Genomic DNA, 130,315 nt, shown 5'->3' on the forward strand with positions numbered 1-130,315 from the left:
AGGAATTTGTTGCATTGTTTGCTTCTCCTGTATCTTATCCCAAGATTTTGACTGTAAAATAGGTACTGTGTCATATTCTCTGCCCTACCCATTTAATCTGCTAAAGGAATGTATTCCCCAATCTTCAAAGATGATCAAGTGAGAGGGTCGAACTCAGCAGCTTGATTTACAAAGAGCTGCTCTTGCAGTTTGTGCTCTGGAATCGACTGCTGCTAACAGCTCTGTAAATGCAAACACAGTGTGGCATTAAGTTTACACAGGGGAGTGGGGGGGAGTGGTGAAAAAACAGCGATTTGCAATGGGATTCATTAACAGAAACTCAGAGTCTCTAATGGGGAATTCTGCTGGTAACTGGCATGACACCATGACCGGCTCATAGGAACATGAGTAGGCCATTTCAGCCCCTCAAGTCTGTTCCACCATTCTATTAGATCAAGACTGATCTGTAGCTAAACTCCAAAGACCCACCTTTGCCCCATATTCCTTGATACTCCGACCTAACAAAAATCTATTCACCTCAGTCTTGAAAATTTTAATGGATTTGGAATCCACAGCCTTTTGCCAGGATCCCAGCTCCAAAGCAGCAGAAGTGGATGGTGGGATTTCCATGGTTGACCCTGCCAGCTGGTCTCCCCTTCAGTCACTCCGAGTCACTGTTAGTGAATCCTTTTGTGTAATGTGGCCTTTTCGACTCCGATAAAAAAACCAGCCGGAGGAGTGCTAATGGCAATGATGTAATGCACCACCAAGCTGCATCTGCTCCACAGAATCCAGCAAAATAATACAACACAATAGAAATATACAGTGCATTCTCCGTGAGGAGCACTTCTCAAAACACTTTTCGCAGCTGGCTGGATACCCGGAAATCTAAAATATAAATATATGGAAGAAATTCCACCTGAGTGCAGACTTGCACTATTCTCTTAGCATCTCGGAGGTACAGAGCTTGGCAGAATGTTAAAGGCAATCTCAATTTTCGAGTCAGTATTCTGTATTCTGTAGATTCTCTTAAGAACTACAGAAATTGATATGATGGGCCTAATGGCCTTCTGTGTTTCAAATGTCTTGGTTAAATTTCTAAAAAAAAGGGCTTCATAATCAAGACTGAATTTATGGAACTGGCGAATTCTGATCATTCTGAAATGCTTCAGAAAATAGTGTAGCCCTGACCCATGATTTAGATGTAAAACAGCAAAAGCCTACAGAGATGTCCGTATTTGTGAGGGCTGGTATGCATTTGCCCACACAGTCCCTCCACTCTGCAGCATATCCTGTAGAGCGCTTTGAAATATCCTCCCAATTTGAAAGGCACTGTATCAGGTACAAGGATTATTATTAGTGACTTGGAATAAAGCTGAATTTGTCACAAAATAAACAAATCCCATATGGAATGCAATTAGCAAGGTTAAAGAAAAGCAGGTTACAGTGAAAGGTGTGTTGTTTTCCTTCCATGTAAAGCTAAGCTTCTGCTAGTGAAAGAGTTAATTTTCTGCAGAATGCCAACAGCGATTCCAGTAATGGATGTTGCTTTGTGTTTGCCCTTACAAAGGAAGTCATGGCTTGGCACTTCAGCGAGTGGCTGGAATGCTGCGGCTGTGCATTTCCTGGTTGTGTTCTCACTGGCTGTGCTCTGCTATCAGGATACAGGGGAGAAAGACCAGACAAACAGTTCAGAGAAACTCTGAAGCCTTATCTTTTCCTTATCTTCTACTGTGCTGTAGAGCGCCACCTGGTGCACGGATAGGTAGGAATCTGATCACATTTTTTTTAGCACTTGTATTTTGATATAGAACAGTAAATGTTTCTTGATTGAATATTTTTTTCATTTATAGCATAAAAAGGTTGGCCATCATTGCCACAAATCAAGAAATATTCAATCAAGAAACATTTACTTTGTTGGAACATTGGCCACCACATATATAGAGGTTCAGACATAGAAAACCCCTTTGGCTCAATAGATCTCATCCTTCCAGAATACCCATCCAACTCTCTTTCCATTACATCAAACTGCTTCTTAAATTCATTCCATTCTGGTAACCCATTCTAACTATTGATTACACAATATAATAATAATCCTTGATAAGGATTGATATAGTGCCTTATCACATTCTTAAGACATCTCAAAATGGAGAGAGCAGTGCTGGCACCGTGTATTGGGTGGAGAGAGAATTGTTTTCGACCAAATTGCGATTAACATGTGTTTTGGTGAGATCGATATATCAAATGCAAGGTTTATTATTTTGGTGAGATCGGAAGGTGGGTCGAATACCTCTGTTGAGGTTAAAGCTGTTCTCTGGAGCATTGAGAGATTGAGAACGCCTCTGCATATGAAATATGCAAATGTGAAATGGGGAACCTGTGGAAGGTAGTACAAAAATGTCTTACATTTCTGTATAATTCCACAGGTGACACTATCAGAATACTGAATTATGAGAGAAGACACAAATTCAACTGCATAGGCCTGTGAATGAGTAATGATTTATCACTAGGGATTTGAGTTCTCCGCAGAGCAATGTTGTAATTACCACAGTTTTAACTCAAAATTATAAACATGAAATTTCTTAGTATCCTGAGTTACCTCATAAACATAAATGTGATAAAAAATTGTTCTGATGTTGTTCAACGCCTTGGGACGTCCTCCCAACGTGAAAGATGCTCTATAAATATAATTTTGTTGTTGCTGTTGATGAACACATTGTCGCCCTGTACTTAAGGCATACACAGCTTTAGTTTGCATCGTTACAATGTTTATCTGTTCCCTTTTTCACTGTAAAATGAGTACCACACCCTGCTCCACAGTTAGCTTCAACCCCACTGAGGTGTGGAGGATCAAGTCTTAAGATTGCTTGCAAGTTATCAAGAAACCAACTGTTCCATTGTGTTAGAAACAAATGTTTATCAGTTAAATGAATGTGACCAGTTCAAGCTATTGTTTCTGAACAAGAAGTTTCCTCATATTTTATTGAGTGGTTCCTGCTTTTATCCAGTGTGAGGAAGTTATAATTAACATTTTGCCTTGTAACTTTTGCAGGAAAAATAAAATATCATGCTAATACCTAACATTCAAAGTCTCAAGGGAGATTACAATAAAGGAGTATTTGTGAATTTAAAAAGAAACTCCAAGCTGAACCATTCCATAGTGTGAAAATTATTTCACTGGAAATTATAGCACTGCGTCATGTTTTCATTCATATTGTCAATTTTCTTTCACACCGCAAGTCTCGAAGATGTGATAAGGCTCTATATCAAATGCAAGGATTATTATTATTATGAAATTAGGTCAATAAAACTGCTGGTTTGCTAGAAGGACATTGAAAGCACAAACCAGCTGCCCATTTGCCTCAATAATGACATTCGCTTCTTTTCAATGTAACCTCTATTTTTTGCTGTGATAGTACCTGACAATGTTTAACTGACATGCCTCTTGTTTGGGTTGAGTGGAGTCATTCACATCACGAGAAGCGGTAAGTTGATTGACTTGATGGCGGTGACAAAATGACACTAATATTAATATGGTGGATACACAAAAGACCGTGGATATTGAATTGTAACCAGATGTGTGCTCGTGCCTGAGGGTACTCCAATGTGATGGGATCTCCTTCTGGGTATATCAGAGCAGAGTTCCCATGAGTCCCTAAAGACCTTCCTTTTTGATTGTGCTTACAATCACCTCCCCTCTCCCCCTGGCTCCTTGTCAGACTCCATCACTGTAAAGCGCTCCGGGACGCTACCCCATGCGAAGGGCGCTGTATAAATGAAGTTGTTGTTGTTGTGAGTCGAGTGACACATTTGGGAATCTGCAGAATACATAGCACAATTGGCTGCCGTGTTTCACCCACAAAATATACTTTACAGTATACTCTGTGAGGCGCTTTGAGACGTCTAGAAGACATGAAAAGCGCTATATCAAATGCAAGGATTATTATTATTTTTATTATTATTGGATTCAGTTTTCCTGCATGCTTGGCCTTTGAGAAGCCTGATTACATTGCTCCCACAGCTGAAGTTGCTTCGAAGCCAAGATGCTGAAGAAGCTGAGGCTAATTCAGTGTGAGGAAGTTATTATTAAGCTCTTCACCTGTTCCTCAGTCTAAGATCAGCTAATCAGAATCCTTCTGGTCTTTATAATATTTCCCACTTGACCATCAGACATGATCGAGTACCTTTTTGTTCAAATTACTGTACAGAGATATAGAGGAAAAAATAGTTCTATATGTTAATTTTTCCTACAACAAAAATGTAATTTCCCTACACTACAAGGGACACCCTCCCAAGACCTTGGCTGCTCTCGTGCAACACACAGTCCTAACTGCATATTGCTTCTTGTTCTATAGTTGACAAGATCAATCATTTCTGGAAACAGTAGCCAGGCCAGCCCAAAGCACCAACCTATATGAAACTAAAGGATACACCTTTCACCAGAGGAGATAAGATTAAGGTTTCAAATAATAAAGCATGCAATCTATTCTTTTATATATTTTCTCTATGTCTTTCTCCAATATCTTTATGTATTACCTCCAATTGCTTTTGCAGCAAACATCGCTACCATTTGTGAACCTATTTACAAAATGTGAACAGGTAGTAAATCTGCAGAAGACTGGTTTATGATGCAATCCAATTTTATTATGAGCAGTAATACTGCCCCACCATTATGTTCTATAAGAAAATATTGGGTAAGAAAGACTTACACCTGTGGTCAATCCGTGCTGCAGAAATAGCAGCATCTTCTTCAAATTGTTGGTGAAACACCATCATATTTCTATTACGTTACAGATAAGTAATTAACATTTCAGACTTCATTCAATAATGTAGGAATCCTTACCATAGACAAAATTCATCTTTATAACTCATTTTTTTCTTCTAGATCTAGAAGTAATTTTAAGAAAAAGAAACTTTTGTTTCTGCCTTATCTTTTCTCAAGATTTTGTAAAATAATTAATGTACCATATTCACTGCCCTTCCCATTTAATCGGCTAAATGAATATTCCCCAATCTTCAAGGATGATCAAGACAGATTGCAATTTTTTGGTCATCCATGTCTGACTCATGTGGAAAGCCATCACCATGCAAAAGACTATCCAAATCAAACAGGGATCCATGCATCCTGCCTACACATGGAAAGTCCCATGTCGGGAATGGAATGTGCAGGCTAGAGGGACAAATCCTCCTAATCTAATTCCAGAGAGTATTAGGCTGGTGAGAGCCAAGGTTTAAGGACCCTAGAATGTGCATTGGTGAACTGCTGGAGCCTAACCAGCTAAAACCACAAAGCCAGCCATTGTAAACAGAGTCTGGTAAGCTTCCTGCTGCTTGTACAGCTAGAACCACCCTACCTTTCAGGGCTTTAGATTTACAAAGATGTTACTGGAAATGAGTGGATATGGCTGTCAAGAACTTGAAGGACTTGGAGATCGCAATCTAGGTTGTCACTCCAGTGTAGTCCTGGGGGTGTCCTGCATTGCTGGAGATGTGTCCTTCGGATGAGGTGTTAAGCCAAGGTCAGGTCAGACTGTTCAGATGGATTTTAAAGATTCTGTGGCACAATTCAAAAAGAGAGAGATTTTCTTCTGGTGTCCTGGTCAATTTCTCAAATAATGTTAGTTGGCAGGAGCTAATGCTTGATTGCCGCAAGCTGTTTGTGGGACATTGCTATTTGATTATTATCCCCAGAAAGCAATACGCCAATCAACTAACTGTTCCTACTTACTGCTAGTTAAATAGAGATGTGTGGAGTAAGGAGATATGCCTAAAGTTTTGCCTCGCCCAGGAATTGAACCCGGATCCCCTCACTTGCAAAACGAGTGAAGCTACGGGCCTCCACCATTTCAGGATGCTTCTGGAAAGAAAAACACTTAAGATCAGGTGCAGGTCAGTGAATTCTGTGCCATGCAACAGGTAGCAACGGTTCCCTTGAGCAGGGTCAAGTTATTGCGGGAGGTTCATTGAACAATTGCTGTTTAGCCTGGCAAGCACCAAGCAATGCCTTGAGTAAGGTGAAGATGGTAAAGATCGTGCACATGAAAAACCTCTTTCATTCCCTTTTCAGATTCTCGTGAAGGACGGAGAAAGAATAAATTCCACACGGGAAAGGGAGAATCTCGACCAAGATCTATTCAGATTGCACTGGTTCCTCTGCCCTATAATTAGCCCTGCTCTTTGCCTCATGAGGTCTGACAATATTCAAAAGCTTTTCAACACTGCAGAATGACCAATAAATGCAGCTCACTTTTTTTTTATTGGATTCATGACCAATAAAGCAATCAATTGTATTGTGAAAGCTACTCCTTGTGTAAATACATGGCTTCAACGTGAACTTTGTCATCAAGGCAAGGGTCGCAAGTCGCTGAAGAAAAACAAAATGGTAAACTGTCAGGAAAGGCAAAGTAAAGGAGAGCTACAAGGAGGCAGACCCTGATAACATAGCCTTCAATATAGCACACCGATCGCATTGAAAAGCAAATCAGCTGTCAGCTGTCAGCCTCATCTCAAATTCAAAGTGATATCAAACAGCAGGAATAAAATGAAAAGCAACCTAAAGAATGTTCTTGTCGTAAGCTTGGGATTTTTCCTGCTTTTTACTGCTTTTGGAGGCCTTCAAAATATCCAAGTGAGTTTGAAGTTATAAAGGAAATATTTTTAATGTCACTGTGACATCAGATTGCAACATCAGCATGTTTATAAACTATTGGGGGGGATTGTTTTGGCCTGTGAAATGTTTTTTTTCTGCACTGTTTATATTTTTTTACATAAAGTACCTTTATACTAAACTGTACCTTGAATAGCTGATATGCATCCAGTGAATGATGTGTATACAGTGGCTGATGTATATCTAGTGAATAATGTGTATCCAGTGGCTGATGTATATCCAGTGGCTGATGTGTATCTAGTGGTTGATATGTATCCAGTGGCTGATGCGTATCCAGTGAATGATGTGTTTCCAGTGGCTGATGTGTATCCAGTGGCTGATCCGTATCTAGAGGTTGATCTGTATCTAGTGGTTGATGTTTATCCAGTGGCTTATGTGTATCTAGCATCACCATCCATGGTTGCACACTCCACCTTGCCAAGCCAGTCCGGAATCTTGGATATTATTTGACCCGCAACTATCCTTTCTACCCCACATCTGCGTCATGACCCGCTCTGCCTTCCCCCACCTCCGCAACATCGCCAGACTCTGCCACTGTCTCACACCGCAGGCCGCCGAAACCCTCATACACGCATTCATTACATTGAGGCTCGACTATGCAAACTCGCTGCTTGTCGGCCTCCACAACTCCTCCCTCCACAAGTTGCAGATCATCCAGAACTCTGCAGCCCATGTCCTCTCCCGTACTATGCTCCACGACCCTATCACCCCCATCCTTGCCCAACTCCACTGGTTTCCCATCACACAGAGGAAACAGTTCAAGATCCTGATCCTCACCTTCAAAGCCCTCCATGGTCTTGCTCCCCCCTACCTCTCCGACCTCCTAACCCCCTATCATTCTGCTTGCTCCATCCGTTCAGTGGGCTCTAGCCTGCTTGACATCTCCCGCCTTGCTCGCCTCAGTATTGGCAGGTGGACCTTCTGCCACGCTGCCCCCACTATCTGGAACTCATCCTGCAGTCCCTCCACCTCACACCCTCCCTTGCGACCTTCAAGACCAATCTCAAGACCCTCCTCTTTGACCTTTCCTTTGATCTCTCTGCTTTCCCCCCATCCTCCACCCTCCCCGACCCCAACCCTCAGCTCAGGTCTGAAACTCTGTCTGTAATTTTGTTATTGTTGTTGTTGTTGTAGTTTGTGTATCCAGTGGTTGATGAGTATCTGGTGGCTGAAGTGTAACCAGTGGCTGATGTGTAACCAGTGGCTGATGTGTATCTAGAGGTTGATATGTAACCAGTGGCTGATGTGTAACCAGTGGCTGATGTGGATGCAGTGGCTGATGTGTATCCAGTGGCTGATGTGTATCTAGAGGTTGATGTGTAACCAGTGGCTGATGTGGATGCAGTGGCTGATGTGTATCCAGTGGCTGATGTGTATCTAGAGGTTGATGTGTAACCAGTGGCTGATGTGGATGCAGTGGCTGATGTGTATCCAGTGGCTGATGTGCATCTAGAGGTTGATGTGTAACCAGTGGCTGATGTGTAACCAGTGGCTGATGTGTACCTTGTGATTGATGTGTAACCAGTGGCTGATGTCTTATTCTGAATGTCTTGTGAACCCAGATAGGAGGAATGGGTTACTTTGGTGACTTCCCTTTGTTCAGTGTTCAGTGCTGCTTAGCATCCCCAGCACCTGTGATGATGCTCTAAAAGTCCAGACCCAATGTTATATTCCAATGTTCAAAATATGATGCAAATCCCTGACATAAGGGATGGTGAGAAAAGCAAAGGTGAGCACCCACAAGGCTCACACCCCGAGGTGCCTGTGTTTTCCAGCTAAAATGACTATCTTCCAGGATGCATGGATTTCAATAAACTTTCAGTATATACCAATCCATGCCTTCCAGAGTGTCTCCTTGAGCTGGGCAAAGTCACAATACAGTATTGTGCATTCTACATGTCATTCTATGGGTACATACAATAACAGGTAAAGTACACTGCATGTTTCATGAATACAAACAATGGGAGATTGGGGATGTAACACATGCTGTTTGAAACTATTAAAACAACCTGTGCTAGACCCTGGTACATTAAAGATACAGGAAGGTGACATATATTATAAATGCAAGAACATGCACCTGGAAATTTGCAGATGAGACTAAATTGAGGGTAGGTGGCCACAAATTCAGTTCTGCAAACCTTTGCTCATAACACCCTTGGATAATTGCCACTTGTGTCTTGGATTTAATGATTCACTTTTATTGGATGTACACCATAGAATTGCCATCACATAATCCTTGCTTTTAATATAGTGCCTTATCATGTCATCTTAATGTCTAAAAGTGCAAAACCAGCAGCAATGTATCCAGCATGTTTATAAATTAACAGGAGTTACTGTGTAATTTAGTGATTGTATATTTGTAGGCAAATGCGACAGCCAATTTGTACATAGCAATATCATGCAAACAGCCATAAAGTGAATGAACTTATTTAAATTTTCAAATGGATTAGGATCTTTAACTTCCACCTGATCAGGCAGATGGGACCTTGGTTTATAGGCTCATCCAAAGGACAATGCCTGTAATAATGAAGCGCTCGCCAGCTCTGAACTGGAGTGTTAACCTAATATATAGCTTACAGAAGATCTAAGTAGGTTGGATAGATTACCACAATAGGGCAGAATTGTACATACTCTGTGGCAGGAATAAATTCATAGGCCAAATAGTATTTTCTGATTCTACAATGGAGTTCACTTTCTGAATGTACCAAACTGAATAACGTCATTCATTGTGTGATTTTTTTCACTCAATTTGTTTTCTTTCTATTTTACAGAGCAGTCTCAACAGTGATGATGGCTTAGGTGTGGCCTCATTAGGTGTCATCTATGGTGCCCTCATCTTTTCCTCTTTGTTCGTTCCATCGCTTGTCATAAAATACCTTGGCTGTAAATGGACCATCACTGTCTCCATGTGCTGCTATGTTGCATATACCTTTGGCAATTTCTATGCAAGCTGGTAACCATATATGATATTATTTTTTTATTAACAGTTTGATCATTTATGCAATTAATAATAATAATACCTACAATTGATTTGGCACCTTATTGCATCGTCGGTATGTCTCAAAGCACTTCCCAGGATAAGTGTATCTTTGTATTTTGTGGGCGAAGTGTGGCAGCCAGTTTGCATAGCAGCAGATGCAAAACAGAGTTAAAACAAATCATTATTATAACAATAAGAGAGCAAGTAGCCAGGAAAGAAGGCTAAACCCTAATAATAATAATCAATACTTTTAATATAGTGCCTTATCAGGTCATTGAAACATCTCAAAACACCTCACAAGTTGTACTGTAATTTGCCAACAGCAATGTTCCACAAACAGCCATGAAGTGAATGATTAATTTTTGGGGGGAAATTGTTGGCTAGGACAATGAGGAATTTCCATTTCTTTCTAAATAGTGCCATGGGATCTTTATCATCCACCTAAACAGACAGATAAGAATCTTGGTTTACAACAACAACAACAACAACTTGTACTTATATACAACAACAAATTTACATTTCTAAAGAGCCTTTCACGTCGGGAGGACGTCCCAAGGCACTGAGCAGTTGGGGATCAGGACCCGAGAGTGGGGTGCAGGGTTAGGATGAGGGAGGGTAGAGTGGTAGGAAAAGGAGGGTCATGAGTCGTGCCTTGAAGAAGGCAACAGAGGGAGCAAGGCGAAGGGATTTGGGGATGGAGTTCCAAAGGGTGGGGGCAGAGAGGCTGAAAGCCAGGGCCGCCAATGGTAGGGTGGGTCAGGCAGGAGACATGGAGCAGGCCGAGCCTGCTGAACGGAGGTAGTGGACAGTTGATAGGGGGTCAGCAGGTCAGAGATGTAGGAGGGGGCAAAGCCATGGAAGGCCTTGAAAGTGAGGACAAGGATTTTGAATTCTATTCTCTGAGGGATGGGGAGCCAGTGCTGAGGGCGAGGGTGGGGGTGATGGGGTCCCAGAACCTGGTGCGGGAGAGGACATGAGCTGCAGAGTTCTGGATGATTTGCAGTTTGTGGAGGGAAGAGTTGGGGAGGCTGACAAGGAGGGAGTTTCCCTAAGCGAGTCTTGAGGTGATGAATGCGTGTTTGAGGGTTTTGGTGGCCTGAGAAGTGAGGCAGTGGCAGAGTCGGGCAATGTTGCGGAGGTGGGGGAAGGCAGAGCGGGTCATGGCATGGATATGGAGGAGAAAGGACAGTTGAGGGTCGAACAAGATGACCAGGTTCCTGACTGGCTTGGAGAGGTGGAATGTGCATCCATGGATGCTAATGCTGCCAGTGCCTAAAGAGCTGAGGTGCTGGTGCGAGCCAATCAGGAGGGCCTTAGTCTTGCTGACATTCAGCTGTAGAAAGTTGACTCTTATCCAGGACTTTATGTCAGACAGACATTCTGTCAGGATGTCAGTTGTCTTGGAATCGAGGGTGAAGTCTGAGAGATAGAGTTGGGTGTCATCCTCATACATGTCTGCGGATGATGTCACCAAAGGGAAGCATGCAGAGGTTGAAGAGGAGGGGACCGAGGACAGAGCCCTGAGGCACACCACACAAATCTGTGTGAGGGCTGGAAGAGAAATCACTGGCGGAGACAAATAGGAGGCGGTGTGAGAGATAATACCTGAACCATTCAAGGACAGAACTTTGAATCTACATGCTCCCCCTCGGTGACATCATCCGCAGACATGGGGTCAACTTCCACATGTATACGGATGACACCCAACTCTATCTTTCTGCCTCCACCCTCAACTCCAGGACCACTGCTGTCCTGACAGACTGCCTGTCAGACATCAAGTCCTGGATGAGGGCAAATTTCCTACAGTTGAATGTGAACAAGACTGAGGTCCACCTGATTGGCTCGCGCCAGCGCCTCAGCACCTCAGGCTCTGGCAGCATCAACATCCATGGTTCCACATTTCAACTCACCAACCCAGTCAAGAGGTATCTCGTTCGACCCTCAACTGTCTTTTCTCCCCCACATTCAAGCCATGATCCACTCTGACTTGCCTCAAATCCATAACATTGCCCGACTCCACCACTACCTCATCCCTCAGGCCGTTGAAACTCTTATTCATGCCTTCATCACCTCCAGGCTCATCTATGCAAATGCCCTGATTGTCGGCCTTCCTAACTCCTCCCTCCACAGGCTGCAAATAATCCAGAACTCTGCAGCCCGTGTCCTCTCCCACACCAAACCCTGTGACCCCATCTCCTCCACTCTTGCCAGACTCCATTGGCTCCCTATCCTTCAGAGGATCCAGTTCAAGATGCTGGTCCTCACCTACAAAACCCTCCATGGCCTCACCCCACCCTCCCTCTGCGACTTCCAACCAACCCGCCCGTTCCCTCCGCTCAGCCGGCTCTGGCCTGCTCCACGTCCTCTAACCCATCCGCTGCACCAATGACGGGAGAGCCTTCAGCCACTCTGCCCCCAACCTCTGAAATTCCATCCCCCAGTCACTCTGCCTCAACCCCTCCTTAGCCTCCTTCAAGTCCTGCCTCAAGACCCTTCTCTTTGACCATGCCATCAGCCACCCCCCTTCCCCTCCCCTCCCTTCTCCCTCTCTGACCCCAGCTCGGGTCTGAAGTGCTGTACTCTGTCCAGCGCCTTGGGACGTCCTCCCGACTTGAAAGACGCTATACAAATGTAATCTTGTTATTGTTAATGCAAGGTTTACAGTTTGTGGTGCTATATTTTCAGTCAACCTACTGAATCAATCAGTAACCATTTCTGACATCCATTAACTCAGACTGTAAAATAAAAACTGAATTAATCACCACTACATTTGTTGCCGTTCACCTTCCCACAATTTAAAATCCAGACCAAATGGGTTGATCTGTACATTGCATCTACTGTAGACTATATCTGTACATTATTTATAAAATGCATCATGAAATAAATTCAAGGGCATACACCTGGCACCTCCACTCAACTGACATCGGCCTCCTCGCACACTCCGCTCCACCATTGGAGGTCGCGTCTTCAGTCACTACACCCCAAAACTGTGGAACACTCTCCCTCAATCCCTCTACCTTGTCCCTTCTCTCCCATTTTTCAAGTTCTGAGACACTACCTTGCGTGTTGGGCGCCATAAGTGCAAGTTGTTGTTGTAATAATTGATAGCTGGAGGCTAAGGCAGCATGGCAGAGTGGGTAGATGTTACCTGAACTACCTTACAGTAACAATTTGAGAAGGCAACATTCCAGTTTGAGAGTGGGAAGCCGTGTGTTGGACTGTACCTAGACTTCCAAAAGGTCTATGACAAAGTATCATATGAGAAAACCGTTCACAAATTGAAGTCACTCAGTATCAAAAGTAAGGTCTGGATGTTGCTTATCACTTGCTAAAGGGAAGGAAACAGAGGCCAGCAATAAAGAAGGTTAACAACAACAACAACAAGATTGGGAAGACGTCCCAAGGTGCTGCAACAGGGTGCTGGGCTATATTGACAAATCAATTGAATTCAGATTCCCAGAAGTCAATCCATTCAGTGCTCTGGTTAGGATTAATCTGGAGTACTGTGTAAGGTCCTGGCCGCCAAAACATAAGGGGGCTGCCCTTCAAGCAGTGCAGAGGAAAGTAAAGAGGCTGATCTCCAGTGTTAGAGGGATGAGTTATAAGGAACAATTAGATAAGCTTTGATATAAGTCATCTCAAAGATTCCTGATGTGGTTACATAACATGCTAAATGGTACAGAGTGACTAAACCCAGAACCATATGTTCAGATAATTTTATACAGCAAGACAAACAGCTCAGGTTATAAAGAGTTATGAAGGGTTGTAAAGAGCAATTTTAAGGCACAATCCAGGAAGCTTTTCTTTACACAGAAGGTAATCAGGAAGGATGGTAAAGGCCAGGATACTGAACTCACTTAAAAATAGCTTGATGCTGCAATAGGAAGACAGTATGATTTAAATCTAAATTCAATTGAAATTAAGTTTAAACTTTCTTGCCCTTAAATTCCTTAAGTTCTGCTTAAAACCTACTTATTAAATTGTGCTTAAGTTTGCCTTCCCTTCCCCTTCCCCAATTACCTGTCCTTTCCTTGGCATCCAACCCTGTCATTGTGAAGCGCTCTGAGACATTACCCAACATGAATATCACTATATAAATGTAAGTTATTGTAATTTTATTTTAAGACGATTAGATCAATTTTTGGGGTCAGCTGGGTGTCCAACACCTGCAGAAACCAATCACTGGCAATCTTGTCCACTGCTTGTCCAGCTGGGACAATCCTACTGGTTAGGGCTTTGGCTTGGAGGGTTAACAGGAGCTGAGCAGGAAGAATCCCTGCCCCTCCATGTCCTACTGATAAACCAGGCTAGTTGGTCTGTCATCCACAGTGTCTAGGATTATTGTGGACTCTCTTGCCTCAAGAACCAGTCTATCTTGACCGCCACAGAGGGTTGACTCAATTCTGACATGCCACTGCTAAACATGACACCTTGGAGAAGGAAGAGATGTGATGAAGGACCTTCTTCATTTCTATGCCTCTTCAGTTCCTATAATCATAGGCATACCCTCCTCCCCCCTTTCCCAGTTTAAAATTCAGGAACATTTTAAAAAAGGTCACCATGGATGATACTGACACGTATCCCTTGATAAATTGGGTTTGAATTCAGCCCAGAATTTTGGGATTAAATTTGTTGTTTTCTGTTGGCTTTAAGATTCCAATGTAAAATTCGAGTACTGTTTCTACTGAGCCCGAGGTCACAGCACAAAGTTGCCCGTAGACATGTCACTCAGAGAGGCTGCACGCTAGCTCCTGTGGGACACTGAAATGTCAATCTGACACAGTGATAGAAAGGAGAAGGGGGCTCTCTTCTGAGCTTGGGGTTGAGGTACATTGTTAGAAAACAGGAAGTAATTTTACATTAACAGTGCTTTGCCTGATCTGGGAGTGCTTGACGTTAACATAAAGTTTCCAAAATACTGCCTGAAAATGGTTCATATCCCACTGGACTTGTACTAATTTAACTTTTTAAAAAAATCTAATCTAATAATAAATTAATCCTTGCATTTGATGTTGCACCTTTTCACATCATCAAAGTGCTTCACAGAATTTTGCTAAAAGTGTAGTGATTGTATAACAAATATGGTAGCCGATTTGCGAGCAGCAATGTCCCACAAACAGGCATGAAGAAGCTGACCAATTTTATTTGGGGATTGTTGACCAGGACACTGCGAGAAACTCCCTTCTTTTTTTGAATAGTGCCAGGAGATCTTTAATGTTCAGGTTTAAGTTTAATGTCTCATCCGAAAGATGACATCTCTAAGATTGCAACAAACCCTCAGCATTGCCCTGGAATTTCTGCTCTGTGAGTTCCAACCTGGGGTTTGAACCCACAACCTTCTCAAAGGCAAGAGTGTTATCAACTGAGCCAGGCTGTCACATGGAAATATACCATACTTTATCCATTCTAATCCTTCTTTCAAAAGAGAAACTTTGTTTTAAAACAGACATCTTTTCTCTCTTCCCGAGCCTCCCTGATCCTGCTGGTTTGAAATTTTGAGAGCAACATTGCAAAGCTGACCTTTGACTCGCTGGAAATCGGATCCCACAGACTGTGTTTTTAACCAATTCAGGGCAAAAAGTATAAACTTCACGTGATCGGGTGATTGTCATAATCAGGCAATCGTCGTGATCAGGTGAATGCTTTGGCACACTTTTCTCAAACAACAGCAACTTGCATCTACATGGAATACAAACATGGAGTCCTGCAGTTCAGTGGCTAAAGTACTCGCCTAATACGTGAGAGACCTGGGTTCGATTCTCAGCAGGGCAAAATGTTGGGCAAGTTTCCTACCTCCACACGCTTCTGTTTACTTAGCAGTGAGTAGGAACCCGGTTGTTAGTTGATTGATGGATCGCTTTTCCGGGGATAATATTTCCTTCAAAAAAATAATAATAAATGTCACTTCAATCCCCGACTGTTTGTGGGACACTGCTGTGCGCAATTGGCTGCTGTGTTTCGCCCACAAAATATACAGACAATTCACTGTTCAGTATATTCTGTGAAGCTCTTTGAGACATTTCGAAGATGTGATAAGGCGCTTTATCAAATACAAGGATTATTATTATTATATAGCGCCCTTCATAACAGACAGCGTCTTGGAGTGCTTCACAGTATGAGAGCCTGACGCCGAGCCAGGGGCAGGGAGGAGGTGTCCTTAAGTATGATCGAAGAGGCGGGTCTTCAGTTGTGATCTAAAAGAGGGGAAGGAGGGGACAGGACGGAGGGATTATCACTAGCTGAATTGTGTCAGTGGCTCAGGTTGCTAAGTGACTGTATACAACATATGTTGCCACGCACTTCAGGTAATAAAACACAGCTTTTGTTTTTTCTCCGATAAGTGATCTTTTACAAATTCCATTAAACATGATACCTTTTATCTTTAAATGCCTTAAATTAGATCTAAACCAGGCATCAGCAGTTAAGATCATTTCTCATGGTTGATTACAGGACTGAGATAAACAGGGCGTTATTCAAATAAGCCAGCTGAACATGCGTAATATACAGCATTAGGACATTCTATGACCTATAAAGATTCCAGGCATCAGGATTGACCTTTTATGTATGTGAGATAACAAACAGACAGACTAGCAAAGTACTTTTTCACAGTCCATGTAAAAGCAGAATTATCCAGGCCGTATGCACTTGTTTTTGGACACCTTTCACCTCCCCCTCCCTGATTCCCCTTTCTCTCCTTCCTCAGCTCCCCCACTCCCAGCTCGGACTCCCATTCAGCTCTGTGAAGTGCTTTAAGAGGTCCTCCAGATGTGAAAAGCGCGGTATAAATGTAAAAGTACCTTTGTTGCAAAGCAGAAAAATACATGTAGCATGATATATTATGAATCAGTCACTCCTCAGTGTTAAATTATGAAAATATGATTTAATGTAAAATAACCTAAAATTAAGCAAGAGTCTGTGTCTGCCCTAGATGTCTAATGAAGATATTGTTTCTACAGGTACACACTTATTCCGACTGCAGTAATTCTTGGCCTTGGAGGTGCTCCGCTTTGGGCTGCTAAGTGCACCTACCTCACCATTAATGGTAACCTGTATGCTAAGCAATACAAGAAGATTGGAAAAGATGTAGTGAACCAGTACTTTGGGATTTTCTTCTGTTTGTTTCAGTTTTCTTCTGTACTTGGAAATCTAATCTCTTCACTAGTATTTCAACAATATTCTGCTGGAGGTAAGAAGGGGCACTCGATATTGTACATTAAATACTGTAATATATGATTACCGCATAAATGTAATGTCATCTTGATTGAGTTGGTTGTACGCTTACCTCCTCATCAGAATCATCTAGGTTTAAGCCCAGTTCTCGGCTTGCCTCCTCATCAGAATCCTCTGGGTTTAAGCCCAGTTCTGGGACTTAAACTCATAGTCGGGGCTAACAATCCAATGCAGTACTTGGGGGAAGTTGGTGCCTTTTATCTTTAAATGCCTTAAATTAGATCTAAACCAGGCATCAGATAGGACGTTAAACCTATCACCAGCTGTCTGTTCAGGATGGTAAAAATACCATGATACTGCGTACAGCCCCATTACAAGGTGTTTCATTATAACTCAGGTTTCCTTTAGTGTGGTTGGGGTGTGGACCCCGACAAATCCAAAATGCATGCTTCAGTTCCATCAGTGCTTCAAAAATCAGTGCAGGAAGCCATACATCTGACTTGTGGGTTATCAGGTCGCTGTTTGTACACTACCCTGTGTGGGGGGTACTATTTAAGTGCACGCTTTTATTGTTATTATTGTATTGACTGTGGTACATACTGCTAATGATTTAACAGACCCAAATCATCATCATTTTCGTGTTAACATGGAAAGTAGTTGCTGCAAAAGCACGTTGAAATCATGTAACCAACTGTGAGCTTATGTGTTGTTGCCTTCAAAATACACAGTCACTACACTTTACAGTAAATTCTGCGAAGCACTTTGGAAAGTATTGATGACGTTGTAAGGAGCCATATCAAATGTAGGGACTATTAGTATTGTGATCTAGAAATAGCATACTCTTTGCCTTTTAGATGGTGATATTAGTGAAGAGACCTTAAAATTCTGTGGAGCCTATGATTGCCCACAGATATCCAACAACTTCAGTTCCAATATAACAGTTGAGCGGCCTTCCAACAGCACCATCTACACTCTTTTGGGGATTTACTCTGGTAAGTGACAATTACTATCAACAAATCTAACCTAGATTTCATAGGTGCTCTCAATTCTATATATTCTCTCATTTCCTTCTCTTTAAATTATATTCAGCTTTTACAATATAGTGATGGAGCATTGGAATGGCACAGTATACACCCTTGAGTCATGAGTTGTAGCTTTGATTATCATTGCAATGAGCTCCTCATAGCTCCGCATCTCAACTATGTGCCCTGAGATCAATATTGAGCTCTGGCTATGTAAGAGTCATAGGAACAGGACCACACAGCCCTCAAGCTCTGCATCAAGGCATCTGATACAAGAACTGCATTGCCAAAGGCCTGAGAACAGTTTGGCAGAGCTGCTAAGAACTTCATCACACTTAAACCTTCTATCTTAAAACATTGTCAACAACAGGAGTCTATCTTGATGCTGGAGTTGTGTGAGGGAGTGAGCAAACACTCTAAAAATAATGTACTCATCTCTCAGTGTTTCTTCAGTTGCTATTTCACCGAGCTGTCTCACACCCTCTCCAATTATTTTCACTTGTCCACAAGTGAGAGCTTATTGACCTTGCTATTGACTTAGTATTTTTGTACTGAAAGTTCATGTTCGATGAAGGTTGAGAACCACTGGCTCAGCAGAGCTGACATCGCAGCGTTTGTCCCTTTTTAGTTTGCGATATGTCTGTCTGGTAAATCCAGTAACTAACGAAAAAGAATCACATTACTAAATTACTTAAAACAACAAATTTAATTCATACAGCACCGTTTGCCTAAAAGACCCTTTCAAAGCAGTTAAGAAAGATAACCCCTGGTGTTCACATTGAACTGCTCTGTCACAATAAGAAAGATCATATTAGGTGATTTAAATTGCTTGTCCCATCTGCTAACTCGAGAGGGTATTAAAGGTCCATTGGCACAATTCTAAAACAGAAGGGGGTTTCTCCAAGTGTCCTGGCCAACAATCCTCCATAATAATTGGTTAAACAGTATATTTTGGGGGCAAAACGCAGCAGCCAGTTGCGCACAACAATACCCAACAAATAGCTATGGAATGGGTGACCAATTTTATTTGGTCTAGTTTAGAGTGACCAAGTTTATTTTATTTGAAACCCAAACTTTCCGACTCAGATGTGAGAGTGCTACCATTGAGGCAGACTGACACGCATGTTGTCTTGTAAAGATTTGTTCCTCCATGGAAGAAAATACGTACCTTCTAACTTCGTTCATTCAATTGTATCACTGCTTGCTGTGGTGTAGTGTTCTGTGTTGTAGTGATCTGATCTGCGGCTGGCTGCTCCAACACTGTTACCTTTGGCATTGTCCTCTCTATAGCTGTCGGGGTGCTTGCAGTAATTCTTGTTGCTGTGTTCCTGGATGAGCTTGATCAACAGGAGGTGAAGAGGTTTAGGGAGGAGAAGATATCAGTGTTGTCTGTGCTTCTGTCCACTGTGAAACATTTGCGTGACAAGCGACAGTGTCTGCTCATTTTGCTGACAATATACAGTGGTCTTGAACAGGGCTTCCTGTCAGGCGACTATACAAAGGTAAGAGCCTTTTGGTGCTTAGATCTCCTCAGTGCAATGAAGTAGCATCAGGTCTGGATTTAGCTCACTCTGCTGGGTGGCAAAGTATTTTGTTTCAATGTGAAGAATATAAAAATGGTTATAACAGTCTTACACAGATGTCTTTCTAAATTTTAAATCACTGGCTCTTTAATAATTTTGCTTTCATTCCAAAGAGATATCTGTAGCTGCTTTGAAGAGTTTTTGTGTGGGTTTAATTCCTACAACAGTCAGCTCCTAAAACACAAGTTGAACACTGCTAAATTTGCATTTGAGTAGATACTATCTGTGGTAATGAATAATCCTTCCATTCAGCATAGCACCTTTTACATCGCAGAACATCCCAAAGTGGAGAAAAGTTATACAGTCTAAATGTAGTCTATGTATATATTTATATTGTCTATATATTTAGCTACTAATATATTTATATTGATAATTATACAGTCTGATTTATATAAATTACATTGACAATGATATCAGAGAAAAATAATTGGCCAAAATTATCATTAGCTCCAGTAATCTCAGCCAAACAAACTTTGATTTCCATGTTGTGCAAGCTCGCTGTGAGGTAAAACGGATTCACTGGCAGGCAGAGAACACCTATTAAAGTGAAACAGGCAGAATCAGACATTGCTTGAAAATGATTCCTTGAATGCTGTACTGCATACAAGAAGATTAAAGAAGACTGTTAAAACATCAGACTCTCACATACCAAGACAAAATGTGTCAGCACATAATTAATGAATGCTGCCTAGTGATTGTGTGCGCTATGAGCTTTTTTTTTTACCATTGCCACTCTTGTAATGGGATATTCACAATCATGACTATTTCATAAAGTGGTGGGAACAGTGATACAACAGTCCTGAAAATTGCTCATGGTCTTAGCCTTAGGATTATTGTCTTGAAACACACAGTCAATACACTTTATCGTATAAATCTTTGTGAGATGTCCTCCTGATATGAATGGCTCTAAATCAAAATTAAACATTGTTTTTGTATTAATTTTGAAAAAGTCTTAAATTCAGTCTTAATTTGCAAGCTGTTTTCCTGCAGTTCCAAATCAAAGTCAGTGAATGTGAATGAATCTTACAAGCCAAACAGCATATTATAATTGTTTAACTACAGTAACATTGTGCTCACTTTTGGTGAATGCATGCATTATGCTTATATATTTCAATGATGTGCTCAGTGAAATATTTCATCAAGCACATCATTGAAATATTTGACCTAATGTCTCCACAAACCTGATGTACCATTAACCCCATTATATGTTTTTTTTCTCTCTACTTACAGTTTTATGTCACTTGTGCCCTGGGAATACAATATGTTGGTTATTCAATGATCTGCTTTGGTGCCAGTAATGCTATTTTCTCCTTTCTTTGCGGAAAACTTGCTCAATATATTGGGCGGATTGTACTGTATATACTTGGTGAGTGCAGCTGTACTTTCTTAGCAAAGGAAGTAATAATAAATAAATAATACTTTCATTTGACATAGCGCCTTTTCATGTTATTGAGGCATGTCAAAGCGCTTCACAGAATTATACATGTAAAATTATATATGTAAAGTGAATTGACTGTATTTTGTGGGCGAAATGCAGCAGCCATTGGCACACAGCAGTGTCCCACAAACAGTTGTGGATTGAGTAACCAAACTAGTATATTTTGAGGGGATTATTACCCCAGGAAAGTGATCTGCCAATCAACTGACAGCCCGGTTCCTACTAACGCTAGGTAAACAAAGGCATGTGGAGTAAGGAAACTTGCCTAAGGTTTCGCCCCACCTGGGAAGTAAGAATGAGAGGTGTGCCAATGTACTCCTTTATACGGTAGCTAAATTTACAGATGTTTCCTCAAAACAATCGGTGTTTGGGGGGATATTGATTATATTCTTGCATATGATATAGCACCTATTATGCTGAAAAGTCTCAAAATGCTTCATAAGTAATTACTATAAAGTAAAGTGACTATATTTGTAAGGGAACATACATTATATTGAATGTGCACACAGCAATGTGCCACAAACAGCCAATAGGTGAACGACCAATTGTTGCCCAGGGAAAAATCCATTCTCTTTTGAAGTAGTGTTATGGGATCTTCAATGTCCACCTGAACAAGCAGCTGGGATGTCAGATTAATGTATCACTAAAACTATTGCATTGGAGTGTCAGCCTAGACAAATGTATTTTTGTGTATCTGCTTGGTTCAGTTGGTGAACTCTCTAAGTCAGAATTCAACCCCATATTGGAACTTTGAATTCATATGGTCTAAGCTGACACTCTAATGCAAGGCTTGGGTTGTGCTGCATTGTTGGAGGTACTGTCCTTTGGATGAGACATTAAACTGTCTCCCATCTGCCTGGACGTTAAAGATCATATTGCACTATTCAAAAAGACAAGGGAATTTCTTCCATTATCCTAGCCAACAAATCCCCAAAGTAAAATTACTCATTTACTTTCATGGCTGCTTGTGGGACATTGCTATGCACAAATGTAGCTGCCTCGTTCAACTACACTTTACAATACATCAAGTGAAGCACTTTAGGATATTCTCCTGACATAAAAGGTGCTGTTTCAAATTTTAGGATTATTATTATTAAATATTCTAAAACTAATTTGACTCACTTTTTGCATTGAAAACAACATCACAGTGCATCTTAGAATCAATAGTGCCTTACATTTGCAGGTTTATCTTTATGTGCACATCAGCAAAAGTGAGCAAAAAGTAAACTGTGGGTGCAATGGAGGAGAGAGAAAAGTTTTGCGCATGTGAAGGTTTATTAGCACAACTGTGAACTGATAGCCAGCCAAAAAGATATAAGTGAGGGAGAGACAGAGATAGTTAGAAAACGAATGTCAAAGTCTGAAATGTTTTATTTGTTTGCTTGAAAAAAATATTGTAAAATATTTAGAGTAAATGCTTGTTTTCTATGAATTAAAAAGGGGATGCCTTTGAATTGTAACAAACTTCCCTTTTCCCCACAACAACTCCAAGGTTTGTCTCTACCTTAGATTCAATAAATACAGTACATGCTTAAAGGACTGACATGGGCCTTGTATCCAGATCAGAGGAGAGAGTGCTTATTTAATAATATTTGTTACCATATGTGTGAAAAATGTTGCTGTACACTGGTCTAAAGCCATTTTAATTTGTTTCTTGTTTCAGCAACTCTTACAAATGTGGCATTAATTATTGCATTGTTACTATGGAAACCACAGCCAGAGCAAATGCCTGTGTTTTTCGTGTTCCCTGGCATGTGGGGATTCGTTGATGCTGTTTGGCAGACTCAGACCAATGGTAAGTTATCAACGGGACGTCCTCCTGATGTGAAAGGCACCATCCATGTTGATAATTTCTTGTTATCAACATGGATGGTAGCAACAGTGGAAGTGTGAAAGAAAAATGCATCAGGTAAATTGTAATGGATATGAATGGATATAATGGATTAGATAGTCTGTCTCTCCATGATCTGTCCTGCAGTTGACCTGAATGGAGAGACTGACTATCTAATCTGAGGCTGGATTCCATGGTATTTTCCATTTCAAGCAACATACAGATGTGCCCAATGTAAAGATGTTTTATGGTGAGGATTTGTGAGTAGGCTTTTACAAAAACTAGACACACTGGTTTATAACAATCCTCAGTGTTAGAGTGATGAGCTATGGGCCACGATTAGACAAGCTCGTCAGTCTTGAGAGAAGGTGACTCAGAGGAGAACTCATAGAATTGTATTAAATTTTAAATGGGATTGAAAAAGTAAACCCAGAACAATACTTTAGGATGCATCAGTAGACGACGAGCTCATAAGTTTAGAGTTATAAAGGGCAATTTCAGGACAGATACCAGAATGTTTTTTTTTACTCAGTGGGTAATTAATGACTGGAACAGGTTGCCAGGAAGGATAGTTGAGGCCACTGGACTCATTTAAAAAGCAGCTTGTGATGAGGGAATGGTTAAGTGGGTGTTCTGGAGGGATGGATCGAAGAGCCTTCTTCATCCGAAAATCTTGTGATCTTGTGATTGTAGAGCAATGGCCTTTTGATCAAATATTCATGGTTGTAATTTCTAGCTTGAGCATTTATTGATTAAAAATACCTACATTAGTTGCTGAATTTGATAGTTCTTGCACATCATCTCACAGCTAAAGCAAGGAATTAGAGTTGGGAGAGCTCATTAGACAGAGTTCAGAGAACTATCTCAAAATTGGACAATCTTCAACTAATGGGAGATGTAATGGTGAGTGACGTTGAGAGGAGAAAATTGTGGCAGCAAAAAAGCATAAATAGAAAATGGAAAAGACTTCATAGAATCGTAGAAATTAACAGCGCAGAAGGAAGCTATTCGGCCCATCAAGTCAGCACTGGCTCTCAGAGCAAGCCACACTTTCAATCGCCCCTGCCCTATCCCAATTCCCCTTTAAGCCTCTAAATTTCAGATACCTCATTTCTTCCCTCTTGAAACCCGCAACGGACTGTGTCGGTTAAATATAAAATAAATAAGGAAAGCGATAAAAATATAATTCTAACCCTGGTTTATTGTGCTTTCTCCTTCAAGCTCTTTATGGAGATCTATTCAATAAGAACAAAGAAGCTGCCTTTGCTAACTACCGACTGTGGGAATCTGTGGGGTTTGTTATAGCATTCGCATCCAGTAACTATCTGTGTGTGTATGTCAAACTGAGTGTCTTACTGGTGGTGCTGGTGATCGGCATAATGCTGTATGGTGTTGTGGAGTATATTGAGTTCAAGAATTCCACTCCAGGTCTTGAGGAAAAAGAATCCATTCAGATGGGTGAGAAGTCTGAAGCTGCCGGCACAGATTATGTGGAACCCAAGATGAACATTGATGGAAGAGAAACTACAGCAGCAATTGAGGACTCTGCGTTTGTAAATCAGACAAAGCTATAGCAAAAGAATGCCCATTGACTTATATTGTTGCCTCAGTATGTAGGAAAGTCTGAGTTTTCTCAAAGGATAGTCTGTACATATTTCTTTAAGCAAATTAAAGCGTTTTTATTGTACAATTGGAGTTTGTGTATTTTTCTTACTATAATTTACTGTATTTTGTCTAAAATGGAAAAGCTAATCTTGTGTAGGATTTTAAATTAGTGACTATTCCCCATGGGAGGGAGTAAGGAGAGGGTGGAGACTCTCCATGTGGAATATAAACATTGGCAGGGGCTAGTTGGGCCATGTGGCTTGTTTTGGTGCTGTACAGTCTATATAAATCTGTCACCCTAAATTAACCATGTTTAATTTAACCTAATCATAATAATAATCCTTATATTTGATATAGCGCCTTATCATGTCCTTGATACCTCTCAAAGCGCTTCACAGAATATACTGTAAGGTGTAATGATTTGTGTGTTTTGTAGGCGAAACGCAACAGCCAATTGTGCACAGCAGTGTCCCACAACAGTCGTGAATTGAGTGACCACACTGTTATTCTTATTATTAATATATTGTGATATTTAGATTATTTCCAGTATTGTTTAACAATCAACTTCACCAAACAGAATATCTTGTGTTCCAATAATTGCAACCACATCAACTAACATGTGTCCCTGAGACATTTTGTCAAGTCTGGCCAAATGAGCAAAACTGGGCACTTTAATCTTACATCTACAATGGCGACTTGTTCCATCTGACACTAAATACACTTCAAACTCCCCCTTTGGTGCTTCAATCGCTGTGTAAGTGGCCCCGGGCGAAACTTGATAACCCGCCGATTAGAAATTAAAATGAGGGATTAAAGCTTCCATTGAAGCGAGACTTCATCGCACTTCTCTTGGGAGGGGAGATTTCAGGGTCATCGGCTTTGATCTCTCCCTCAGGCATCTTGTTCGGGACCTGAAGTACAATCCTCAAACTCTGCCTCATCTCCTCCATCCGACACACATAGCAGTCATAACAATCTCATTTACTTCCTATGGGGCCATCGAATTCCACCTGGTCATAGACAGAATAGGATTGAGATTTTCTTAAATCCCATTTTATCCCAGATCACCTTAACATCACGCACTGAATCCATACTTCAATGCTTCCTGACCTGTTATGACTCCAATATCAATAATAACTCTTGCGTTTGATATAGTGCCTTATCTGAAACACTATATCAAATGCAAGGATTATTATTATTATCATGTCTTTGAGACGTCTCAAAGCGCTTCACAGAATATACCGTAAAGTGAATTGATTGTATATTTTGTGGGCGAAACATGGCAGCCAATTGTGCACAGCAGTGTCCCAAAAACAGTCGTGGATTGAGTGACCAAATTTTTATTTAAGGAATTATTATCCCGGGAAAAGCAATCTGCCAAATGACTCACAATCGGGTTCCTACTTACGGCAAGGTAAACAAAGCATATGAAGTAAGAAAACTTGCTCAGTGTTTCACCCTGCCGGGAATCGAACCCTGGTCTTTTAATTGTGAGGCGAGTAATCTAACCATTGAGCTACAGGACTCCACTAGAGGACTTGTGTGATAGTCTGACTTTAATCGAGTTTGATAACTACCGTATAATGTACAAAATGTAAATAATTAAATCATAAATATTTTAGTGTCCTTTGTTATTTTAACTGCTAGTGGATCCCCAAGATGTATACGCATTTTAATTAGATAAACATTTGCAGGACAAGGGTATAATTCTTTTTTCTAATTTAGGCAGGTTGCAAATCAGGTAATAATAATAATAATAATAATCCTTGCATTTGATATATACATATTTTGTGAAGCGCTTTGAGGCTCTGCAACGATGTGATAAGACGTTACATCATATGCAAGGATTATTATTATCATCCAGGCACAGGCCAGGACACAGACAGCAGAGTTTGGCATCATTTGGACCTTGTTAAGAGTGGAGCTGCGGAGTCCGGTGAGGAGTGCATTGGAAACCCGTTCGCTTCTCACAGTGAGTTTGAGGAGTGAGGTGTGTCCCGGCCTGTGCTGTGTGGTCCAGCCTCCTCCCCTCCCCACCAGCCTGTAACCCAGAAACAACAACAACAACAACAACAACAACAAGATTCCATTTATAGAGCGCCTTTCACGTCGGGAGGACGTCCCAAGGCGCTGTGAGTGTTGAGCTGAGATTGTGACAGCAAAGAGTCCCTGTCTCCTAGCAACAGCAGAGATTGTTTGGAGCTGGAGACCCGGGGGGTGGGGGGTGATAGGAGCAGCAGAGCCTCCCTGTGGCTTAGATACAAACCTCCCTGTGACTGAGTGAGAACCTCTGGGTAACATAGCGAGAGACTCCCCGAGAGACGCTCTGTATCATGGAGAGAACCTGTCTGAAACCTGGACACAGGCTCTCTGTAACTAGAGAGAGAGACTCCCTGTAACACACAGAGAGACCCCCTGTAACACACAGAGAGACCCCCTGTAACACACAGAGAGACCCCCTGTAACACACAGAGAGACCCCCTGTAACACACAGAGAGACCCCCTGTAACACACAGAGAGACCCCCTGTAACACAGAGAGACCCCCTGTAACACACAGAGAGACTCCCTGTAACACAGAGAGAGACCCCCTGTAACACACAGAGAGACTCCCTGTAACACAGAGAGAGACCCCCTGTAACACAGAGAGACCCCTGTAACACACAGAGAGACTCCCTGTAACACAGAGAGAGACCCCCTGTAACACACAGAGAGACTCCCTCTAACACAGAGAGAGACCCCCTGTAACACAGAGAGAGACCCCCTGTAACACAGAGAGAGACTCCCTCTAACACACAGAGAGACTCCCTCTAACACAGAGAGAGACCCCCTGTAACACACAGAGAGACTCCCTTTAACTCAGAGAGAGACCCCCTGTAACACAGAGAGAGACTCCCTGTAACACAGAGAGAGACCCCCTTTAACATAGAGAGAGACTCCCTTTAACACAGAGAGAGACTCCCTTTAACACACAGAGAGACTCCCTGTAACACACAGAGAGACTCCCTGTAACACACAGAGAGACTCCCTTTAACATAGAGACTCCCTTTAACACAGAGAGAGACTCCCTTTAACATAGAGAGAGACTCCCTTTAACAGAGAGAGAGACTCCCTTTAACAGAGAGAGAGACTCCCTTTAAGACAGAGAGAGACTCCCTTTAACAGAGAGAGAGACTCCCTTTAACAGAGAGAGAGACTCCCTTTAAGACAGAGAGAGACTCCCTTTAACACAGAGAGACTCTGTAACTGGAGAGAGGACAGACTCCCTGTAACACAGAGATTCCCTGTAGCAAAGAAAGGAGAGGAGAGAGAGAGAGAGAGTTTCTGCTACAGAGAGAGACACTCCGTGTAAAGACTCCCAGAGAAAAGAGACACCCTCTCTGTAAAAGCAAGAGAGGTGGGTGGTGGGTGGGGGGAGATTCGCCTGTACAGGATCAGCCACAAGACTGGGGGAGATTCCCTGCCACAGGAGAGGCAGAGGAGCGACAGGTCTCCCTGCAACAGTCCTTTGCAAATGTGAGTGAAAAGTGCTTTTCCTTTGCATAGAGCAACACTGTCATAAGCTTTGACACCTCGTGTGTTGGTGGAGCTGAAGATGTTGCAGACAGGTTGCAGAATATTTCAGTTGGTAATTTGTTATGACAAATGAATGAATTCATAGAAAGTACAAGTCACTTTATGTTGGCCAGTTGGTTATCCTTTATTCCAGTAATTTCCAAGGTGTGTTTAGAATTTTGAAAAGAAGAATCAGGATCAGACATTGTTTTTTCTCTGTGAAGTAGAAAGCAATACTTTTAACCATTATTTTTGCCTTCCTCTTATTTTAATGCATCTGAATGGGTGTATATTGAGGAAGGTTATATTTCAGAGGAAATGGCCACACACGAGACACTCTATCTGGCACTAAACTAAAATAAGACATTTGAATGAATGCGAGCAAAACAAAATGTTGTGAAATAAAGTAAACTTCTGAAAACTCGTCACACCAAGGAAAAAGGGTCAGCGACAAGTTATCAGGATTGCCGAGTTAAACATATGTAAAAATACATAATTAAATGCGGCCAGGATATTGATAAGCATGATGACTTGACAAGTTAAGCCAGGGTTGAGTTATCAGGAGTTTACTGCAGTAAAATTAATAAAGTGAATCTCAAATAAGAAATGGGAAAATGCTCTTGATTTCTTCAATTCCGTGATCCCTTTTGCTTCTTTGTCACTTAATAGTTCTGCTATTTTGAAAATTGCATCAGATGCTATTACTGTTGCTGTGTGGGCTACGTCTGATTAACATAAAGTGCATGACCAAACTAAGGCGATTAGGAAATATTGTTGCAGAACCTGAGCTGAGCCAGCAATGAGCCAAACCAATGCCACACGTCGCAGTAAAATCTTGTGAAATGTTTTGGATGAGACATTAAACCGAGGTCCTGTCTGCTTTTTCAGGTCAATGTTAAAGATCCCATAGCCCTATTCGAAAAGAGAAGGGGGTTTCTCCCAGTCATGGCCAACAATCCCCCAAATAAAATAAAATTTTGGTCATTCACTTCATGGCAGTTTGTAGGACATTGCTTTGAGGAAAATGGCTGTCGGGTTCACCCAAAAAACACAGTTACTGCACTTTACAAAATATCCCGTGAAGTGCTTTCGGACATCTCTTGATGTGAACTGTGCTTCACCAAATGCAACCTTTAAAAATACAAGACGCCAGTGCCGTAGATACCAAGCTTTTGGAAGTTATTGGTCTATAGTGACTGGGCTACTTTTTTTCCCCAAAAAATTTCACTTGCCATCCATGGTGATAGCTGAGTAATAGTTGGATGAGTCTCTGTGGCCAGAGTTTGCTAAGTATGTTTGCTTATATATTTAGTTTGACTCAACACTATTGCTAAACTTTTTATTCTTTTGTTGTTAGTAACGCCTCATGATTACATTGGTTGTAAATTAAGGCAATATAAATACAAATGTTTTACATTTGTACTAAATGGATTTCAATTCTATTGAGTCACTAACTGGCTCAAGCCCAATGGGCAATTCATCCAAATGTCACCAAGAGGGAGGGGATGAGGCAGAACAATTTAGGGAGAGTTTCAGAAAGCAGAGGCAAGGTGGCTCACCAAGTGAGGCATGCAACATGCAGCAGGTTTGAGTTGGTGGACTGCAGGGAATGGGCAGACGAGTAGAACTACTGGAGATTGCAAAGATATGATGAGACATTTGAAGATTGGAATGAGAATACCAAAGTGACCACTGAGGAATGGGGAACGAGTAGAGCCTATGTGGTTGGGGACAATGGACGCACAGGATTTGTGGGGTAGAGAATGTCGGTTGTGGAGTTCTAGATGATCTGGAACTTGTATAGAGTGGAAATGGTGAGACTGACTAGCAGGACATTGGGGAAATCAAGGTTATCAAAAATAATCCTTGCATTTGATATAGCACCATATCATGCCATTGAGACATCTCAAAGCACTTCACAGGTTATACTGTAGAAAGTATTTTGTGGGCAAACATATTTTGCAGTCTTGTCAAACAACGCGGTATACTTATAACAATATATAACAATCCTTGCATTTGATATTGTGCCTTTTCAAATCTTTGAGATGTCTCAAAGCGCTTCACAGTATATACTGTAAAGTGAATTGACTGTTTATTTTGTGGACGAAACGGGGAGCCAATTGCACACAGCAGTGCCCCACAAACAGTCGTGGATTCTTTTTTTTAAAGGGATTTCTATCCCCAGAAAAGTGATCTACCAATCAACTAACAACTGGGTTCCCTCAGTCTCACCATTTCCACCCTACACAAGTTCCAGATCATTCAGAGTAAACAGAAGCATATGGAGTAAAACAGCCAATAAGGAAATTGCCTTCCAATAATTTATAAAAGCCAAATAATCTTCTCTATAACTATGTAGCAGTGAATAGAATTAGTATGGTAATTTGATACATTTGTGATGACAACTGGATAATGTTGAATATTAGGTTACCTGCCAATCATCGTATTTTGATTTATTTTCATTGTTCTGTGTGCTTTTAAAATAATAATATCCCCAATTCAAGTATGATATTGCTTTTAAGCACATTGTTTCCCATTGAAAGGTATTTGTTATTACTCCTTTTCTTCAATCCCAAGAACCATCACCAAATGAAATAACATACTACTGGATCTCTGCCAGTGCCACTACATAGCTCACTCCTAGGAGGTGTGGAGAGTATCCAAAATGGCTGTCCCAATTAATCACCACCCTTGGGAAGCACTAGGCTTTCTCTCTGTGCTTTCCCAAAGGCGGAATTGTAACCTCATCGACTGCAGAACTACAGGAGATCCAAAGAATTAGTCTCCCATATTCTCCCCACCACTTTTATTACTTTTTAAATATCTTTTTCTGAATCTTTTGGTTCCTCCTTCCCTTTTTCCCCAAACTATGTGCCATTCTCAGCAGCCTTCTTCTTAGCTCTTTGTTTATTTCCCTTAGTAATTTTCTTCATGGCTGTTTGTGGGACATTGCTGCGCACAAATTGACTTCTGCCTTCTCCTACGCAATCACAATACTTTACTGTAAATCCAGTGAAGCGCTTCGAGATGTCTTCACAACATGAAAGGCACTCTTATCAAATGTATGGATTGTTTTACTTATTGGTTATATAGCACAAGAGCTGGGTTGACATGCCTTCTGATGCATACTTTGCTATGGCACAGGATTTAACTCTTATATTCTAGCTAAGGCAATACCTAGTTTCTAGGTAAACTATTGAATTTCCATCACAGTTTAATTATACAATTTTACCTACTCAACAATAGGTGTAACTTGACCATATTCAGTGATGCTAATTTTGAGTGGGTCTAATATTGGAAGCTGCTTTATTAACGTGGAATTGCTGAGACTTTTCTCCTCCCATTTCTCTTAAGGTATGGTAAAAACTGCACAAAACAATGGCATATTACCCCAGCTCAGAAGATTTAACTAAGTCATTGGTCTTTCGTTTGCATGAAAATACTCCTGAAATAGTGAGGGAAGTTCTCCTGGATCGTGAATGGATTGAATATGATGGTGAAGAGCAAGAAAAAGGTGACTGGAATTTGTATTGGCGAACATCAGGTTTTACTGCTGTTGAATACCAAAACATAATGCCTTGGCAAAGGCTAAACCACCATCCCAAAACCATGGGCATAACTCGCAAAGACAACCTTGCTCGTAATTTGAAACGCATGTCTGGGGTTTTTGGTTCAGCATCCTATAACTTTAGCCCTGTGGGTTTCATTCTTCCCAATGATTACACTAAATTTGTTGCTGAGTACACCAAAGACAAGCAGGCCAATGGTGGGAAGGCTGGATATTGGATATGCAAGCCAGTCGATCTTTCCCGGGGCAGGGGGATATTTGTATTTAAAGATATTGAAGATTTGACATACAGTTGTTCAGTTATAGTGCAAAAGTACATTAGCAATCCTCTTCTCATTTCTGGTTACAAATTTGATTTGCGAATCTATGTTTGCGTTACCAGCTTTTGCCCACTGACAATTTATATATACCAAGAAGGTTTGGTGAGGTTTGGAACAGAAAAGTTTAATCTTATGAATTTAGACAACGTCTTCTCTCATTTAACAAACACCAGCATCAACAAATTTGGACCCTCTTACACTCTGGATAAAGAGCGGGTTGGCTCAGGGTGCAAATGGACTATGAGCCAGTTTCGATCCTTTCTGCAAGGTTTGAATATAAACGAACTTCTCCTGTGGCAGAGAATCAGTAACATAGTGACTTTAACCCTGCTCACAGTTACTTCATCCATTAAACCTCTACCTAACTGCTTTGAACTCTTTGGTTTTGACATCCTTATAGATGACAATATAAAACCATGGCTTTTAGAAGTAAACTGCAGCCCAGCATTAACAATCGAGTGCACTGCCGATGTGATTGTGAAGAAAGGGCTGGTATATGACCTTTTGGACCTGCTGAACTACAAAGACATTGATCCGTTGCGCTATCGTGGCTACCCAAGGCCACAGGATTACAATGTTTTTTCTTCCAGCAGCTGCCCTTCGTTTTGCGTCACAAATTCATATGGAAACCAATCTCCTCTTCACCCTAGGACATCTAAGAAAGGAAACGCCACCTGTTCTAAAGAAGCCTGGTCCAGTTCTCAGAACCACTCACTATTGCTCTGCCGCAGAAGCTGCAATCAGTCCAGTGTATGCAACCAAAGCCCCACAAGTGAGGAGCAGAAGGTTGACACCCAAAAACTAGAGAAAGAAAATAAAAATCCCACCAGTTGTAAACCCCGGCTCACTTTTTTCCAGTGCACAGTTTCAGATGACTTTGGGATCATTTACAAAAAGGTTAGCGCTCTCCCAGCTGTGCAGTGGGCGGAGAAGAGAACTGCAACAAATGCAAAAGTCCCCAACTCACTGCCGAAGAATACGTTGACCTCCCGGTTGAGAGAGAAGATGAACAAGGGTATTGGGGGAGAGAATATCCCACCCAAGTTAAAGGATCTGCCAAAGAACAGAGGAACTATGGTACAGAATCCCAAAAGGCAGGCTACAAAAACCATCCCACGATTCCCCTCCGTTAAAGTGCAGAAGTACAAGCATACATCTTTTCCTCAGTACAGCATTTCGGAGTTTGACAAGAAGCCCCTATCTCGCATAGGAGACTTCATACTTACCTTTCCATTTAATGAAGCTACGCTAAAGTCTTCTCAGAGCATTCTAGACCTAAAGACTGTAATGCAGGAAATGCAGAAAATGCTGAAGAGACAGTTGGCCCAGGAGCACAGGAGCCCGAAACGAAAGAAAAGTGAGGCAACTGCAGATATCACTTACAGTCGAAAAGAATCTATTGCTCCTTTGCTCTGGGGACCTCGCAACCCCCCATTGCTTAGTGACTGCTGCTATCAAGTCTAAGTCATTCAATCATATTAACGCCTACTACTTTCGTTCAATAAAACAATAATCCTTAACAATGCATCAGAGGAATAAAAACTTTGTTCTAAGGAAAGAACTAAGGCTTTTTTTTAAAAAAAATACAAATACTGGTATTGGTCTAATTTATTTTTCTTGGGAAATAGTAATGTTTTGGGTGTTGGTAAGGAACCAGGTGGCACAGGTGAAGTTGATTTCTTTCTTTAAAAAAGTCAAATCTAAATCTGCATCAATATGATATCACAAAAAAATGGTAAATAGGAATGAGTATAGTGCATTTTAGTTGTTGGGTGATACTAGGACATTACCTGTTTCTTATTTACGAGAGGACTGATTGCTGTGGTGATGCTTTTGGAAAATATTTTTGTTGTTCTAGCATTGCAACAATCAAATCGGGAAAACATGTGTAAGTAAACCTTTGCTGCTTTATGTACTTATATAGCTTGGACAGCCCTTCTGTTCCATTTTACGTATGAAATGCCTTTTAATAAAATTATTTTCTGCTCTCAAGCTGTATATTGCTTATCATTATTTTGCGCAATCTTGTTCATCAATCTACGACTTCCTCTCAGGGGATTTAAAATAAATGATCTTTACCATCCATTATCTATTGTTGTTAAGTGGAGTCCTCTAGCACAGTGGTTAGAGCACTCGCTTTGCAAGTGAGAGACCTGAGTTCAATTCCAGGCAGGGCGAAACCTTGGGCAAGTCTCCTTACTCCACACGGCTAATAATAATCCCTCCAAAAAACCAAAAAAAAACCAATAATAAATTGGTCATTTTCAATCTACGACTGTTTGTGGGACATTGCTGTGCGCAATTGGCTGCCGCGTTCGCCCACAAATATACAGTCAATTCACTTTACAGTGTGTTCTGTGAAGCGCTTTAGGACGTCCTCCCGACGTGAAAAGCGCTATATCAAATGCAAGGATTATTATTATTATTAAGTGTCAGCCTGGCTGAGTTGGTAGCATTCTCGTCACTGATTCAGAAGGTTGTGGGTTCAAGTCCCTTATCGCTGGGGGTGAGCTGCATTGTCAGAGGTGCTGTCTTTCGGATAAGATGTTAAACTGAGGCCATGTCTGCCTTATCAGGTGGATATTACAGATTCCTTGACACTATTTAAAAAGAGAATCGGGACTCTCCTGATATCCCGGCCAGCAATCCTCCAAGAATAAGTTTCTTTGCGTCTACAGAAAATACTGACAATATAATTGGTCACATGGACACATAGGGTATTTTCTGGTCCTGTACACTTATATGATCCTGTCTTCTGATTGCTGTAACAGGAAGATGATCAGTTTGGTATTCTGGAACCATGAGGTCAAATGAGCTGAAGAGCTTTCTTCATTTGCAAGTCTCTGCTCATCTATATTTACAATATAAACCTCATGTTATCCTTGACTGGTTCAGATAAAGTTAGAGACATTCAGACACTCCCCCTGGGAAAGACTTTCAAAACAGTTACAATCTGCCATATCAAACATGTCCAAGTTGTGTGGGCTTGAAATGTGCTGTATCATTTACTCAAGATCACAGTTAAGAGCTGTTTTCCAGTCAAACAGATTTAGGTCTACATTAGCCATAGGCTCATAGGTTGACTGGATCCACATATAGAGCAATACTTTCAAGCCTCGTATTAAAACTGGAGGTTTAGTTGGTGATTTAATGTTAAGGCTTTCAGAAACTGACAAATCTAGAAGTACAATACCAATAATGGATTCTGTTGGTTGCTGGGGAGTTCAACATAGTTACTTCATCTCCTCTAATGCAACTGGGATTAATGCCTCACACCAGAGAGCAAATTAATTTCATGAATAATCATGAAACTGGTTGGCATTGTCCTGAGAGACAATAATTATGAGAATTGAGCCTTTATAATAATGATCCTTGCATTTGATATTACGCTTTTCACATCTTCTAGACATCCCAAAGTGCTTCACAGAATATACTGTAAAGTGAATTGACTGTATAATTGTGGGCGAACGTGACAGCCAATTGCACACAGCAATGTCCCACAAACAGTCATGGATTGAAAATGATCCATTTATTATTGTTTTGTTTTTTTAGAGGGATTATTATTAGGCGTGTGGAGTAAGGAAACTTGCCCAAGGTTTCACTCTGCCTGGAATTGAACTCAGTTCTCTCACTTGCAAAGCGAGTGCTCTAACCACTGAGCTACATCTTTGAGGCCAGTCTTCACTGTTCGAATGATGATCTTGGACAAGTCAGTAAATCCGTCCGCTTCTGAGATAACAGGCACACTCCTGCAAAAAGAACATAACCTCAGCAAAATTAGAAAGAAACAGAATTTATTTCTTCTACCTTGCTTCCTCTGCTCTTTCAGTAGCTTAGAGAGGAATCAAGTGCATATTGTCAAATCCAAATGAGCCATGAGTTATTCCCACTGAATACAGGCTGCTCTCCCAAATAACAGCGAGTTTGGCATAATTTCATGCTTTAGTATGTTTACTGTATAAAGGTTATGACCAAACCAAATAATTTAACATAGAGCAACATCTTATCAGAGCATTCAATTTCCATAACCCATATTTTGCGAATGCTTTAGACACATTACATCATCAAATAATCTACTTTGGTCTTTTAAAAAAAAGTCACTGCACTTTACAGTATATGCTTTGAAGTGCTTTGGGATGTTCTCCCGACATGAAAGTCTCTGTACCAAATGTAAGGATTATTATTATAAATAACAATAAAATCACCTTACATGCTGAAAACAACATTCAAACGTTCAAGGACTGGAGCTTTTTATCAAAATTCAACATTCAATATATTTTAAGATCTTATCTGCAAGATTGAGGCCTGAACACTCTGAATCTTGATTTGTATTGGCTAAACTATGTGAGACATGTCTCTTTTTGAGAGTAATGGATTTTGAAAGGACTTGCCATTGAAGTGATTCAGACCCCAAACTCATATTGATCCATCCAGCTGCCTTTTGAACAAGTGAAAATATAATCTGGTAAATGATTCAAGAAGAACCAGCACTATTATAGGATTTAATTTGAATAAGACACTTCATGTTAAGTGAAACATAACTTAAAGGACAAATCATTTCTGTTTACACCACACTGTATATGATTAGGAATTTTATTCCGAACACTTTGCATCTTTAATATTTACAGTTAGACAGATTAAGTTACACTTTAGAGACAAAAATGCATTATATATAAATCAAATTGAGTTATGTTAATCCATATTTATACAGTTGAAATAGAATTTTTTAATTTTCTACAAAAAGCTGCCAAATGCTGTACAGCATGTTTTTTTTTAGAAAAAACAGAATTAAAATCCCTGGAGAGAACTGTGCATTTTGTGTTTGTGTTTTATAAAATGCATGTAGGGGAATAATGTTTTGTCCACAAAATAAACAGCCAATCCACTTCACGATATATTCTCTGAAGCACTTAAACAATAAGCAATAAACCTGAATTGTTTCATTTTCCAGGAACTTGCTCAGTTCATCTTTGAAGCCCTTTGAGGATCCTTGTTTCAAAATTGTCATCAAGTTTCCCCCATAACAGAAGCAAGGTGTTTCAATTTATTTTTGTTTCTCTTCAATCTTACACTGAAGACACAAACCACACAGCATGGTATGAAACCAAAATCTACTCGTTACTTTTTATCAAGAATAATATTTCCCTCGATGTCTTTTATTCGGACACGACCCGTTGAGTACTTTGTTTCCTGTCGCCCATTGGAATACACTGTCTTCAGAGTCCCATCGGGGTATTCCCTCCGCTTGTACTGTGACGTGTGGATCTCCCGCTGCCCGTTAGTAAATTTGATAATTTTATCTCCGTTTCTGAGAAAAAAGCACAGGTTCAATATCTGTTTGGACACAGACCTCATCAGGTGCTATATAAATGCAATTTGTTATAGTTTGAAAATGTATCTCATGACCTCTAGAGCTGAACACCATATTTGGGGCTCCAGAAAATCCCTACCATAATGATCACATGTCCGGTGACCAGAAGCCGTACAGTCGGTTTCCTGCCGCCTGAAAAATGGCCAACTTCTGGGTCATCAAGTTGCCACCGAAATCATTTTCCTGCATCTTGTGCACAACACCATGTGCAGTCAAGTGCAGTGGCAACCTTATGACTGAGGAGTTGGCTATCTTTTGGCCAGTTGACGTGCAGGAAGTCGGTCAGTCCATGGACTCAGGCCAAACACGAGTTAACAGGGCACCCACATTAGAAGCGAACCAGAGTTACAAGGGGATTCTATTATGCTGAATCTCTTCCCCAAGCATGGAATTTCCGAAGGAAAAGGCAGCTCTACTGAAACCCCATAGAAATTATATATTTAAGGAATTCTTTCCCATAGTCATACTAGAGGATAGCGTATAGGAATTTATGTTACATATCAGAGCTTTGCAATGTGAGCTGCATTCCAACCTTGGACCCACAGCTGATAGGGCAGAACTTTAACATACTGCAGTAATAATGGTAACTAATAATATTTGTAGTTCATAAGAAGCTTTATCACAATGTAACTTCTCAAAGAACGGTTCCCAATAAGTTACATTGAAGAAGCACAGTGAATATCGTTGGACAAGCAACAACAAAAATCTGTGCAGACAACATCTCAAAAAGAAAACTGAGATGGACAAGGTGGTTTTTTTGTTTTGGGTGAGGGAGAAATGTTAGTCTGGACATTAGGAAACCTCCCTCCTCTTCTTGGAAACAGTGCACGAGATAATCTTTAAAGTTCACTTGAACCATCTGAACTAGAACCATAGAAATTTACAGCACAGAAGAAGGCCATTCGGCCCAACTGATATAAGGAACCTCAGTTTGATGTCCAAAGGAGGTACTTTGTCTAACATCTCAATTTATTATTTGTAATGAATCAATCCATTTCCTTTTGACAAGCGTTAATATTACAATTATTTAATTCTTTATTTGCTCAGGGCAGTGAAGGGTAAAAGCACTCACGTTTGTAGAGTCACAACCGTACCATCTGGAAAGACGCTCTGTTCTTGGCCATCAGGAAACAAATATTTGACTGTTTGGTCAGGAAATCTTATTTCCTTTTTACCATCTGGGTGATGCTTTTCTAAATCATAAACAAATGCAGGTGGGAAACATTATTAAATATTTAAACGAATTGACAAATACACAAATTTATGCAAATTAGGGACTGGCATAAGATTATTATATTATTGTTATATTATTATTATATTATTATTATTTATTATTATAAATTCTCACCATTTTATAAGTGAGTTTTTAACATGTGCTCAAAACCTTTTGCTTGTTTCTAAAAATATTATCCCAAGACACTTAGTGTTCAACATGAGGTTTATGCCCATGTTTAACCATTGTATAAACAGCTTGTATAATAACTGGTGTTCCCATTGGCTTGGATTTTGAAAGGAGCATTTGGAAATTCTTCATTTAATTTAATCTATTAATAATTATTAATAATTATTATATATAAATATGCTGCCTAAATGCGCACAGTACTATAAATATGAGCTGCCTTTTGATTTCAATTGCCATTCCGTTGCATGATCTGTGTTCATGCAACATATCCATGTAAATAAAGGAGTGAAAATTCCACTCGACTCTTTGGTTCACTCTATTTCTTAGCATTTCAGAGCCCACAGAATTTTGAAAGAGTTGTAATTTTGAAGCTGTTTTCCTGTATGTTTTTTTTAAATACTGAAGAAAAACAGCTTCAAAAGTTAGGATGGAATTCAACAACTTGCCAAATTTGCCGCTCTTTGAAATGCTGCACAAATAGAGTAAATCTAAATCCAGGTGAAATTTCTCCCCAATAGTTCTCTATTCATTGTGAACTACTGAAAAAATAATGTATACATAATCTATCCTGAATCACCTTGTCAAAGATCTGGATGTTGCATTAGGGGATTTATAATCTAATTAAATCAGCCTTTGCCTTATGCTTTAATTCCCAGTTTCTTTTAGCCAACATAAGCAACAACTGCTTTATTCACTGGATCTTTATGGCAACACCCACCTATTTGGCTGTTAGGGAAGTGCAATACCTCCATTCCATTTGGGTATGTGGTGTGTGTGGTCTTTGCATCAGCATAGTAGTAAATCTGCAAAAGTTCACAACACGTAACGTGCCTTGTTAAGCAATCATTTTTTTTATAATTCGGGATTTTATAACTGATTCTGCCCTGACATAGCTTGGAAATATCAGGTGTGAACGTCCTCATGATAATTCATACAAGGAACCTCAGTTTGATGTCCAAAGGAGGTACCTTGGCTAACATCTCAATTTATTATTTGTAATGAATCAATCCATTTACTTTTGACAAGCATTAATATTACAATTATTTAAGCACACCACCATTCTTTATTTGTTCAGGGCAGGAGAGGAAAAAAGCACTCAGGTTTACAGAGTCACAACGAGACCATTTTGCCTTCAAATTTAAGACCGTACAGAGTAGAGGAACATTCCTAAATCAGCCTTCACTTGGAAGTCAGTTTTCTGCAATGTTTGAAAAGATCCAGTTTTGAAATTAAGGTTTATTTTAAGAATTTTCTATGATTCTGCACACTTAAATTTTAAGACAAAATGATCTTATTGGCTAAGACTTGACAGAATTTCAGGCCTTTAATACACAATAGGTAATTGCATACAGTGGTTAAAAATAAAGTTTGTCTCAATAGCTGCACCAATTGTCTTTGGGGAAAGTGCTTGAATGCAGTTGGAGAGATGTTCTCATATGACAATTATCAAGTGGAACATTTATTTCTTGGACAGTAAAAGCTTCTAGTGAGCAGCCTCCTGTGACTACCTGAGGTTGGTGAACACTATTGCAGTATTGGTTGGTGAATAATGTAGCAAACTATTGCAGATATTCACCAAACTGGATGTCCACCGGATTCCTTGGTCCCTGCTCTGCAAAACAGAGAGGGAGAACTCACTCCTTATTATCTTCAACTCGGGGTGTAACTACCCAAACTCCTAAAGTTTCAAACTACACATAGTACAGGCTGGCTCATTAATGCTATCTGACTACATAATATATCTCATTTTTTAATATCCATTATCACAATATCTATCAGTTCTTCAAATAAGATAGTCTGAGGATCCCGAGCATTTGCAAGCTGTGATCAACATCAGGAGAAATAAATCCCTTGGGACGTACTCCCGACGTGAAACGCGTTATACAAATATAATTTTGTTATTGTTGTAAATCAACTGAAAGCAACCCATTCAGAGCAATATCCAGAAGGACCAAAGGAACATTTTTTCTAGTCAAGCTGTGTATCCTGATCAGTAACTTATGCCAGAAAGACTGCGTATTTTTTATAAAATAATAATAATCCTTGCATTTGATATTGCACTTTTCATGTCTTCGAGATGTCTTAAAACGCTTCACAGCTTGTACTGTAAAGTGAATTGACTGTATATTTATGGGTGAAACTCGGCAGCCAATTGCAGATCTTGGAGTCACACAAAAGAATCACCGTCATTCTTCCAACAATATTGAATGCAAGGATTATTATCATTATAAAGATGGATCAAGTAGCTTCTTATATGGTGGAGTTAATAAAGCGTATTCAGTGGTGTTTTTATAATAAGAGTCCTTGCATTTGATATAGCGCTTTATGACTTCATCGGAACATCTCAAAGAGCTTCACAGGATTTACTGTAAAGTGCACTGACTGTATTTGCAGGTAAACATGGCAGCCAACTTGCACATAGCAATATCGCATAAACAGCCATGAAGTGAATGATCAATTTTATGCTCTGGAAAACATACACAATGGATGACTCAGCCATTAAACCATTATGTCTGCCCACAAGGGTCTGATATTTATCGCCACATGTCTCACGAGTTACGGTGGAGACAACAGAGTCTAACAAGCAGTTTAAACATAGAAATTCCTAAAGTATTTAATATAAGTTACCCAGATGTGTGCTAATCACAACAGCTGAATATTTTGCTGAATAAAATGCTGTGATCCTGTTAATTGTCAGTCAAAAGCCACGATCCATAAGCTGAAATCCGTATGTGATCTGACTTCATGGACATTGACATAGCGAGCAGTGTGGGGAGGGGTGTTCCACCATAACTACATAATTTATATTCAATACTTTAACAGTTTCTAAACAAATCAAATGCTAGATACACCCATATATAATTTTTATACCTGCCAATTTTAAGTTAGATTGGAAATTATTTTTCTAATTTACTCCCCACTGGCAATATGTCTCACTGCTCCTTATCCAGCCTTCACTTGCTGGGGTGGAACTCCATGGGGATTAGATGCCCTCTGGTACGTCACTCAAGTGACCACTGTTCACGTGTGAGACGTGGCAGTGAGTGTTGGCAGGCCATTCATTTGTAAAGGCTGTCACACAACAAGGTTGACCTCCCTCCAGTCAGTGCCACACATGGAAACAACCAGCAGAGGGTGCTGCAGAGGAATCAGGAAGAGGAATCATTTTGTTTTGGTCAGCCTGGTGACTGTCACACGTGGAAACCCATCCCCATGCTTAAGAGTATCCAAACCAAGCTGGGATTTCTATGCATCCCACCGACACATGGAAATTCCACATGAGATTGTTGGAATAGAATGTACACTCTCTCCCTGGAGGGACAAATCCTGGTACCTAATCCTGGAAAGTATTAGGCACAGTTTGGCAAGAGCCAAGGCTCGGAGATCCCAGAGTGTTTGTGGGGAGTCTAACCAACTAAAACCGCATAGCTAGTCATTAATATTGCTCTCTGCCAGGCTTTGCCACTGCTTATCCAGCTAGAACCACCCTACCAGTTAGGTCTGCAGGGTTAACAGGAACCGAATGGGATAACTCCCTCCCAAGTGAATGGTCTGTCCTTCCAGGTCCTGCCGATGAGCCAGGCTGGCTGTATTGCCATCAGCAGAGCCCTGGAATACTGCGGATCCACCTGGCTCAGGAACCGGACTACCGAGACCACCACAGAGGGCTGGCTCGATTCCGACATTCTGTTGCCAGGCATGTCACCTTGGAATCCTGGATGGCTCTAACCCTGGGGAGTTCTGGACCAATTTAGCCTCCCTATGCTGCCCCAGCTGAGACAAGCAAACTCAACACAAATCAGGATACGAGCCAGAAAGCTCCATAATCTGTCAACTGCTGAACTATCACTCTCCCATTGACGAGACCCCTGGAAAATGATATTAAGAACATTTCTTCCAAGGGGTGATAGGGTCCTTTTGACTCCGGCACTCACTCATAATGCACGGTGACAGAAAGTAACTGTTGTAGACAGAGTAAGGCTACACTTACCACTTTCTGGTCTGGTGTGAATTGTTTCACATCCCCATTGAAGAATGTGACAGTGACAGACTGGCCATCTGCACTGATCTCCTTTCTCGTGCCATTGCGGAAAGTGATGATTCGACATCCATTTACCAGTATCTGTTCCAGCTGGCAGCACAGAAACACAACACACAACACTTTAAGGCAAGTCAAAGCAGACACATGATCACTGTAGCATAATAAGTATTCAATGTACCTTTCAATTTTCATGACTGCACATCACCCATTGATTTTGTAACTGAATCTTGCATCAATTATTCAAGTGCGCAAATAGCCTGATACAAGAAACTATTGTAAAGATAGAACCATTTCCTCGTTCAATTTGAATTTAATATCTTGCAAATAACATGCTACCATTACTCTAAATAACTCCCAATCTCATTCAGACCACACAAAAGTTACAAACCTCTAAATGCCTCTATTCCCAGTTAAGAAAAATAAGTACGAAAAATCCACTGACTTTTCAGTTTTTTTCATTCAAACTCAGTCTTCAGTGAAACTGAAATTGAAATGGCTGAATCCAGCTTTTGCACAATTACACAATTTCTGACACTGGGTACACACCAGATAATTTCTGAGTACCAGATAATCAACAACAACAACAACAAGATTACATTTGTATAGCGCCTTTCACGTCGGGAGGAAGTCCCAAGGCGCTGGACAGTCTACAGCATTTCAGACACTAGCTGGGGTCAGTGGGGGAGGGAGGGGGGAAGGGAAGGGAGGGCAGTGAGGTGGCCGATGGCATGGTCGAAGAGGAGGGTTTTGAGGCAGCACTTGAAGAAAGCTAAGGAGGGGGTGAGGCGGAGTAATTGGAGGGTGTAATTCCAGAGGTTGGGGGCAGAGTGGCTGAAGGCTCTCCCACCAATGGTGGGGCGGGTGGGTCAGGGGATGTGGAGCAGGCCAGAGCCGGCTGAGCGGGCGGGTTGGAAGGGGTTTAGGAGGTCACAGGGGTAGGGTGGGGCGAGGCCATGGAGGGCTTTGTAAGTGAAGACCGGAATCTTGAACTGGATCCTTTGAAGGATAGGGAGTCAGTGGAGTCGGGTGAGAGTGGGGGAGATGGGGTCACGGAGTTTGGTGCGGGAGAAGCTGCAGAGTTCTGGATTATCTGCAGCCTGTGGAGGGAGGAGTTGGGAAGGCAGACAATCACTTTATCATTGATGATTCTGTCAATTATAACTAAGAGGTAGGCTTGCCTTGATTGGTAAATAATAATATTTGTTCTTTTTTGTGATGTTCCGCTATCCGGTGCAAATACACTTTCATCAATAAAAGCTGCTTTTTTATCGTTATTTTGACAACAAAAAGGGCCAAATTCGAGATTGTTAAGCTACCATTGACATCACTTCCTGTGTGTGTCGCATGTGATCTCTGCAAAGAGTGCCACTGATGTCACTTCCGGCGTGAGGTGACGCCATCTTTCAGATAGCCCCCCTCCACCGCACGTATGAAGCGAGTCAGCAGTTTTTGGCGTCAAAAAAAATTAATAACAGTCAGTAAAAATGTAATAATAATTGAAAACAATCATCGATATTTTCTGACAAAAATCAGAGAAAAAAAATTAATTTCCACATAGACCTGTTTTACAGGGGTGAAAAATGTGATGGGAGAATTGGTCATTTTCAGTTATCATTATCACATCGACACAAATTGTGGTCAAACCAGTTGATAAGTTAGGAACTGGCTGCGAAGCTGAAACCCACCAGTGACTTCAGCACAGTGAGTGGGGCTGAAGTCAGCCTGAGGATTTCAGTGACCACCATCATGTTGACCCTCGAGCACAGCTTAAAGGTGAAATAAAGCTGACACCAATCCAGCATGATCTAGTTGGGCTGAATGACCTGTTTCCGTGCTTTAACATTCGATGTAAAGTGGAACTCATAAGCAACAATCAGGCCAACTACAGACCCAACCTTTGCACTAAAGTTAGAGGATAAGAACTAATTCCAAAATCTCCCTTCTCCACCAAATCAGGAACTAGAGGATTAAGTCCACAATATATGTTCTTTAGTCACTGACTCACTGATCACTGGAAGCAATCTATTTCTTTCATTAAAACCAGTCATAATTTTTAATCTTCAATCAAATCCTAATAAAACAATATAATTTATTTCTGTGAAGACTACATATAACATAGGTCAATTACCTTGCCATCTGGATACTGTATTTCCTCTTGGACATCTTCATTTGTAATGATACTCTTAGAAGAAATAGATTCTCTCCTTGATAAGGCAGAGTGTGGCCGCATACTCTGAAATATCAAAAACAGTCGTCACAGCTAGGCGGGAAACCTCACCAGTCACAAGAGTAGACATCTCACACGTAACAAACAAAAACTGAGCTCTACTGAAAATGTTATAGAGAGAAGTTACACCTCTGATTGGGGCATGTCGCTGCCATTTTAAAGCTCAGGTAGATAAAATTGGTCACTCACATCATGGCGATCATGCGGAACATTCTTGCGCTCAAATTGGCTGCCACCTATACCTACATAATACAAGTTACTCTATCTTACAGTAAATCCTATAAGTGCTTTGAGACATTTTGATGACCTGATAATGTGCTACATCAAATGCAAGGATTATTATTCGTTAACTAATAATATTTGTTATCTAACCAAAGAATGTGGCTCAGAGCATACTGCTTAACTCGAACAAAAAGTATAAACCTTCTGCTCAAGGTCGAAGGTCAGTTGTTTCCGATCCACTGGTGTCCTCCGCCCAACTGGGGTCGCACTGCGACTTCTACATCCGATAGGAGGCTTCTCTCGACATCTGGTCACCGTCTCCGCTGTGCTCCTCTGCAAAGCAGTGTTCAAGGGGTTAACAATCTAAGGAAGCATTACTTTACATAGAAGGTTGTGAAGAGGTGGACTGCTCTGCCCCAGAAAGCGGAAAATGCGAAATCAATAGGGTTGTTTGAAAGAGATAGCGATTTGGCTATTAGAGGGAGAACAATGTATTGTGACGGTCGGGACATTGGGATTAAAAGATCTGACAAGGTCTCCTAACTGGTAGAACAGGCTTGCTAGGTTGAATGGACTTCTGTTCCTATCGTCCTTTGTATCTATGTAAACACTGTAATTGCTAAATGCAATAAATATACTTCATTTAGTTCAGGAACGAAAAATAAGGTGGAAAAAAAAATCTTTAATTATTTTGTGTCCCGAGCAATTATTACATGTAAAAAACTGCTAATTGGAGTGTCAGAGTCTGAGATTCACTACAACACTGAGCGTTAGAAAGGAAAATACTTTTTTTTAAAGAAAATTAGAACTGCTATTAACATTTACTCAGCACAATGAACACTACAGTACAAAATTCACTACCATGACTTAGAAACCAAGTGCTTTATATTCAGTCACCAAATAATTTAAATGAACTTTGAAACAGTATAATTCTCTGAGCCAGGTGTTATGAAATGAAATGCAAGGATTATTATGTGCTCACAGTTCTGCTGGTCTCAGTCACTGGCAGTTTAGCAGCAGCCCTGGGAGTCCTAGCAGAGGGCACATCCTCGACCATTTGCTCAATGGAGTGCGCTGGCATGTGAAGAACATCCTCTGAACTGCCTGAATTGGAAGACGACTGGGGGCCTAGGAGAGGAAAGAACTGGTGTCAATAATTTCTAGAACAAACACGGTTTAAGATAAACTTACTTTATCTGGAGTCAAACTAGAGTAAGTGGTTCTTACCCCTGGCATGGAGAGTGGAATTTGTTTCTGGGAACACACTGAGATTTAAGCTGGGCACAGGAGACTTTCGGTCATGCCCTCTTTGACGAGCTGAATTGGCTCTCTGAATGCTCTAGAATCAGACAACCATAAAGGTGGAAGTGGGAAGTGAGATCATTTCCAACAGTGCTGCTTTCTTTCATTTCTCTTTCCCTGAACTCTTTCCTTATAGATCCCCCATTTCATTTCATCTTCCCTCAGTTAGAGAATGGGAAGTCATTTGTTCCCAGACCTCCGACAACACTGCTTTGGAGTCATCCACTGAGAAATTTGTGAGATAAGCCCAGTATCCAGCACCTTAGGACGTCCTCCCGACGTGAAAGGTGTTATACAAATGTAATTTTATATTGTATTGCATCATTTAGCCTTACTTTCCCTCCTTGTATAAAATTTACTTCACCTTCACATAGCACCTCACAGAACAAGAGTTAAGATCTAAAGGAATGAGCTATGAGGAAAAGTTCCACAAGTTAGGGCTCTTGAGCCTTGAAAAGAGGCATCTCTGAGAGGCCTTTGGACAGGTATACAAGATGCTAAATGGGATTGAGAAAGTAAAACTTTCAGGTATGCCAAGGCAGACTCAAGAGGATTCAAGGTTGTTAAATTGCCATAAGGAGTCTAAACAACAGCCTTACAGAATTAAGTTAAACCCTAGAAACTTTGTTGGCAGTAGCAATATTGAAGGTCAAGATCATCTACAACAATTACAATAATGGGGGTGGACAATAGACATGACAAGAGTCATACTCTCCTCTCTTCCACATCCTACAGCTACCCATTGCCACTCTTCCATTCAGATTGTACAGTGCACAGCAACACCAGCTAAATCCTGCCAAGATACTTTAGGTGTAAACTCGTAGTGTATGTGTGAAGTCAGATGTCCTTCTATGGATCAATGGCTAATGCTTACCATCTCGAGATCAGGTGTTGATCTGTTCTGGAAGAGCCTTCTCCGTTCGGTTGGAGTTGCACTTCGGGTTTGTAAACGGGACAGAAACCCTTTCCTGGATTTCTCTCATCTCCTTTTCTGGGCTTCAAGCTTTACCTCTGCTTTCCCCCCAGCCTGTAAGACATGTAAAGATCCTTTACATGTGAGGTGCTATGAGGTCCCCAAAGAGAAAGTTACATTCTGTAGCTCCATAGACAACTTATCCACTTAAGAAGCTCCCTCGATTCTGTCTCTTTCAACATTGTATGCACCTATCCCTGCCAATCTCCAGTATGCACTATAACAAATGCTTTGCTAACTTGTATAATATATAATCATTCACTGAGTTTCATTATTCAAAGAACTCCAGCAAATTTGTCAGATACGATCTCCCTCCATAAGGCTACGCTCAAAGTCCCTGTTACAATTCTCTATTCTCTAGGCATGTCACCATTCACTCCTTCACAATACCTTCCGATATTCTCCTCAACACAGATGCCAGGCTCACTGGCCTATAGGCCATCATTTTACCTCTTGCTTGGGTTTCATTCCTATTTCCAAATGAATCCCTCAATAAACCTGTCAGAATATGAGCACTTCATTCATTAGTTCCTTAACTAGCCTTATTTAAGCTTTCCTCCTTTAATGCTTTCAGCCTGACCGTCATTCCTATATTCACAATATTTATATCAAATGCAAGGATTATCAATATATATTACCCTTAATAATCTGTTTTACTGTCTGAGAAACTCTGCTTTGGGAAGGCAATTTGTGTTTCCCTCCATGAACAAAGCATTCACTTGGAGAATCTGCCTTCCATTGATCACTGAACATCTCGTCCCCTAATGAAAGTCAAAGATCTTACTGTTTCCTTGCACTCCTACTTTGCTAATGCTGTAAATTAATTTCTGTCACACTTATAAAGTCAATGGAACTCGCTGTTTCATAGCCTCTTAAATTCGTTCAGAATGTCAATGTAAATGGCTGTTTGTGTTTACATTCAGTTTAAAGCACATCAAGGAAATAGTGACTAAGACAATTATAGGATTTTATAAATAATAAGATAATTCTTGAATTTGATCTAACACCTTTCACATCAAGGAGGATGCTTCAAAGTACTTCACAAGATTTTATTGTAAAGTATAGTGATTGTGTATTTTGTAGGCGAATGCAGCAGCCAATATGTACACAACAATGTTCCATAAGGCTTTTGACTGACCTTAGTTGTTCCACAGTTCCCCGGTTCCTCCTCATTATGCTAACATTACAGTAACTAAATCACCTTTCTCCACATGGAACCCTCCACACCTGGGTCTATTTCATGTCTTCATAACACAAATGATTCTTGTTCCTGAATATAATAATTATGACCTATGAGTAGCTAAACATTAAAGCCATTTAAAATTAGTACCTTTAGCTCTGGATCAACTGGTGTCTGTCTACCGTCAAAAGTCATTTTCCTCCCACAAGGTGTTGAACTACGGCTTCTAGCACTTCTGGAGACTGGCTGTAATGTACCTTTAAGGATGGCATCTGACACCTGGATGTTATTCAAAGATATTGTATCACATTACCATAAAACATTATTCTATAGTTATGAATACTGCTTTTCCCCTCACTAATCTCTGCTCCCTCCCCTTCAAGCGTCGGTTTACTGTTTGCCCTTCCTTATCTGACCCAAATCACCTTTCTCCACATGAAACCCTCTACATTAGGGTCTATTTCATGTCTTCATAACACGACTGCCCAGTAAAGAAGTAGTCCAAAAATTCTCTTTCTAGCAATGAATGTAAGTTTACCCACAGTGAGTCGAAGCAGAAGAGTGAACAGGAGCAAGACCCACTCCATAACTAGAGCTAAGTTATAGTGCTCTCGCTGAGATCAGATGACTCAGCAAAGATGGGGGCTTGAACCTGAGACCTTCCCAGTCTGTATGATACAGATTTTCATTGGATTGCCAAAAAAGCCATAAATATATATTTTTACATTGCCACTATCGCTGAATATTGTACAACAAGTTGCAGATACACCCGCCTCAAATGGATTGTTGCAGGGGTGGTGTGAGGCTGCAGTTTAATTGTATTCTCGTACACTGTGGCAGGTCATGGCTGCTGATGCCTTAATGGCTAGTAAGCTTCTTGATCTTGTAGCTTCTCACACAGAGGTTTGAGCCAAATCTTGGCAACTCGATCACTCCCACTTCCAAACGGCCTGCTCAAGAGCAACAGATTTATTGTCAAGCCACGAAGACTCTTGACCAGAGAATGGGGGAATGACATAGGCAGGCGTGAAGGAAGAGAAAATATCACTTAAACAGCACATTATAAAACTTAAATTAGTGAAAATATTGACAAGGGAAAGCTTATACCGGTGTTTCGGCTATCCTGCTGATAAGGGCAGCGGTTTCTGCCTTCCTCACGGCCTCTTGACGTTGGTGTTCTATTGCCTTCACCTCACCCCGTAGGTCATTGTTTTCTTTGGTCAATAATTGTATCTGGTTTTGAAGGTGGTTGTGGGATGTAGCCCAGCCAGACTCGTTTTTCCTCAGCTCTTCCTGGAGCTGTCCAAGCTGCTGCTTCAACAGCTGATAATGTCAAGGCAGAAAAGGATAAAAGTCAGCAACTGATCCAAAACACATTTGATTCACACTTATTTCAACAAAACTTTCAAGGACGAATAATACCATGGATTCCATGGAGTACCCATAGATCAAGGGATATACTTATAAGGAATCCTTTTAGGAATCATCACCTATTATATCCCAGTGATTTCAAGTGGTTTAATGCAAATTCCATAAAGTTATATTGTTTAATTTAAATGCAAGGTGTTATTTATAATACTTATTGCGCAGAACTAATGTGGTACAGCACATATGATCAGTTAGATGAACAATATTTTCAGATATGCCAGGACAGAGGGACAAGCAGGCACAGGGCAGTCTGAGATAGCAAAGGGCAGTCTGACGACAGACACCAGGAAATATTTCTTTACCTCGAGGGTAATTGACGACAGTTACCAGGAAAGGTGGCTGAGGCCAGACACTTATTTTAAGAAGCAGCTTGATGCTGTGATGGGAAGATGATAGGGTTGAAATTCTGGAAGGTTGAGTTCAAATGGGACAGAGGGTCTTTTTAGAAAGTCTCTTTTGATCTTGCAAAGTGTTTCCCAACCTGCGCAAGAAAAGAACATTCCCTTCTACCTGGGAACTGTTGCCAAACAATGCAATACTCACTAACACTTGGTGATAATGTTATTCAGAGTCTCAAGCAAGTGCTTGAACTCAAACATGTGGTTCAGAGAGACACACACTGGCTCGCTGAGCTAAGTGACACCAGCAAAAATATATACCCTCTATCTTATTTTCTGTGACTCACTGTTCTGCAGTTTGAAGCATTGCATTGCCCAATGTGTATTAACTCATAAGTACATTTTGGAAACAAATACAGTAATACTATATTTGAAATTCAGTACTGTATTTATTCCCACTGTACAATACAATTACAATATTACAGAAAATTACACTTATGCAGTGCCTTTCCGATCAAAGTGCTCTACACAGCTGGCTGGGCAGCAAAGATGGGAGAGTGAGCTGAAGTGGATTGTTGGGGGGAGTCGAAGTGCAGTCGAAGAGTTAAGTCTTAAGTGGGCTTTGAAAGTGAGGAGGGCAAGGGAAAGTCTACATATAGGAAATTGAAAGCGAACAAGTATATTCTCAGCGACCAAAATGTTTTCAATATGAGTAGGTACAACGCATCTTTCATGCCAACCAGCACGGACTAAGTAAGAGCTATATCCTGACTGACCTCCATCTCCTCCCGCTCTCTCCTATCTAACATCGCTTTGGCTGCCATTGTGGTCTTTTCAGACAGCCTCCTCTCCTTCTGTAGTTTCTTCATCTCTTCTTTCTTGTACTCCTCTAAACGGGCCATCTCTTCGGTCTTCTTGTGTTCAAACAGATCCATCCGCTTTCTGTCAATAAAGGAACAGGTTGGACTTTTCAGTTCACATAGTTTTTACCCTTTCTAGAATTCTAGCACCTCCATGTCATAAAGAAACCTGTTAGTGATCAATAACTTCTTCAGTTTGAACTGCATCCAATCCACTTCCCGATGAGGCTCCCGATCTGTTTGCAAAATAAAAACATTTAGACTCAGCCCATTCTCAGCTCTGATGTTGGAGTATATACACCACCAACATCTCACTGTGTTGTATAATATTACATTAGCAGCTGAATGTCATGATCCACAAACCAGACAACCCCACATTCTCCCTTTCTTCACACTGAGCTAATGACTTTAGTGACGTACCCACAAGAAAACTCCAAACCACATTCCACATATAGAGAACCAACAACAACCACAAACTGCATTTATATTGCACCTTTCACATTGAAGGCACATCCCAAGGTACAGGACATTGCACCTGAGCTGGAGGATGTATTCAAGAGCTGTGGGGCTCATGAGGCGAGTTGAGGTGGGAAGTTGATCAAAGGCTCGGTCAAAGAGGAAGGTCTTCAAGTGGGTTTGAAGGAGGCAAGGGATGGGGAGAGACAAAGATACAAGGGGAAGGGATGGTATTCCCAACAGTGGGGGCAGAAAGGCTGTAGGCCCAATGGCCATTGGTGGGGTGGGCAGGACGGGAGACGAGAAGCAGGTCCATGACTGCTAAGTGGAGGGAGTGGGCGGATTGGTCGGGTTTTAGAAGGTCACAGAGATACGATGAGACAAGACCATGGAGGGATTTAAAAGTGAGCACAAACATCTTGAACTTGATCCTCTGGGGGATAGGGAGCCAGTGAAGCTGGGCAAGGATGGGGGTGATAGACGTGCGGAGTCTCATGAAGGATAGGACACAAGCTGCAGAGTTCTGAATAGTCTGCAGCTTGTGGAGGGAAGAGTTTCCTCCTTCAAGGCCGGTCTCAAGACATTTCTCTTCAACCGTGCTTTCAGCTCCCCTCTCTACTCTCTACCCCCTCTTCGCTCCCTCCCTTCCCTCCCCTCACCCTGACCATTTGCCCCCTGCTTGGGTCCCGACCCAACTATCCAGCGCCTTGGGACATCCTCCCGACGTGAAAGTCGCTCTATAAATGCAATCATGTTGTTGTTGTTATTGTTTTTAGGAAGTCCGGCGAGCAAGGACGTGATAAAAGCATGGATAAGGGAAAATTCCCTGGGCACATCTGAACTAGAATGTGAACCATTAGCAGGGATCTAATGGATGCAATGAAGAGAAGAGATAATCTATTCAAAAGCTCAAAACAGATGAACAATGTCTCAGTAGAAGGAAAAAGGAGTCAAACGTCTTCAGGAGAGGAAGAATGGAGAAAATTGGCGGAATAAAAGTTAAAAATTAAACCTGGAACTAGAAAATATCCATTTTTGTAGAGAATGAATGACTGCAGAAATCATCTGAATCTACCAAACACTTGCAAAGAAATCGTATCATGTCTACCACTGACTGTAATCTGCCAATGCTTTTTAAAAAGTTTGAAAGATCATTAGATTGGTATTGACTGCATAGCAAGTCTGGGCTAGTCTATAAACTGTTGGACTATAGGACATTGAATTGTTTCCAGACAGAAAAGAGTAAGTTGAGTTCTGAGCACAAAAGACTTGCACATGACTATAACTGCAGAGCCTGGGAAAGTGACAAGTTGTAAGATTATATCTTGGTCAGGTGAAAAGGGTGATCCGCGCAGATTGTTATGGAAATACTGTTAGTGTCAGAGCCCTATTGGATTTAACAGATAATTATTTGCATAGGACAAGTTTGCAGGGCTATGGGGAGAGTGTGGGTGAGTGGGATTGAATTGGACAGCTTTTTTCAAAGAGCCAGCACAGACACGATGGACCAAATGACCTCCTTCTGTACTGTATAAATCTATGATTCTATGAATAGCCTCAAATAATAATCTTTGTATTTGATAATAATACAACTTGGATTTATATAGTGCTCTCCACGCCAGACGGCGTCTCAGAGCGCTTTACAGTTTAGGATCCCGGGACCGAGCCGGGGGGAGGGGTGGGAAGGTGACCAAAGGCGCGGTCGAAAAGAAAGGTCTTCAGCAGGGACCTGAAAATGGGAAGGGAGGGAGCGAGGCGAAGGGAGTGAGGAAGGCAGTTCCATAGCCTTGGGGCATAGTGGTTGAAGGCACGGCTGCCGAGGATGGAACGGAGGACTCGGGGGACACGAAGGAGGCCAGACCTGGAGGAACAAAAGCAACGGGTACTGTGCTGAGGAAAGAGGAGGTCAGAGAGGTAGGGGGTGCAGACGAGTGCAGGGACTTGAATACGAGGGTGAGGATCTTGAAATCAAAATAATATGGCTCCACTGATTAAAGGCAGCGCTTGGTGTGACGCTAAGCCATTCTTGATGAAAGTGGCCTGACCGACACTCCTCAGATTCACTTCTCACCCCCATCCTTATCCAGCTCCACTGTTAGATGGCTCTTGCTTTGAGCAAAACGGATGCCACTTTTGCCTGTAAGAAGTCATGACGGTTGACAGTAAATAGTGTTAAGTGTTTTCAGATGTTTTGTTGTGGTTCTTTCTTATCTAGCAGCATCATTCACAGTTTGATTCATCTACGAATCATAATAATCCTTGCATTTGGTTTAGCGCCTTATTATGTCGTCAAGATGTCTCAAAGTGCTACACAGATAATAACAATACTGTATATTGTATGGATATACTGTAAAGTGTAGTGAGTGTGCATTTGTGTAGTCAAACTGTGGGCATCTCCAAATATCTTTTCTCATTAGAGACCAGAAGCTCATAAACTCGATTCTCGGTCTGTTCTGAGTCAGATGATCTGTGCTGTAGCACTACAATTTATTTTATCTGGGGGAGGGGAAAAAGAGAAGGAAAACTTAGATAAGGAGGAATGAAATCATTAGCTAGAACTCCTCTGTTTCAAGGAAATGGATGCAAACGGTCTAGGTGTTGTCGGTCAGGGATGGGGTGAGTCTCAGCTGTCAAACAGCCTGCTGACAATCTGTCCAGATTCCCATCATCAGAAATGGAGATTTGGGTGAGATATTGTAGGACTGCTGGCACTTGTTGAGCTGTACCCTTTGTAGAGGAGCATTGTGCAGATGTGTAGCTGCAGGTGTGCAGAAGTCTCACCCCCACACCAACTCCCCTCCCCTCAAACGCACACACAGCTCAATCTCAGAGCAGCAGATAGAAGTGCTTCTCCTGCTTCTACTCATGTTACAGCTGAAAACAATGAATAATCACTTCCCACAGTTCAAACTGGGTATAACCACAAAAGCAAGTGTTGTGGTTCCAGGAGAGTTCACGAGAGGGCAGCACAATCTCCTCAATAGATAAGATTTCACTGAAGGTTAATGCAGTATGACAAAGAGCCAGCACAGACACGATGGACTGAATGGCCTCCTTCTGTGCTGTATAAATCTATGATTCTATGAACAGCCCCAATTACTGAATCTGAGGCTAAAACTGAGGCTTTGTTTAGTAATAAGGTGGAGAAGTGAGTTTTTCTGGTAGTCCTAGTATTACAGCATACATCTATAGGAAACACCATTAATCTTAAATTGCTGTAGGAAGATTTGGTAACATTCTTTCAGCAGGTCAACATTGCAATAATTTTAAAATCAAGGCAGCACAGTGTGTTGAAGCTCTGATGTGCTGCGCCATTCATTGCTTGGATACAGCATAGGGGTTATATCTGCAATTTCTCACTCAGTGAGCTCCAAATGAACAAGTACAAGCACAGGTCAGGCATTTTTAAAAAAATATTTGCTTGTTTGTGGATTGAGTGGCTGCCGTGTGACTGTTTGGCTGCCTTGTTTCACCCACAAAATATACAGTTGATTCACTTTACAGTATATTCTGTGAAGCGCTCTAGACGTCTCAACGACGTGATAAGGAGCTATATCAAATGCAAGGATTATTATTATTATTCTCCCTGTACAAAATAGAAAAGAAATTGGAGGATTCATTGCAAGATGCTCTAGTGTACCACCTAGTGGCTAATTAAAGAATAGCATTGGTAGTGGCCTTGGTAAAGGTAACTTCCTCTCAGAGAGACCTCAGTCAGTGTACATGGTGAGTGGGGACTTAGAGAAGGGAAACTGCTGGACAGAAAGTTGCACTGCAGCACAGAAAATTCCTCCTATATTTCCTTTCTTTAAGGGTAAGAAATAGATATGTAGCGGAAACCTGCAACAAAAACAGAGAGAGCTGGGAACACTCAGCAGGTCAGTCAGCATCTATGGAGAAAGGAAAGTGAGTCAACGTTTCGGGTCCACGACCCTTCGTCAGATTTCCAGCATCTGCAGTATTTTGTGTTTTGTTCAGAGTAAAACCTGTAGTTTGTTTACTAAGAAATAAAAAGTAGGTGCAATAACTATAATTTACATACACATAGTATCCTCATGCATGATAGCGCTGTGAAGTCGTCTGAGACAATACCCTGAATGAAGGGCACTATAAAAGTGCAATTTGTTGCTGTTGATGGTGTCTCGGAGTGGTGGGTTTGGACTCTGAGTAAGGGAGAAGGAGGAGGGGAAGGTGACCATAGGTGCAGTTGAAGAGGTAGGTTATAAGGTGGAAATGCAAGAAAGATAATAATAATAATAATAATCCTTGCATTTGATATAGCGCTTTTCACGTCGGGAGGACGTCCCAAAGCGCTTCACAGAACACACAGTAAAGTGAATTGACTATATATTTGTGGGCAAACGCGGCAGCCAATTGCGCACAGCAATGTCCCACAAACAGTCATAGATTGAAAATGACCAATTTATTATTGTTTTGTTTTTTGAAGGGATTATTATTAGGCGTGTGGAGTAAGGAAACTTGCCCAAGGTTTCGCCCTGCCTGGAACTGAACTCAGATCTCTCACTTGCAAAGCGAGTGCTCTAACCACTGAGCTACAGGACACCGATGTATTCCTAAGTATAGAAATAAAAGATGAAGAGGGGGTGAGGAGTAGAGATTGAGGCAGGAATTTCCAGAGGTTGAGGGAGTGGTTGCAATGTGGAAATATCTCAACAAAACCAAATCAAGTGTCAGACTCTCACCTCAGGTTTTCCATGGCCAGCTCTTGTTCCTCCTTCATTTTGACTAATGTGTTGTTTTCTGCTCGGAATCGATCAATTTCTGCTTCGAGCTGTTGAAGTTTGTCTTGCAGTAGTTTGGATTGAACCCCGTCTGCCAGGTGAGTGGTTTTGACCAAAAAATAAATTGATTTAAAGAAGACCAGAATATTATAAAACAATACACAACAGCAACATGCGTACCCCCATTGTACTAGAACATGAAGGATATTGAACGGGAGGGGGGAATTTCAATCTAAAATATTTTTTGCACTTTTATAATACCAAATCAAATGGGAAAATCTCTCGGCACATAGGCAGAGTACAGAATGTATCAGCCTGGTTCAGTGGTAGTACTCTCACCCCTGATTCAGAAAGTTGTGAGTTTAAGCCTCATGTTGCTATTTGGAACTCATATAGTCTAAGATGACACTCCACTGCAGTGCTGGGTGGGGGCAGGAGGGTGGTGTTCCATTATCAGGGGTGCCATCCTTCGAATGAGACCTAAAAAAAATACTTTACACAATAGTATATCCTGTGAAACACTTTGGGATGTCCCCTGTTGTGAATGGTGCTATCCGAAAGGCATGGACTATTATAAAGTAGCTTAAATATGTAGCTAAGCACTCAAATAGTTCTCAAGTATGAATACTATACAATATTAGTATCAATAATTCAATGCTTTATAGAAAGATGTAATAAATGATTTTCACAGGCACACACCTTGAACTTTCTCATTGATGGCTTTAGGTTCTAGAAGATCACATTGCATTATAACCTTTGGCTTGGAGTTTGGAGATGGGAGCAATCTTCCTTCAAGGTCAATAGCTGAAGGTTGCTCCAGATTTGATTGCTTGGAGTCATTAGGCTGATTGTCCACCAAACTACCGGCATTTGACTTTGAGAATTTGGACTTTCTTCTCCGCACTTTACTTTTCTCCTTTGTTGACCTATTGTGTGGGAAGAGACATCGCCTCAACGGAGCATTGGGTTTGCGTCCTCTAATCTCATTCTCACCGCTGCTGCTAGTGGTGCTGCTCAGGACATTGTATTTCTCTAAAGAAGATTTACTGTGTGCAGAACATTGAAATGTTTGCACCTCTAGATCTTCTAGTCCACTTGGGAGGTCGCTCGCGTAGTCTGCATCATCAGACAAGTCCAGATGGTTGTCAATGTGGTTGTACTTTTGTGCCGTCTCTTTTGTTAGTTGTTGGTGACACTGAGATTTGGGGTCATCATCCTCAGTATCTGTACTGCTGGCTTTAGTATGAGCTGTTCTGTGATGCTCATTCTTACTTTTAAAACCAATAATCAATCCGTTTTGCTCATTATTTGTATGTAGTATTAACCCTGTGCTTGTGTCTCTGTGCATTTCCCCATCTTGGACTTCTTGGTTTTGGACATTCTCACTACAGTAAAGCAGACCGTCAACTTGTACTATTTGGTCATTTAATTTTTTGAAGCCTACTTTTTTTCTGTCAAGACCTTTGCTGGAATCTGCGTTATTTCGTTTGTCACCTTGCTCTTTCTCTATCTGCTCCTGGAAAAGTGCAATATCCTGCTTCACAACTCCATCCCTGTTGCTATTTTGTTGCTCCAGAGAACATGCCAGGTAGGAAGAGGTATTGAAAGGCATTGAAAGTTCATTGACAGATTCCTGTGACTGCCATACATGTTGTTCTTGGTTGAGTTTTGTTATACTTTCAGGAAGAACGTGGTTACTTGACTGATTCGGCAAATTTGATTCAAATTGAATCAAATTCTGACATTCAAGAATATGGAAGTTTAAACTTTTACTTCCAGGAGCATGTCCTTGTGTTTCCTCTTCACTATTCCCCCCAACTGTTTTAATACCCTCTTTTAAATGCTGACATGCATTGTTTCTGTCATTGCAGTGTTTGCAGGACAACTCAAACTTGTTCATCAGTTCAGGAGCATTTATGTCACTTTGAATGCCCTCATCTGTACTGTTTTTGATCTCATCCAGTTTGTCATGTTGCCTATGGTCCTTGCTACCACTCATCATGGAGCTATTAGTAGGGAGAGGCTTCTTCGCTTTGGATGACAAAAGGACAGAGGTGCTAACCTGCTTTTTTAAAGCTGGTCGTTTTTTCACCTGAAGACTATCGCCCTCGGAGAGCGCAGGTAGAGAAAGCCGGCGATGACTGCCAAAGGTGACTTTCCAAGGAGACTGTTTAGCAGATTCTTTAATGGGACATACGCTTTGCTCCTTGGGTGCAATGTCTTTGTTCTTCTCAAATCGTGCAATACCTTCACCACGCTTCAAGAAAGACTTCTTAGTTGTTGCCTTCACCTCATTTACATTCTATGAAACAATCAAACAGTTTTGATAAAAACACAGCATATACTGTAATACAGTATTACAGTATATGCTGTACTACATGCTCCCCCGCCCATTATTCTATTAATGAAACATTTTAGAGCACGCCGAATTTGTCAAAATGTTGAACTCAGCTTTAACTCTGAAGTCAGTTTTCTGTGGTTCTCAAAAAGAGAAAACTGACTTCAAAATTAAGTTTGTGGCTTACTTTCATTTCAGAATTTTCAAAATTATATCCATTATTTATTGTTTTAAACTGACTGTTAGCCATATTCATGATCTTTTTCTTTTTGTAATGTTTACTGATACAATTACTAACGTATGTTCTCAATTATCCTGGCCATCAATTACCCCAAATAAACACGCTCATGGCTATTGGGGATATAGCTATGCACATATTAGCTGTGCATTTGCCCACAAAATACTGTCACTACACTTTACAGTAAATCCTTTGAGACCGCCTCCTGACGTGAAAGATGCTACATCAAATCCAAGGATTATTCTTATTATCAATGGTGATATCAGCAGATACTCAAATTTAAAAAGATAATTAAAATTAATTTTATATTTTTACATATTAAATGTTGTGTACTGTCACTTTGACTGACAATCCATGGCAATATTTGTTGACCAAGCCATGATATCTTCTATCTATACCTGTGAATCTTGTTTAACAGATTCTGAATCCACTTTAAGTTGTTCTTCCACAAAATCTTCAAAGGTTTTTTGTCTCACGCTAATTCCAGGCCTGATTGGTCTAAAAGAAAGAACATTAATTAAGGGTTAAGATGTTTTATAATAATCCCTCAAAAAAAAAACAATAATTAAATGAGTCATTTTCAATCTACGACTGTTTGTGGGACATTGCTGTGCGCAATTGGCTGCCGCGTTCGCCCACAAATATACAGTCAATTCACTTTACAGTGTGTTCTGTGAAGCGCTTTGGGATGTCCTCCCGACGTGAAAAGCGCTATATCAAATGCAAGGATTATTATTATTATTATTATTATTTATTTCAGTGTGTTCTAAATTGCTCCAAAATTCAGAATTTGTATTGTTAATTTCTTACGGAGTTCGAGAGGGTTAATGTTAATAATGCTGCGTGAACCTAGGCGTGAAAAGCTGAGACCAAACGTCTCGAGTGGCTTAGTAGGTAGAATACTGAATTTAAGATGAAAAGGTTCTCAGCTCCTGCTTTGCTTCGTTCAGCACCTTTTTTACTACTGGCGCTGACAGCATCAGTATACATGGATTCACTCTTCACCTCACTAAGCCAGTACGGCTTGGTGTTCTGTTCGACTCAGTTGTCCTTCAAGCCTCGTGTTCGTGCCTTGACTTGATTAGCTTTCCCTTCCTTGCAACATTGCCCATCTCCTCAGGCTGCCGAGAACCTTATCACTTTATCGCCTTAGCCTTTATCACTTCCAGGCTTCACTATGCTAACTCCCTGCTCACTGGACTTCACCACTCTTTCCTCCACAGACTTCAAACTATTCAAAATTCTGCAAAATTCCCTCAAAGGATCGAGATCAAAATCTTTGTCCTGACTTTTAAAGCCCTCCACGTTCTTGCCCTAGCCTACCTTTGTGACCTTCTAATCTTACCAAACTGCCCTTTCCTTCCGCTCTGCAGGCTTGCTTCATGTCCTCCGTCCTACTCATCCCACCATCGGTGGTCAGGCTCCCAGCCTTTTTGCCCCCACTGTCTGGAACTCCCTCCCTGAATCCCTTCACTTCACGCCTTCCCTGGCCTTCATCAAAGTCCATCTCATGACCTTGCTTTTTGACCGTGCTTTTGGTCATCTTCCCACCCCCGCTCCACCCGCCCTCACCCCTCTTGTATCCAACCCCCAGCTCAGGTGCAAACCATTGATTGTTCAGTGCTTTCGGATGTCCTCCTGACGTGAAAGGTGCTATATAATAATAATAATCCTCGCATTTGATGTAGCGCTTTTCACGTCGGGAGGACGTCCCAAAGCGCTTCACAGAACACACTGTAAAGTGAATTGACTGTATATTTGTGGGCGAACGCGGCAGCCAATTGCGCACAGCAATAAATGTAATTTGTTTTTCTTGTTGTTTTGTTCTGTCATTTCTATTATTCTTACCTTTCTTCTGGACCCCCTGTTCTTTTGGGATTTCTCTCAATTCCAAAAGGAGATACAATGCTCTGCTCCGTGGGTTGCTCACAATTCTCTTTAATTGGAGGAAGATTCCCAGGACAGCTTTCATCCTCTGGGATGCTGTCATCTACAGAAATGGTAATAATAATAATAATAATACTGCTTGCATTTGGTATAGTGGCTTTCATGTTCAGGAGGACATCTCAAAGTGCTTCACAAGACTTTTACCGTGAAGTGGAGTGACTGTTTTGTAGATGAACAGTGCAGCCCAACTGCGCACATCAATATCCACAAACAGCCATGAAACTAATGACCAATGTTATTTTGGGGATTGTTGCCAGGACGAAAAGAGTTATTCCAGGGCAAACCCACATTATTTCAATGGTTTTTGGGATTAATTTGCAACACTCCTGAAATATAACATGCTGACAACAATTCCAGATCTTTTAAAGTTTAGAGATATCTCCTTTGACAAGATCATGAGACAGATTCAGATAAAGAAGGGCCTTTGGCCTGTTTCATGTAATTTGATCGCAGAATACTACCCTAAGTATTCCTGTTGCAGCATTAAGCTGTTTCTTTCATAAGCCCTGTGTCCTGGCCTCAGCTTCCTTCCCAGAACCCATTCCAGCTGTCAATTCCTATAAATCTGTTCTAACAACGTAGCACAGCCTTGCCTGTTTATTAGCCATGAATCAACTAACACCCTAGGATGTTATGTTTTGATCTGCTTCTATGTGCCTTTCCAGTACTTGCTTGGTTTTGTAATCTCTTTCCCTTCCTTGTGTATAATCTTATTTTCCAAGTCCCCTCTACTTGGGGGATACTCTATCTGTGACCAGGGCTCCCTCTGCTTCCTTGTCCTCCTGGACCTCTCCGCGGCATTCAACACAGTCGATCACGTCATCCTCCTCCACCCCCTTTCCTCAGTCATCCACCTCAGTGGGACCGCACTCACCTGGTTTGAGTCCTACCTCACAAACCGGCAGCAGTACATCTGCACAAACGGCTTCTCCTTCTGCTCTCACCCGGTTACCTGCGAGGTACCCCAAGATCCATCCTTGGCCCCCTCCTCTTTCTGATCTACATGCTCCCTTTTGGGTATGTCATCTGCAGACATGGAGTAAATTTCCACATGTACGCGGATGACACCTAACTCAATTTGCCACCTCTCTTTGCGACCCCCAGTCCCCTGATGTTCTGTCAGCCTGCCTGTCAGATCTCAAGGGCTGGATGAGCACAAATTTCCTTCAGCTGACCGTTGACAAGACAAACGCCATACTCTTTGGCACTCGTCAATGTCTCACGGCTCTCACCTCCTCCGCCTACCCGACTTCCCCCTAAAACTCTCCGAACCCGTACGCAACCTAGGCGTCAGGTTCGACCCCCAATTATCCTTACTCCCCCACATCCGGTCCATCACCAGCACCGCCTTGTTCCTTCTCCGACGCATCGCCCGTCTCCACCAATACCTCTCTCTGAAAAACGCTGAAACCCTGGTCCATGCTTTTGTCTCCTCTCGGGTGGAGTTCTAATGTCCTCTTTGCCGGTCTCTCATCCACTACATCCATAAAATCCAGATCATTCAAAACTCTGCCGCCCGCATTCTCATCTGCACCAAACTCTGCTCCCCGATCACCCCAGTCCTTGCCAGACTGCATTGGCTGCCTATCCCAGAGAAGATCGACTTCAAGATCCTCATCCTTGTATTCAAATCCCTCCACTCCTCTGCACTCCCCTACCTCTCTGACCTCCTCTCTCCTCAAAACAGTACCTGTTGCCTTCGTTCCTCCGGGTCTGGTCTCCTCCTCGTCCCCCGAGTCCTCCGCTCCACTCTCGGCGGCCGTGCCTTCAGCCACTATGCCCTGAGACTCTGGAATTCCCTTCCTCACTCCCTTCACCACGCTCCCTCCCTTTCTATTTTCAGGTCTCTGCTGAAGACCTTTCTTTTTGACCGCGCCTTTGGTCACCTTCCTCCCCCTCCCCCTGGCTCGGCCCCGGGATCCGTTACTGTGAAGTGCTCTGAGACGCCGTCCGACGTGGAGGGCACTATATAAATCCAAAGTTGTTATTATTGTTGTTGTTGTTACCCTCTTCCTACATGTTCTGTATGACACACTCACATCTACATATAATCAGAGGCTACATTATTTTGATTTTTTCCCTATATTTTTTACGAACAACAATAGAGTCAGAATCACCTCCATGTCTGAGATACACATGCCTTCTCATTCAGTATTGCGTTAGAACACCTTTATCTTACCTACATTTGTTTCTGTATCCTCAGCCTGAGATGGAAGTCCAGAGACCTGTCTCTGAGATGTCTCATTTGGCAAATGCTGTACCAACACAGAATTTGTAGCAGGAACACCTGTGACACAAAGTTAATATCTATGAGCTATTTTACCTAAAAGCATAGATAACAAATTGTCAGTAATGGAGATATTGACCCTGAATATTTCATGTATTAAGTTGTAAAGCAGCAAATGAGATTCAAATATAAAATAATAATAATCCTTACATTTGATATAGCACCTTCCATGTTGGGCAGATGTTTTAAAATGCTTCACACAGTATTTGTGTAGTGCATATTTTGTAGGCGAAAACATTTGTATTTGCTATAAAGCAGGCAATGGTTGGTTTTCAAAGTTGCCAAACAGTGTCAACATCAAGCCCTCCGAGATGGCACAGGTTGTTCGTCTCAATGTAGAAATCATTTATAGTCCACCCTTGACAACACATGTTTAAGTCAGCCTTTGAACCTAATGCACTGACTGGATTTCTTTGATCTTCTAACATGTGGCCATTCAGAATGAGAATGAAACATGAGAGCACTCGCCTTGCAGGCAAGACACCTGGGTCCAATTCCAATGCAAGGATTATTATTATTATTATTAAATTACACATGGTGTAAAATCTCCACCTCCGTTATGGACAGGCTGACAAAGCTAATTGTTATGAACCTTTACCAACTTAGCTAAGAATATTTCCCCATCTGCTTCTATTTTAACACGTGACCTCTGTTACTAACCTGTGTCTGGAGACCGATGTGCATTCCCTGTAGGTTCTGTAGGGTTGCTGACAACAGATAATGCAACTGAGCTCTGCTGTGTCACAGATGGCGCTGTTTGGAGGAGTGATGGCCCAATGCTAAATGCTCCCTGGCTATGGGCTCTTGAAGGGCTTTCATTACTAGATTGGCCAAACAATGGAAGTATAGGGGGATCGATCATTGGAACCAAACCTGGAGCCATACCAGCCACTGGATGTGAGAATCCTATAGGCAATGTAAAGCCTGCAGCAAGTAGGAAATAACAATGCAGGTCATTAAGTATATCACACAAACAACATCATGCAAATTGCAGAGTATACTTGCTTAATAAAGCTATTCCAGTCCATAATAAAAACTAATGATTAAAGTTCCTGCCAATACTATCAATAACTCTGCAGCCCATGTCCGTTCCCACACCAGGATCTGCCAGTCCATCACCCCCATCGCCGCTCAGCTCCGTTGGCCAAATCCCAACAGATTGAATTCAAGATCCACGTCCTCACTTTCAACCTCCTGCAAACCCCCCCATCCCCCCACACACTATCCCAGTCAGCTGCATGAAGTGCTTCAAGTCATCCTGTCGACACAAAAGGCATAGAAATATCAATTGTCTTTGGAATTAAATTAATTTAATGGACATTTTCTGAGATAATCAAGGAGTTGTTTGGAGATATATGTAACATCAGATAATAAACCATTCGATAGTCCATCTATAATGCTGAGACGTTTCAAAGTGCCTGGCATCTCCTGGACCCAATCTGCTGGGAGATGCTAAGTAAAAACCCCAAATTGATTCCAGCAACGCAAAACAAAGCACCTTGGTATTCAAATGCTCTGCGTCACTGCCATTCTTCAGTCCTCAATGTGTGAGAATTCTTGACTAAGTCAAAGGCAGCCTTCCCTTCTAAACACAATTAAATAATCTAATTAGCACATTAGGTTTGCAGAGAGATTTTCTTGGCCTCTGCCATGTTTGCCATTGGTGACCATAGAGATGTGACTGGGACAGGTTTTCAGCCAATGGCTCACTACATTACATTACAAACCTACAGCTATTAACCACAGTATAACTGAGCTCAACGACTCCGAGAGAACTGAGAATCTAAAACAAACAACAAAACATGGAAATCCGCCTTTGCTAAATTCTATAAATTGCTATGCTCAGAATAACAAATATAATCTATGTAAGTTTCCAGGTTATTTTTTCCACTATATTTCTCAGTTTGTGCTCCTCTCTATCCACATAATCAAATGAGAAATAACATGCCTGGGCATGCCACCCCATAGCTGGCTGCATCTACATGTCAGACATAAGTGGCAGCATTCCAGATCAACTTTGCAGAGGCTCACTGTTGGATTAGAGATTTGCATCTATTAATCAGACCGGGTCTGAGACCTCACAAATGGTTTAAATGAAAAACAGACAAATAAAATCGTCCACAAGTAAACCAAGGAGTCACAGCTATGAGCACCTCCTGTGTTATTGGAGAGAGATGCAGACACTAAGTAGCCCTGTTTACTACCCTAGTGAATTCCTCAAAGATCGCCATTGGATTCATGAAATTTACTTCTAAAATCATGCAGCGTTTCTGTATTGTCCTGTGCTATTTGGATGAACATTGGTGATGTTCCAAAACTGCCCTTGACACATACTCTCTGGAAGTAAGTCGGCAATGTGTATCCTTCCAGGAAGAGAGGGGATATTTCATGCCTGACACAGGAAGATTTTCGTGTGTAGATGGCAAACACATGTGGAATACTCAGTTTAGATACTCTTAAGCAGGGGGATGGGTATCTGCATGTATCAGACCAAAAAACATTTTTCTGAAATCCTTAAGTGTATTAACTGGGCTTTTTAAATCACTAACGGCACTTAGCAAATGTGCGGGGTAAAACCCACCAAGGTCTATATTTACTTTATTTGCATAGCATTTCAGAGAGTACAGAATTTGGCAAATCGTCAAATTCAGTTTTGACTTTGAAATTATTTTTCTGTAATTCTTAAATGAAACTTAAAGAAAAACGGCTTCAAAATTAAAGATTTTCCATTGATGAATTTGACAAATTTTGATCGCTCCGAAATGTTACATAGAGTAAATTGAAAATTTCCATTTAGTGATTGTTACCTGTAGATTTTAATTTTAAAAAAGGTCATATGATATGCAGTTTACTTACTTCCTCTACTGTTGAATCTCCACACCGCATGATTGGGCCATGCATATTTTTATGGGTGCAATACAAATTGTGTCACACAGACACCCACAGAATATTTGTGTGATACCACCAGATAACATCAGAGTCTAAAATTCAACAAACTCTCAATTGGTGCTCATGATGTGCAGCCAGGCCACTTGTTGATTGCAGTTAAAAAAAAGTCTGACGTAAGGTCAGAAAGCATAAAGCTGATTTGGGAACAGCTTTTGCTGGTACCTGGGATCGGGATTTTTTTCAACGAATGTTATACAATTTCATATCCAGCATTCACAAACAAGTAAGCAGGTATTATCTTCTTCACCCTAACTGCAGCTATCTTGTGTCTGGCACAAGGAAAATTGCAGTATATTGACCTGTTGTCCACCGAGTGCTTCATATCAGCATAGCTAACGTAGCATAGCAATGGAGTTGCATTTCTGGGGTCAGCCCAGCCTGGAAAATCTCAAATTGTACTCTAAACATGCAGAATAACAGAAATACCATAAATGTCTGAGCTCCCACTAAGGTTAAACCGGATTGGTTGAAGGTAAATGATCTTAATACACTCTGGTTACTAAAGTTAACATATTGTAGATGTGATGATTCATTTAAAATGTCGTAATTAACAACAACAACAACATTACATTTGTATAGCGCCTTTCACGTCAGGAGGACGTCCCAAGGCACTGGACAGAGTACAACATTTCAGACCCGAGCTGGGGTTGGGGGGGGAAGGGAGGGGAGGGGAAGGGGGGTGGCCGACAGCACAGCCGAAGAGGAGGGTCTTGAGGCGGGACTTGAAGGAGGCTAAGGAAGGGGCGAGGCGGAGTGACTGGGGGATGGAACTCCAAAGGTTGGGGGCAGAGTGACTGAAAGCTCTCCCGCCAATGGTGGGGCGGGTGGGTTGGGGGATGTGGAGCAGCCTGGAGCCAGCTGAGCGGAGGGAACGGGCGGTTGGTAAGGGGTTAGGAGGTCGCAGAGGTAGGGTGGGGTGAGGCCATGGAGGGCTTTGTATGGGAGGACCAGGATCTTGAACTGGATCCTCTGAAGGATAGGGAGTCAGTGGAGTCGGGCGAGAGTGGGGAAGATGGGGTCATGGAGTTTGGTGCGGGAGAGGACGCGACAGAAAAAAAGAGGAAGACAAACATTCTGGTTGTTTGCGGAATACAATTTTTATTCCACCCATAAAAATATTCAATACCCAATCATTACGGGCAGAAATTCACAAGTTGCTTCACTGTGTAGATAGAAAATAGACTCAAACAAAATTCATTAATATATTTTCTGTTGTTCAGTTTTGGTCTAAATTCAGTAATCATAGTTTCTGCCCTTTTTGGGACGTTCCCAACTAGGCAAGTCTCTCCTGGGTCAGATCCCCCATGAGATGTCATAAAAACAATGGAGCTTGTTCTGTTAAAGCCTGCTGACATCAATAAAATACCTCACCCAGATAAATCAGCAACAAATAGACATCGACAGTCATCAGACTGCAGCCTCTGAGTGATGTTGTCCTGCTGGTAAAATCTTTTTCATCCTTGAACAGCACAATAAAACTGTGGGTTTCACTGAAGTACAGTATACAAGTAATGCACTGTTCAATTGCATTAGAAATCTTTGCTTATAATATAACAAATTGTCCCATTATAAGCATACAAAGCACGCAGCATATTATTTACCCCAGTGTGGTGCTGTAATAGGTAACTACCTCTTTCTATCCTGCCCTTATACAATTTCTAAAATACAGGGCAAACCACCCAGTATAACACTGCCTTGCTCTTAGACGCCTACTGTCAGCTGTGTCAACTGGAACCTTATGCTATAATAATAATAATAATTCTTGCATTTGATATAGCGCTTTTCACATCTTCTTGACATCTCAAAGCGCTTCACAAAATAGACTGTGAAGTGAATTGACCGTATATTTGTGGGCGAAACGCAGCAGCCAATTGCGCACAGCAATGTCCCACAAACAGTCGTGGATTGAAAATGACCAATTTATCATTGTCTTTGTTTTTTGGAGGGATTATTATTAGGCGTGTGGAGTGAGGAAACTTGTCCAAGGTTTCGCCCTGCCTGGAATTGCAAGGCGAGTACTCTAACCACTGAGCTACAGGACTCCACACCCTGTAACATCTGCAACTTCTACCTCTGATTTGCCAACTTCCTGTGCTAAAAACTGGTTGCATTCAGTGTCACAAGCATCTGTTAATGTCACTTCTTGAACATAGAGGTTCAACAATGGTTTGGGTTTATTTACTGCCAGGAGGATGTCTCAAAACACTTGGTATAGAACTGACTGTGAGACCAAGCTGAGGGTTGGGGAGCTGAGGAAGGAGACTGGGGAAAGGTGACCAAATGTGCGACCAAAAAGAAAGGTCTTAAGGTGGATTTTAAAGATGGGGCGGAAAGGAGGGAGAGAGAGAGAGGAGGTTATACTTATAACACAGTGTCTGAGCTATTGAACCGAATTATAATGAGGTTCCCCTGTAGATATTTTATTTATTAGGTAATGTAGGTGAGGCTAAAGAATACATAAATTGTGTTCTTCAGCCTCACCAAAGATTGAATAAAGACCGTTTCGAAAAACAAAAATCTCCTGTAAGAAACTTAAACAAAGGGGTTTTCAGTCAGGATATATACTATCCATATATATGCTATTAAAGATATATGCTATTAAAGGTGCAACTACTGGACTCTAATACTAATAATATTCCTAACATTTGATATAGAAACTTTCACATTGGGAGGACATCTCGAAGTGGAGTAAAGGATTTCAAGTGTAAAATGTAGTAATTGTATTTTGTGGATGAATTTAGTAAACCGAAGAACAAAAAGTTGTGACTATTGTAAAGAAAGTATTTGGCTTGTTCCAGTTGAAGTGCTAAATATTTTATTCTTGAGTTCCAAAATGATGCAGCATATAATAAAATTACTTCAGTCTTTGTGATCTGAGCATTTCAGCCACACACCATAGTAGTTTTAGTCCTTCAGAGTAGCCACAAAAAATTCAGTCAATACAACTACAGAAATCCTATTAATGTTTTATTGTAGTTGTATTGAATACAACTGTGAATGCTTTGAGACATCTTCCTGACATGAAAGGCACTATACCAAATGTGAGGATTATTCTTTTTTTACTTTAAGCAATATCTGAAATTCTAGATCAGTTATTCTCAGAACCTCCAAGGAATGATAGTGAGATTGAATATATGTGAAAAATAAGGACATAAAAATTAAAACAAATCCTGTGTCGACTCTATATTGATAAAGATAAAAAAGTGACACTTTTATGCCTGTAATTTTTCACAGACAATAGTGTGAAATTCTGAAACACAGCACCTACTTTACAGTCAGAGCTCAACAACAACAACAACAACTTGCATTTATATAGCGCAGGATAGTGTCCCGGAGAGCTTGACAGTGGCGACATCTGATGCTGAGCCAGAGCGAGAGGAAGGGTGGAGGTGACCGTAACCATGATCAAAAGGGAAGGTTTTAGTTGGGATTTGAAAGTGGGGAGGGACTGGGAGAGGCAAGCAGAGGGATTGAGGGAGTGAGCTCTGAAGGTTTCAGGGCGAAGTGGATGAAGGCACAGCCACCGATGGAGTGGAGGGTGTGAGGGACAAACAGGAGGCGGGAGCCATACGAGTGGAGGCAGTGGGTGGTTGAGTGGGGAGTAAGCAGATCGGATAGGTAGGGAGGTGCGAGAGCATGAAGGGATTTGCAAATAAGTCGATCCATTTAGTAATTGGGAGCCAGTGGAGTATGGCGAGGATTGGTGTGATGGGAGTACAAACTTTTGTGCAGGTGAGTGTTCTGTGCGGGTTTAGAGGTATGGAAGGAGGTGGGCAATGCAACAGAGGTGGACAAAGCAGTCCCTGTCAGGACACAGATGTGAGGCAGAAAGGAAAGCTGGAAATCGAACCTGACGCCTAAGTTGCAGGGCTTCGATGAGTCTGAGCGAGAGCCCTGGGATGTTGAAAAGTTCAGACCCGCAGGAGAGAAGATGTTGACAGGAGCCAAAGAGCATGGCTTCCATCTTGCCAACATTCAGATGCAGGAAATTTACGCTAATCCAGGCCTTGATGTCTGTCAAAGCAAGCTGACAGGACAACAGTGAATAGGGAGTCATAACTGGAGGAGGAGAAGTAGATTTGGGTGTCATCCGCATACATGTGGCAGTTGACTGCATGTCTACGGATGACACCACACTGAGAGGGAGCACGTAGATAAGAAAAAGAAGAGGGACAAGAATGGAGCCTTTGGTTACCCCGCAGGTGACCGGGTAGGAGGAAAAAACATTTGCCGAGATGTATCGTTGGCAGTTTGTTAAGTAGGACTCGAACCATGCAAGTGCGGTCCCACTAAAGTGGATGAAGGAGAGGTGGTGGAGGAGGATGGCGTGATTGACTGTCAAATGCGGTGGAGTGGTCCAAGAGAACAAGGAGCCAGAGGGAGCCCTGGTGACGAGAGAGATGACGTCATTCATTACTTTGACGAGCGTTGTTTCTGCGTTGTGTGCATAGTGAAAACTGGTCTAGAGGGGTCGAGTAGGGAGTGGAGAGAGTTGTGAACGAAGATGATTTGCAACAAAGTATTCCAAAACTTTGGTCAGGAAGGGCAAGTTTGAGATGGATCTGAAGTTTGTGAGGTTGGCAGGATGGAGGGTAGGTTTTTTAAGAGGAGTGATGACAGCGGTGGTTTTGAAGGGGAGTGGGACAGATCCTGAGGAGAGGAACTGGTTGATTGTGTCAGACAGCAGTGGGCAGAGGAGGGGGAATTGAGTGACCAGAAGCTGAGTGGGAGAAAGGAAGGAGGGAGAGATAGGGGCAATGGAGTGTATGGTTGGGGCCGTGGTAGGAGCTGTGGTAGGAGGAGAGGATGATAAAGGAGGCATGGGGGGAGGGAGTGATAGGTAACAGTTGCGTGGGGGGGGGGGGGGGGGAGGAGGAGGAGGCAGCCAGGCGAATATACTCCTCAACATCATGGGATTTTTGCTTTCCTTGTTGGTGAATTTATGGAACTTGATACTTTCCTTTTTTTCAGACACATGTGACATTTGAACAGCTACCATGTTGATTTTTGCACTTTATAAGCGAATGGGCTAGATGTTGTGATAAGGACATCAGTACCTGGGCTAGCTGGGGGCAGGCTGAGTAGTTTCATGAGTTTCTGCTGCTGATCCATCAGATGTTGGAGATGCTCCATTTGCTGTCTCATTAGGTGGCCTTGTTGCTCACTTTGTACCTGCTGGCACAGTACAGAGTAACTTGTGAGGGAATCGAAGGAGAAAAGAACCCAAAAGAAGGAATACAGTTCTGATGACGAATTGAATCTGACACATGAATCTATCTTTCTCATTTAGATGGTAATCGATCTGCTGTGAATTTAAATCTTGCAATGAAAGACTGAAAATCATTTAGTTGCTTCATAGTGCTTTGCTCCTCAACTCTTCTCATGATTTTACTTTAAAGTGTAGGGACTGTATATTTTGTAGGCGAATACAGCAGCCAGTTTGCACACAACAATGTCTCATAAACAGCTATGAAGTAAAAGTAATCAATTTTATCTGGAGGATTGTTAGTCTTGACACAGGGAGAAACTTTCTTCTCTTTTCAGATCATGCTATGGGAACTTTATCTTCCACCTGAACAGGCAGACGCTCCCGCTTTAACATATCATCAGAAGGACGACACCTCCAACAACACAGCGCTCCCCTAGTACTGCATTGGAATGTGAGCCTAGACCATGTAAGTCAAAGTCCCCACGTGGGGCTTGAACCCACAATCCTGTGACTCTTAGCAAACTGCATCTGAAGCATTCCACAGCAAAATAACATGTAGCAGATGAGCAAAAGCTTTCTAAATAGTAAGACAGAAAATTACCTGACTGGAAAAGACCATTGCTGCCTTTCTAGAAAAATCCCCAAATAAAGCAGAATCATATAAAAAGTTAACTGTTCCTCTGTTTCTCATACCCCTCAATCAATGTCTTCAACAAACAGCTAGCTAGTCCTGTCAGATTGGCTGATGCAATCTGCCTTCACCAACTTCCTGGATAAATCCACTCTATTTCGTAAACCCAAATCCTGGCTCCTTGGGACATCCTCCCAATGTGAAAGGTGCTATATAAGTTGTGGTTGATGTTGTTTTCAATACTTTAGGGTGTATCATGACAGCAGAAAAATAGGACATAGGTTTAGAGTTGTGAAGGGCAATTTCAGGACAGATAGCAGAATGTTTTCCTTTGTGCAGAACATAATCAATACTTGGAACAGGTTGCCAGGAAAGGTGGTAGAGACCAAGACACTGGACTCATTTAAAAAGCAGTTTGTAGTAGTGGCGGTGGGGACAGTAGGGTGAGTGTTCTGGAGGAATGATACCAGATGGACCTCAAGGGCGTCTTCACCCAAACCTATTTTATGATGTTGTACATATTCACGACTCCGTGTAGTCAATTTTAAACTGTCTGTTCTCTTTCTCTCTGCTGAGTTTGAGACTGTTTTAGTGTTCGTTACTACCGTAACAAACCATAATTCGTCACTCCAAGGGAAAAGAGCTCAATGATGAGCTATCTCAGCAGTGGATAGTTAGGCACAGGTCCTCCTTGGCCACAAGAGGCACTGTAACTGGAGCAGGCTCTTAGTGAATTTCGGGCGCACATGCTTAGATGCATCGCAGAGGCCACTGGTCTATTGGAGGGCCAAGCCCTGGCTTCCCGTCCTATCCTGTCACTGGACAGGGTGGGCGGTAGCATAGGAGGCTTCTAATAGACCAGAAGCCTCTGCATGCACACCAACCTCCGCAGAATACTTACACCAGTCACAGGATAGGGCAGGAGGCCTCCGGGAAGCAACGCTCCATCATATAGGATAAGTTATCCAAAGTAAGTACTTACAAGAATTTCTAGAACACGATGAGTTACATTTTAAGCAGAGTGACATGTAAAGTGAGGTCTCTTATTAATATTTGCATGGGTAGCGATTGGGATATTGACAGCAGTGTCAAGTGATAGTGACAAGTTATTACTTGGTCGACTTCTCAGGAGTTTACTGTATGTTAAACATGTTATTAAGGTGCAGGTTATCTATTGTCATTAAAATTTTGAGTACTCATAAGTAGGTTCTTACATTAGTTATAGAAAAGTACTTTGTCCAGCTCAAATCTCCCTACCCACTGTCTTCCATGGTTGAGGAGACCTCCAAATCTGCATCAGATTACTGCAGGCCTGTGCAGCTTTTACAATTGTATCACAGATTCAATTCAATTCAAGCCTTGTCAGATTCTGTTTACCTTCCCCCTAAGGAGGACATTATTTGGGACATGATACTCATTTTATTGACCTTGAATGAATGAAGGATTGAGTAAGCCACCTGGAATTAGGCGTAGAAACTGACAGTCCTAAATCAACTCCACTCAACCAATTTGGCACCCCAGGATATTTTTGATACACAGTATTATGATGGACATAGAAGTATTCTAAGACAATTGATATGACAAAATGTTTAAATAACAAATATTTACCTGATACCAGTTTCTGTAAAACACAGATTGTTGGTTGAGCTCATTGTAGAGTGAAGGGTCTAAGGGTCCATTTGCCTTGTCAACATCACCCTGTACCACCTGGTTTTGGAGGCCACTTGACAAGCCTGGAATCAAGGCAGGATTTTCTGTTACCAGGATGTGTTTAGGATCCTGAGTTATGCCATTATGCTCTTCGCTTACAGAATGATCCATTGGTACAATGTGTTTCATCAACAGATCATTATCACCATCCTTCCATCCCTGCACAGTGAGAAGGCTGCTAGAGTCAAGACTGCTGCAAACAGCAGGTTCCAAAACAGCAGATAAATGAGGTGCCTGTGTAGCCCATTGGGAAATATGGTGGTTATCCTTTGGTGCATCTGATGACATTTCAGGTAACTTACAGCCCAATCTTCTTCACTTTTGCTGGAGCATTTTCAAACTTTGTCTACGGCTTGTCACTTAGTTACTTAGTCTAACAGCTCTGATCCATCAGAAAATCTTGAGGTAAACTGTAAAGGTAGGATTGTAATCAGGTACATGCTGTGGCAATTAACAAACAATAAATGATCCTTGCACGGGATATGCCGCCTTTCATGTCAGGAGAACATCTCAAAGCACTTCACAGGATTTACTGTGCAGTGCAGTGACTGTGTACTTTGTAGGCAAACATGCAGAAAATTTCCTCACAGCAAAGTCCCACACACGGCCATGAAAGAAATGACCAATTTTATTAGGGGCATTTTGGCTACGACGCCGAGAGAAACTTCCTTCTCTTTTTCGAATAGTACTGTGAGATCTTGAATAGGCAAATAGTTCAACATCTCATCCAAAGGACAATGAAGTGCATCCCCAACACTGCACTCCCCAACATGCCAGCCAGACTATGTGACTTCAAAGAGGGGCTTAAGCTCACAGCCATCTGACTCAGGTGAGCGAGCTACCAACTGAGCCTGACATGTATATGTATATAATAATAATCCTTGTATTTGATGTAGCGCTTTTCACGTCTTCTCGACATCTCAAAGCGCTTCACAGAATATGCTGTAAAGTGAATTGACCGTATATTTGTGGGCGAACGCGGCAGCCAATTGCGCACAGCAGTGTCCCACAAACAGTCGTGGATTGAAAATGACCAATTTATTATTGTTTTGTTTTTTGGAGGAATTATTATTAGGCGTGTGGAGTAAGGAAACTTGCCCAAGGTTTCGCTCTGCCTGGAATTGAACCCGGGTGTGCTCTAACCACTGAGCTACAGGACTCCACAATATATGTGTATATATGTATGCCACCAAGTTTTGTGTTAGAGTTCAGTAAGTTTCCTTCATTGATATCTTAAATCTGGTCACTGCATTGCTAAGGAGACACAAGCAAGCACTTGAAAACAATGCAATCACATTGTATTAAACTACTACTAAGCTGTTTACTTGTTGGTACAGCACAACTGTAGTATTGATGCTTGAAGCATTAAGATGTTTTAACGGTTCCACTTTGTTTCCTAAGTTAAAGTGTAACATCATTATGATTTTCAAACGCTTGTTTTTCTTTCGCTTTCAAATTTGTAAAATCAATCAATAAAATCAGTCAATAAGAGTATGAAATTGACAGCAGAAAGAAGGAGATTTGTTTTTTGTTTGGAGTAGGCTATGCCCAACCAACGTTTAAATTGGAACTTCAAAGTGAAATGTTTACCTGTCTCTTAACAATCACTGACGATTTTCTAATCCTAACTCATCAAACAATTTCAATTTTAAAATTTGCGTTGCAGCAAAAGCAGCATTTTTTCTCCAGCATTCACTGAGAAAAAGGAGTCAAATATACCTGAAAGTATTCTTTAAATACCTAACACATTTACAAAGGCTACCTTTACCTTTGTGAGCAATAATTGTACAGACTTTCATTATTTCTAATTTCATCAGAGTAGATTTGGGGAATAATTCAAAGCATGGTTTACCCCACCAATAATTTAGGAAGAATCCGTCCCTTGTGAATGAGAAAAATCCAGATTGCTGGAATATAGGAAACACGTTGAAATTCCAAAAAAAAGAGAAGAAACCAGCATGGAATTAGAGTGTAACAAAGTGCATAGGATTTGCACACTTTTCCACCACTTCTCCCCACCCTGAGCACAGAGCCTGTACCAAAACCCCCAGTTTTAGCAATGCAAAAAAATAAATAAAAAAAATCAAGTTTTTTTTAAAAACAATTGCGATAAAAAAAAAGTCTTGGAATTTGCCATTTGCACCAAAATGCTCCCGTGGGAGAGGTCTGTGCTGTGTGCAGCTCACTCACATGTCAGGGTCTCTCTCTCTCTCTCTCTCTCAGTGGCTGCTCTGCTCTGCTCCCCTTGGCTTGGCTGCTGCTGCTCTGGTTGTCCTCTCCTCCTCCCTCTCCTCTCCTCCCTCCCTCCCTCCCTCTCCTCTCTCCTCCTCCTCCTCCCTCTCTTTCTCCTCCTCCCTCCCTCTCCTCCCTCTTCCTCCTCCTCCCTCCCTCTCCTCCTCCTCCTCCCTCTCCTCTCCTCTCCTCCCTCCCTCTCCTCTCCTCCCTCCCTCCCCTCCTCCCTCTCCTCCTCCTCCTCCCTCTTCTCTCCTCTCCTCTCTCTTTCCTCCCTCCCTCTTCTCTCCTCTCCTCTCCTCTCCTCCTCCTCCTCCCTCTCCTCCTCCTCCTCCCTCTCCTCTCCTCCTCCTCCTCCCTCTCCTCCCTCCCTCCCTCCCTGGTCTCCTGCTCCAAACATTTTTTTTCTCTCCCTCGTCGCTAAGAGACGAAGGACGCTGCCCCGACGGCTCATAGGCTTCCAGGACAGTGCGGGAGAGAAGGAGGGAAAAGGGGGAAAGGGGGGAAAAAGGAGCTCAGAGAAACCACCAGCTCTCAGCTCCTCTCTCTCTCTCTCTCTTTCTCTCTATCTATCTCTATCCTCTGGGGCTCGCAAGTCACCTGTTTGCAAAACGACCAGAGAGGTTTAACCCCCCCTCCTCCTCCCAATATTTTCAGATGGTGAATTTCATCCCTTTTTCATACCTGACACACAGCAGCTCAGATTCCCCCGATCAGTGATGTACCAAATGCAAGGCAATTAATGTGCAATTAAATTAAATTAACTTAAATGCAAGCACGTGCCTTGCGTTTGGTACGTTGGCCTTCATGTCAGGAGGACGTTGCAAAGTGCTCAGGAGGAGTTACTGCACTGTAATGTGTAGTAACTGTGTATTTTGTAGGCAAATGGGACAGCCAGTAGGCACACAGCAATGTCCGGCAAACAGCTGGGAAATGAATGACTTTTTCAATTTGGGAGCTGTGGGGTAGGAGATGACTCCCTTCTCTTTTCCGATTGTACCACATGTCTCTTTTTAAAGCTGAAGACCCCGAGTTTATAATAATCCTTGCATTTGATATAGCGCTTTTCACGTCGGGAGGACGTCCCAAAGCGCTTCACAGAACACACTGTAAAGTGAATTGACTGTATATTTGTGGGCGAACGCGGCAGCCAATTGCGCACAGCAATGTCCCACAAACAGTCGTAGATTGAAAATGACCAATTTATTATTGTTTTTGGTTTTGGAGGGATCATTATTAGGCTCTGTGTGGAGTAAGGAAACTTGCCCAAGGTTTCGCCCTCTGCCTGGAATTGAACTCAGGTCTCTGGCTTGCAAAGCGAGTGCTCTAACCACTGAGCTACAGGACTTATCTGGTCATTCCTCATAGTTCATCCTTCTAACCCTGAGGAACAGGCTCAATGCTCTCGCTCCTCTGCCTTGCCAGCTCCCTGTGTGGCACAGACTGGCACTGTGTGCAGTAGACCAGGTGAGGCCTGCCCAGCTACACAGCTACAGCACGGTCCACAGATCTAAACTCCAATGATTTGGGAATGTTGTCTTAGCCTCCTCTTTGCCTTGTTTATTGCTGCTTCACACTGTTTGGATATGGTGAGTGATGAACCAAGGACCATCACTGGGTTACTTCCAGCTACTCCCTTGGCAAATTCTGTCTCATCCATGGAGCTTGTGTGCCTCCTATGTTTACTTCCTATCTCCGGTCTCTTGCACTTATCTGTAATTAACTTTTTCTGCCAGTGATCAGCTTTAAGGCTTCCTTTACACCTCAATGCTGTGAAAAAACTCTCGGCAAATTATTTAGCTTTATTAAAACAGATAACAATGGGAAGGTTACTATTGTGTATGATTACTTATCTACTGAACTAACACCTGCACTTGTACAGTCAACCAAACACTGGGTACCAAGTTAACTTATCTACCAGTTTCTTCTGTAAAAATAAACAGATGATGCAAAATCATTTATTCTCTTCTATGTCTTTATTTGTACCATACATAATACAGCAATATTTGCGATCAGACAATACAAGAAGTTAGAAAATACCATTCATTGTTAAATTATATAACTTTACATTAACAATGACATTTTTCTCAAACATTGACACAAAAAAATCTATAATTTCATGCTTGCTTTGAATATTGCAGGGAAAAATATGCATGTGGTTTGACAATATCTAAAAGTATTTGAGTATTTGAAGGAATTTTGCACACTAACTCCTCTTAGTTAGTACGTGGATCAAAGGCAATTGAGCTCCAGACCTGTTCTCAGACCTCGATCAATGTTGGTCTAAGCAGACACTGGAAGAGCAGTTTGGAGACAGCTTCTCGTTTGATTAACTCCATCTTCTGTGAGCGGACTCAGCAACTCACCACAGTAGCACATCTAAGCTTAGTAATCTGGTCATGTGAAGGACTGACAACACCTGCTATTCAATGTACACAGCACTTCACCACTCACTAAGAAAGGCCACAGATTACATACCATATCTTCAAAGAACCTACAACAGCTACCTTCTAATAATCAGAAACTCAGTGAGGAATGGAAATATAAATGTCCTTTCAAAGAGGCATCAAAGCATTTTTGTGGCAATTTGTGCCCAGCTCCACGCCCCAGAGCTATTACAGGGACGGCAAACAAAGCTTGCACTCTGATAATAATGATTATGAAGTGACTTTAACGCACATTATTGATTCTTAGTTTTAGCACTGACGTAATCAGTACAATACAATTTACATTTATATAGCGACATCTCAAAAAGCTTCACTGGCACGAGAGCATATCTCTATTTACAAACTTGGCAAAATTGTGTGCAAGCTATTCTCAAGTTTTAAGCATCCTCAACAAGATAGCACATTTACACTAGAAAGATTCTTTAGGTGACATTCGTGATTTCTATAAAAAAACTAATTTATTTTGGAAATATAAAATAATATTTTCCTTATATACGGAAATATAATTATTTTACATTTCATTGTTCATCTCCAAAACAGTGTAAGAAAAAAACACAGGTGAATGGAAAGTTTAAAGAGACAAATTGAAATCGAGAGCTTTCAACAAAAAATGAAATACTTATCAGTTAAAACTATTATTGCAACAAGTAGCCCCAGTGGCCATCTTGTTTAATATCTTGTTTAACATTTGTAAATTATAATCAGCCCATATTGCAGCAAACAGTAAGTACAGTAAATATTCTTTATCTGACACAAGTCAGGACACATTATTCATTTTGTGAGTAATTTGTCACTTATATCAACATTTATTGTTAGCTCTGGGCAGCTAGGACCTTGTGGTAAAAGGTTCTGTATTCTGTGCAATACCAAGACATTAAACAACACATAATAAACATGCATCAACCACAGGATATAAATTAGTTAATGAGGAGGACACCGATGAAAGCTCATAAAATATAGGAGATTGTGGTTATAGGAACAAGTGCAGCTACTTGGCCCAGAGTCTGCTGTGTCATTAAATCTATTGAAACTCTTTAGTTCCATTTCCCCACCTTTTAACATCTCCCTTAATATCCTCACTCACCAATTACTGTACCGATCACTTAGTTGAATACCTCAATCAATTCTGGGGTCAAAATTCACACAACTCATGGCACCTTTGCCGATGTGCAACTATAATGAGAAATTCCATTGGTGGTCGATATCACCAAAGGCGACGTGCATGATATTGAATGGGTAATAAAAATATTAGAGACACTTTGGATCTTCTGCGATTAAAAAATACAGTTGTTTGACGACAAAGGGAAATGTACCAGCATGGCTGCTTCTTTGGCCACCTCTCCACCTCTCCTCTATCCCCTCCCTCATCTCACTCATACCTTGACCTCCCATTCCATCTTTGTAAAGCACTTTGAGACAAATTCACATGCCAGCGCTCCCTTCACACTGCACCTGGAGTAAAGTTCAGGCCACCATGATATAAGAGGCCACCGTGCCATAGAAGAAGTGTAGAGAGCAGTGAGGCTGATCTCCAGTGTAACAGAAGTGAGCTTTGTGGAATGATTAGAAATGTTCTTTAGGCTTGAAAAGAAGTATCACTGAGGAAACTTCATAGAGGTACAAGATATTGAAATAAAGTTAGAACAATATATTTAGCTACGCCAAGGTAGCAGGACAAAAGTACACAAGAGCACTGTTACTGTATAAAGGCCAGTTTCAGGCCAGATACCAAGAATGATTTATTTACACAGAAAGTAATCAGCACAGATTACTAGAACGTAAGGTAGGGGCAGCAACAACAACAACAAGATTACATTTGTATAGCGCCTTTCACGTCGGGAGGATGTCCTAAGGCGCTGAACGTTGTACAGCAGTTCATTTAAGAAACAGCTTGATGCTGTAATTGGAAGATAGCAGGATGGGCATTCTTAATTAATGAGATCAAATGGAGGATGTTTTCTGAATCTAGATGTGATGTTTTGACGTTTTCATATCTTATAGGAAAATCCTAAGCAATATCTCTTAATTCATCATTCTAAACTAACTAGCCAACTTCACATTTTCTGTGGTGACAAGCCAAAAATCTTCACAATTGTAATGAATGCTTTTCCTTCTCAGCTATATTTTTTAAAAATATGAACACTATTAGTTTAATGGGCCAATGTTCCACATAATAAAAATATTTTACTTAACTGTGCACAATTGAGTATTTATGTGCATATTTGGAAATATGTACNAAAAAGAAAATCAGATTGTTGTATTCATGCATGCTATGTACTGCGTCCATGTACAGTTAGGGTGCATTCTGTATCGTGCTATGCACAGAGCCAATAGTGGAAGTGAGAGCAGACTTTGTTTTACATGAATTCTGGATGGTTGCTTTGTTTTGTAATGTATGAATAGACTGTGAAGAAGACTATTCAAGCATGTAAATCTAATGGTGCTTGTGATGTGAGACAGTGCTCTAAATATGTGGTGTTCAAGAAAGCTCCTTTCTTGGTTATTGAAACTTATGCAAGTATACTTGGTGGAATGCTACGGGTCAGAGTTGTGGATTGTAATGTTGAATTAATATGATGCTCTGAGATAGTGTCCTGCGAGAAGGGTGCTATGTAAATGCAAGTTATTGTTGTAAGATCTCCTTGATCAGATTTAGGAAGCAAAAACAATTTTTGGAGTTTCAACTTCTTGGATCTTTTACCTGGAGTCTGGGTGAAGTTGATTATTGGACAAATTGCTCTATGAAGAGAATAAGACCTTGTTTCCATTCTGTACGTTATGTAATTTATATCTAAGTCTTACATATCCACGCACAGAGAAGATGATGCAGAATAGGCTGACCACAGAAGATTGAATATTAGATAGAAAGATCACATGAAAACAACTGGTGATCGCATGTAACAATAGTAAGTGATGATCACATGGTGAAAGATGATGGGGTATCTATTTCAAATTCAGAAGTGCGCCTTGACGTAAATACCTCACTGGTTCGTCTCGACTGGATGTACCGAAATGTGATGTACTTCTTGCTTAAGCACCAAACATCCCGGATAATCTTTGAAAAATAAAACCTGAATTTAACCCCAATAAATACATAGAGGATGGGATTTAGGCAACAGTGAAAAAAGGCTAAGCATTTAGTCACAGTTTTTGCAAGGCTCAAGCGTTTTAAAGCTTCACAGTGTAAGTTTTTAACTGAAGTTTCAATAAGTGTGGTAATGTTGTACGGCACTTGACAAACAACAAAGGCTGCTACCACTGCCATTACAACCCGAACTGCTTTGTGTCTCTGCAAGCTTCTGACTCTGAGAAGAGTATGGATTATCATAGAGTAGCAGAAGAACATGACCAACAGGGGTCCAAAAAACCCCAATGATAACTGTATTGATGGGGCAATCAATTTGCCTATTTTTGACCATTCCTTGGGATACCTGATCTCACATAGCTTCTGTCCAGAGGTTGTAAAATCGTACACTTCACAATATATGAAATCAGGCAAGGAGGCAGTAATGACAAGTAACCAGGTGACGGCACAAATTATTTTTCCATAAAGTAGTGCCTTCCCTCTGTAGTTGAAGGACTTAGTGGCATGGACAATAGCAATGTATCTGTCAACACTAATAACAGCCAACAGCAACACACCACTGTAAAAGTTGATGCTATATACTCCCTTAAGGAATTTGCACACAAACGTTCCAAAGATCCATTGATTTGACTCGTACACAGCCCAGAAGGGTAGGGTAGCTATGAACATTATATCGGCGACAGCCAAATTCAATAGATACAGATCTGTCATGGACCTCATCTTCTTGTAAAATACATAGGTTATCACCACCAACCCATTGCCAATAATGCCCATCACAAAGATGATGATATACAAGATGGGAATAAACACTGACATAAACTCCCTTATATCTTGCATTTTGCAAAGCGTTGACCATGTCCCAGAATTATTGTAATAATCACTATAATCACTTGTATTGTAAAAATATTCATCATCCAAATCTTCATCTGAATTCCCATTTTCTTTTGAATAATCCATTATTTCTAGTTTTAGAACCTGGAAAGAAACAAATAAATATAGTTAATGATCAGTAAACAACATCAACATGAGATCTGTTCACATGGTATTGCTGGACATCAGCAGAGGCCCCGAGAATCCACCAAGTGTTAACCTGAAAGACTTTATTGTCTTAAAATTTGAAATTGTGCAGAGTTGTGGAAACATCTTAAATCTGGTGGTCATTTTTCAACAGTTCTTAAAAAGAATTAGTTTCTACATGAAGATTGAACTAACTTGTAAAATACTGCATTTCAGACCTGAGCTGGGGTTGGGGGGGTAAGGGATGGGAGGGGAAGGGGGGTGGCCGATGGCATGATCGAAGAGGAGGGTCTTGAAGTGGGACTTGAACGAGGCTAAGGAGTGGGCGAGGCAGAGTGATTGGGGGATGGAATTCCAGAGGTTGGGGGCAGAGTGACTGAAAGCTCTCCCGCCAATGGTGGGGCGGGTGGGTTGGGGGATGTGGAGCAGCCTGGAGCCAGCTGAGCGGAGGGAACGGGCAGGTTGGTAAGGGGGTTAGGAGGTCGCAGAGGTAGGGTGGGGTGAGGCCATGGAGGGCTTTGTATGCGAGGACCAGGATCTTGAACTGGATCCTCTGAAGGATAAGGAGCCAGTGGAGTCGGGCGAGAGTGGGGAAGATGGGGTCATGGAGTTTGGTGCGGGAGAGGACGCGGCAGAAAAAAAGAGGAAGACAAACATTCTGGTTGTTTGCGGAATATAATTTTTATTCCACCCATAAAAATATTCAATACCCAATCATTGATGAGGTCACGGAGTTTGGTGCAGGAGAGGACACGTGCTGCAGAGTTCTGGATTATCTGCAGCCTGTGGAGGGAAGAGTTGGGAAGGCCGACAAGCAGGGCGTTTGCATAGTCGAGCCTGGAGGTGATGAAGGCATGAACGAGCGGCCTGAGGGGTGAGGTAGTGGCAGAGTCAGGTGATGTTATGGTGGTGAGGGAAGGAAGAGCGGGTCATGGATTGAATGTGGGGGAGAAAAGACAGTTGAGGGTAGAACAAGACACCCAGGTTCCTGACTGGGTTGGTGAGTTGTAGTGAGCAACCATGGAGGTTGATGCTGCCAGAGCCTGAGGTGCTGAGGCGCTGGTGTGAGCCAATCAGGAGGGCCTCAGTCTTGTTCACATTCAACTGTAGGAAATTTGCCCTCATCCAGGACTTGATGTCTGACAGGCAGTCTGTCAGGACAGCAGTGGTCCTGGAGTTGAGGGTGGAGGCAGAAAGATAGAGTTGGGTGTCATCCGCATCCATGTGGAATTTGACCCCATGTCTGCGGATGATGTCACCAAGGGGGAGCATGTAGATATTGAAGAGGAGAGGGCCAAGGACAGAGTCCTGGGGGACGCCAGATGTGACAGTGCGGGGGCTGGAGGAGAAACCATTAGAGGCAACGAAGTGGAGACGGTGAGAGAGATAGGATTCGAACCAGGCAAGGGCAGGTCCGCGAAGATTGAGTAAAGCAAAGAGGCGGTGTATGAGGATGGAGTGGTCGACAGTGTTGAAGGCGGCAGAGAGGTCGAGGAGGACAAGGAGGCAGAGGGAGCCCTGATCACAGATGTTCAGGATGCCGTTAGTGACTTCGACCAGGGCTGTTTCCGTGCTGTGGGCAGCGCGGAAGTCAGATTGGAGGGGTTCAAAGAGGGAATGGCGAGAGAGAAAGGAGTGGAGCTGGGACACAACGACTCGTTCCAGGACCTTGGAGAGGAATGAGAGGTTAGAGATGGGGCGGTAGCTGGAGAGGAGGGATGGATCCAGGGAAGGTTTTTTCAGGATGGGGGTGATGACGGATGTTTTTAGGGGGGTGGGAACTGAACTGGTGGACAGGGAGAGGTTGTTGACATCGGACAGGAGGGGGGCCAGAAGGTGGACTTGGAGATGAGGAGAGAGGTGGGGATGGGATCGAGGGAGCAGGTGGTGGGTTTAAGTTTGTGGACAGTTGTGGTGAGGGATGAGGGAGAGATAGGGTCAAAGGAGTATATGGGGGGATGGGTGGGGGAGGTGGGTCATGAGAGAGAGGTGATGTGGGGGTGGCTGTGGACGGGCCTGAGGTGGCTGAACGTATCTCCTCGATTTTGGATTCGAGGAAGTCCAGCATCTCCTCACAGTTGGAGTTTGAGGAGAGGATGGGCGAGGTATGGGAAGGTGGACGGAGGAGACGGTTTGTGGTGGAAAAAAGAAGCCTGAGGCTGTCCTTTGCCTCCAAGTTAACCTTGGAGTAGAAGGAGGACTTGGTGGAGGCAAGAGCGCGGTGGTAGATCTTGGTGTGGTGAAGCCAGATCTGCTGATGGACCTTTAGTTTGGAATTGGTCCAAGCGCGTTCGGCAGCTCGCACATGTGCCTTGAGGGAACGGAGATGGCTGGTGTACCAGGAGGATTTACGAGAGTATGAGGCAGTTTGGGAAGTGAGGGGGGCAAGGGAGTCGAGAATTGAGGAGAGGGAGTTGTGGAGAAAGGAGAGTGAGAAGGGGAGATTGATCAGTGAGGGCCAGAGGTGTAGGAGTTCAGATGACTCCAGGGCAGTGGAGAGGGAGAGGGAGGAAATGTTTTCCCATGGACGGTATGTAATGGTGGAGGGTTAGGAAGGGGGAAGGGGGAAGGGGTACAGACATGTTGAGGGAGATGAAGTGGTGGTCCGAGATGGCTTTATCGATGATGGTGATGTCCGAGACGGTGAGGCCCCAGACAAAATGGTGTGACAGGCAAAAAATGGGTGAAATTTCAGGCCTCTGTAAACCTTCTGCTCATCTGCCCCGAGGTGAGCAATAAATAAGCACAGGAGCTGAGCTCATGCAGTTAACTCCTACCCTATGTTTTCATAAACAGTCTTTGACTGAAATACTGTTCCTGTACCTGACAATAACATTGTCCCTGCCCCCACTGGCGAAAAAGAGTGCAGGTTAAATATCACATCACTTTACCCAGGACTCCTTTGATTTATAATAATAAATTTGATTTGTCTATGAATCCAACCTGGATCATTTTAGATGAAAGGAACCTCCCTGGTTGCTCTCTGAAAACCTCTATAGGTTGCATGCATGTGTTAAGATCAGTGAAATGTGGAGCCAAACTCAGGATTACAGAGGATTACAGGATTATAGGGAAACCCATTACATACATCAAAAGTAGAGCCATGTTATTGAATTCATTAGATTAATATCAGCCTTGACTTTTTCTTTGCAATTTAAAATTTTTGCATATGTAATTTATTAATTAAGCTTAAAATGGTATAAATTGCCAGATTGATTTATGAAAATTATTTTCTTTCTGATCCTTATAGAAACATAAAAATATACAACATGGAAGAAGATCATTTGGCCCATCGTGTCTGTGCTGCTCTTTTAAAGAGCAATTATTTCAGTCCCATTTAATAATAATAATAATAATAATCCTTGCATTTGATATAGAGCTTTTCACGTCGGGAGGACGTCCCAAAGCGCTTCACAGAACACACTGTAAAGTGAATTTAACCTGCCATTCCCCATACCTCTGTAGTTGGCTCCTTTGTACGATATCTATCCTTTTCCCTTTTGTAAGCAAAATGGATTCTGCCTCATCCATGGCACCCGGCAGGGATTTCCTTATCCTAGCTACTCTTTGCAACAAAAAAATCTCTTGAACTCTCCATTTGCTAGTTTGCCAATTATCTTAAATTAATGAGCTCAATCATGGACCAGTGGAAATAATTTCTCCCTATTGACTCTATCAAAACCCCTCATAGTTTAGAAAACCTCTATTTTATATTTCACTATAAAGTTCCATGAAAGGAAACAGAAATGAGATACTAAAATGCTAGAGCTAGCGTTGCATCTACAGAAAAATGATATTATTCATACCTGGGTTTAATTTAGCAGAAAGTAAAATCTTTTTCTAACCAGATGTTCGGTTATGTCAGGACAGTGCTATTATTCCATGGCCTCCTGATCTGTAATTTCAAAGTATTATGTTAAATACAACAAATTGCAAAGAAACATCATAATGTTAAAATTTTCGGATTTCATTGGTAATGAAATCCAGGCCACCGCTAATGACAGACCTGTTAGCCTGGCTCAATGACAGGACTTGGAAGGGCAAATCGGTCAGTGTCAGACACCTAGCTAACCAAAGAAAATAATAATACTTTGCAATATTTCAGAACATAATTCCTCAATAAGGAATCCTGCTAAGAGAGCATCAGAGCAGAGTTGTTGTGCAAATTAAGTGAGTGAGATTAACCTTCAGCTGCCAGAAGTAATTCCTGGTGGGTGTCTGACTGATTTGCCCCTCCAAGTGTCGATGATGAGCCAGGCTGCAGGTATGTCCACCTGAACAGGCAGATGGAAACTCGGTTTACTGTCTCATCCAATAAACGGCATCTCTGAAAATGCAGCACATCCCCAGCACTGGGGGCCAGTCTAGACTATGTGAGTTTAAAGTCCCAATTTGGGGCTTGGACCAACTACTTTCTAACTCAGAGGAAATAGGTGTTATGAGAAATATTAAGGAACCCGATAAGAAATACTGCAAATTTAGACCCTCTTATCTGAACCTGATAAGAATGGCCTCAATGTCGACCATTATGGCGATTTGAAAATTGACCACATCACTGCTAGCACAGCGGTCGCTTTGACACTAACCCACAATATGCCACTTATTTATATTGATATTTTCCTAACTTATTTCTATTTTTAACTGTCACCTGGGATACATTACATCCTTCCTTGCATTCGACTTCATAGATGTAGCTTTGTAGGCTGCTTCCATCGGGTGAATTGAAATAAAATAAAGATTTTGCCATGTAATTTTCAATATAGGTTGGTACAGTACTTTTTACTCAAGGTTTTTTGGAAACCTCCTGCTCTTTTGAAAAATTGACAAAATAAAATGGTGCAGCAATTGACCATGATGTTTGAACTACGCACCTCTGAACATATTGACATGAACTTTCCACATGTCTAACAATCATTACATTTTTTATAGCGCCTTTCACATCAGGGAGGATTTTTCAAAGCACTTCACAGCATTCACTGTAAAGTGTTGTGACTGTTTTCATAGGCAAACACAGCAGACAACTACCCTCGACAGCCAGAACTCTGTACGATCTAAAATTCTAAGAAAATTAATTACAGCTAAGACCATAAGAGTTTTCAGACCTCACACCCGCAAACAGATTTCAAAGAGGAGTGCTGCTTTCCTGCAAACGTGCATTACTCTTTATTATTATTATTATTATTATTATAATTAGTATGCAAACTGGGTGACAAACAAGCAGGGGAATTAATCCTGTTCTGGTGTACTTCAACCTGGTTCGGTTTGGTTGACAGCCAAAACTAGCTTCCAGTTTTCTGAGAGAACTGGAAGCTAGTCATCTATCTTAAACCACATCCTCCTTTCACAGCAGTCCTGTCACATACGTTTAAAGCACTTATAGTCTTATGGTCAAATGTATGCAATCAGCACAAAATAGATGTTTAACCCTTACCGTACAGTTGAATATGAAAATGTTCAACCCTCACCATACAGTTGAATATGTAAGGAATTTGAATGCTAAATAAAGTCACTGTAGTTTTAAGGATTATGCATAAGTCACTAAATTAAAGCTTCTCATTTTACAATTTATTCCAAATAAGAGCTCCATATGAAATATCATACACAATGCAATGCAACTTACATTTATTTTACAAGGAGAACAACAACAACTTTTCATGTATTTAAAAGTCTCAAATTGCTTTACGGAGATGGAGTGGGAGCTCGAGCATGTTTAAGAGTGTGCAAACCAGACTGAGAGATCCAATTATGAATGCCACCAACTTGGAGGATAATTCTGTATCTGGAATAGAGTATGCACTTTCTCCCTGCAGGGATGCACCCTGTGTATCTAATTTCGGAAAGTATTAGGCATAGGTTGGTGAGAGATGAGGCTTAGAGATGACGCCTGATAATAATCCCTCCAAAACAAAACAATAGAAAATTGGTCATTTTCAATCCACGACTGTTTGAGGGTCGCTGCTGTGTGCATTTGGCTGCCGCGTTTCGCCCACAAATATACAGTCGATTCACTTTACAGCATATTCTGTGAAGCGCTTTGAGACGTCTAGAAGACGTGAAAAGCGCTATATCAAATGCAAGGATTATTATTATTATTAAAGACCCCAGTGTATGGGTTGGGGTATTGATGGAGTTAACCGGTTAGCTTACAAAAGTGAGCGCTTGCTCTGGCAAGTTTCCAACTGTTTGTCTACCTTGGACCACCATATTCTTTAGGTGTTTGATTTGCAGCATTTAACAAGAGCTGAACGGGAACAATCCTTGCTCCAGCGTGCCTGTGATCTGTCCATTCTTGTCTTGCCAGTTAGCCAGGTTGGCTGTCATCAGCAGTGCCCTGGAATATTATGCCTGACTGGAGTACCAAGAGAGTTGACTTGATTCCAATATTGCATTGCCAAGTACATCACCTTGGAGCCATCTCTGCTCCAAGGTCTCAAAGTGCTTCACGTGGTTTATTCTAAAGTGTAATGACTGTGTATTTTGTACAGCAAAGTCCCACCAAAAGACGACCAGTTTTATCTCGGGGGAGTTGTTGGCCAGGACACCGGGAGAAACTCATTTTCTTTTTGAATATCGCCATTGGATTTTAACAGCCACCCGTACAGATGGGATCTCGGTTTAATGCCTCATCTGAAGGACGGCACCTCCAACAATACAGCACACTCCAGCACTGTGTCAGCCTAGACTATGTGGATTCAAACTCCTGACCTGGGGCTTGAACCCACAACCTTCTGGCTGAGAGTGGGGATTGAGCCAGGCTGACACCAATATGGGGTGATGACCTGATTTAGATATAATAAATGAGGAGGATAGAAAGCCTCGACAGGAAGAAAGCCAAACTATTCCAATCATCACTAAATTATGTCCGACATCAGAATCAGCTATAAACTGCAGATCTAGTGGAGTCAAAGAGAAACTGGACTAACAAACATACTCACTAGATGGCCTTATTTACGACTCACTTATGAGACAAATGCTAATTTAATAAACAAATGTAAAAAACGAAGAGTCATTGCTAATGAGAACTGACAAAAGTGCTGCCCCTTGGAATCTATGTGGAATAGTTTCCACTCTGCAAAATTCAAGTCTATGATACCTGAGAAGTTTGAGGTCAATTTGTAAGAAATGATGAAGTGACTGGGTAATGCAGCGAGCTACTCACTGACCTCTGGAAAGTTCATAGTGGTCTCGCCAGTGAGTCAGAAGGTTGTGGATTCAAGACCCATATCGGGACTTGGAACTCATATAGTCTAAGCCAGTGGTGGCCAACTTGTGGCCCATATGGCATAAGTCAACAACAACAACAACAACTTGCATTTATATAGTGCTCCTCATACAGTGCAGAATCCCAGATCACTTGATTTCCAAATGTATGTGGATGACACCCAATTCTATCTCTCTACCTCTGCCCTTGACTCGAGGACCACTGCTGTCCTGACAGAATGTCTGTCAGACATCAAGTCCTGGATGAGAGCTAACTTTTTGCAGCTGAACGTCAACAAGGCCGAGGCTCTCCTGATTGGCTCCCGTCAGCGCCTCCTCACCTCAGGCGCTGACAGCATCACAAACTATGGTTGCGCACTCCACCTTACTAACCAGTTCAGAACCTTGGCATCTTGTTTGACCCTCAAATATCCTTCCTACCCCACATCTGTGCCAAGACTCCACATTGTGGAGTCCTGTAGCTCAGTGGTTAGAGCACTCACTTTGCAAGCGAGAGACCTGAGTTCAATTCCAGGCAGAGGGCGAAACCTTGGGCAAGTTTCCTTACTCCACACAGAGCCTAATAATAATCCCTCCAAAACCAAAAACAATAATAAATTGGTCATTTTCAATCTACGACTGTTTGTGGGACATTGCTGTGCGCAATTGGCTGCCGCGTTCGCCCACAAATATACAGTCAATTCACTTTACAGTGTGTTCTGTGAAGCGCTTTGGGACGTCCTCCCGACGTGAAAAGCGCTATATCAAATGCAAGGATTATTATTATTATTATTATTATTATTATTATTATTATTATTATAAGTCCCTCTCTGCCTTCCCCCACCTCCGCAACATCGCCCGGCTCCGACATTGTCTCACACCACAGGCCGCCAAAACTCTCATACATTTATTCATAACATCCAGGCTCAACTATGCAAACTCTGCAGCCTGTGTTCTCTCCTGCACCAGGCTCCACGACTCCATCACCCCCATCCCCGCCCGACTCCATTGGCTTCCCATCACACAGAGGATACAGTTCCAGATCCTGGTTCTCACCTACAAAGCCCTCCATGGCTTTGCTCCCCGCTATCTCTGCCCTTATTGGTGGGGAGGGGCCTTCTGCCACTCTGACCTCACCCTCTGGAACTCTCTCCGCCTCGTCCCCTCCCTCTCCTCCTTCAATACCTGTCTCAATACTCTCCTCTTCAACCATGCCCTGCCCTCCACCTTCCCTTATCCCAATCTCCAGCTCAGGTCTGAAACATTGATTGTCCAGCACTTTGGGACATCCTCCCGACGTGGAATGCCCTATACAAATGTAATTTTATTGTTTTTGTTGTTGATAGTGGCAGAGCACGACAATTAAGAAATATTCAATTAAGAACATTTATTTTGTTGACCCACCATAAAGGTTGGCCACCACTGGTCTGGATTGACACACCAATGCAATGCTGGGTATGCACTCCATTTTTGGAGATAGAGTCCTGAAGTTTGCAGATACTTGTTAAATCAGTGAACAGGAATACAAATACACACTCACGGTACTTAACACTGACTACTGTGAAATACATTGAGACATTTTGAAATGATAAAACTCTATGTCAAATGCAAGAGTAATTATTGGGATGATCAGTCTGGTCTAGATTCAATGTTCACTGTTAACCAGTTAACTTGCACTATGAATTCAGAAGCTAACGCAGGTAACTCAAATGTACAGAAGCAACTGAATAAAGAGATACGCTATGATACCTGATAGATGGTTGCTCAGTGCCGTCACTTTGAAGGTGGCGGTTGATGGTCTTCTGTTTATTGGTAACGAGCCAGACCTTCACGTTGGAGATGGATAAATGCAGACCATAAAAAGTACCTGTAACAGTAGGGGATGTCCGAACACTTCACTTCTTCAGTTTGGGATGGTTGTTAATCAAAGAGATCCTTTTCCCTTAGGGTTACTGCCACGAAAATTCAAAGTCGGAAATGTTTCCAAGCTCTGTGATAAAAAGAAACATTGGATCTTGAAGTGTGCAGTGATGAAGTAACATACAGTAGGTCTTCCACAGCACTTACTTATTAGTAGAGTCTTGTGGTTAAACAAGGAATCAAACAAGAAACCAAAATGCATCACTTAGCTAAAGGTCAGATAACTTCAAAAGTAAAATAGAGACTTGAGACAAAGCATGTGAAAGCTACCTCCTCCAGTTCTGCTGAGTGCAATGATAATGTTAACCTACTTTAGATTCCTGATATGAACAAATCCCCCACAGTTTTTCTTGATGTATTAATTTATAGTTTGTTTGCCCACGTTCAGAATGAGATGCAGCCTTTTAAAATTTCCTGATCTTCAAACATTACTTTTGCACTCTCAATTCCATCAGCAGCAGTCTGACGCATTGACTCGTCTGAAATGATATACCTTTTTTTGCCTCAACAACGCCTTCTGTAAAGTGATGGTTCAGAACAGGACAGACCAGTCTGAGATACTGAGGGCTAATTTGTATTATTTGTAATCATCATTCCATGATAAGGAATTCCATTAGAAAATACTGCAAGTTAATCCCCAGCATCTTCAGGATGCTAGAATATTTGGAGTTCCCATGGTCAACATGATGCAGTTTGGTTACTGGAAGGATTTCCTATTTGCGCAACGTAGATTCCACACTAACAAATGGCATTAAAAACACCTCTTTGTCACTTGTATTTGAATAGCAATGCAAAATAACACAAGAAAGCGTGGAGCGAGAAAAGATTACTCAGCCTGTCACACCTGCTTCATCACAGACTGTGTTTCCTTTTAGTCAGTCGGGTGTCTGACTCATGCAGAAACCCATCACTCTTGCTGAAAGAGTATCCAAACCAAAAGAGCATCCAACACTGAAAGTTCCACAAATGTATAGCATCTATTCATGGAAATCTCCCCTTATCTGGAATGGAAACCCTCTTTTGCTCTTAATACACTTGTGAACCTGGGTCTTATCATATACTTTTCGCCTCTGTTTACCTAACACTATCTAGGAACCCAATTGTTAGTCATTTGGCAGACCAATTTTCGGAGGTAATAATCCTTCCCCCCAAAAAAAATCCCTCAGTGCCAAACTGTTTGTGGGACACTGCTGTGCACAATTGGCTGCCACATTTCGCCCACAAAATACACAGTCATTGTACAGTATATTCTGTGAAGCGCTGTGAGACGTCTCAATGGCATGATAAGGCTCTATATCAAATGCAAGGATTATTATATATTATTATATATAATCAAGACATCTCAAAGAGCTTCACAGGAATTTTCAATAAAGAGTAGTGACTGTATATCTGTTGGCAACACAGCAGTCAAACTGGTAAAGAAAGGTAAAGTGTTGTACTACGTTGAGGTGATGGGAAAGAATCAGTTATAAAGTAGAAAAACAATGCGATGAGATTCAATTTCAATTTGTTGAGGAAGCTAGTTATCTTGTGAAAACTACATATGGCTGATAAAACTGGTTATTTCTAAAAAATACTCATAAATACAAATAATTTAAAAACCAACCAGTAATTACTGAAATACTTCACACCTCCAAAATAAAATGATACTATATATAGACATTTTCCTACAATACACATTCACTGCACTCTACAGTAAATTTTGTGAAGCACTTTGAGATATTTTCATCATGTGATAATAATCATAGAATAATCATTTTGTATTGAGCCTTATCAGGAACCGACTCAAGGCACTTCACAGGATTTACTATAAAGTGACTGTGTATTTTGTACGCGAAACACGGCATCCAGTTTGCGCGCAGCAATGTTCCACAAACAGACATGGAGTAAAAAGAATATTTACAGATAAGTTTGTATATTGAAAGAAAGAATTGATATAAAAGCTTGTCTATATTGAATTTTTAAACATCTGGTACAAGACAATGAGGTTTTGATAACCTATTTACAAAAAGCTCTACAGCCTGGCTGTAACTATTTGATCAGAAACCAGATCTTCACACTGAGCTCAAGTAAAACCGTAGCCAGTTGTTCCAGTACGGATGATGGCTGCATCGGTTTGCACGCACACGTCTAAAATGAAATTTAATTTGTGAAATAGTTTCAAACTGAATCATTCTTTTCAATATTTCAACTGAGAAGATAATCTAAGGAACAGCCACAGAAAGACTAAATCCGCCCAATATCAGATTTGTGGTAATTTATGAGGTTCAATTGATACAGATAATTGCTCTTGTGATAATAATAATAATAATCCTTGCTTTTGATATAGCGCTTTTGATGTCGGGAGCACGTCCCAAAGCGCTTCACAGAATATACTGTAAAGTGAATTGACTGTATATTTGTGGGCGAACGCGGCAGCCAATTGCGCAAAGCAATGTACCACAAACAGACGTAGATTGAAAATGACCAATTTATTATTGTTTTTTTTTTGGAGGGATTATTATTAGGTGTGTGGCATAAGGAAACTTGCCCAAGGTTTCTCCCTACCTGGAATTGAACTCAGGTCTCTCGCTTGCAAAGCGAGTGCTCTAACCACTGAGCTACAGGACTCCAAAAAGATAAAACCCCCACAAAAAGATAATTTAATCCAACAACAAAGCTTAGTTCATATATAAAGCTGCATTAAATGTGAACAATATTTGAACAATATTTGAAAACTTTCATAAAATAAATCTCCAAAAACAATAATAAATTGGTCATTTTCAATCTACGACTGTTTGTGGGACATTGCTGTGCGCAATTGGCTGCCACGTTCGCCCAAAAATATACAGTCAATTCACTTTACAGTATGTTCAGTGAAGCGCTTTGGGACGTCCTCCCGACGTGAAAAGCGCTATATCAAATGCAAGGAATATTATTATTATTATAAACATAGAGGAGTTGTTAAACCAAGGTCCCGTCTGCCTGTTCGGATGGATGGTAAAGATCCTATTTGGAAAGAGAAAGGAGCTTCTCCTGGTGTCTTGGCCAACAATACTCCACTTCATAGTTTGTTGCTACTTGCTGTGCATGAATTGATTGCTGTGTTTGCCTACATATACAGTCACTACACTTTACAATTATTACCTATGAAGCATTTTGACAGGACAGCCAGTATATCACATGCAAGAATATTATTATTTTTCGGTAAATGATAGCAATATAATTTTCAGGATCTGGAACTGTATCCTCTGTGTGGTGGGAAGCCAGTGGAGTCAGGCGAGGATGGGGGTGATGGAGTCACGGAGCCTGGTGCAGGAGAGGACACAGGCTGCAGACCTCTAGGTGAGGTGTAGAGTTGGTGAGGACAACTTGCTCAGGTGCAATTATTTCCATTTAGGTCATACGCCTTAGCCTCCATTACACATCCACCCCCAACCCCACCACTCATTTAGTTTACCACATCCTATCTCTACGACCTTCTACAATGCTACTGACCCAGTCACTTCCTTCGCTCAGGAAACACCAGTCTGTTTCACATCTGCTGCGCTAGAAGCTTCACCTACAGTGAACAAGCTCTTAGCCATTCTGTCCTCACTCTGGAACTTCATCCAACTCAGCCCCACCCTCCTGACTTTCAATCCACCTCAAGACTTACCTTTTCCTCCCCCACTCTCCATCTCCTTCTTCAGATCAATACCCTACCAAACCCCTACTTCTGATATCAAATGCAATTATTGTTATTATTATTATTGTTGTAAAGTGGAGTGACTGCGTGTTTGTAGACATATTTGGCACACAGTAATGTCCCATAAATAGTATTTGAACCAATCTGAGTCATATGTCCATGTGAACGTTTCGCTTGTATGACACCTGCCTCAAAATCCCCTGTGTTCTCAGCCGTCTGGGGCTAAAATGGATCCAGTAAATGGGGGCATGTCTAGTAAGAAACATGTACCATAACTACCAACAACAACAAATTTCCATTTATAAAGCTCATGTCAGGAGGACATCCCAAGGCACTGTGTAACACGCAGCACCAAGGTCTGTGACAGCATTATAAGTTTTGAAGATGCAACTTCCAAACAATTTGAAGGATAGAATTATGCTGCTGTGGTAGATTGTCAATTAGTAAACAGTCTGTCAGAGCTAGTTATTGCTAGTTATTACTCAATATTAATTCAGTCGAAATAAAAGGGTTATGATTTCGACCTGTAATGCATTCATTAACATATCCTTTAAAAATACAAGGCCAGTTGATGAATAATAATAGTAATAATCATTTCATTTGATATAGAACCTTATCACATTGTTGATACATCTCAAAGCACTTCACAGAATATTCTGTAAAATGATGTTGACTGTGTGTTTTGTGGGTGAAGGGTGAGGCTTCTCTACCTCCCTTGATTCCATTGCAATTCAGTGATTAGCTGGCCTGCTTACGCTGGAAATGCTGAGCAATCTGAAAGATGACTGGGTAGTGTGAATACCAATTTAACAAAGGCTTTTGTTTCTGTTGAATTAAGCAATATCCCACTGATTGACACCACTATTAACATACCCACAGGCCACAATTTTCACTCCATCAAGTGTACCATTGGGTCATGTCTTGGAGTGTTACATTAAAAAAGTAATAATTTGGTCGTTCAATCCATCGCTGTTTGTGAGACACTGCTGTGCACATTTGGCTGCCACATTTCACCCACAAATGTACAGTCAATTCGCTTTAAAGTATATTCTGTGAAGTGCTTTGAGACATCTTGAAGACGTAAAAGGTGCTATGTCAAATGCAAGGATTATTTTTATTATTATTACACGCACTTAGAAAGCAACATTTTCTTGTATAAACAAGAATGCATTTAAGATTTGAAAGCCCTGTTAATGAAAAACAAATGCAAAGTTCTAAACCTCTATACTAATTATTTTTGACAGTAATAGGCTGGTAGCCTGACTGGGTGCAGTGGTGAAGGTAGAATGCATATTAGGTTTCAAGAAGAGTGGGTATCCTGGAAGGATGAGATCAAATGAAGGATCTTCGTCATCTAAACCTCTCTTGTAAACTTGTATATGTATAGCACGTTATTACACACTATTGAAAGTGAGTGTGAGGAGACCTCACTATTTTACAGAGACAGAAGAAAGAGTCACATAAGTACCTAGAAATAAATGAAATTATGAGAGTGTGATACACAAAGTGATGAGATTAAATAGTATATTGTCTGAAGGAGTGGCAAGCGGTAAAAGATTAAAGGATTGCTCATAAATAGAGTGAGGTTATGCCAGTATATATACGCAGACACACACGCACCCCCCGCCCCCCACACACACATAACCAGAAAGTACGCACAATGGAAAGAATATGAATTGTAAAGGGAACTTTCTTAAAAATCCCTTAAGTGCTTACTTATTAAGTACAAGTGGAAACTACAATGGTGTGCGAATATTGATTTCATTGCTTTTAGTTAGAATGAGATCAAGAAGTTTTGACTCTATTTATTGTGTGCTCATACTCGTAATCTGTCAGGAATATTGCAATCATACAATTTGCAATCATACAATTTACATTTACTCAGTGCCTTTCAGATAAAAGGGATGTTTAAAAGTGCTTGACACTGCTGGCTGGGCACCCGAACTGGAGATGGGTAGAGAGCAAAAGATGACCAAAAGCATGGTCAAAGAGGTAGATACTGAGATGGACCTTGATTGAGGTGAGAGAGGGAATAGATCGGAGGGAGTCCGGGATAAATAAAGTCTGTTGCATGCAGGAACCCATCACCATGCTTAAGAGTATCTAAACCAGACTGAAAGTTCCACATATGTATGTTATCTACAAATGGAAATTTCTGTGTGTCTGGCATTGAATGCTCAATCTCTTCCCAGAAGGACACATCCTGCTTACCTAATTTAGGAGAGTATCAGGCACAGATTGGAAGGCTTGGGGACCCCCGAGAGTGTGTTGGGTTACTGTTAAAGTCTAACCAGCTAAAACCACATTGTTTGCTCTTGTGAATACTATCTGGCAAGTTTCCCACTGCTTGTCTAGCTAAGAGCATCTACTAATTATGGCTTTGGCTTGTGGGGTTAACAGGAGCTGAATTGAAAGAAACATTGCCCCCATTGACTATTCCTGTCAATGAGCGGGCTGGCTGGTCTGTCATCATCAGTGCTCTTGGGAGCAAGACTACAGAGACAGCCAGAGGATTGACTCGATTCTGATATTTCATTGCAGGGAAATCACCTTGCAGGCAGCTCAGCTCCTTGTGGCTTGATTACTTTAATGCAAAGAAGGTTAAGGACTTATTTAATTGGCACATTTAGAATAATGAAAGAAATTTGCTGGTTGAATAATGGACGATTTTTCCCTTTGGTGGGGGGATCCGTTACAGTGGGCATAACATTAAAATCCTTTATCTCATAACTAAAACAGTTAGAGGAAGATTTCATCACAGAGAGGGCTGTGACGATGTGAACGCTCTGCCTCAGAAAACTGTAGAGGCGGAATCAATACGGATGTGTAAAAGTACTTGACAGAGACTTGGGTAATAGAGGAGTTTAGCAACAGGAAGGGCGTGGGATCAAAATATCTGCTAACATATAATAAGCTGCGTCACTCACAAGATACTGAAATGAACAACAAGCCACTGAAAAGATAACAAGGAGGTGAACTGATCACTACAAAGATACAAATGGACATCAGGAAATCAAGACTTATGCTGAAACTTCACACACCAAGCTTAAAGATGGGATATAAACATACAACAAACATCTTGATTAGAAATAACTTGCATTCATTAGCATCTTATCTCATTACAAAGCACTTCACCAGTAATTATTATTAAGCACAGTGACTGTTCGTGAAAGCAATGGGACAGCCATTTTATGCCACAATGTCTATGATATAAACATCCAAATTGATGGATTGTAGGTTGTCACAAGCCACAAGGAGAAATTATTTTCTGTTTTTGAATAGAATCTTTAATCTTGAGCCTTTAATGTCCACCTGAACAGGTGGATCTCAGATCATTCCAAAGACTACAGCCCTGACAATGTATCTCTTCCCCAGTACTGCACACGAGAGTCAGCCTAGACTGGGAGCTTAAGTCATGATCTTTAGTTCAGTCTTCCTACCCAGATGCAAAAGTGCTACTAACTGAGCTGAGATGGTGCTCCAAGATAACAAAATATACGTAAATGATAGAATGATAAAAAACCTGGATAGCCAATTACTCAGGTCAACTTGAGGTGAATGGAAAGTAAAAAATAGCCTATAAAATAGAATTACACAAACAGAAGATTTGAGTTTACGAAGGAAATAATATGATTGAATTATAGCAAAAAAGGAAAATTTACTTAACGGCAGTGAATATGTTAGCAAATGAGCAACAAATGAGGTTCTGACACAATGTAGCCTTGGGTACCCTGAAAGTAAGTGGGGAGCCGGGGTCTGAGTCCAGCAAAGTGATGTGACGTTAGTGTTGAAGATTTTAAAAACACTTAAGAAAGCGGCCTTGCTCCCTCCTACCTCTCCGACCTACTATCCCCCTACCTACCTGCCTGTATCCTCCGTTCCTCTGGCTCCGGTCTGCTCCACATCCCCCACCCCAACCGCCCTACCATCGGTGGCCGGGCCTTCAGCCTCTCAGCCCCTAAGCTCTGGAACTCCATCCCCAGTGCCTTCGCCGCTTCCTCCCTTTCCTCCTTCAAGGCCGGTCTCAAGACCTTTCTCTTTGACCGTGCCTTCAGCTCCCCTCTCGACTCTCTACCCCCTCCTCGCTGCCTCCCTTCCCTCCCCTCACCCTGACCATTTCCCGCCTCCTCGCTCCCTCCCTTCCCTCCCCTCACCCTGACCATTTCCCCCCTGCTCAGGTCCTGACCCAACTGTCCAGCGCCTTGGGACGTCCTCCTGACGTGAAAGGCGCTCTATAAATGGAATCTTGTTGTTGTTGTTGAAAACAAAGCTGAGCCTTTGACCTCAAACAACAGAAGGACAACACTGAAATTGAAAGTTACAAGTTAGATTCTTTGTGAATGAAAGCCTTTTAAATTTCCTGCTGCAAATCAATTTGGTTCAGAAGTGCTCACAAGATCACAGATTGGTCTGGATGAAGAAGGCCCATTGGCCCATCCAATCTCATCCCTCCAGAACACCCACCCTACCGTTCCCCCCATCACTGCATCAAGTTGCTTTTTTAAATAAGTTCAGTGACCTGGCCTTTACCACCTTTCCTGGCAACCTGTTACAATCATTGATTATTCTCTACAAAACGAAAAAACTTATATCCTGAAGTATTGATCTGGGTTTTCCTTTTCAATCCCATTTAAAATTTCACACAGCTCTACAAGGGCTTCCTTCAGTTGTCTTCTCTTAACTTGTGCTTGAAAGGTTAGTAAACAAGCTGACAATCCCTGAACTTAATTTTTAACTGTGGGTTTGACACCTTGGTTTGGTCGACTGCTTTTGAAACAGCCACAGTCAGTCCTGAAGTGCTTTCAACTGTGTTCAGCAGCCAACTTCTCATTGACAGCATCTCAATCGGCAGCTTTAGTTTGCTTGTACACATTAGATGATGGGAATTCTAACTAATTATTACAGCTTCTGTGACCCTAACACAACTAACTATAGACATTGTTCACAAAGAGGGTTCTACCTTATTCATCCAACACGAGTTTCGCCCCCAACTTTTCAGTCAATTCACTTTACAGTATATTCTGTGAAGAACATTGAAATGTCTAGAAGATGTGAAGATTGCTATATCAAATGCAAGGAATATTTTATTATATATTTTATCACCTGGATGTGGTAACACAATAAACTCCTGATAACTTGACCCTGGCTTAGCTTGTCACTATCACTTAGGTATTCATGTTGTCAACAACAACAACAACAACATTACATTTGTAAAGCATCTTTCATGTCGGGAGGCGTCCCGAGGCGCTGGACAGTCAGTGTTTTGGACCCGAGCTGGGGGTCGGGATTGGGGAGGATGGAGGACAGGGGGGAAGCAGGGTGATCGAAAGGAGGGTCTTGAGATGGGTCCCGAAGGAGACAAGGGGAGGGACGAGCCAGAGGGACTGTGGGATGCAGTTCCAGAAGGTGGGGGCATAGTGGCAGAAGGCCCGCCCACCAATGGTGGGGCAGACGAGGTGGGGGACATGAAGTAGGCCGGAGTCCGTTGAGCGGAGGGAGCGGGTAGGATAATAGGGGGCTAGGAGGCCGCAGAGGTAGGGGGAAGCAAGGCCATGGAGGGTTTTGAAGGTGAGGACCAGGATCTTAAACTGTATCCTCTCTGTGATGGGAAGTCAGTGGAGTGGGGCAAGGATGGGGGTGATAGGGTCACGGAACCTGATGTGGGAGAGAACACGGGCTGCAGAGTTCTGGATGATCTGCAGCCTATAGAGGGAGGAGTTGGGGAGGCCGATAAGCAGGGAGGTTTGCATAGTCAAACCTCGATGTTATGAATGCGTGCCTCAATATCCTGACTGCATTTATTTATGTACTTACATATATATGCCTAACTCGCCAATCAAGTTTATTTACAATGATATCTAGCTAATCTGTGCAAACCTGAGCTATCAGAAAGTTCTGAAGATATGTTCAGTACACTGTGTTGATTTAATAAATATCTTTTCATACTGTATACTGCAAACCAGCAGAAATGATATTGGCATAAAGCCTATTAAGTTACAAAGCATTTTTGTCCCTGATTCAGATGTGCTGTCATACAGGAAAGGGGTCCTCTATCAGTATTACCACAATCCATTCTCTACTTCCTAAAACACTAACCAGTCTTGTATATGCAATTTATACACTGGCCTTCCCACAACTCTGTTCAAACCCTTGCTTATTCAATATAAACAATCTTCATTCAGAATTGTATGACATAGGCATTCGATACTTACCAAATAGTCTTTTTTCCCCTCAGTATCAACAATCTCTTCACTGAACAATTGCTGTGTGTTCTGTCACTAAATCCAGTGCTGGAGTGATTTCCCTTAGGTAGAAATATACTTGGACAGCCTCGCACTTTTCTGCTGTTGCTGTGCTTTTTAATGATTCTTGCATATATACAGCTTAACTATCAGGAAGCTACCCTAAGCAAATCTGTGTAGTTCTTGGTCTCACGGACACTTTATTGTGGTCAAACCACACAGTTCGATCCACCAATTGGATCTTTGAGATGTTGTTGCTTCCTGTGTATTTACTTGGGTGCTAGAAGTTTTTTTGAAATTTTTTAAAACAGACAGTCAGGGTAGAAAAAAGACATTTGGTAAATATCCTTTTAAGACTTGCAAGTTTAATGCTGTGATATAAGCAACATATAAAAATATGCTGAAAATGCCACAGGTTTCCTGGTTTCTATCCCTCCGCAAGTCAGAAAAATATTGTGAAATTAATTGTTTGTGTTTTTTTGAATTGACCACGAGCATATACGAATATACAAAGAAAGCACTATTTCTTTCCTTGTATATTCGCATACAAAATATATAGTCTCTACACCTTACAGTGATATCTCAAATTACAGCACAAAATTTACTGCGAAGTATAGTGACTGTGTATTTTGTAGAAAAATTCAATAATGCAAGGAATGCAAATATTATTATTCTTAACATGGAAAAAATCCTTCAGAACACAAGATGAAATGGAATTCATTCCTTTGAAGTATTTATGGAAGATACACAATTGGAAACAGTGTGAAACCCTATTTAATCTTCATGTGAGGAAACATGAATAAATAAGTCATCATGAAGGAGAGGTCACAGGATCACAAGAGAGGTTGGGATGAAAAAGGCCCTTTGGTCTATTTGATTTGATCTGTTAAATTGTTTCTTAAATGCCTCTGGTACCCTGGCCTCAACCAACCTTCCTGGTAACTTGTTCTAATCATTGATTATCCCCAGGTAAATAAATGCTTTATGGTGTTTGTCCTGAAATTGCTTGATGTGTGAGTGTGTATGTGTGTGAAGAGTCAGACAGTCAAGTTAGTCCAGTCCTGGACACACAATTTCATTGCTGAACTCAATCTTTGTGGTATAAGAGAAGCACATTCACTTCATTTCACAATAAATTGTGGTATGCAAACACATATCTGACTTTCACCCTTAAGTGCACCTACCCACATAATTAAACATCTGCCCATACGAGCACCAACAATATACAATAGCAGGATTTGGGTGCTTGCTTTTGTTTTTGTTAGTGAATTATTTGAGAAGACAACATGCTCCCATTTTTTACTTCCATGGCTTCTAATGGCTAACAATATTATTATGTTGTTATGAATGGGGCTGACCAGCTATTGCAATATAGCAGTGGTTTTGAAGCTGACCTGTAGCTGGACACAGATTTCCCCACAAAACACTGCACTTTACAGTATATCTTCCCAATGTGAGAAGTGCTATATCAAATGTAAGGATTATTATTATTATTGCAAATGTTGAATCCTCAGGTTCCCGATCCACCTGCCAGTGGAAATAGTTTCTCGTTGTTCACCCTATCGAATCCCCTCATAATTTTGAAAACATCTATTAAGTCTCCTCTTAAACTTCTCTGCTCCAAGGAGAATAATCCCAGCTTCTCTCGCCTCTCCTGATAACTGAAATCCCTCATTTCTGGTACCATCCTGGTAAATTTCCTTTGCACCCTCTCCAATGCCTTGACATTATTCCTAAAGTGTGGGGCCCAGAACTGAACACAGTCTCTAGCTGAGGCCTAACTAGTGTTTTATAAGGGTTTATCATAATTTCCTGACTTTTGTATTCTATGCCCCTATTTATAAAGTCTAGTATCCCATATGCTTTTTTAACAGCTTTATCTACCTGTTCTGCCACCTTCAAATATTTACTTATATGAACCCCCAGGTCTCTCTGTTCCTTCACCCCCTTTAAGATTGTACCATCATTCTTTATAATAATAATAATAATCCTTGCATTTGATATAGCGCTTTTCACGTCGGGAGGACGTCCCAAAGTGCTTCACAGAACACACTGTAAAGTAAATTGACTGTATATTTGTGGGCGAACGCGGCAGCCAATTGCGCACAGCAATGTCCCACAAACAGTTGTAGATCGAAAATGACCAATTTATTATTGTTTTTGGTTTTGGAGGGATTATTATTAGGCTCTGTGTGGAGTAAGGAAACTTGCCCAAGGTTTCGCCCTGCCTGGAATTGAACTCAGGTCTCTCGCTTGCAAAGCGCGTGCTCTAACCACTGAGCTACAGGACTCCAAAATGCATCGTTTTGCATTTCTCCAAAATGCATCGTTTTGCATTTCTCCACATTAAACTTCACCTGCCACTTGTCTGATCATGTTACCAGTCTGTCTATGTCCTCTTGCAGTCTGCTACTATCCTCTTCACTGTTTACTACTTTTCCTAGCTTAGTATCTGCAAACTTGGAAATTGTACTCCCTATATCCAAGTCCAAGTCATTTATATTAGATCAAAAACAGCAGTGGTCCCAATACTGATCCCTGGGGGACACCATTGCACACTTCCCTCCAGTCAGAAAAACAACCATTCACCACTACTCTGCTTTCTGTCTACCAGCGAGTTCTGTATCCATGCTGCCACTGTTCCTTTAATACCGTGGGCTTCTATTTTGCTTACAATCTCTAATGTGGCACTTATAATATAAGTAATACGTTTGTGCACCCATGAAGATGAATAACCATTAATTTGAGCTGCTCCTACTTACTGCGATGAGAAAAAAACTTGCAAGAGATATCATTGGCAAGAGTAAAAGTTTTTTATCAATATATTAAGGGAAAGACAGTGGTAAAGGGGAATGCGGCCCCATTAAAAACTTTTGTAGGTGAGACTACAATGAACAATAAGGAAATGGCAGGTTTGTTGAATGAATAATTTGCTTCCGTTTTCACTGTAGAGGAAGAGGACAAAATATTAGCGGTACAAGGGAACCTAAAAATAAGCCAAAGAGAAGTACTAAATGGATTTAATATGAATTAAAAAATGATAATGGAGAAAATAATGGGACCTTATAGATTCACCCCAGGGTATTAAAAGAAGTAGGGGAGGAAATTGCAGGTGCGTTAGTTATAATTTTCCAAAGCTTTTTATATTCAGGAATTGTGCCCTTGGATTGGAGAATTGCAAATGTCACTCCATTATTTAAGGAGGGAGGGAGAAACCAGGTAACTACAGACCTGTCATCTTAACTTCAGTTGTGGGGATGTTACTAGAATCTCTCATCAGGGACAGAGTGACTGAGCACTTGGACATGTATGAGTTAATCAAAGACAAACTATTTGTGAAACATGGATTTGTGAAGGATAGGTCATGTCTGGCTAAACTAAATTAATTTTTTGAGGTCACTAATATGGTGGATAAGAGAGTGTATATGGTTATCGTCTACATGAACTTCCAGAAGGCATTTGATAAGGTTCTGCGCAAGAGGTTATCAGCAAAACTAAAAGTGCATGGAATCAGAGGTAACCGAGCAACATGGCTTGGTAATTGGTTGGGACGCAGATTAGAGATAATGACTAGGTGGTACCAGGAACTCCTTGAGAACCTCTTGGTGAGCAGTACAATTCAGCATGACATGCCTGAGTGTGTTACCACTGTCCTTCTGCCAACCCTCGATCGTACAAACCCGTTGAGAGTTAGTTGCACCAGTTGGAAGTGTAGAGATTCAGCAGCAGCTACTTAGCTCTCTGCATGACTATCAAGGTTGATATTTGAAATATGAGCGTGTGTCCTACTTAGCAATGTCTAGACTGCATTCGGTTATATTTAAATTAATCTAACCATCGATACTTTTGGAGCACAATTATCTCAGTTAATTGCTGGCTTACCATTGCACTTCAGTTTGTTTTCTGCACACCTGCAGTATGTGGTTTTGCAACCATGTAGCTTTGAGCTATGGTTTCAAGAGGAAGTTCATTCTGTTTTATATTGTATCATAAAAATGATGATGAGAAATTTGTGAGGCAAAGAATAACCTAGTTTATGATTTCTGCGGCAACACAGAAAATTAGTTTGCCCACAAAATACACAGTATATCCTTTGAGGCGTCTCGACAACATGATAAGGCGCTGTATCAAATGCAAGGATTATTATTAGGAAACATTTTTGAAAGAAAATGCTCTGTCGTTTTTCATCACTGAAATTTACAGGTGTAAATGCAGGTGAACATGTTATTTAAAAAGCGTAGGGAGATTCTCCTTGTTGTCCTGGCCAACAATCTCCCAGATAGAATTAGTCATTCATTTCACGGTTATTTGTGGGACACTACCGAGAGGATCTCGTTCACAATAAATACTGTGAAGTGCAGTGACTGGTTGTGAAGGCAAATTTAGCAACCACTTGTGCCAAAAAGTCCCACGAACAGCCATTAGGTGAATGTCGAACTAATCTGTAGGACTGGTTCCCAAACAAGTGGGAGAAACTCTTTCCTTTCAAATGAGTCAGGACTTCAGTTCAACATCTCATCTGAAAGACTGCACCTCCAACAAACTGGAGTGTCAAACTGGACTTTAAGTGTTCCAGTGGTGAATAGTATTTTACAGTCCATGTTTTGTTACAGATATGAGAACACTTGGATCAAGAGCAGGAACTTTTGAAAGGATACATGTTATTTATCAATCGATACGATTGATGTCTGAGAGACATTCTGTCAGGACAGAGGTGGTCCTGGAGTTGAGGGTGGGGGCAGAGAGATAGTTGGGTGTCATCGCGTACATGTGGAAGTTGACCCCTTGTCTGTGGATGATGTCATCAAGAGGGAACGTATAGATAGTGAAAAGGAGGGGACCAAGGACAGAGCCCTGAGGAACTCATCCCAAGAGAGTGTAGGTGCTAGAGAAGAAGCCGTTTATGGAGATGAAGTGGAGACGGTGTGAGAGGTAGAATCTGAACCAGTCAAGGACAGAACCATGGAGGTTGAGGTGAGAGGAGAGGCAGTGGAGGAGGATAGAGTGGTTAGCTGTATTGAAGGCAGCAGAGCGGTCAAGGAGGACTTTCTTCCCTTAATACACAATCACTCCACTTTGAGACACTTCAATGGCATGATAAGGCGCTGTATCAAATGCAAGACTTATTATTATTAAAAAAATGCATGTCTTTGGGCATGCTGTGGTTGATCTCAAGCACTTAATCTGTGATTATCTCTCTGAGGTGAGGAAGATGGGATGGAGTTGATGGGTATGGGGGGGATGGTTGCTCGATCCAATAATTCAGAAGATCAGTTACTAAAATTGGAATTACATCCTTCTAAAATTACGTAGTCCCAACAAACAGCTTGAATTTTTATAGTGCCTTAAATGTCAAAGAATCATAAAATATGTTCAGTAATCATAAATTGCAAGGACATTATTTTTCTAAGCAGCAACTTGCCACCTTGCCCCAACAAGGCCTACAAACAGCTGTCAGCTGAATGATCAGTTTATCTGGAGGATTGGTGACCAGGACCCAAGATTGTTCCCAAACAATGCCACAAGATTGTTCCCAAAGAAGACACCTCCAACAATGGAACACTCTCCTAGCATTAATTGTAAGTTCAACAACAACAAACTACTCTTGTATAGCACCCTTCATGTCGGAAAGATGTCCCAGGGCACTTGACAGTCAAGGATTTTTTGGACCTGAGCTGGGAATTGGGGTCAGGAAGGGTGGAGGGCAGTGGGGGATGGGAGGGAAGCCAAAGGCAAGGTCAAAGAGGAAGGTCTTTAGACGGGACTTGAAGGAGGCAAGAGAGGGGGTGAGATGGAGGGATTGCAGGATAGAGTTCCCGAGTGTGGGGGCAGAGATGCTGAATGTCCGACCACCAATGGTTAGGTGGGAAGTGTGGAGGACCTGAAGCAGGCCAGTGTCTGCCTAGCATAGGGAGCGGACAGGTTGATATGGTGTTAGGAGGTCGGCGGGGTAGGGGGGAGCAAGACCATGGAGGGCTTTGAAGGGGTACCCAAGGGGGCTTAAATCTATGATGGTCTGCTTTGAATATGAAGTCTGTTGATATTTTTCTCACTCAATAAATCATTTAAGGAATGAAAGGGATGGTGGCCTCAATCCTTCAAAAGGGAATGTAATGAATCTCAGTGGTGATGGTTTAAAGACTAACCTGATTTCTAACCACTGAGTGGGAGTAGGCAGGGATTTCCCCTACACAGTGATGAGAATACAGTTGCAATCAGTTTTGGAAAATCATTGACTGATGTATCTGATTCCACATCTCCATTTATCTCAGATGCAATGGCTGATTGCTGTCATCTTGGTTCCAACCATTCATAATTTTAACAGCAATAGAACCAACAACAGGTTGGATTATTATCAGGAGATTGTGAAGTGACCAAACTGCTACTCTGAGCATTTCTGCTGCTTAAAAAATAATGTAAGACTTTTCTTTTACAAAAGGGGAAAGAAAAAGACTAATTTTGTTTGTTAAAGGCCATCAAACGGCTTGCACAGCTGACAAGGTATATTGAGAAATGATTATTTAACTCAAAATTAGACCTTCTGTTTGCAAATTTAATGAAGGGGAAGATTTAGAATATTACCAAAGCAGCAAGAATCCTAGAATGTCTACAGCACAGAAGGAGGCCATTCAGCCCATCACATCTGTGGCAACTGGAATGCAAGCGGAAGATTTCTCAATTCATCAATGGCCCCTTTGTGAGGGATGCAAGCCTACCTCTCTGAATGCTGGACAAACACTGACCCCGTACTAAGAAGACATCAAAAACTATCAAGAGAAGGTGGTATGAAGTTGCCCAATCAGCTTGCATGCAAAATGGTATTGAATGCTCTTCAGTTCCTTTGGTGACAAAGATATGTCACTATGCCCTGAAACTACGGAACTTTCTGCCTCAATCTTTCCACCTTGCCAGTCTTTGCCCATCTCCAGATCATTCTGAAGCCCTCCAATTTCAACCGTGTTTACGGTCGCCTCTCCTTTCGCCCCGGCTTGGTGTTGAGCTCCACCACTGGTGAGTGATGTGAGACACTAACCCATGTGAAGGGTGCTATATAAATGCAAGTTGTTGTAGTAAATTTGGTAGAAAAAAAAGGTTTCCGCTCTGTCAGTGTTTTGTTTTTAAATTGGGAGATCTAAATGAAGGCTCAAGATCCACGATGCAAGACACCAGCAAGGTTAAGAACATAGGAACATAAGAATTAGGAGCAGGAGTAGGCCATTTGGCCTCTCGAGCCTGCCCCACCATTCAATAAGATCATAGCTGATCTATTCTAACTCCACCTACCCGCCTTATCCCCATATCTCTTAATCCCTTTATCCACAAGAAAGATTAGACAAGGCATTTCATTCTTGAGAGAACACCCCTCAGAGGGGATCTTATATCGGTGTATAACATATTTGATAGGATTGAAAAAGTAATCTCAGAACAATGCTTTTAGATGCACCAAGGGGTCTAGTTTTGCCAAGGAGAATTTCAGGCCAGAAATGATAATTAATGACTGGACCAGATTGCTAGGAAGGGTGGTTGAGGCTAGACTAGGAAGGGTGGTTGAAGTAATGCTAACAATGCAGTTCTTCCATTGAACTTTGGGCAAGAGAAAAAGAAAAATGTCAGTGGAGGAATACTCTCTCCCTCGCATCCTTAAAGGATTCCTTGAGTTCTTGTGACTATTGAAAGCCTACAGCTGAATTTCTTAAGTCATCTTTACTGGTGCCTTTGGCCACCCTCCCACCCCCACCCTCCCTGCCCTACTCCCCTTCTGACCCAAACTCTCAGCTCGGGTCCAAAACCCCTGATTGTCTAGTGCCCTGGGACGTCTTTCCGACATGAAGGGCGCCATACAAGTGTTATTTATTGTTGTTGTTTACTGCATCTCTTCTGCAGCATATGTCAAGGTGATACTAAGACAGTTGGTGGTCTACATTCATTTAGCACCAGCAAAGTCCAGAACAATCTGAGCATCATCCAATACAACAAAATTACATTTATAGAGCACCTTTCATGTCGGGAGAACGTCCCAAAGCGCTGAACAGTCAGCTGTTGGGGCCCAAACAATACTGCTGTGCACTCATCCTCAACCAAGTAATGTCCTCTCAGTTCACCTAATCTCCAAGTTGACTCCAGATAAATTACTGACAGAAAATCCTCCCCCTCCCCAAAAAACTGTAACAAATATTTTGAAATTATTTGTTGTCATTACACAGCTTACAAGAGGATTGAACACTGAAAGAGAAGTCTTGCAGTAGTGCAGACATTTGTGGGAAGTTGAAAAAGAAACAAAGATTGCAAAAGGTAACAGCAGGAAAACTCAAGACTGAGCAGAAGTAATGAAAAGGGAGAAGTGAAACATCAACAACAACAACAACTTACATTCATATACCGCCTTTTACGAGAGGTAGCATCCCGGAGCGCTTCACAGTGGCGGAGTCTGACAATGAGCCAGGGGGAGAGGGCGTGGGGAGGTGACTATAGCACAATCAAAAAGGATTTGATTGTGGGGAGGGAGGGGGCAAGACGTTGGGATTGAGGGAAAGAGTTCCAGAGTTTCAGGGCATAGTGGCTGAGGGCACAGCCACCGATGGTGGAATGGACAATACGAGGGACAAATAGGAGGCCAGAGCCAGCCAAGCAGAGGCAGCAGATGGTGGAGTGGGGTGTAAGCAGGTCAGATAGGTAGGGAGGTGCAAGGGAATGAAGTGATTTGAAAACGTGTGAGAGGATCCTTAGATCAATCCGATTGGTGATTGGGGGCCAGTGGAGCCTGGCGAGGCCTGGTGTGATGGAGATGCAGAGTTTTGTGCAGGTGAATATCCAGGTGATGGAGTTCGAATTATTTGGATTTTGTGTATGGTGGAACTGGGGAAACCAGCGAGAAGGGCACTGGAACAATCCACCCGGGAAGTGACGAAGGCATGGACGAGGGTTTCAGCTGCATACACTGCGTACACTGAGTCAGTTGTGTCAGCCTGGCTCAGTTGGTATCACTCTCGCCTCTGAGTCAGAAGGTTGTGGGTTGAAGCAGAAAATTGGAATTTTGAATTTACAGTCTTGGCATTCCAGTGCAGTGCTTGGGATTATTGGAGTTGCCATCCTTTGGTGAGATGTTAAAACTATATTCCCATCTCTGTGTTCCCTTCCCCAACATCTGTAGAATGGAATCTCCCCCCAATTAGTTGGATATTACACTATAAAGGACATTTGAAATTCGCTCTGTGCGCATATTTTTGCATATAGTTAGCTCAATTCTTAAACTAGACCCCAGTGGGAAGTTACACTGTTGAGATCTTTGTTCAAATTCTGTCATGGAGTCTAAATGTATCCAGGGCCATTCGATTACTGGCACCCTATTGTGCTGCTCTTGCAGGCAAGCTGTCAGACAGTGACCTTAGATGAGTTATATAGTTTGCCCACCTACCAAGGATAGGTTTGAGATACTGGTGAGGATTTGGACATGAAGTGTAGTTGCTATTATTGTGTGCATAAGCACTGTGTAATCTGGAGAGTAATTGTATGTGACGTACCTGAAACCTGTCGATTACCATGACACATTTCTAGAAAAGCCAATGTATTCAGCAGGTTTCCTCTGTCCCTTTCACGCACCTCTTTTTAGTACAAAATGTGTTTGAGCCATCACGTAAGCTTTACTAGCTTTACTTTTGGGGGCTACAGCACTGTAAAATTTGTATGAATCATTTCATTGTCATATTACTATCAACCTTCATGGTTATCCATACATTGAAACAGTAACCAAATAATGTCAAGGGCACTGGAAATTTAATATCATCTCCAAAATACAAATTGAGATGGCTGCAGAATGAAATTACCACCTTCATTGCTGTACCAGTGCCTCAGCCAATTGATCAAAAACCCTGAATGGTATTTTTTAAAAATTCATAAGAACATAAGGAATGCTAGATGAAAAAAGACCAAGGTCCATCTAGTTCACCTTTCACCTTCCTGGCGGTCGCATGCACAAATTTCCCAAACTACCTACTCATTAGTGTAAATTAATATGGATTTTTTAAAAATACCCTCAGAAGACCACTGGAACATTTCAGACATGCAGCACTTAACCCACAGCATCCGCTTATGTAAGCTTGTTGCTGTGGTTGTGACCTAATTTGCATTCCCTCACTGGGTTTGGTTATTTCTATCTTATCATCTCCTGCACCAAACTGATACTGACATAGGGTGGGAATATAGTGTTTCACATGACCCTGAAATGCCTATTGGCAAACTCTGCACATGACTACACCAGGGCAAAACCTAAATGTTTAAGACAAAATGATCTCAAAGCCTAAACCGAGGGTGAAATGTCAGTGTTTTCCAATTCAATAGGAGGTAGTTATTAGATCTGGATGCTGAATGTTCTACACATTCTAACATTAAGTAGTAATAGACCCTCGTGATCTGTTGCTGCCCTGGGCATCTACTTAACTCCCCAGATCCTGGCTTCCCCAGCCCCACGCCAGGACTTTAAATTTAGAGTCAAGACTGACACTTCAGTGCAGTGCTGAGGGTGTGCTCCATTGTTGGACATGCATATTTGGATGCAACATTAAACCAATGTCCAGTTTGTGTGTTCGGGTGGAAATTAAAGATCTCATGGCACAATTCAAAAAGAGAAGGGTGTTTTCTCCCGATGACCTGGCCAACAATCCCGTAAATAGCATTGATCATTCACTTCTTGGCTTTTTGTGGGATATTGTTCTGCAATGCAAATTGGCTGCTGCGTTCACCTACAAATACAGTCATTAACTTTATAGCAAATCCTATGCAGCACTTTGAGACATCGATGAAGTGATAAGGCTCTATATCAAATGTAAGGATTATTATTTTTATGATTAAGACAGAACCTCAAATCCTAGATCCCCAACTCCCCAAACCCCAGGTCATATCTCCCAGTTGAAATCTAACATAAATTGTTTGCTACAGTATGCATCTTATCATCTCATCACTGGAACTTGAAACAGTGATAAGAGTGCAGTTTCCACTGATTATCTGGTGATACTAATTAATAACTGGTAAGGATGTAGAAACTAAAAACTGTGATAAGAAAGCTTCCTTGGCAACCACGTTTGGCATGTTTTTCTCCTGTTCCTTCCTCTTTTCTAACCACTTAGGTCTGTTGTCACTCTCCTACCTAAGGGTGCAGCAATAGGGCATAAGTTCAATATTACTCTTGCTCTGTGCTCTGATATCAGAAATAACAATAGGATTTACTATCAGCATACATGAGTGAGCTTAGGTCAACATTTCATTGCTTTACTACTGGATTCAATACTTATAATACAACACAAATTTGCATTTATATAGCTGCTTTCATGTCAAGTTGAAGGCTTGTTTGTAACTTCCTTGCAGCTCCTTTTGCAAGTCTCGAAATATAGCTCTCAATATATAAAAGCATGACTAATATCATGACACAAAGATTGCTACTTCTGTTCTCAGGGTTTAAGTGAAACATTTTTTAAAACCTATGTAAAATATACAAGAATTTCCATCCAGAATGACCCCGTACAGATATTCTAACACTATAATACAATACAAAATTACATTTGTAAAGCATCGGGAGGACATCCCAAGGTGCTGGAATGCACTTGTTTCCACATTACAGAAAGTGCAGCTACAATTACCTCCAACCTACTTCAACAAAACAAAATCATAGAAAGTTTAGAACTGGAAGACACTGTTCACATTATCATGTCTCTGCTGCTTCCACCATTAAAGTGCAGCCACTAAAATCTTGCAATGTCCCACCTAAAGTATCTTAAACTCGGTGTTGTGCTATTTTGAATCACCAATATAAGTTACTAATCTAGCCTTGATCAACTCGTGACTATCCTCCTTGAGGGAAGAGGTAAGCAGGGATTCTGTGGAGCTCAGCTGGTTCCATGGTGTCATGTCAAAATCAAGTCAGTCCTCTTTGGGAGTCTTGGTAGTCCAGTTCCTGAGCCAGGCCATGACCACAGAACTTCAGAGGCACTGCTAATAATAATAATAATAATAATTCTTGCATTTGATATAGCGCTCTTCACATAGAGAGGACGTCCCAAAGCGCTTCACAGAACACACTGTAAAGTGAATTGACTGTATATTTGTGGGCGAACGCGGCAGCCAATTGCGCACAGCAATGTCCCACAAACAGTCGTAGATTGAAAATGACCAATTTATTATTGTTTTGGGTTTTGGAGGGATTATTATTAGGCGTGTGGAGTAAGGAAACTTGCCCAAGGTTTCGCCCTGCCTGGAATTGAACTCAGGTCTCTCGCTTGCAAAGCGAGCGCTCTAACCACTGAGCTACAGGACTCCACAGTTGACAGGTGGCTCACTGGCAGGACTTGGATGGGCCAATCCTGTTAACTATGAAAGCCAAAGCCCTAATGGATAAACTGGTCTCCTTCTGGACAAGTAGTGTGAGATTTGCCAGACAGTGCTCACAATGATAATCCAATCAAACAAAATACCTGATTTGAAGCCCCGGGATGCAATATCTCTCATACCAATATATGTTACACATTAGCAGGCTGCCTCAGCTTCCATCTCCAGCTTGGGTGCCCATTTGTGGAGCCCTGTAGCTCAGAGATAAGAGCACTCACTACACAAGCGAGAGACCTGGGTTTGATACCCGGCAGGGTGAAATGTTGGGCAAGTTTCCTTATCCACACACCTCTGTTAACCTAGCAGTAAGTAGGAACCCAGTTGTTAGTCAATTGGCGGATCGCTTTTCCGGGGGTAATAATTCCTTGAAACCAAAATAATAATAATAAATTGGTCACTCAATCCACGACTGTTTGTGGGCCACTACTGTGTGCAATTGGTTGCCGCGTTTCGCCCACAAAATATGCAGTCAATTTACTTTACAGTATATTCTGTGAAGCACTTTGGGACATCTCACAGACATGATAAAGCGTTATATCAAATGCAAGGATTATTATTTATCCAGCATTGTTAAGTGCTTTGAGATGTCCTCCTGATGTCAAAGGTGCAGATTAACCCTTACCATCACAAGCACAGCATCTAATCATACCTTCTCTACAATCTTCACCTTGCAGAAGTAATTGACTATGCAATTGCCTGGATATATACTACAGAGCCACTGTATCAGAGAAGTGACTTCATATTAGAGTAATACAGAAACAGGTCATTTGTCCCAACTAGTCCATGCCCATGTTTAATATCCACATAATCTCCTATTTCCTCCCTACGTCCTCTGTTCCCTTCTCCCTCATGTAGAATTGAAAATCTGTACTTTTGCTAACACCCACCCTACCATTTCCTTCCATCACAGCATGAAGTTGTGACTCATTTTAAATGAGTCCCTTACCACCTTTCCTGGCAACTTGTTCCAGTTGTTGATAACCATCTATGTAAAGAAAACCTTCCTGGTATCTCCTTTGAAATTGCATTTTACAACTTTAAACATATGTCCTCTTGTTCTACATTTCTAAAATCTTTACAATTCAGAGCTTACGGTAGGCTTGGTTGTAGAAATATGCCACACATGCTTCTGTGCAGCCAATTTCAGCCCACTGGCAAACAATTAACCACGAAGGAACAAAGTGAAATGGAAGTGGTTGACACGTGGTATGGGGATTTTGTTTCACTGTTTACTCATTTTGCTTCTTTAAAAGCATGTTTTGGGTTTAGGTATTGAGCTGCTGAAAGCGAAAGTGGTTTTAAATTGCAAGATGAATTCTTTGCAAAAGACATGCTTTTTTTTCTGTTTTATCATGTTGACAACTAAATTAAATATTGTATGTTCTGAATTAAAACGTGAAGAAAATAGATCAATAAACATCGACCAATGACATTTAGAAATACTGTCTACTTATGTATTGCCTGCATAATTGCGACACTGAGTTTACAAGGTGCCTCCTTATAACCACATCAAAAAATCAACATTGGTTTCTAGCAAACCAAAATACTCGTTCTCGAATAAAAATTTCCAATCTCTAGCATCAGTGCAGCACAACCCAGACCTCATTGGAGTGTCATCTTAGACTACATGGGTTTCAATCCCCGATTTGGGGCTTAAAGCCGACAATCTTCTGACTTCGAGGCCCGAGTGCTACCAACTGAGCCAGTCACACACTCAATTGAAACTTTTGACGAATGTTTTTAACTTAGTAGGGGCCTTGGTCGCACAATGATTTAGCACAATGTTTTTTCATTCCTACAGGCTGGGTTCAACTCTAGCCTGATCTGATAGGATGAACAACCTTGTTCTTGCTCAATTAAAGTCAGTGTTTTCAGTTCTTGGCCCAGGGTGAGCATTAAGCACCCTAAGGACAGGTACAACACAGCCAGATGCTGAATGAAGCTGAAAATATCGAGTTTCGGAAAGTCTCTAATCGGTTCCTTGAACACAATTCAGCACAAATTGACACAAAGTTGAAATCTCTCTCAGTATGAAATGGAGAATTTGATACTGTTGCAGCAGATGATTTTTTCAAACGTTCTGAGATGTTACCCTGAGTGGAGGGCGCTATATAAGTGCAAGTTGTTGTAAGTAGTTGTTTTCTGCTGCGAGGGTCAAAGCATGTTTTACAGGGACAGCCTAGCAATATCTGAGTTGTCTTCTCTCGACTTGAAAGGTGTTATATCAATATAAATTTGTATCGGTATATCCTTGATCTTAATAAGCACAAAAAAATAGATATTTTTTTACAGTACAACTAACACCTTTTATTCCAAAAGGCTTTGAATGTGATGTCTGCCAGTTTGCCCTGTCACACATCTTTGTTCTTATCTGAGACACCAATAAAATTTAGTGAGTATTCTCAACTCATTCCATCCAAACATTGAGAACGATTGATACCATTTAAAATAATGGGGGCCTTCCTCGGTAAATAGGAATAAAAATAAATTCATCCTGCTCTCTAAGGCAGGCATTTGCTACAGTTTTGAATAATCAGTATTGTCAAGACATAACTGACTAGGTGAAAGGCTTCACTGCTACTTGTATCTGCTAGTTAGAACGATAGAATGATGCAGCACAGAAACAGGCTATTCAGCCCATCAGGCCTTTGCTGGTCAACATGTTTCACTCTGACACATTACCCCGCAGGGTGGGTGCATTCTAAATGCAGGTTGTTGTTGTTGGTGCTACAATCCCCCAGAAAACCCTTCAGCGCTCTGAGACACTATCCTGCATGAAGGGAGCTATATAAAAGCAAGTTGATGTTGGAAAATAATATCATTCTCCTGCTTGCTTCCATATTCTTTAATATTCCTCCGTATTCTTCCATTAATATTCTTTAATATGTCTCTTAGTCAAGCATGTATCTCATTCCCTTTGAAAACAATTTATGGACTTTGCTTCATCAATGGTTAATAGCAGATAATTCTACATTCCAGCCATCTGCTGTGTAAAGAACATTTTTCTAACCTCGCCTTTCAGTGCTTTTTGTGATCTTAAGCACGTATTTTTTACTATTACTATTTATTGTATAATCACTCTTCATACATTGAAGATCTCTGTCAGGTCACCCCTTAACTCACTCAACTTACCTTCTCAAATCTCTCTTTATAACCAAAGCCCTTCATCCCTGGTAACTTCTTAGCGATTCTATACTACATCTTTTTCCATTGCTTTTATATCTATCCTATAATACTAACAATACCTTCCATACAGCATATCCCATATTGGGAGGAGTCTCAAAGTGCTTCACAGGGTATATTGAAAAGTGTAGTGACTGCAATTTCTTGGGATTTAAACCAGTTTCCATATTATTTTCTACTTGAGTGTACTATTTGCAGCAAATTCTCATGCAGGAAGTCAGATAACCCAATATACATAAACATCCACTATTTGTGTGCGTGCACCAAAGTACCCTATTGCCCCACTTCACTTTTTATACTGTAGTTAAGTTCTGCAAACATTTGGACTTTCAATCCAATTTAAGGAAGGTGCTTAAATGTTGTAAAGCAAAGAACCTTGCCCAAACTTTTTCGCCATACTATATATGATCATCTTATATGTAGTGTTTTGCAAAATAACCAGCAGCTGAGAAGAAAAATCCATTTACAATCTATGCTGTTATTCTGTCCACATCCTGCTTTTTTTAACTATTTACACAGCAAAACGGTCATCAGCATTAGGTGCTGCACATCGCAGACTACTTAAAAACATCTACACTTCAAAAACAGGAGATAAGAACTTTGAAGTTCATACTGTATTTAGGTCATGTAGAAATAAATTCCGCCCAGGATTGAAGCAGAGCAAAACTAAGTCTAATCTGAGTAAACATAGTAATTTACCGTTATAATCATCAATTCTAGAATGAATAGAATTGTATGCAAGAATGAGTCATCAGAAACATCAAAGTTATTTTATGTTTGATTATTCTGAAGATGGACTTGTCATTCATTTTCAATCCACGACTGTTTGTGGGACACTGCTGTGCATAATTGGCTGCCGTGTTTCGCCCACAAATATTCGATCAATTCACTTTACAGTCTGTTCTGTGAAGCACTTTGAGATGTTGAGAAGCGCTATATCAAATACAAGGATTATTATTATTATTATCATATTCAACTGAGAAAATCAATGGGGCAGTTAGTCTTCTCTAATGCCCACTCTCTGAGGTCGCACAGTGTTAGGTAGTCTCCAAAGAGTGGCTCACCCTCTGATTCCTTAAAGCCTCCCCACCATCTTCAAGGCTCGAGTCAGAATTGTGACGGGATGTTTACCATTAGCCTGGATGAGTGCAGCTAAAAAAATGTCTGAGAAATTCAACATGTTCTGGAGAAAACAATGCACTTGATCAGTATCCTGGCCACTCAAGATTCACTCTCACTGATATATAGTTACTGCAGTGTGTATTGTGTGCAGAACACACTGCAGTCACTCACCAATCTTACTTCAACAGCACCTCTCAGCGCTGTGGCCTCCACCATCCAGGAGCACAAGATTAGCGGCTAGTCTCTTGGAAACACTAATAATGTACTTCCAAGATCTTCTCTAAGTCCCTCACCATCCTGACTTGCCTGTCTTTTTTCCATACCCCCTGAAAACCTTGCTGGCCAAGGATTTATCTGTTTCTCCCCTAAACATATTGCTAATTCAACAAAAACAATCCTTTGAGGACGTGGATTTCTCAATGGAAAACTTTTCTGGGTTGTGAAATGTCTTCTAATTTCACTATTATCAGCTTTTTTTTAGAGTATACCCACCTTATTTGAAATTTGTACTATAGGGCACATTAGGACAATTAATATTTTTTACTTTAAAATATGATACATATGTCTCCTGGTTACTGACCCACCTGCCAGTGGAAACAGTTTCTCCTGAGGGGTCATAGTCTCAAGATTAAGGGTCAGCCTTTTTGAACTGAGTTGAGGAAACATTTCTTCACTCAGAGGGTAGTGAATTTGTGGAATTCTCTACCCCAGAAGGCTGAGGATGCTCAGTACTTGAACATATTCAAGACTGAGGTTGATAGATTTCTAAAGGATAGATGGATTAAGAGATACGGGGATAGGGCGGGTAAATTGAATTAGGTTAGAAGATCAGCCATGATCTTATTAAATGGCGGGGCAGGCTCGAGGGGCCGAATGGCCTACTCCTGCTCCTACGTCTTATGGTCTGTCTGTCTATGAGTCGCGAGCCATGAGTGGCAGGGATAGTCGCGGGCCAGCAAGTGGCAGGGCCTCAAAAACCCAGTAAACTGAGAGAGAGAAAAGGTGTGTCTGGGACCCAGATGATGTGGTAATGGTCACAGTAGAGGGGCAGGGGGAAGGTGAGCTGTTGTGGTCTGAAATTGTTAAAATCAATATTGGGGCCAGAAGGCTGTAAAATCCCTAGCAGACAAATTAGGTACTGTTCCTCAAGCTTGCACTGTGGCTCACTGGAACAGAGTAGGAGACCATGGAAGGAGAGGTCAGAGTGTGAGTGGGAGGGAGAGTTGAAATGGCAAGAAACCAGAAGCTCAGAATTTTGCTTGCAGACAGAACGGTGGTGTTTGGCAAATCGATCGCCCAATCTGCGTTTGGTCTCCCCAATGTAGAGGAGACCACATCGTGAGAAGCGATTGCAATAAACTACATTGGTGGTAGTACATGCAAATCAATGTCCCACTTGAAATCACTTTTTCTCTCTCCGATCTGCCTATCTTGTTGCAATTTTCCCCCATTTGTTTTGGATCATTAACACCTCCATTCCTCTAAACAAAAATAGAAGTCACTTGGCACACTCAGCAGATCAGGCAGTAGAATAACAGAGTGTTCCCACGATAGAGTGTTCCCACCTACTTCTGTTTTTGTTTCAGATTTCCAGTATCTGCTTATTCCCCCGTTTAGTTGCATCATTAACACCTCTTTAACCCATCAACCCCTGGCCGCTACCCCATTTTCTCCTTTGTCTTCCTTGTCCTGCCTCCCCCCTCTCTGTTAGCCCTTAAAAGCCTCTCCCTCCCAACATGTCCCAGTTCTGACGAAGGGTCATGGACCCAAAAGTTGACTCACTTTCCTTTCTTTGCCTGACCTGCTGAATGTTGTTCCCAGCATCTTCTGCTTTTGTTTCAGATTTCCAGCATCTGCAGTATCTTGCGCTTTGCTTATACACCGACTCAATTTTCTGAAGATTCCATATAATCTGATGGGAAGAAGGGGTGCCTTAAGACGCTGTGGTTAGACCTGAGTTATAATTGGGTCGACTGGGGTTTTACTGAGAAAGAGTACATTTTCTAGAGGTATTTCAGCCCTTTGTATCATTATAAATGTTACTTCTTCCAATTCAACTTAATTCAATTAAAGTTGAAATAAAGCACAGTCCACATACATCTCCCTCATTGTATCTGTCTCTGTCAAGATTTGTCTCACTACCTTTAATCTAACTCTGGAAGATTGGCTATCATGCTGTAGTCTTCAAGACCTGCATAGATTCAATAGAGTCCCTTCCATTTTTCCTCCCTTTTATCCTGCTCCCCCTCCTTTTACCCTGGTCCCCCTCCTCCGTCTTGTGTTTGATGATGTATTCACTAAAACCCGTTTTCACAGCCACATCTCTTTCCTCAGCAACTGTTTTAAACTGCAAGTAATTCCACATGGATTTTGTCTTTTGCAGAATTCCTCCGTTCTGTACGCAAGGTCAACCCTGATCTTCCGGTCTCCTGCCATTTCAACTCACACTCCCATTCACAGTCTGACCTCTCCATCCATGGTCTCCTATGCTGTTCCAATGATCCACAGCGAAAGCTTGAGGAACAGCATCTTATCTATCTGCTAGGGACCCTACAGCCCTCTGGCCTCAATATTGATTTCAGCCACTTCAGACCACAACAACTCACCTTCCCCCCTCCCCTTCTTTCTGTTGCCAGAAGAGTTATCTTCTGTTATCAACATCCCAGACACTTTTTGCCTCTTTCTGGTGTGTTGCCTGTTCTGCACCATTAACACCGCTTCTCCCCAGTTTTGTTTCAACCCACCCCCTTTTTGTTGTACAACCCCCCTTTTGTTTTATGCCACTATCACTTCTTTAACCCATCAACTAACATATTCTCTCCTTTGGCTTCTTTTTTGTCTTCTTTGTCATCCTTGTCCCGCTTCTCCCCCTCAACTTGTCCTTAAAAACCTCTTCCTCCCAATATGCCCCAGTTCCGACGAAGGGTCGTGGACCCGAAACATTGACTCAATTTCCTTTCTCCATTGATGCTGCCTGACCTGCTGAGTTTTCCCAGCTCTCTCTGTTTTTGTTTCAGATTCCAGCATCTGCAGTATTTTGTTTTGTTTTAGACTCAATAGAACACTGATTGATTTTAGACTTGTTTTCCAATAGAGCCATGACAATATTTGAAGGAGCAGGTAATAATAATAATAATAATAATAATAATCCTTGCATTTGATATAGCGCTTTTCACGTCGGGAGGACATCCCAAAGCGCTTCACAGAACACACTGTAAAGTGAATTGACTGTATATTTGTGGGCGAACGCGGCAGCCAATTGCGCACAGCAATGTCCCACAAACAGTCGTAGATTGAAAATGACCAATTTATTATTGTTTTGGGTTTTGAAGGGATTATTAGCTTCTCCTTGTAAACTGGCCAGCATTTCTGTCCTGATTAATTGGTCATTCGTCTTATGGTTGTTTGTTGGTGCAAAACATGGCTGCTGTGATTGCCAATAAAACAGCAGTAATTACTTATGAAGGGCTTTGAAATATTTCAACATGAGAAAGAACTATAAAATACAAGTTCTTTCTGAAAGAAGACCACAAGGTGGACCAAAATGTGTGAAAACAATAGAAATTGAGTTACTGATTTCTGTCATTGGTTTTTTATCTTTTAAGACATAAGATATCATTCAATTTCACTAACCACCACTTTTTTTAAGGTTCCAGATAAAATGATAATCTTTCAGGGCCAACTTTTTGATACCAAATCAGTCCAAAAATAATTGTCTGACCAAACTTATCGTCAATGTGACATTTTACATTTCAGTGACAGGAAGTGGTTCAGAGAGTACATACTAAACAATCTTTTTTCAATCTGAGCAGTACTTGGAGGGGCGTTTCACTTCAATGACAAGGCCTTCTTGTGCCATCTGGTGGCAAAATAAAACATCAGCACCAACAAATTCACATTTATATAACGTCTTTCATGTTGGGAGAACAGTCCAGGTGCTGGACAGTACAGGGTTTGCACCATGCGACATTGCGCGCAAAAAAAAAAAAAAAAAAACCCTCTGCGCCCCCCCCCCCCCCCCCAGGGCTCACATCAGAGCCCACTATGGTCCTGTTGGGTTGGCTGCCCCAATCTACGGGATAATGCCATCCACCTGACCGCTCGCTCCCGGTCCCCGCGTGCGCACTATGGCTGCCGCTTTGACCCGAGCCCCCTCACCCCCTCCCTCCCGCCCCCCTCCTCTCTCCCCCAAACCCTCCCCCCTCTGCATCTCTCCCGCTCTCTCCTCCTCTCTCTCCGTCCCTCTCGTCTTCTATCCCCACTTGACCCTCCCACAACCTCCCTCTGTTCCAGCCTGGGAATCCTCCGCCGGGCTCACCGTGGCACTCGGCGTTGGCTGTCCAGCAGCAGCCACACCGACTGCCCCATTCCCCACCACACTCGCCAGCCACCCCGGACACAGACCCGGGGAGTCAACCTCTCCTCCCTCATCCCCATTTCCCCCACCCCTGCCTCACAACCTGGACCCCCTCCCCTCCCACACACCCTTCTGTCAACCGCTCCCTCCACATCGGACTGCAAAATGTCCGCTCCCTCTGCAACAAGGCCCTGGTCATCAACGATCTCATCCTTGATGAGAACGTTGATATCATGGCCTTAACAGAAACCTGGCTCACCCCAGGCGACACCTTCCCCCTCACGGAGGCCACGCCACCCGGCTACACCTCCCACCACATCCCCCGCCCCAACCGCCGTGGCGGTGGTGTTGCCCTTATCTCAAGGACACCACTTGCCCTATCCCCCTACTCCACTGGCTCTTTCCCCTCCTTTGAGCACCTCACCCTCTCCCACCCCTCATTCCTCTCCCTTAAAATCCTCCTCCTCTACCGGCCCCCTAAAACCTCTCCCACCTTCATCTCTGACATTTCAACACTCCTCACATCTCTTTGCCTCTGCTCTGATCGCCTCATCATCCTGGGCGACTTTAACCTACACTTCACCCCCTCCTGCTCCATCTCCACAGACTTCTCTTCCCTGCTCTCCTCACTCAACCTCTCCTTACACATAAACTCCCCCACTCACAGTCACGGCCACCCACTCGATTTGGTGATCACCCGGGGCCTCAGTGTCTCGGATGTCACTATTACCGACAAGGCCATCTCTGACCACCACTTCATCTCCTTCACCACCTCCACCCCCCTCCCCACCTCCACCAGACCCACCACCATCTTCTACCGCCCTTGGAAGAAGTTACCCCCACAATCCCTAACCGATGCCTTGGAGTCCTCTGAACTCCTCTCCCTCTGGCCTTCAACCCTCACCGACCCCTCTTCTCCTCTCTCCCTCCTCCACAATACCCTCTCCTCCACACTCGATACTCTTGCCCCCATCACTTCCCGCACTGTCTCCTACTCCCGCTCCTCCCCCTGGTACACCACCCACCTCCGCTCACTGAAAAGCCAGGTGCGGGCTGCTGAACGCACCTGTGTCAAATCTGGCCTAACGGTCCACCGACAAATCTGGCTGGACCTCCTCAAAATTTACCGCTCCACTCTAGCCTCGGCCAAGTCGTCCTTCTACTCCAGGATAATCCTGGAGGCGAAGAACAACCCCAGGCTACTGTTTTCCACCACAACCCGACTCCTCCGTCCCCCCCGCCACCCCGCGCAGGTCATCTCCTCCAACCTTCACTGCGAGGAGATGCTGGATTTCCTTGAATCCAAGATCAAGGGAATCCGCTCCGCGGTCACTTCCCCTCCAACTTCCACCCACCCCTTCCCTCCCACACTCCGACTCCTACCCATCCTCCCCTACACACCTTCGTACCCGTTTCCCCACCCTCTGTCACTGAACTCATCCTATCCCTAAAACCAACCACCTGCTCCCTTGACCCCATCCCCACTCCACTCCTTATCTCCCAGCTCCACTTTCTTGCCCCACATATCACTGACATCATCAACCTGTCCCTCTCCTCTGGCTCTGTCCCCATTCCATTAAAAACTGCCATCATCACGCCCACCCTGAAAAAACCCTCCCTTGATGCGTCGCAGCTATCAAGCTACCGGCCCATCTCCAACCTCCCCTTTCTCTCCAAGGTCTTGGAAAGAGTTGTCGCCTCCCAACTGCGCTCTTTCCTTTCCACCCATTCTCTTTTTGAACCCCTTCAGTCAGGTTTCCGTGCTGCCCATAGCACAGAAACTGCCCTGGTCAAGGTCACCAATGATATCCTGACCATCTGTGACCAGGGCTCCCTCTGTCTCCTCGTCCTCCTCGACCTATCGGCAGCATTCGATACGGTCGACCACGCTATCCTACTCCACCGCTTGTCCTCCCACCTCAACCTTCAAGGCACTGTCCTTGAATGGTTCAGGTCGTACCTTTTTCACCGTCTTCACTTTGTCTCGACGAATGGCTTCTCCTCCACCCCCCGTACTGTCTCATGTGGTGTCCCTCAGGGCTCTGTCCTCGGTCCCCTCCTCTTCACCCTCTATATGCTCCCCCTCGGTGACATCATCCGCAGACATGGAGTTAACTTCCACATGTATGCGGATGACACCCAACTCTACCTTTCCTCCTCTACTCTCAACTCCACGACCACCGATGTCCTGACAGCCTGCCTGTCCGACATCGAGTCCTGGACGAGAGACAACTTTCTTCAGCTCAACGTGCGAAAAACCGAGGCCCTCCTGATTGGCTCACGTCAGCGCCTCCGCACCTCAGGCGCTGACACCATCAGCATCCAAGGCTGCACTCTCCACCTCTCAAAGCCAGTCAGGAACCTCGGCGTTTTGTTCGACCCTGAGCTGTCCTTTCTCCCTCACATCCGCACCACAACTGGCACCGCCTTCCATCACCTCCGGAACATCGCCAGACTACGGCACTACCTCACCCCTCACGCTGCTGAAACCCTGGTTCACGCCTTTGTCACCTCAAGGCTGGACTATGGGAACTCTCTCCTCGCCGGCCTTCCCGCCACCTCCCTCCACAAGCTGCAGGTCATTCAGAACTCTGCAGCTCGTGTACTGTCCCGCACCAGGCTTCGGGACCACATCACTCCCACCCTCGCTCGCCTCCACTGGCTCCCCATCCCCCAGAGGATTGATTTCAAGATCCTCATCCTCACCTACAAGGCCATTCACGGCCTTGCTCCCTCCTACCTCTCCAACCTACTATCCCCCTACCTACCTGCCCGTACCCTCCGTTCCTCTGGCTCCGGTCTGCTCCACGTCCCCCGCCCCAACCGCCCTACCATCGGTGGTCGGGCCTTCAGCCTCTCAGCCCCAGGCTCTGGAACTCTATCCCCCAGTGCCTTCGCCGCCTCCTCCCTCTCCTCCTTCAAGGCCGGTCTCAAAACCTTTCTCTTTGACCGTGCCTTCAGCTCCCCTCTCGACTCTCTTCCCCCTCCTCGCTCCCTCCCTTCCCTCCCCTCACCCTGACCATTTCCCCCTCCTCGCTCCCTCCCTTCCCTCCCCTCACCCTGACCATTTCCCCCCTGCTCGGGTCATGACCCAACTGTACAGCGCCTTGGGACGTCCTCCTGACGTGAAAGGCGCTTTATAAATGGAATCTTGTTGTTATCTTGTTGTTGCTGTGCGCAATTGGATGCCATGTTTCGCCAAAAAAATATACAGTCAATTCACTTTGCAATATACTCTGTGAAGCGCTTTGATGTTTCAAAGGCATGATATGATCCTATATCAAATGCAAGGATTATTATTATATTTTGTAGGCAAAATTGCGCTCAACAATGTCCCACAAATTATAAATTTATAAATTCCACAAAGTCTAGATCACAAAAGAAGTTGGATGAAGTTCATTTGGTCCATTTGAAGGCCCTTTGTCTCTAGAGACAACAGCACTTGATATTTATACTGCAGCCCTTCATATACAAAGATGTGTTAAAAAATTGCATTTGGGGATACTGGGGAAAGACCTCAAGAGAGATTTGTTTGAATAAGATGTATCCATTTGATCTTATCCTCACATCTATCATCTTTTTATCACAGCACCAAGTTGTTCCTTAAATGAGTCCAATGTCCAATCCTGGTAGCCCATTCTGTTGATTACCTTCTATGTAAAAAAATGCTTCTTACTGTCAACCCTCAATACTGAGCCAAACCACGTCCCTTTCATATAAGAGCATAGCTCTGGCCTTGGATGTATCAGCCCTCTATTGAAGTAGTGGCCAACGTTTTTCGTCGACCAACAAAATAAATTTTCTTGATTTAATATTTTTTGATTTATGCCATAACTCAAGAACTATTCAATCAAGAAAAGCTGGAAACAGACTATTGCTTTAAACAGACTCCCCTAGACTAGTGCGAATGTTCTGTGGGACAATTCTTGATGGTCCGTTTCCCACTCGCGAGTCATAGGTTGGCCCCCACTGCTTTATTGCCTGTGGGACTCAATGGGTCACACATTGTGAGCAGATGTTCCTTTAGTTGATGTTGTGATTAAAGGTCCTTGACCTGTTTTATCCCGTGATGGCCTATTATATAATCTTTGAGGGAAACAATCGGTTGACCTCCAGAAAATATTGCATTTAATATTGGAATCTATAAGCTTTAGGATCTGGTCTTTAGAATATCTCAATGGGGATATCTGTACTGCAATAAATGTTTCATATATTTAGAGTTTTTTTATAGATTAGATATACTGTGTGTGTGTTCTTGTCATTAATATGGAGACATTTGTCCAACTGAGATAGGGACTGGTGACTGAGTATGAAGTGGTTAGAATCATTTTATCTATTAATGTGATTTCCTCAGTCCTACAACTCAAGCAATATTTTACAGGCATGAGTCACTTTGTGTTGATTGGCAGTTTAAAAATGTGTCAACTAGCAAGTTTTTAACATGCGTATGGGAGGATGCATATGGCAGGTTATATTAGACGCTTTTTATGATTATTTATGGGAAGGAGCTGCAGAAACCCTGCTCTTTATTGGTTTCAATCCCCTTTTCTCCAAAATATTTTACTATTCGATATGAATATAGTCTTAGGCAGACTTACGCATGATACATCTTTAATATTTTTTTCATGTCTTTTTCAGGATCATCTATCAATATTATGAATTAAACCTTTCCTGTGACTGATTACCAAGTCACTTCTCGAGTCACCAGCTCTCCAATTATATTTTCACTCATTTTTCACTGCCCTTTACGTTATATACTCATTATAGTAACCAGTATACTAATATATACAACCAATATACTAATTTCTCAAGCATTTTACTCCTAGTGCTTTAACTTATTATAATATAAAAATTAACTTGCTAAATACCTTTTTAAAGTCACTAACAGTAATATCACTGTAAATTTCATTGAGTTTGTTAGTTATGTCTTTCATAAACCTGAGATTGAAATGATTGTCTTTACTATTATTAAATTTACTTGAATTATATCCTTTAGAAATACATTCAAATGTTTTTCCTTCTAAAGTTGTTGAACCTAGACCATAGTAATAATCATCATGATTCTTGCTTCTGATGTGGCACCTTTCTCGTCAGGCAGATGTCTCATAAGGCTCCACAGAATTTATTGTAAAATGTAGTGACTGTGTATTTTGCAGGCGATTTTGTTCCCTAGATCCTGCTTCTTATTAAAAGCATCTACATTTCAAAAGCAGGAGGTAAGAACTTTGAAGTTCGTGCTGTATTTACGTCACGTTGAAATACATTCTGCTTCTACTTTTTTTGTAAAATCAAATCTTCACTTCTCTGGTACTCTCCCTGTATTTAATAAGGTGACACGTTTGAGTCATATTACCTCTAACATAGACTCCATTTCCCGAGTGTTATTGGATATTTTCCATCTGGCATGTTGCCTTATGAATATTCAAGCTCTCCAATTTTATTAAGTGCTAGGACGTTCTTGCGTAATATTTAAAATTGTTCAACAACAACAAGATTCCATTTATAGAGCGTCTTTCATGTCGGGAGGACGTCCCAAGCCGCTGTACAGTTGGGTCAGGACCCGAGCAGGGGGGTAACGGTCAGGGTGAGGGGAGGGAAGGGAGGGAGCGAGGAGGGGGTAGAGAGTCGAGAGGGGAGCTGAAGGCTCGGTCAAAGAGAAAGGTCTTGAGACCGGCCATGAAGGAGGAAAGGGAGGAGGCGGCGAAGGCACTGGGGGATAGAGTTCCAGAGCCTCAGGGCTGAGAGGCTGAAGGCCCGACCACCGATGGTAGGGCGGTTGGGACGGGGGATGTGGAGCAGACCGGAGCCAGAGGAATGGAGGATACGGGCAGGTAGGTAGGGGGATAGTAGTCAGAGAGGTAGGAGGGAGCAAAGCCGTGAATGGCCTTGTAGGTGAGGATGAGGATCTTGAAATCGATCCTCTGGGGGATCAGTCACAATCAGTCATTAAGGCAACTTTTGACTGTAATCAGTAATTTGAAAATAGACATATTTTCACTTTGTGGGTGATTGATAGTTTAGCCAAAACACTGACGCAATTCATTGATCCACCTTTCCTGGTTTGTAAGTGTAAAGGAGGACTTTCCCTTCATAAATGATTCCTTTATGTTCTGACTTTTTGGGTTTATTACTCTCTTCCACATGGCTTCTCCCTTGTTTAAGCAACATTATTTTTTGCAGATTAGAGTGACCAAAACAAATATCACTAAGGCACAATATGCTCAAGACTTCCAACTGGGTCATAAACAATCAATAATTTCAGTAAAAGGTCACTTTGTCTAATTATACTGCAGCTATTTAGAAAAAAACAGGATTTCAGTGAATCATGAAATATATGTATTATTTCCATTTGAAAACCTTCAACAACACAAATATACATGGTAATTTTCCAAACTCAAGGTTGGAGAAAGCATGTTGATTGACATAACACCTGAGTCTAATTACTTACGGTTAAAGATTTATGCTGGAAGTTGTGGAAGCAAGTTGAAGAGACCAATTGAGCCTAACTAAATAGTGTTGTTCCAAAGTGATTGGCATCAATATTTTAACGAATCTAGTGAAAACTGATAAAAACATCTTTGTGTGCATTAGTACTGCATTCCAATAAAAATATCCACCTCTCCTTCTTCACTGGATCTTTTCTTTAATGGTGATAATCAAGTGATAGTTCATTGGTATCTTCATAGTGAACTGGCTGCCTTTCCCAGAGAGGATCGATTTCAAAATCCTCACCCTCGTATTCAAGTCCCTGCACTCCTCTGCACCCCCCTATCTCTCTGACCTCTCTCCTCAAAACAGTACCCATTGCCTTCGTTTCTCCGGGTCTGGCCTCCTCCTCGTCCCCCAAGTCCTCCGCTCCACCATCGGCGGCCGTGCCTTCAGCCACTCTGCCCCAAGGCTCTGGAACTGCCTTCTTCACTCCCTTCGCCTCGCTCCCTCCCTTCCATTTTCAGGTCTCTGCTGAAGACCTTTCTTTTCGACCGCACCTTTGGTCACCTCCCCCCCCCCTCCCCCCGGCTCGGCCCCGGGATCCGTTTACTCTAAAGCGCTCTGGGATGCCGTCGGCGTGGAGGGTGCTATACAAATCTAAGTTGTTGTTGTTGTTGTTGTTGACTTGAACTTCCTTGTTTTGCTTCACTTTACTCACCTACAGAGAGTGGAAGAACTCACCGTGATAAATAAACCTGTAATTATACGTAAAAAATAGCACTGTGCATTGCTGATTTGAATGCAAAAACCACAATCTGTACACTTTACAGTGAAATCCCGTGAAACATTTTGAGACATCCTCCTAACGTGATAAGTGCAATATATTACACTGTCCTCCCCACTTTCAAATCCCACCTAAAGACCTTCCTATTTGATCGTGCTTGCGGTCACCTTCCTCTCCCTCTGACTCGGGTCACGCTCTGTCACTGTCAAAGACTCCGGGACGCTACCCTGCGTGAATGGCGCTATATAAATGCAAGTTGTTGCTGTATTAATAATAATAATCCTTACATTTAGTCTAGCTTTTCACATGGGGAGGACATCTCAGGGTGCACTGTAAAGCGGTGGTGGCCAACCTTTTGCTCAGGTGTGGCACAGTATGAGTCCAAGACATATTGCCATTTTACAAAAACATTTAAAAGAAAATTATTACTGGAAAAGAAAGATGCATTTATTAAGAAATTCACAATAAAATATCAAACAAGTTACTGAATGAGGTTTCTGAATTTGTTTTTTGTTCATGATATCTTCAATATTCAGTATTCAATATTTTTGCATTCAGTTTTGAGCATGCCAATAGAAGATTATTAAAGTGATCATCTGTTAGTTTGGAACGGCATTGGAGTTCATGGTGGAAAAGGATTGCTCACAGGTGTAGGTTGATCCAAATCTGGACAAGTATCGAAGA

General features: G+C 41.9%; 4 protein-coding genes and 1 pseudogene across 4 annotated transcripts; 2 read left to right on the plus strand and 3 right to left on the minus strand.

The window, feature by feature from the left end:
* The first annotated feature begins 6,341 nt into the window (after positions 1 to 6,341).
* unc93a (unc-93 homolog A) lies at positions 6,342 to 24,355 on the plus strand. The gene is made up of 8 exons (XM_007894520.2): positions 6,342 to 6,607; positions 9,418 to 9,599; positions 16,583 to 16,812; positions 17,651 to 17,788; positions 19,109 to 19,320; positions 20,632 to 20,767; positions 22,503 to 22,634; positions 23,892 to 24,355. The coding sequence occupies exons 1-8, from the start codon at positions 6,521 to 6,523 to the stop codon at positions 24,242 to 24,244; spliced, it is 1,470 nt and encodes a 489-aa protein (XP_007892711.1). The 5' UTR covers positions 6,342 to 6,520; the 3' UTR covers positions 24,245 to 24,355.
* A 473-nt stretch (positions 24,356 to 24,828) lies between these two features.
* Positions 24,829 to 30,270, minus strand: LOC103179318 (annotated as a pseudogene).
* On the plus strand, positions 27,629 to 33,590 carry ttll2 (tubulin tyrosine ligase-like family, member 2). The gene is made up of 2 exons (XM_042333500.1): positions 27,629 to 27,789; positions 31,183 to 33,590. The coding sequence occupies exon 2, from the start codon at positions 31,207 to 31,209 to the stop codon at positions 33,178 to 33,180; it is 1,974 nt and encodes a 657-aa protein (XP_042189434.1). The 5' UTR covers positions 27,629 to 27,789; positions 31,183 to 31,206; the 3' UTR covers positions 33,181 to 33,590.
* Positions 33,591 to 36,607: 3,017 nt separating this feature from the next.
* Positions 36,608 to 73,679, minus strand: si:ch211-140l13.3 (centromere protein J). The gene is given in 19 exon segments (XM_007894518.2): positions 36,608 to 37,024; positions 38,160 to 38,280; positions 39,208 to 39,292; positions 42,481 to 42,621; positions 44,660 to 44,764; positions 45,182 to 45,313; positions 45,963 to 46,108; positions 46,208 to 46,319; positions 47,157 to 47,309; positions 48,586 to 48,714; positions 49,543 to 49,758; positions 50,978 to 51,143; positions 56,221 to 56,350; positions 56,959 to 58,561; positions 59,234 to 59,333; positions 60,684 to 60,825; positions 62,962 to 63,069; positions 71,076 to 71,190; positions 73,467 to 73,679. Coding segments are annotated over 19 exon segments (4,107 nt in total). The 3' UTR covers positions 36,608 to 36,834.
* A 7,481-nt stretch (positions 73,680 to 81,160) lies between these two features.
* LOC103179300 (C-C chemokine receptor type 6) lies at positions 81,161 to 82,187 on the minus strand. The gene has a single exon (XM_007894517.2). The coding sequence runs from the start codon at positions 82,167 to 82,169 to the stop codon at positions 81,165 to 81,167; it is 1,005 nt and encodes a 334-aa protein (XP_007892708.2). The 5' UTR covers positions 82,170 to 82,187; the 3' UTR covers positions 81,161 to 81,164.
* Positions 82,188 to 130,315: the final 48,128 nt, after the last annotated feature.

Source organism: Callorhinchus milii, unplaced genomic scaffold (genome assembly GCF_018977255.1).
Source record: "Callorhinchus milii isolate IMCB2004 unplaced genomic scaffold, IMCB_Cmil_1.0 Scaffold3, whole genome shotgun sequence".
NCBI classification, from domain to species: domain Eukaryota; kingdom Metazoa; phylum Chordata; class Chondrichthyes; order Chimaeriformes; family Callorhinchidae; genus Callorhinchus; species Callorhinchus milii.

What these genes read in the sequence shown, in the direction of transcription:
- unc93a (XM_007894520.2), top strand. Translation starts at nt 6,521, where the DNA reads ATGAAAAGCAACCTAAAGAATGTTCTTGTCGTAAGCTTGGGATTTTTC. An exon ending in GGCAATTTCTATGCAAGCTG is followed by an intron (nt 9,600 to 16,582) that starts GTAACCATATAT and finishes TTGTTTCTACAG; the next exon opens with GTACACACTTATTCCGACTG. An exon ending in TTGGCAGACTCAGACCAATG is followed by an intron (nt 22,635 to 23,891) that starts GTAAGTTATCAA and finishes TTCTCCTTCAAG; the next exon opens with CTCTTTATGGAGATCTATTC.
- ttll2 (XM_042333500.1), top strand. Translation starts at nt 31,207, where the DNA reads ATGGCATATTACCCCAGCTCAGAAGATTTAACTAAGTCATTGGTCTTT.
- LOC103179300 (XM_007894517.2), bottom strand. Translation starts at nt 82,169, where the DNA reads ATGCAAGATATAAGGGAGTTTATGTCAGTGTTTATTCCCATCTTGTAT.